The 144,179-nt window shown below is 40.5% G+C and overlaps 6 protein-coding genes across 7 annotated transcripts; 5 read left to right on the top strand and 1 right to left on the bottom strand.

Moving 5' to 3' along the window:
- Nucleotides 1-39,658: 39,658 nt before the first annotated feature.
- On the bottom strand, nucleotides 39,659-53,422 carry URB2 (URB2 ribosome biogenesis homolog). Its single transcript, XM_053459859.1, has 10 exons — nucleotides 53,274-53,422; nucleotides 52,746-52,881; nucleotides 52,143-52,319; nucleotides 47,680-50,974; nucleotides 46,912-47,072; nucleotides 45,415-45,525; nucleotides 44,360-44,602; nucleotides 44,012-44,102; nucleotides 41,703-41,842; nucleotides 39,659-39,918 (listed from the first exon to the last, which is right to left on the bottom strand). Exons 2-10 carry the CDS (start codon nucleotides 52,869-52,871, stop codon nucleotides 39,721-39,723), a joined length of 4,542 nt encoding a protein of 1,513 aa, XP_053315834.1. The 5' UTR covers nucleotides 52,872-52,881; nucleotides 53,274-53,422; the 3' UTR covers nucleotides 39,659-39,720.
- A 138-nt stretch (nucleotides 53,423-53,560) lies between these two features.
- Nucleotides 53,561-59,731, top strand: TAF5L (TATA-box binding protein associated factor 5 like). Its single transcript, XM_053459860.1, has 5 exons — nucleotides 53,561-53,704; nucleotides 54,406-54,550; nucleotides 55,868-55,972; nucleotides 56,331-57,058; nucleotides 58,353-59,731. The coding sequence occupies exons 2-5, from the start codon at nucleotides 54,409-54,411 to the stop codon at nucleotides 59,148-59,150; spliced, it is 1,773 nt and encodes a 590-aa protein (XP_053315835.1). The 5' UTR covers nucleotides 53,561-53,704; nucleotides 54,406-54,408; the 3' UTR covers nucleotides 59,151-59,731.
- A 9,970-nt stretch (nucleotides 59,732-69,701) lies between these two features.
- On the top strand, nucleotides 69,702-82,247 carry ABCB10 (ATP binding cassette subfamily B member 10). Its single transcript, XM_053458490.1, has 13 exons — nucleotides 69,702-70,209; nucleotides 72,548-72,748; nucleotides 74,275-74,477; nucleotides 74,582-74,716; nucleotides 75,696-75,842; nucleotides 76,504-76,639; nucleotides 77,091-77,186; nucleotides 77,688-77,897; nucleotides 78,338-78,417; nucleotides 78,629-78,809; nucleotides 79,849-79,892; nucleotides 80,668-80,702; nucleotides 80,850-82,247. Exons 1-13 carry the CDS (start codon nucleotides 69,729-69,731, stop codon nucleotides 81,109-81,111), a joined length of 2,211 nt encoding a protein of 736 aa, XP_053314465.1. The 5' UTR covers nucleotides 69,702-69,728; the 3' UTR covers nucleotides 81,112-82,247.
- A 3,360-nt stretch (nucleotides 82,248-85,607) lies between these two features.
- On the top strand, nucleotides 85,608-112,572 carry NUP133 (nucleoporin 133). The gene is made up of 26 exons (XM_053458489.1): nucleotides 85,608-85,851; nucleotides 87,203-87,321; nucleotides 87,562-87,665; nucleotides 87,995-88,096; nucleotides 88,530-88,661; nucleotides 89,152-89,322; nucleotides 90,633-90,785; nucleotides 90,871-90,941; nucleotides 91,348-91,495; nucleotides 93,309-93,456; nucleotides 94,009-94,166; nucleotides 94,815-94,906; nucleotides 98,036-98,199; nucleotides 100,874-100,968; nucleotides 101,060-101,284; nucleotides 101,761-101,883; nucleotides 102,054-102,150; nucleotides 102,609-102,860; nucleotides 103,404-103,537; nucleotides 103,839-103,997; nucleotides 106,520-106,655; nucleotides 107,180-107,298; nucleotides 108,576-108,656; nucleotides 110,918-110,982; nucleotides 111,241-111,329; nucleotides 112,365-112,572. The coding sequence occupies exons 1-26, from the start codon at nucleotides 85,688-85,690 to the stop codon at nucleotides 112,499-112,501; spliced, it is 3,438 nt and encodes a 1,145-aa protein (XP_053314464.1). The 5' UTR covers nucleotides 85,608-85,687; the 3' UTR covers nucleotides 112,502-112,572.
- Nucleotides 112,573-122,678: 10,106 nt separating this feature from the next.
- Nucleotides 122,679-127,326, top strand: ACTA1 (actin alpha 1, skeletal muscle). Its single transcript, XM_053458495.1, has 7 exons — nucleotides 122,679-122,837; nucleotides 124,169-124,309; nucleotides 124,782-125,106; nucleotides 125,404-125,565; nucleotides 126,249-126,440; nucleotides 126,532-126,713; nucleotides 126,910-127,326. The coding sequence occupies exons 2-7, from the start codon at nucleotides 124,181-124,183 to the stop codon at nucleotides 127,051-127,053; spliced, it is 1,134 nt and encodes a 377-aa protein (XP_053314470.1). The 5' UTR covers nucleotides 122,679-122,837; nucleotides 124,169-124,180; the 3' UTR covers nucleotides 127,054-127,326.
- Nucleotides 127,327-135,265: 7,939 nt separating this feature from the next.
- CCSAP (centriole, cilia and spindle associated protein) lies at nucleotides 135,266-143,837 on the top strand. Of its 2 annotated transcripts, XM_053458498.1 has the most exons (4): nucleotides 135,266-135,462; nucleotides 140,643-141,095; nucleotides 142,314-142,549; nucleotides 142,987-143,837. In XM_053458498.1, exons 2-4 carry the CDS (start codon nucleotides 140,702-140,704, stop codon nucleotides 143,164-143,166), a joined length of 810 nt encoding a protein of 269 aa, XP_053314473.1. In that variant the 5' UTR covers nucleotides 135,266-135,462; nucleotides 140,643-140,701; the 3' UTR covers nucleotides 143,167-143,837. The 2 variants fall into 2 exon arrangements, with proteins under 2 accessions (XP_053314473.1, XP_053314472.1); XM_053458497.1 differs by lacking the exon at nucleotides 135,266-135,462 and having other exon boundaries at nucleotides 140,476-141,095.
- The last annotated feature ends 342 nt before the right edge of the window (nucleotides 143,838-144,179 follow it).

The following is a 144,179-nucleotide window of genomic DNA, read 5'->3' as shown; positions in this document are numbered from 1 at the left end:
TATATATTATAATATATAATATATATATATAATCTAAAAGTAGTGAAGTCAGCACTCACGGTCTTCAATAAAGCTTCATTGCAAGATGCCAAGATGTTAAATATATATATATATATATATATATATATATATAAACTAATCAGCCATAACATTATGACCACTGACATGTGAAGTGAATAACACTGATAATCTTGTTATCGTGGCACCTGTCAGTGGGTCAGGTATATTAGGCAGCAAGTGAACATTTTGTTCTCAAAGTTGATGTGTTAGAAGCAGGAAAAATGCGCAGTAGCAGAGTGGTCAGGGCCTGATGCAGGATGACCGCACCCTCCAGGGCACTGAGCACCCAGGGTTGTGCAGCCACATACCAGCGGATGTTGTCTAGTACAATAGAAAGTAATAAACTGCAGGCACCCTGGAGCTGGTATGAGACATAACAGAACATAGAAATGGGCAGGATGCTGCAGCCTCAGAGTAGGGAAGCTAAGTAGAGTACAGGAGCAAGGGACAGGGAAGCTGTAGCAAGGACTAGGGACACTGTAGCAAGGACTAGGGACACTGTGGCAAGGACTAGGGACACGTTAGCAAGGACTAGGGACACTGTGGCAAGGACTAGGGACACGTTAGCAAGGACTAAGGAAGCTGGGGCCTGTCAGATATTTTATGCTAGAAAACATGTATTCTATATATTCTGTATTTACATGAGCACAAAATGGAGTCAGAGCCATTTTATTTTATTTAATCATATAACGGTTATTTCTCTTGGTCTTTGTTCCCTCTATAATTGAGAACAAAGAAGTATTCAGTATATATGATCCAATTAATGTTATCTTCCATGAGAAAGTTAAGGAGTAGACACTGCATATCCTTAGGAATGTAAATTGGAATGGGGGATACGTCGTAAGACCACCAAAACCTAATTTACTACCTAGGAGGCAACATCTGGAGATATGGGTGACTACAAAGACCTGATTTACTATCTAGGAGGTAACATCTAAAGATAAGGGTGACCATGAATGAATTCCTAACACATATGTAATGGTCTTAAATTATTTCTTAGACCAGAGCGTCTCTCGCAGGTAAATTAAGAAATTACAAGGATGTAAATATGAGTAGAAGTCCTAATTATAATGGGTAAAACCCACCGTTATGATTGGATAATTCCAATCAAGAGGTGGAGGCTATGATAATAAGCCCTGTCTTTAAAAGCTTGTGTCTTTAATAATTTAAAGGACTGACCCTAAAGAACTGACCTAAAAAGGGCTCACCTGAGAAACGCACCCTGAAACAGACAGACCCTGACGGACTCATTTCATTTAATTTACCCCAAAGAATTGGAATCTCAAGATCCTGACACCATAATCTTACTCTTAGAATTACTTTGAATCCCAACCTATATAACTTTTAGTAAGTTATATTTCTTTCCACTTAATTTCTTGCCACTGAACCTGGATTAACTTCTACAAGGACCAGTTGGACAACAGCAACAAGTAGTGGTAAATATAATTGTTTTATTATTCTAAATAGAGGTGAATTTTGTCTTCTTCGTATAGAATTCCCTGTTTCTGGGAAGTACTATATTGCATTATTGTATATGACGGCTTGTGAGACTGCAGCTTATAACCCGTGATAATAACAATAATGAAAAGGTATTTTTACCTGTAGATGAAGTTTGACATTATTTGCATCTATTAGGAATTTCACTAAATACTCCTAGACATTATTAAATTATTTTAATTTGTCATATTAGTTAAACTAATATAATAGAGTTAGTGATCTTTTATTACCGCCCTGATTATCATTTTTGGTTGCTGAGTGGGATGGAATTAATTGTGTGTGTTAGACTCATAAAGTAGTAATTCATATTGATAACTATCGATAATATACTGTATTTGAATTGATTCATTTTTGACATGTTTTAAGAACTTTGTGTTTTATATTATGCACTGTTTGACTCATATATAGATTTTATAAATTGCCTTCACAATAAATAATATTTTTGATTGATTATCGTTGTGATATATATCTAATTTGAATTATAATTTTCGGCGATCTGAAAGGATTTAGGATCGGAGATAAAATATAGGGTATCTCCTTAAATTAATATTGTGGATGTGGTACTACAATATTTGGTAGCGTCGTTATTTTGCGTGTGTGATAAAATATTGGTTTTGCCTATTTTGTCTCATTAATATCCCTAACAGGCCTGACAATAAGGATCTGAGGTACTTTGACAAGGGCCAAATTGTGATGACTAGATGACTGGGCCAGAGCATCTCCAAAACTGCAGCTCTTGTAGGGTGTTCCCAGTCTGCAGTGGTCAGTACCTGTCAAAAGTGGTTCAAGGAAAGAAGAGCGATGAACCGGTGACAGGGTCTTGGCCGCCAAGGCTCATTGATGCAAGTGGGAGTCGAAGTCTGGCCCATGTGTTCAAAACCAACAGACGAGCTACTGTAGCTCAAATTGCTGAAAAAGGTAATGCTAGCTCTGATAGAAAGGTGTCAGAACACACAGTGCATTGCAGTTTGTTGCGTATGGCAGGCCAGTAAAGGCGCCTATGCTGACTCCTGAAAATCCCAGTAGATCAGCAGTTTCTGAAATTCTCAGACCAGCCCGTCTGGCACCAACAACCATGCCACTTTCAAAGTCACTTAAATCCCTTTTCTTCCTCATTCTGATGCTCGGTTTGAACTTCAGCAGGTTGTCTTGACCACATCTACATGCTTAAATGCATTGAGTAGCTGGAATGTGATTGACTGATTAACTATTTGTGTTAGCAAGCAATTGAACATGTGTACCTAATAAAGTGACTAGTGAGTGTGTATATATATATATATATTTTTTTTTTCCATCTTTGCCAACTTAATCTGAAAATGGGTTTTGTCTTCATAAAGTCTGAACAATTTAACCTAAATTTTGACTTTCATACAGTGAAATTAAGAAAATTAGCCAGCATTCCAGAGATGCAAGGATTTCTGTGCCAATAGTGCAGACTGTGTATTGCAGTCGGCATAATTACTCAATTGATTTCCCAGTACTTGTACAGAAAATATTATTTTTAATAATAATTGATTGAGTGCCTAAAATTTGGCCATCCTCTGTGCAGTTGTGCAATTTGCTTCACTGCCTGTTCTCATAATTCAGGAAAAGCTGCTTAGTTTTGGTCAACAGAGAGCAATATTTTCATGATTTTTGCTAGGGAGGTATGCCAAGGCATTGAAAGCAGAACAATTTCTTCTTTTTTTTCAAAATGAATGTTCACTGCTGGAACCTTTTCACTATTATGTTTTTCTTGCTGAATTGCTCAGTATTAGTAATTGGAGTTAATAATCGGAGCTGATACTTCCCAGCACAGGTGGAGCCTCAGGTCTGAGTGGCCAACTGACTTGATCCAATGATCGAAAATAACTATTATCCTTTTGCTACTCCCCTCGAAAGCAAAGCAGAATATGTTCTCAGAAGCTGCTCAAGGTCAAACACGGGAGAAGGGATTTCATAGGCAAATGAACAGGGCAGCTAACAAGGTCAAAGACAATCCAGGTGATATTTACAGTAACATAGCAACACAACTCATACAATAAAAGAAGAACACAGTAGAAACGGAAAATCATTGTAGGCTTTTTCACTGATACTTGGTGCAATCAGCTATACTTAAGCCAGCAGACCAATACTCTGCATAAGTTTTTTTAGGGAAGTTATTTGACATGGGTACTTAAGAGGGAACATTGGGTTGATAGATATAACAGGAATCAAACAAATGTTTCCTTGTCCATGGCAAACATGTGAATACTATGCTGAGCTACAATTAAGTGTAACCATAACATAGCCTCCGGAAATCAGAGCTAATTACCAACCACTTGGTCAGACTATTTAATCTTCAGGCAGGGTAACACAGTTTAGCGCCAGTTCCTGCCCCTTTAGGGTTTGATCTACTCCTATATGAAGCAGAAAAGGGAGATTTCTGGAAGGCCAGTCCTCTAAGAGTACCTGAAGTACCTTATCACTACCTGGAAACTTATACTAACATACTAACAAAGTGTATAAATTTAGAATTATTTTTTATTCACCTAACTACATTCTCATTTATAATTTATGTCATTGTGTGAATGAGTTATACCTGTTACAACCAGTATTTTTCCAGAAAATAAAAAATAAGGAGGATGTGCACAAGCTAAAATATGATATTTATTACAAAAATAAAGGCGCTACAAAAAAAGCTAAAACCTCATAAATAGAGTCTAATATTGCCATTTCAAAACCATTTTTTACAAATCTGGTCATACTGTCCTATATGGGACATCTTTGAAGCCGGTCAGTTCAAATTAACCCCATCAACCCCATTTTAACTCTTTCCATGCTCTAATTTTAGTACAGTCTGTGGCCATGCACAATTTTGGACATCTTTGAACCAAGCCAATTCAATGTACCCTATCAAATCATACATTTTGAGCATTCAGACAGGCCCCTGCAGGAGATTTCGGTGTTGATGAATGCCTCGACATTGAGGCATTACAGCAACACCATTGTGGAGAAGAAAGGGATTTCAGATTGCTTTCTACAACCGTTTAAACTTAATATGTCCCAAGCACGTCAATTGGCATCATGGGGTTAACTAAAATCTGACAGGTGGTATATGATCAAAAAATGGTTCACGGTCTGGGGATGAAACTGACGGCATTCAAGAGCAAACAATGTAACAGCCCACATACAATGGTCTGGAGACTATAGACTCAATAGTCAAGACACATCTTGCAACAGTCCAAGTTTTCACAGGACAGTACTGATTTCGGGGCACTGTTCACTGTCCGAAGTAACTGGCTCACTGTCCCAGAGAACAGAAATATCAATGGAGGTCTGAATTGTTAAAGGTCCCACATGGTCATCTAAGACCATCTGAAGATGAACTATGCAAGGTGACTCGTCAGTTAAGGTGGAGGAACATTCCCCACCCACTCCTGTCTACAGCACTGCCCTCTCCCTCCTCTAGCCACACACCCTGGCACTAGTCTCAATTTGGGCATATGAAAAGTTGCATTCGTTTTATATATGACTTTCATTCCGATCATCAAAGAAAACCAAGATGAAATAAAAATAATTTGGAACAACCTGAACAGTGGCGTCGGCAGGGGGGGGGGCAGAGGGGGCCATGGCCCCCCCTACAGCATGCTGTGCCCCCCGTGTGCCCCCCCAATTGAAACGCCGTCTTTTTTTTTTTTTTAAGACGCGGAGGCAGTACATTAAACGGCCGCGCAGCCGCCCATTTAATGCCGGCACACCATTGCAGCCGATGTGGCTGCGAGTCTTAAAGCGGCGGTTAGACACGCTGGCCCGCTTTAAAATCATTAAGCGGCCAGCATGCCTGCTCAGTGCCGCCCGGTGTCCTGTTCTGTGTGACTCCGCCCCCTTGAGCGGCACGTCACATCGTCAATGTGATGGGCCGCTCAAGGGGGCGGAGTCACAAGGAACAGTTCCTCGTGACAGGTAGAAGAGCACGTTGGAGGACAGCAGCAAGGATGCGGCAAAAACGTAAGTATTAAAAAAAATTAAAAAGTTGGGGTAGTAGGAGGAAGTGGAGCCATATTCAAAGGGGGGGCTGCATTGGGACAACAATTAAATACAAAATGGGGGTGGCTAGGGGGTACACAACAGGGTGGTTGGGGCACCACATAAATACACAAAGGTGGGGGGTGGGTGGCTGGGTTCAATATACATGGGTCATTAACAATGCAAAGGGGGGCATCAATACACAAGGGAGCGGGGCTGGCTGGGGACATCACATAAATCAATACACAAGGGTGTTGGGGCATAATGTACAAAGGGGGCTGGCTGGGGGCACAAATCCACATGGGGCAATACACAAGGGGCATAATGTACAAACAGTGGCGACTCTAGAAACAATATATAGGGGGGGCACACAAGATACCACAGTCAAACTGGGGGGGCATTAATAATTTCCGCCATTAAATCATACCACTGAAAAAACACACACACACACACACATATATATATATATATATATATATATATATTGCCAAAAGTAATGTGCTATGGAATGATACTTTTGTTATTGGACAATACAATACTTGATCATTCAACATGGGAAGCCTGAAGCCACAATTTAGTAAGACTAATCCTTGAAATCCTTTAAACAACACAATACCTTACCTTTTGCACTAAATGATTTCAGGGCCTAATATTAGATCCTGCTGCTGATATATATATTTTAGCCCCTGCTGCCCATATATATTAATATTAGCCCCAGTTGCCGATATATATATTAATATTAGTCCCTGCTGCCGATATATATATAAATATTAGACCCTGCTGCCGATAGCAGGTATAGATCAACACATTAACACACAAACCCAGCTTTGCATGTATAGATCAATTGAAATTCACTTGTGATCTCAGCACTGAAGGTATATATCAAATAAACAGAATCAGACATACAAATCCTGTATTTGCAGGTATACAATAATAATATATGAAATGTAGCATCGCAGGTATAGATCAAATAAATACATGGAAACAGCATTGCAGGTATTAATCAACTGAATAAGACATACAAACCCTGTATTTGCAGGTATACATAAATAATGTATAGAAACATAGCATAGTAGATATGGATCTACAGAAGAACACACAAACCCAGCTTTGCAGGTATAGATCAATTGGAATTCACATAAAAACACGGCATTAATGGTATATTTAAAACCCCCTAAATTACAGGGATAGATCACAGGTTGCACACCCAGATAACACACATACGATTTGCCATCTTTGTCCCATATACACCCTGCCTGTGCCATCTTGGTCCCCAAGGCTCAAACATCCTGCTAGTGCCATCTTTGCCCTTCCACAATTATACATCTATGATACGCACAATCACATTAACTCATGCTCTCCCTCATTCAGACAATTCATCCACATATTAACTCATGCTTTCCCTCATTCAGACAATTCATCCATTTTAAGAAACTACACCCCTTGGAGCTTCAAATGAGGGGCTACATGTATTTCTAGGACAAAAGTTGAGTGCGCAAATAATGATGGAATATGTCGCTTTGGCTAGAAAATATGTTTTTTTCTATCCATAGCGACATGTTCATTTGTGTCTTGCACACTCCAGGTTTGTACTAGAAACACATGCAGCCCCTCATTTGATGCGCCAAGGGATGTCGTTTTTGCAGATGTGTACTTTTTGTGCCATAATTTAACTTCCTACGTGAGCAGTAATGCCACGTCAAGGCTTCAACCCTAATTACTGACCATTCACACGCCTTTCATATCTCCATTCACTCGCAGAAGCACACACACCATACTTTAAATACATTCACTCACAGAAGCACACACCATTCTTTCCCCTTACAATCCCAAAGAAATGATGGTAAAGGGAGAAAAAAAAATCACTTTTACAGCAAAAATAAGTTTTGCAGTAAAAATGCAAGGCGCTCCAGGGATGATATGGTTACTCACGTACCGCACAGGCTAAATGGCTGATTTTAATAATATTTGCAGTTCGTCAGGATTTCAAAAATTGCCTCCCTCTACCGTTGGCTAAATTTAACCCCATGATCAAAGGGATCAAAGTGTGTGTGTTTGGGTGTCGGTGTGGCAGAGCCTGTACTGGTGTGTGTGTCTGGGTGTCGGTGTGGCAGAGCCTGTCCTGGTGTGTGTGTTTGGGTGTCTGTGTGGCAGAGCCTGTCCTGGTGTGTGTGTTTGGGTGTTGGTGTTGCAGAGCCTGTACTGGTGTCAGGACGGGCTGTTTGGGGACAAAATTGTCTCACTCTCGACTGTAATTTGTTAATGTTATCTTGGTGCTGGTCGGGTTCTATGTGGGCAGTGTGGACACCAGGGCTGGTGAGCTGCATCCTGTGAGCTATGCTGTAATTTAGGGGGTTTTATCTATACTGTTAATGCTTAGTTGTTATGTGATTTCCAGTTGATCTGTACCTGCATAGCTGGGTTTGTGTGTCATTCTGTTGATCTGTATCTGCTATGCTATGCTTCCATACATTATTTATGTATACCTGCAAATACAGGGTTTGTATTTCTTATTCTGTTGTGTTGTTTATTTGATCTATACCTGAACTACAGGGTGTAAGTAAAAGAGCGGAATGGTTTAGTGAATGAGGGGACAAAGGGATGATTACAGGGGAGAGGACCTCTCAATGTCATGGTGCAGTCAGAAGGACTGACTCTCACTGTCTTCCCCTGATCTGCAGTCAGTGAGGCAAATATATTTTTTTGGTGTGGTAGCGGAGGGAGTGATTGCATGCAAGAGCATTGAGCGGGGCCCAAGGAAATGCTTGGGTAGGGTCCAATTTTTTCACTATAAAATATATTGGCAACAGGGTCTAATATTTATATATATATATATATATATATATATATATATATATATATATTGGCAGCAGGGGCAAATATTTATATTTTTATTGGCCGCAGGGGCAAATATGTATATATGTTTTGGCAGCAGGGTTTAATATTTATATATATTGGCAGCAGGGTTTAATATTTATATATATATTGGCAGCAGGGTTTAATATTAATATATATCGGCAGCAGGGTATAATATAAGTATATATCCGCAGCGGGGGCTAATAATAATATATATCCGCAGCAGGGGCTAATATTAATATATATCGGAAGCAGGGTGTAATATTTCTATATATCGGCAGCAGGGTCTAATATTTATATATACCGTATTGGCTCAGATAAAGGCCGCCCCCGTATATAGGCCGCACCCTAAAAGTTTGGTGCTTTTTTAAAGAAAAAGTTTTGTTTTTTTTTGGTAAGTCCGGGGGGGGGCGGTCTGCACGATGCGCTTAGACAACCTCCCGTGCCGCCCCCCCCGTGGGAAGTGCTGGCAGGGGAGGCTGTCTGAGTGTATCGGGGAGTAGGTTGCAGGTCCCCTGCACCGCTGCGGGGGATCTGTATCCTAACCCCGCAGCCTGCCCGGCGCCCGGGACTGCGCTAGACCCCGAATATAGGCCACACCCCCACTTTAAAGACTTAAAGTGGGGGAAAAAAGGGCGGCCTATATTCGAGCCAATACGGTATATATATTGGCAGCAGGGGCTAATATTAAAGAATGAAAAATAACTGCGAGTTCAGCTGTTATTTTAAAATCATATTTCAATCACTTCAAAGAGATAAGTACATATGATGTAGTTAAAAATGCATGTCTAACGCATATAGATATATATATTATATGTCCCGTTTTATAATTGGCCCCCCTACTTTGGTCCCTGGCCCCCCATGTGCCCCCCCCTAAATATGAAAGCTGGAGACCCCACTGAACCTGAAGTGTACCACATTCCTTATTGTAGTTATGGAGTTTATTTTTAACTACGAAATGTAATGATTTACGGTGTTTGTTGGCTGCCAGCCTCCAACATGGTCAAATCATTTGTCTTCTTCTGCTTTACCAAATGTGATTTAGTAAAAATATTACATAATCCTAATTATTTTTACTCTACTTTGTCATCTCTCTTGCAATTGCTGTTTGGCGATCTATGACTTTTTTTATACAAAAGAAAGAAGCAAATAGAACATAGAGGTCACCAAAAATTAAAAAAGGACAAATGCATAGACACAGTAAATGCTCAAGCTATAAATTATTTCTCCTAAACTGCTTCAAATAGCACTTATTAAATAAAGGGGGGGGGCATTAATTGTGAACATAATGTTCCCTGACCTTGTTTTTTTATTTTATTGTAAATTTGGACATTCTTTAAAGGTCACTTGGTTGCTTGAAAATATCTATTGTATTTAAGAACAAATGCATGGTTTATTTACAAAGCAAAATAGCTAAAACTTGTAGCATGATGCCTCTACACAGTACTGGATGGGCCACTACCTACAAATATTAGCAAGCGGTCATTGTCTGTATATAATTGATGCAAGCTACATACTGATTTGATGCTGCAAGTAACAGACTATACTACATAAAATAATGTTTAAAAAGTTAAGAATGGAAAAAAAAATATTTTCAAAAGTATATTTTCTATACAGCGGTGGGATCTAGTGTCCTAGGTAGACTGTGTCTGGTAGCCCTCTTACTGCATGGATGTTTATTTTGTCCTTACCAGCTCAGAATGCCCAACATTCAGCAAGTACAAACTTGCTAAGAAACTTTTCCCTAAAGGATTCTCTGTGCTTTTGTTTAGAAAGAAAATAATTAATATTTTTAATTTAGTATAATTTATTAAAATGATAACATTGGCTGGATTTCTTCTGTGGCATTGGTAATACACTGCAATATGAATATTTTAAATATTGTGTATTTATTGACTATTTTTTGCATGTTTTAAGGCCCCATCATAGTTATATTTTGTTTTTAAACCTCATCTTATTTTAGCTCCATTTAGTCTGTTTAGACCTTTTCCGTCATGCACTACCAAGTAAGCTGTGGTGTGATGGCTGTTCTAGCTAGGCACAGTCCTCCATCATGCACATGGACAGGTTACAAGGGAGATTAGATCTCCCCAACAGGCACCTGGAGTAATGGGGAGCCTGATCGCTTAATAGGGCAATGCGCCACTAGATGTGTGAGAGAAGGTCTCCTGCCCCCTGGAACTGCCCCCTAATCCTAGACAAGAATCCAGCACAGACTATAATGTGCATCTTGATTTAAGATTACAGTTACTGAATGTTTGCTATTGACAAAGTTTAATAGTTAAATTGCAAATATGCAGCACTTCAAAAACAAGGATAGCATCCAATTGAGATTTGTGCCCATTGCCCTAATAAAATGTTATCAGGCACAGGTAATAATACTAGGAATAGTAGAGTTTGACTTTGTCTTTATTTCCATCATTGTATCTAAAAAGGAATGATGAGCTTCGCTTATTTGCTTGAGAGATCACGCTCAGAATTGTGCACGCTGCAGAAATTTTGCAGTTAAATTTGATTTCAAGCATGCAGTGAAGCAAATTAGCATCTGATGCGGCCGAAAGGTAATATCTTTTTATTTTTTCTCTGGCCTTACTGATTTTTGCTACATAAAAAATAATGCATTGTGAATTGTTTATATATTCCTGTTAAATAAATTGTTAGTTACTTAAATACATAATGCATTATACATTTAAATGTTAATGGATGGTGATATTTTAGATCAATATGTAATTTTCACAATGTTTTGTGCCATTGGATCAATGAAAATGTTTTTTCACCTTTATGAAAAAATAATCAGCAACCATTAGGATTTTATTTGATATATATATCATATAGACAATATTAGAAACAAATTATTTAATAAAGAAGACAACACCACACATAAACACAAGTGCTTTTGGTAATCTTCCATTTATCAATTTTGTTCTGTGCTAGTAATTGCATTATTTTTTCTAAGATATTGTAGCAGAATCCTATTGGTAGATTTTCTTTGACCTTTGACCCATACAAACATATGGCCATATTTGGGAATGTCACAGGGCTACCTCATCCCCACTCCGTTGAGTAGAAAGGGGTGGGGATAGCCACAGCAGACAGAAGGAGAGCTGTCAGAACATTGGCAGAAATGTGTGGAACCTAACACCACTCTCCACACCTAAAGGTTAAACACTGAACCGGGGGTCAGATAACGGACAGATATCAGACAGTTTAACTCCTTAAGGGAGGAGAATGGACTAGTACATCAGTTAATGCCATCGGACGTACTGTTATATCCTGGCACTTTAAGCACTGGCAAAGCTAAACCTTGATCTGGTTCTGCTAGCTGAACCCAACCTGTGTGATCAAATGTGATAGCACTCAATTCCATTCAATTCCATTGAAATTAAAAAAAAAAGAATATAAACATAAAAAATTTAAGTTTAAAAATGTATAAAGTAAAAAAATAGTAATCACCCATACCACCTGCACCCTAAAAAAATACTACTGTCACTATAAAAGTTTGAAAAAATGCATTTGTTCCAGCTTTTGCATCATTCCTTCCCTATGCTATGTTATGCTCAAGGAAAAAACTGTTTTTAATGAGACTACTTTAGGGCTATTTTATGGCATTAGGACATCTATTTCTTGGCATTTTAATGGCATGCAATTTTGCAAATAGTCAATTACGCTAAAGTCATTTTTACTTTAAGATAAGCCTATGTCACGCTCAGCATACAGGAGGAGGTGCTGGTGCAAAGTAGGACAGTGTGTCCCCATGAGAGAAAGCCTGTCGCTCTCAGTAAAGTTCTTTGCCCTCCAACCTGCTCCCCCTCGGGTTGAGCCTTTTGGGTGTGATGATCTCCCAATGGACTTCACAATATTCAGGGTCAAGCCGAGGTCAAACACAGAAGTTGAATATGCAATAGAATGCGCTGGGATAGGATACTCTACAACAAGCACAGGTATGACCATCTTAGGACAACATGTGGGTTAATAGTGAGGACTTATTGTCATGACTGCGGATACCGGGCCTGGTAGGAGTCTCTGTGCAGGGACAGGTTCAGGCTTAGAACCCTGCGTGGGACAGGTCAGTATAGAAGTGCCCGATTGCAAAAGGTAGTCTGCAACAGCTTTAGGCTTCTTTCTAGGGGAACAGGGTGGCAGACTGCAGTGGGCCGGGGAACCGGCAGTGGAGTCTCGCAGACGATAGCAGAGGCAGTGTGTGTGTAGGGCCAGGGCATGTGTATATGTGTGTAAAAAAGGAAGTTTATGTGTGCAGTCATGTGTAATGGCAGTGTATGTGTGTGTTTGTGGGCAGATGTTTGTAAAAGGCAGTGTATGTCTTGACCCTTGCACTGCCCATACCCAGGAGGTTCCCCATTTCCCAAACCCGAAATAAAAGACAGACACCAGCAGGATTGGATTTAGAAAAGGCCAAGACATTTATTTAACAAATGTCTCGACATAACTTTATTTAACATCTTATAACTTATTGTAAAACACACTTTAATAATAACTTCTGTATAAATACTATGCAGTCTGCTGAGGGTTCCCAACCTAAACACAGACAATGGCACACTGCCCCTTCCGCCGGATACCACAATCGTCCAAACGACCGTGGGTCGAATAGGGGAGCTCCACCTTAAGTTTTTGCTTAATCCTGTACAGGGAGGGCATTAACTCTAACCTCTAACAATCAACTCGCCACTCCCATTATCCTTCAAACTTCTCCAGGGAACTCCTCCTTCAGCCAAGAACGTATCCTGCAAAAGAAGCAGAGAAAGAGGGAAAGGGAGAAAGAAAACACCAGCCAAAATGGACACACATAGCCAAGGGGAGGGGGCGGGTGGGAAACTGCTCCTGTGGTGTTTAGTAATTGCCCCCTGCACGTGTGCTTTATAGCCCTGTCCCCTTCCCCCTACAGTCACGTTCCTTGTGACTTCCTCCCTCTTTCACTGTGCATTCTGTCTTCGTGCTGACCCTTGCTGGGTTAACCCTTTCCTGCCCTAATACCATGTGCACCGTCCTGTAGTGCTGGCAGGGTCATGTTCCCCTTACGCCTATGACTCCAGGGTTTCTTTATGTGTGTTTATGGGCAGCTGTGTGTAAAGGCATCGTGTAAGGGCAGTGTGTGTGTATATGTGTGTTTATGGGCAGGTGTGTGTAAAGGCAGTGTGTAAGGGCAGCAGGGCCGGCCCAAGACATAATGCCACCTGGGGTGAAGTTTAAAATGCCCCCCCCAATATCCTCTCCCTCCCTATTATCTACCCTTCCTCTCCCTCCCTATTATCTACACTATCCATCCCCCCCCTTTGTACTTACCTTTCAGCAGTCCTGTAGCGAGTCTCCCTGCTCGGTCTCAGTCCCAGCTTGTAATGCTGAGCGCCAGAAATGACGTCATCTTCCGGCGCTCAGCATTACAAGCCGGCACCGAGACCGATCTAGAGGGCTTGCCGAGGAGAGGGGTGCCGAGTGGGTTCTGACAACTTGGTAAGTGAAATCCACTCTGCGCCCTCTCTTTCCTCCACTTAAAAAAAAAAAAAAAAAAAAGGGCTTGGGGCAGCAAAGTTCCGCCTCTTCAAAAGTGCTGCCTGGGGCAGTTGCCCCACTCGGCTCCATGGTAGGGCCGGCCCTGAAGGGCAGTGTCAGTGAAATAACCTCTGTAAAAAAAATTGCTGGGGGGCACAAAATTCCATTCTTGCCTCGGACACAAAAGGAGCTAGTTACAGCTCTGCTCACAACAACCAGGCAATGCGAGAGCCTGACGCTCTGTACTAAACTATCAAGAAAAGCTATCAATGGTTTTCTTTTCTTTCTCAGGTCTGACGCAATAGCTGAGTAAGAGAGAATAACTTTTGAAAGCTTGTCTTTTAAGTATTATGTTAATCCAATAGAAAAGGTATCATTGCATAATGCAATACTCTGGTATTTTGGCATCTCATTTATATATATATTTTTTTTTCCGTGGCATGGTTTAGTGGTGGGAACTTATTAGTGCCCCCCCCCTCCAGTTTGACTGTGTTATTTTATGTGCTCCTATATATATTGTTCCTAGACTCGCCACTGCAGCCCGCTCAATATTTGTCAAGTGACACCCGAGAGCTCTCATTCAGGCTGCCCAGGACATGGGACATGAAGTCGCATTTCAAGACTGTCCTGAGCAATCCGGGACATTTGGTCACCCTACCCCGTGGCGAGACTGATATATAGACTTATATAGAACCAGGAAGGAGGAAAAAAATGACAATTTGAAACTCAACATGGAGTAATGTCCAGGTAGGCGCCAGCATATGAATATCTTCTTTCACATTAATTATATTCTATTTGAAACTCTTAAGACCATTCATGCAGGGATGATTGGAAGCATGTCAAAGATATAAAGAGAAAATGTTTATTTCAAGTGTCTTTTTGAAACATTGTGTGAACATTGATCTGACTAGATTAAGCCTTTTTGTTCACTATAGTTAAACATGTACTGTAATAAAAATCTTCACAGTAAATTGAAATAGATATTATCTTTCTAAATTTAAACTACTTTATTTTATCTGTATCTTAGACTTTGTGTTTCTTTGTGTTATAATTGGGGTAAATCAACATAAATAAAAGATGTAATCCTAAAATCATTTTAACTAGTCATATAATGTAATGTAGTCCTGTAATTATTATGTTGTGTAAGCAGGCATTTGATTACAAAAAAATCACGTAATAGGTTATGGAGACCATAGGATTGACCAGGTATTCAGAGAATTATTTTTTCCACAATCTGGAGTACTTTTTAAATTGCTTCTGCCCTTCTGAATGATTTCTAGTTGCATGTTTATGACTTGGTATATGATGGTTCTGTTGGATAATTCCGACATATTCGGTTCAATTCTTGGAATAATAAAAAAATATGTTTAAGTCGTATCACCTGACTTTACATTATAGCCTCAGGGAAAATTTGGAAATTAAATCATAAAAAAATAAATCAAAATGCACCGGAAAATGAATGAAAGAAGGGAAGTATAAAGTTCAGGTTGGATGATTCTAATCCATGATGAACTAGAGCTGTATAGCCCCTCTGATTATGTTGAAGGCCTTCTTTAAAGCTAGGCTTTCAAGGGCCTAAGAGTTTAACAGGGGTAATAGAAGATTCCCCTTCTGCCTAAATCTCCATTAAGATGAAGAGGGGTTATGTTGAGACAATATGTTTCAGGATATAATAAAACTATAATGTCACTAAAACTTTCATTACTTACTAAAACATGGGGCTAGATAACCACTTCCCCCTTTCTGCCACTAATGCCCCTTGTAGTGAAGCTGTTTTGTATTTTTGGCACCTTTTTACAGTGAAGCACAGCAGAAGTTTAACAGTGATCCTCTTAGCATCCATGTCCAAATGTTTATTTGTTAGTCACAGAATTTAAGCTTTAGAGTGCCAACCAAATACGAGATGCTTAGTAGGCAAAGTGTGCTAAGAAGGCTACCTTTGTATATAAATGGGGAAGGGGTAAATTTTCCAGCATGACTGACAACTAAGGGTACATATATACACATAAAACACAAAAATGTGCAATCATGGAAACTGTTAACTGCCTCTTCCATACATCAATTCCTGCACATAAGCATTGACCGGATCAGAAGGATACTTCTTTCTATCACAGGAGGCTCATGTAACCAAACACTGAGGGATCAAGAGTAAATGATCGATGACTTGTTGGCAGTAGTGCTTGGGTAACATTGTGTAAATGATGTGTATTTGGGTTAAGTACCACTTTGCCAACCATATATCTAGTAGGCACACCATATGCATTTGCCCCTTTCCCTGCACCCCAGCTAGTTGCCATGCAGCAGATGTGTTTGGTTGAACACATCTCCTGACACATGGTTTTATCACCGCTTGTACACTCTAGTGTTGGCTTGGCAAGCTTTCCAACTGGGTCTATTCATCAATTTCAAAGGGAGGGCTTTCTTGACACAGATTGGCTGCTTGAAATAATCAGTGGCACAAAACTTCTGAACCCGGGGGAGGCATTCTGTTTCTGCTCTGGAGCTGCAGCTTACACTAATAATATGGCAGTAGCGTACCTAGCGGGGGGCGGGGGGGGCGGTCCGCACCGGGTGCCGCTCATCAGGGGGGTGCCAACTTGCCGGCACCCCTCCAGAGACGGACAGTAATGTCCGCCGCTGGAGGAGCAGGCTCGCAAGAGAGCGGTATCGGAGGTCTTTAACAGACCTCCGGCTCCCTTGAGTGATTTTAAGCCGGTTCCCTTGAACCGGCTTAAAATCACTCAAGGGAGCCGGAGGTCTGTTAAAGACCTCCGATTCTGCTCCCTTGCGATCCGCGCGGCAACTGCTGCTGTGCAGAGGGCACTGTGGGCGCGGCTTCAGTGCCGCCGGGATCTGACAACAAACCCCGGCGGCACTGAAGCCGCGCCCACAGTGCCCTCTGACCCGGAAGAAGACAGAAGAAGAGGAGCGAAGAGGAAGACTGCTGTAAAAAGAAAAGACTGCTGTAAGAAGAAAAGAAGTAGAAAAGAAGGTAGGAAATCATTCATTAAGACTGAGTGACAGTGAGAGTGGATTGGTATGTGTGGAATCTGTGGATTGGTATATGTGTGGATTGGTTTATGTGTGGATTAGTATGTGTGGAATCTGTGGATTGGTATGTGTGGAATCTGTGGATTGGTATGTGTGGTATGTGTGGAATCTGTGGATTGGTATGTGTGGAATCTGTGGATTGGTATGTGTGGTATGTGTGGAATCTGTGGATTGGTATGTGTGGAATCTGTGGATTGGTAAGTGTTGATTGGTAAATGTGTGAGAGTGATGGGTGTTATGCTGTACCATTTCCAATGTCTTTTTCATTATAATTATGCTCTAAAGTACATCATAACTCCCATCACTCTATACTGTTCCGTACAGTGGCAGAGCTGGGAGACAGGCCTTGCACCCCCACCGCAGGGTGCTGGTCAGGTTCTATGTGGGCAATGTGGACGCTGGCTTTGGGGTGTGCAATCTGTGATCTATGCCTGTAATTTAGGGTGTTTTATCTATAACTTTAATGCTGAGTTTTTATGTGAATTCCAATTGATCAATACCTGAAAAGCTGGGTTTGTGTGTTAATGTGTTGGTCTATATCTGCTATGCTATGTTTCTATACATTATTTATGTTTACCAGCAAATACAGGATTTGTATGTCTTATTCAGTTGATCAATACCTGGGGTGCTGTTTCCATGTGTTGTTTATTTGATCTATACCTTCAGTGCTGAGTGATTTCCAGTTGATCTATACCTGCAATGCTGGGTTTGTGTGTTCTGTTGATTTATACCTGCAATGCTATGTTTCCATACATTATTTATGTATACCTGTAAATACAGGATATTTATGTCTTATTCAGTTGCACGTGCTGTTTCCATGTGTTGTTTATTTGATCTATACCTGAACTACAGGGAGTAATTAAAAGAGAGTTGTGGTTTAGTGACGTAGGGGACAAATGGACTTTGGGGATGATTACGGGGAGAGGACCTCCCAATGTCACGGTGCAGTCAGAAAAAGGGAAGGCTGTACTGACTCTCACAGTCTTCCCCTGATCTGCAGTTGAGGGCAGTACAACATAATCCCTATCACTATACATCGATCTAGACATTTACAATAATGCAGCATAACCCCTACCACTATATACTAAGCCAGACACTGAAGTGGTAGGCCTACACCACATCAATGGCTTTGTATATAGTGATATGGGTTATGCTGCATTATTGTAAATGTCAGGCTCAATGTATAGTGATATGGATTACGCTGCCCCACCGTCAATGTGTGCTCAGTATAAAGTGATAGGTGTTATCCTGTATCACCGGCAATGTGGGCCTCAGTATATATTAACAGTTATGTTGTACCACCGTCAGCTTGTGCCTCAGTATATAATGGAAACAGTTATGTTGTACTACTGTCAGCGCGTGTCTCAGTATATAATGATAGCAGTTGTGCTGCACAACTGTCAATGTCTGCCTCAGTGTATAATGATAATTATGTTGTACTACTATAAGTGTCTAGCTCAGTATATAAAGATAGCGGTTATGCTGTACCACCATCAATATCTGGCTCAGTTATAGTGATAGATGTTATGCTGTTCCACTGTAGTATCTGGCTCAGTGTATAGTGATAGGAGTTATGCTGTTTCACTGTAATGTTTGCCTCAATATATAATGAAATTACTTAAGCTGCACCACCGTCAATGTCTGTCTCAGTATAGAGTGATAGGCATTATGCTGTACCACCGTCACTGCCTGGCTCAGTATATAGTGATAGGTGTCATGCTATACCACAGTCAGTGTCTGGTTCATATGGTATATATAATCATGAGTCGACATGGCAACACCACTATATATGAAAATGCTTAAATAAAAAGAGAACAATGTTATGGTGACTCCTGATTATAATATCAGAATTTTTTTTAGTTTATAGTGTCTTTAGCTGCTTAGCCAGTACTTAATTTGTAATGTTTGTCACTCATTTGTTAGGGCTTCTTAGAAACTTGTTGTGTTTGTTGTTTTTTTGGGGGGGTTATTAAAGAAAGCACTATTATATGTTCAGTAAATGTTATTTAAACATATTTATTTTACTTACAAGTTATTAATTTATTTTTTCAGATTTCTTGTTGTTTACAGTTGACATACAGTTTACAAATTGGTGCAATAAATATTCTTGCCAACATAATTTTGTAGATGTCTTTACATTTGGGGGGGGGTGCCACTTACAGGATCCGCCCCGGGTGCCAAATACTCTAGGTACGCCCCTGTAATATGGTATAAGGTATAACTATTATTTTTGCAGGGTAAAGAATACAAATAAAAGACCAGAAATTGGGATAGAAAAGACCAAAGACAATTTATTGCCCTGCAGACTAGAACCAAACCTAGGTGCATTAACAGGGCAGTGACTACCAAAATTGAACCAATAAATAACATAAATAATTAACATAAAAATAAACATACCCCATTACCTGACCAAGCTTACCAAGTTATCCAGCTACCATACCAACACTGGATGCCCAATACAGATGGCCAATCCAGTCCTGGGTAAGCTGCAGCTCCAGCCCTTTTTTGTGGTCTGATTTTTCATGCAATTGTGGCTGCTTAAAGCAAAACATCAATGGCCGGAGAGTTCTCCTATTGAAATGTATAGGGGTGCTTTGTGTGCATGCCCTTGGGGTGGGGGCTCTTATTAGACCCCAGGGACTCTTGTGTGAGCCAACTGGCTGGCAGTGAGCCAGTTGCCAAACGAGGACAGCCGTAAACAGAGGTGTGTTGAGCAGAATACTAGACCAAAAAAGATCCCTTTTACCGCTAGGCAGATAAGGAATGTAAAATAATACAGCGAATTTCTTGACAAAACAGCAGTCAGCCAGTTAATCTGTGCTTTGTTTTTAGTTAGAAATTAGCTGAATTTAAATATAATTTATAATAGCACAAGGCAATTACTGTATTTGACCCCTCACAAAATGTTCTCCAACTTGTATAATCGTTGTGAGTCAAAACAAGTGTTCCCATGAGGACACAGCCTCACATACACAATAGCTTGTTACATCATTCATTTCATAGAAATACATATAAAGCTATGAAGGACACCCGATAATATCAACAGACTTTTAATTCCAAAATGTATGGGTTGACAAAAAGGGTTCTGATGTACGAATCCCATCTTCAGTGAAATCTTCATTTCACAAGCACTTAATGGGTGGTGGGGAACAGAAAAGGAAAATAAGCATTGTAAGCTTTCAAAGGTATTGTTCAATTTATAATGTTATACTAGACAAAGCAACTATTGCGCTGTTTAGCATGCTAAGCAAATAAACCTTAACAGGCCTGTAATTCTGTTATTTCCACTTAGGATTTAAATAGTTTAAAATCAACCATTTTAGATTTTTTTCCCCCAGTTTCTATGACAACAACCAATCAAAACCTGCTTTTCTGTCACATGAAAATTAAGCATTCCCTGGAAAATTATGAATCAAGAGTGGTAGGAATTAAATTTCTACTATTAGTTAAAAATAACTAATAATAATTTCCTCTATTTGTGTTATTGACTGTTATTGTTTTCTACTTTTTTGTGGAACCAATAAAATAAAATTCTTAACTGAAAAGAAGTTTATGGTGTATGAAGCTTCAAGCTGATCCGGTCACAACAAGTATTGCACATTATTTGTGCACAGCCCTCTTCATCACCCCATCTGTTCAGTTGGATTCAGGTCTGGGCTCTGGCTGAGCCATTCCAAAACGTTAATCTTCTTCTGGTGAAGCCATGCTTTGTGGATTTGGATGTGTGTTTTGGGTCTTTGCCGTGCTGAAAGGTGAACTTCATCTTCAGCTTCCTGACGCCTGAAGGTTTCGTGCCAAAATTGCCTGGTATTTGGAACTGTTCATAATTCCCCCTGACTAAGGCTCCGGTTCCAGCTGAAGAAAAACAGCCCCAAAGCATGATGCTGCCACCACCATGCTTCACTGTGGGTATGGTGTTCTTTGGGTTATGTGCAGTGTTGTTTTTGCAACAAAGATACCTTTTGGAATTATGGCCAAAAAGGTCAACCTTGGTTTCATCAGACCATAACACATTTTGCACATGCTTTTGGGGGACTTGATGTTTGTTTTTGCAAACTTGGATGTTTTTCTTTGTAAGAAAAGGCTTCCGTCTTGCCACCCTACCCCATAGCCCATTCATATGAAGAATACGGGAGATTGTTGTCACCTGTAGCACACAGCCAGTACTTGCCAGAAATTCCTGCAGTTCCTTTAATGTTGCAGTAGTCCTCTTGTAAGCCTCCCTGACCACTTTTCTTCTCGTCTTTTCATCAATTTTGGAGGGACTTCCAGTTCTTGGTAATATCTCTGTTGTGCCATATTATCTCCACTTGATGATGACGGTCTTCGCTGTGTTCCATGGTATATCTAATTTTTTGGAAATTCTTTTGTACCCTTCTCCTGACTGATATCAACAATGAGATCCCTCTGATGCTTTGGAAGCTCTCTGCGGACCATGGCTTTTGCTCTGAGATGCAACGAAGCATATGTCAGGTAAATCCTACTAGAACAGCTGAACTTTATTTGTGATTAATCAGAGTCACTTTAAATGATGGCAGGTGTGTAATGACTTCTATTTAACATGAGTTTGAATGTGATTGGTTAATTCTGAACACAGCCCCAGTTATAAGAGGGTGTGCACACTTATGCAACCAGGTTATTGTGAGGTTTTTTTTATCCCCCTCCTCCAAAGATTTCAGGTTTTTTTGTAATTGAATTGTTCACGTTATAGGTCACATTAAAGGTGGAAAAAGTTCTGACACGATTTATCTTTGTCTCATTCTTTAACATCACAAGAACCTGGCATTTTAACAGGGGTGTGTGGACTTTTTATATCCACTGTATATATATTGCAAGGTGATTGGATTATTTATTTAATATGGGTTGGGATATTTTTAGCATTCTAAAGACCAGAGCCAGCTCTTACGTTGGTCCCAGGCGGTACTTTGACAGAGGCGGCAAATTCCCAAAACCATGTTTTTTTCTGCTAATTTATCTGCATTATTCTGCCCTCCCAGTGCATTTCCACAAAAAGCAGAGCCATAGGGACAGCCTCTCCCCTTTTCCTCCAGTCGGGGGAGAGGGTGTGCCTGTAATCTGTGCACTTTTGGGAGGCCAGGTTCACAGAGAAGCAAAAAAAGAAGACAAGAGGAAAAGCAGATGAAGAAAGAAGACAGAAGAGGAACAAGAGGTAAGAGAAGAAGCAGAGCTGCAGGAAAGGTGACTGGGACATGGAAGCAGTTGGCGGATAAGGTAGGAAGACATTGTGAGTGTGAATGAATAACATCCTAAGGAACATGTCCTAGAATGCATTAATTGACAAATGTCCTGCTGATAATTCCAGGCAATTTATGTGAAGGCAGGATTTTTACAACATCCACAACATGCACTCCATCCTAAAAGATTTACATACAAATACTTTTATTGCAATTGCATATACACTATTTGATGGGGAAGCTGACTGGGACACTTGTTTCCTTTTCAATGCTCTCCTTTTATGGATTTCAGATTTTGTCAAGCTCCATAATGAAGAGGAATGTGAAAGAAAGCCTGATTCTGCAACAAAAGTAGTTCTTTGAGTAAGACTGACAGAGTTTCCTTTTTGGAAGATTTTAGTCTGGATCCTAGTAGATCTCCAAGTGCCCCCCTCCACAGTTGGCAACATGAATAGATTAGATTGTGCTGCACGCCTTTAAGACAAGGCACACCCAGAGATGACATCAGTGGACACAGTGGGGTTCCTGCAACACAAAGTCTGTGAGCAAGGTAAGGCTGTGAGATAAGATGAAGAGTGAGGTGTGATGTAATGCATAAGTGTGTGCGTTGATGTGCGTACTAGTCTGTATGTTAGTGTATGTTAAAGGGGATGGAAGACCTCCAGACCAGAAATTACTAGCCAGCTGATCTCACAATACTTTTTTCTTTTGACATAAGCTACCATGTTATGCTGCTTGTTCCATACACCAACAGCTGCCAAAAGTCAAATATTTCCTCTCTGTCCCCATCAGTGGCGACTCTAGAAACAATATATAGGGGGGGCACACAAGATACCACAGTCAAACTGGGGGGGCATTAATAATTTCCACCATTAAATCATACCACTGAAAAAACACACATATATATATTGCCAAAAGTAATGTGCTATGGAATGATACTTTTGTTATTGGACAATACAATACTTGATCATTCAACATGGGAAGCCTGAAGCCACAATTTAGTACGACTAATCCTTGAAATCCTTTAAACAACACAATATTTTAACTTTTGCACTAAATTATTTCAGGGCCAAATATTAGATCCTGCTGCTGATATATATATATATATTAGCCCCTGCTGCCCATATATATTAATATTAGCCCCAGTTGCCGATATATATTAATATTAGTCCCTGCTGACGATATATAAATATATATAAATATTAGACCCTGCTGCCGATAGCAGGTATAGATCAACACATTAACACACAAACCCAGCTTTGCATGTATAGATCAATTTAAATTCACTTGTGATCTCAGCACTGAAGGTATATATCAAATAAACAGAATCAGACATACAAATCCTGTATTTGCAGGTATACAATAATAATATATGAAACGTAGCATCGCAGGTATAGATCAAATAAATACATGGAAACAGCACTGCAGGTATTAATCAACTGAACAAGACATACAAACCCTGTATTTGCAGGTATACATAAATAATGTATGGAAACATAGCATAGCAGATATGGATCTACAGAATAACACAGAAACCCAGCTTTGCAGGTACAGATCAATTGGAATTCACATAAAAACACAGCATTAAGGGTATATTTAAAACCCCCTAAATTACAGGGATAGATCACAGGTTGCACACCCCAAAGCAAGCCCTGGCGTTCACACTGTCCACATAGAACCTGGCCATCACCCAGATAACACACATACGATTTGCCATCTTTATCCCATATACACCCGGCCTGTGCCATCTCGGTCCCCAAGGCTCAAACATCCTGCTAGTGCCATCTTTGCCCTTCCACAATTATACATCTATGATGCACACAAACACATTAACTCATGCTTTCCCTCATTCAGACAATTCATCCACACATTAACTCATGCTCTCCCTCATTCAGACAATTCATCCATTTTAAGAAACTACGCCCCTTGGAGCTTCAAATGAGGGGCTACATGTATTTCTAGGACAAAAGTTGAGTGCACAAATAATGATGAAATATGTCACTTTGGCTAGAAAATGTTTTTTCTATCCATAGCGACATGTTCATTTGTTTCTAGCGCACTCCAGGTTTGTACTAGAAACACATACAGCCCCTCATTTGATGCGCCAAGGGGTGTAGTTCTTGCAAACTTGTACTTTTTGTGCCATAATTTAACTTCCTACATGAGCAGTAATGCCACGTCAAGGCTAATTACTGATCATTCACACGCCTTTCATATCTCCATTCACTCGCAGAAGCACACGCCATACTTTCCATACTTTCCATACATTCACTCACAGAAGCACACACACCATTATTTCCCCTTACAATCCCAAAGAAATGATGGTAAAGGGAGAAACAAAATCACTTTTACAGCAAAAATAAGTTTTGCAGTAAAAATGCAAGGCCCTCCAGCGATGAGATGGTTACTCACGTACCGCACAGGCTAAATGGCTGATTTTAATAATATTTGCAGTTCATCAGGATTTCAAAAATTGCCTCCCTCTACCGTTGGCTAAATTTAACCCCATGATCAAAGGGATCATGGGATTAAAAATTAGTATCGGCCATTTTTAAAAAGGGAATGTGACTTTTTATAGCTATATGATCGCTGTAGTAACATTGGCTACCACAGTGATCATTTAGCTAGAATACTTAAACTTTTTTATTTTTTTTAAAGTTTAACTACTTTATGTTTAAATCATTTTGTTTTACATTTTTTTTTAACGTAATTTTTTTAAATTCTTTTACAAGCTATATTTCCAACGGTATATGTTGGAGGTCTGTAGCTGCTTAGATGCCTGAGATACAGGCATCTAAGCAGCATGCCCCCATACCGCTTTAACTGACAATTGTCAGTTATTAATAAAGTTGCGCGGTGACGTCATCGCGTCATTGCGCGTGCCGTCACCGGCCGGATCGGGTGGCCCCGGTGATGCCCTTCAGTGTGAGGGGCAGATCGCCGGGGTAGATGGTGATGGGGGTCCACAGACCTCCATCAAGGTAAGATAGTGCTAGTGACGGCATGGTGCCCCTCATTTGATGCGCCAAGGGGTGTAGTTCTTGCAAACGTGTACTTTTTGTGCCATAATTTAACTTCCTACATGAGCAGTAATGCCACGTCAAGGCTAATTACTGATCATTCACACGCCTTTCATATCTCCATTCACTCGCAGAAGCACACGCCATACTTTCCATACTTTCCATACATTCACTCACAGAAGCACACACACCATTATTTCCCCTTACAATCCCAAAGAAATTATGGTAAAGGGAGAAACAAAATCACTTTTACAGCAAAAATAAGTTTTGCAGTAAAAATGCAAGGCGCTCCAGCGATGAGATGGTTACTCACGTACCGCACAGGCTAAATGGCTGATTTTAATAATATTTGCAGTTCATCAGGATTTCAAAAATTGCCTCCCTCTACCGTTGGCTAAATTTAACCCCATGATCAAAGGGATCATGGGATTAAAAATTAGTATCGGCCATTTTTGAAAAGGGAATGTGACTTTCTATAGCTATATGATCGCTGTAGTAACATTGGCTACCACAGTGATCATTTAGCTAGAATACTTAAACTTTTTTATTTTTTTTAAAGTTTAACTACTTTATGTTTAAATCATTTTGTTTTACATTTTTTTTTAACGTCATTTTTTAAAATTCTTTTACAAGCTATATTTCCAACGGTATATGTTGGAGGTCTGTAGCTGCTTAGATGCCTGAGATACAGGCATCTAAGCAGCATGCCCCCATACCGCTTTAACTGACAATTGTCGGTTATTAATAAAGTTGCGCGGTGACGTCATCGCGTCATTGCGCGTGCCGTCACCGGCCGGATCGGGTGGCCCCGGTGATGCCCTTCAGTGTGAGGGGCAGATCGCCGGGGTAGGTGGTGATGGGGGTCCACAGACCTCCATCAAGGTAAGATAGTGCTAGTGACGGCATGGTGCCGTCGTTAGCACCCGACTGGGACTGCTAGCGACGGCACCATGCTGTTGTTAGCAGTCAAGGGGACTGTCCTGGGTGGCTCCAAATTCGGCGGGGGGGCAACAGGGGGGGCAAGGAATATCCTAGGGGGGGCAATTGCCCCCCCTTGCCCCCCTGTAGCGACGCCACTGGTCCCCATTAACTAATGAATAATAAAAAAACACAACCCAACATAAACTACTACCAAGAACCCTTGGAAATATTGGGGTCAATGTATCAAGCAAATAAAATTATTTTCCTCATTATATAAAGCGTGATTGATGTGCACAGCCACAATGGAACCTAAAACATATTTGCATAACAGGAACTGTAATTGCTTTATTAAAAAAATAAAATAGCTAGGAAATCTATTTTGCACCATTGGATACAGGCGGCCCCACCATCTCTGTCCCTAGACTTGTTTTCCTTTTTGTTTTTCTTTTTATGTTATTGTGTCACTTGTCTCCCTTATCTGGGATTGTGTACTGTTCCTTAACGTCTCTAAGACAGTAGCTGTGATGTTCTGTTACGATGTTTTGTTTTGTTCAAAAATTAATAAAAAGAGTTTACAAAAAAATAAAATACTTTGAGTCACATCTGTGAATTTATGATGTTGTGTGAGGTAACAAAAATATTTAAAGTAAAAAATAACAAATACAAAGCCTGTTGCTTCCCAAGGACTTTAGAAATGGTACCCTTTCTTTTAATACACAGTCAATAATGCTTTGTGAAAAACATGTCTATGCTCCTTTCATGGTACATGCCTTTTATGTTAAAACCTTAGTAAGTCACTCTCTATGGGAAAAAACCCATGGTCTTTCAGAGAAACAGTCAATAGACATTAATGGCAAACATACTGGTTTGAGTCCATCTACTTTTCAGATAAAAGGTGGAACAAAAATACATCTTCAATGTAAGCAATATACACATCCTAAAAGATGATATAATCAATCATCTAAGTTACAATGATGAACAAACACAGTCTATTTTAACTAACACCTATTGTATTGCCCTTGTCTATATTGAATACATCATTCAAACATTCACAATGTAGGATGAAAAAAGTCTGTGAAGCCCTAGGCTCATCACTTCAACAAAAGCTAATTGGAGTCAGAAGTTAGCAAACCTGTAGTCCACTCTTTGAAGTGGGGTTGGTGGTGTGTTTTATGAGCTACTTTGACATAAAAAAACACTGAAGCATTTTGACTTTACTATTCTCAAACCACAAAAAAGGAAATGTCAGAAGACCTACAATGAAGAATTGTTGCTTTGCATAAAGCCAGAAATGGTTACAAAGTAATCTTCATCAGCAGCTACCGGAAGCGCTTGTTAGAAGTTATTGCTGCCAAAAGACATTCAACCGTTTTTTAAATCCAAAGTTCTCTTACTATTTCCACCAGCAATGTAAATGTTTAATGGGTGTGTTCAATAAAGAGATGAAAGATTATTATTGCGTGTGTGTACTCAGTAGAATTAGTATTCATGTTCGTCTTTGTGGGGGAAAAAATCTTTAACTCCTGACGGGGAACTTGGCCTGTGTCCTCGCTCCAAGAGTTAAAGGTCTTTAACTCCTAAAATCCGTAGGTTCGCTGTCAGGAGTTAAAGGGCCATAAGAACGACTTTATTGGTTGTTTTCCTGTTCGCTAGAATACGAATGTCTAGTTATTATCTAAAGCACATTGTGTGTGTCTATACATGTGACATAGATGTAAATCAGATCATGTTATGAACAATGCAAGAAAACCATGCAATTCCAAAGTGTTCATTTGCTTTTTATTGCCAATGTATAACAGTTTATTTTAGGAAGGATACACAGATCTGGTATAACACTTACTTCTATTATATGCATATGTATTGTGTGACGGGAACGACCTGTAGCCTTTCTGGGTACACCCGGACACACACGTCCACCACAAGGTGAACCAAACAGAACACGCAGTAGAAAGAAACAAAATTATTCTATGAAAAAAAGTGATGCCCTCAAAAAGTGTAATTACTGAAATGAATTGTAGTCTTACCAAATATACTCAAATAGCACATTAGCACATTGGTGTATCATATGAGTTTTGGGAGGAAATTCACAGTTTAAGAGTGATGACAAAGAAATGTCAACCCTCATTAGTATTGCACTCATGTAGCCAGGCGCATTAGGAGGATGAAAATGAAGACACTAGAGGTTGACATCTAGCGCTTTATGTACATACCCAGCAAATACACAGACAGTACCTGCTGTGGGTTTCATAATATGTTGATTTGTGGTGATGGATGAACATCCTGCTGCAGCAATCACTTAACGTGGCAGAATCTAAATGTACACATGACCGCAGTCTATTTAGCAATAAATACACGTCAGACACTATTAATATTACTGTTGATCTTAATATAACTGCAGTTTATTTTTGTGAAAGAGAAAATGAAGAGCTTTTTTAATGGTATATATTGATCATTATCTTGATGACATCTTTACAAGCTTTTTCATTTTAAAAAAAAAGTAGAAAAGTTATATACTATGTAAGATTACATTATCAATGAAAATGCATCTTTAAAAAAGTAGCATTAAAAGGACATAAAATGTTTTCACTGTTCAAAAACCATCTTAGGAAAGCATATCAAGCATTGCAACAAAGGGATTAAAATATAGATATTTTTTTGGGGGGCGTGACCAGCTGCCGGAGAAGATGGCTGCTTGAATCCTCTGCTCCGCCGCTGCTCGCCCTTTTTATTAGCCATCATACGCTTCCCCGACGATGGGCCGCACAAAAAAGCCCAGCTCGGACCCCTCCACCCCGGGGACCCGGTCTCAACCGGCTTCGGCTTCCCTGAGGGAATATTTTCGAACACCGGCCGACCTTACCTCACAGGCCCCAGATGACCACGAGGCCGGCTCCTCCACTGGCTCGCCATCCCACGACGAGGATCGGCATGTTCCGCCTCTCCCTCCGCAGTCTTCTGTACCAGAGGTGCTTCAGCTCTTCTCATCGGCACCATGGAAATCGGACTTTTCCACCCTGATCTTGGAGTTGAAGCAGGTGGTCAGGGACGAGGTGGCCACGTTGCGTGCCGATTTCTCGGCCCTGGAGCGCAGGGTGCTCTCTTTGGAGGACTCCTCCGCGGCTCATCACCACACTCTGCAGCTCACCCAGCGCACATCTGACCAGCACCTCCTCTACATCGGTGCCCTTCGCCGCCGCCTCGAGGACGTGGAGAATAGGGGCCGCAGACAGAACGTCCGGATCAGGGGGGTGCCCGAGACCGAGGCCCCCGAAGACCTGCCCGCTCTCCTGACTCGCCTGCTCTCTGACCTTATGGGCCGTCAGATTGAGGCCTCCGGGGTGATCGACAGGATGCACCGGGCCCTCCGGCCCCGAGGTACCCTGACTGGCCCGCCCCGGGACATAATTTGCCACTTCACCGACTTCCCGCTGAAGGAGGCCGTTATGGCGCGAGCGCGGGAGGTTGGCACGTGGTCCCTGCGTGACCACCCGATCTCCTTCTACAATGACTTGTCGGACCTCACCCTGCAGACCCGCAAGGCACTTCGGCCCTTGACGTCCGAGCTCCAGCGGCTGCGTATCCCGTACCGCTGGGGCTATCCATTCGCCTTGCTGATTCGCCGGGGCGCCGCTACCATCACCCTCCGCCACTACCACGAGCTCCCTGACGTCCTGACGGCCCTCGGTCTCTCTGAGCTGCGTGTCCCCGATTGGACTCTAGCGGGCCTGGACCCGACTGCTGAGCCCGCGCGGCCTCCGCTCTTACGCGGTTCTCGCCGCGCTTCGCGCTCCCGCCGCCCCTCGGACCGTCCGGGCGGAGATCGTGGACCGGAACCCCCGCTCCGTGTCCGTCTGAGAGACGCCGAGGAATGACAGCTACGCCCCGGACTGCGCCGTTCCCCGTGGGATGCCTCCCCCCGCTTGCTGCATGGGCCTGGAGGTATCTCTGTCTCCTCATGGACATAATGTTTTTGCTGGATCCGGGTTCACTGTTATCTGTGTTTTTTTTGGTTTTTTCTTTTTTTTTTTTTTTTTTTGCCTCTACCTGGGGGTCACCCTCCATTCTTTTGCACGCACACCTACATGTTTGTAGCTGCACAACACTCCACCCTTTTATTTTATTTTTTTTTTATTTTTTTTTTTTTTTCTATTCTACACATGCCTCCACAAATGTATGGGCCACGCCTGGCTGTCTCTGCCTTTTGCGCCCTACTGGTTGCAGCGTACGGCTTGTCCTTGCGACGTCCAGGGCGGTCCCTGGCTTTGCCACATTTGGCTTTCTTACACCACACCACACCTATCTTCTTCACCTTCTCCTTTCTGCATGGGGGGGTGTTTGGCTGCCCATGACTCCTGCTGCCTTGTGGAAGTGCTACAATTTTTTTTTTTTTTTTTTTCCCCTTTTTCTCTCTTTTTCTTCCTTCGTACTGATGGAGTCATTCCATCTGCGCCTCCATTCGTCTCACCGCACCTCCGCACTTGACCATACACGCACGCACACACACACGCACACTGCCCGTCCGCGCACAGTTCGCGGCCGTGCTCGCACGCATACACCGTGGTGCTGGCCACTTCGCCGCCCTGTCGCCGCGACTCCTACTCCACATACGCACGGCCTCTATTTGCGTTTTTTTTTTTTTTTTTTTATCTGTCTCACCACACCTGCACAATTGACCATCGCACTCCTTGCTCTGTTACCCTGTTGTCGGCTGTAGGAGTTACTGTGTACATGTTATACGGCGATGCGCCATGCTCGCCGGCGTTTCCCTCTGAGACGTAGCCTTCTACTCAATGTTTGTATAAGGTACAGCTCTTATGCCATGTTATATGCTCTGCTGTGTCCTCTTTCGCAAAGTTATATGCTCTGTTGTATGCGGAGCCCTGTTCTCCACCCCAAGCTCGTTCTCTGCGCAAACGCGGTTATGTCGGTTGCTGTTTATGTGTTATACTGTGTTCTATTAAATGTGGTGCACGACCACGTGCCCCCCCCCAATGCTCTACTTGGTATTGGTCCCTCCCGGGATATGGCCTTATCGTCATTGTTTCTCTGTGCTGCACTGTCATATGCTAGGTCCTGCACTGGTGGCAGACACTACCGCGCACGCACGCGCTCTGCACCTCGACGCTCCCGCTCTTTTGCGCACCCCTACCGGGGTCCTCATGGCCTACGCTTCCCTCTTGCCGCGTCTTCGTCTACCATTGCGTTGCGCGCACACTGTGCTCACCGCACCTACACAATTGCACGTCGCACTCCTTGCTCTGCTACCCTGTTGTCGGCTGTAGGGGTTACTGTGTACGTGTTATACGGCAATGCGCCATGCTCGCTGACGTTTCCCTGTGGGACGTCGCCTTCTACTCAATGCTTGTATATGCTGCAGCTCTTATGCCATGTTATATGCTCCACTTTCTTCTCCACACCCCATGGCTCCTACTCCCGAATCGACTACTTCTTTCTCCCTTACCAGCACTCCGCTCTACTGCGCCGCGCCAGCATTGGCCTGACAACGTGGTCCGACCACGCCCCTGTTATCATGACCTTGGACTCTCCCCTTCTCCGCCCCTCGGAGAGGACGTGGCGCCTGAATGACTCCCTCCTCTCTGACGCTGCGATATGTGATGAACTAACATCGGCCATTTCCCTTTATTTCGCCGAAAACCTGGTTGCGGATACACCCCACCTCACGGTCTGGGAAGCGCACAAAAGCGTGCTCCGGGGACTGTTAATTCGCCTCTGTTCCCAGCGAAAAAAGGCTGAGGGCAGGGAGCTTGCCTCACTCTGTGAGCAGATCGCAGTAGCGGAACGGGCCCACAAATCCACCGCCTCTGGAGAGCTTCTACAGCGCCTTACGCTGCTTCGGGGCCAGTTGGCTGTCCTTTTAAACCGCAAACACCATAGGGCATACCAACGTTTTAGGGCCCTCTTCCATGAACATGGCGACAAACCCGGCAAATATCTGGCCAGGGCCCTTCGCCGCGCGCGCCCGCTCACTTATATCCCTAAGGTTCGGTCCGCGGATGGCCGTCTGCAATCTCTTCACTCCAACATCACTCGTTGCTTTCTTGATTATTTCACTGGCCTTTATAATCTCCCTTCTCGCGGTCGTGCGTCTCCCTCCGGGGGTACACGTCTTCGAGACTACCTCGCCCGCACAGTTCACACCAAATTGACTCCGGACGTGGCGGCCACGTTGGAAGCCCCCATCTCTCTCCCGGAATTCACTTTTGCTATCAAGTCCTCCCAATCCGGGAAGTGCCCGGGGCCGGACGGTTTCCCTCTGAGATATTACTCGCGCTTTCGTGACCTGTTGGGCCCTCGGTTCGTGGAAGCTTTTAATTCCATCTTGGGAGGGGGGCAGGTGCACCCCCATACGCTGGTGGCGACCATCTCCCTTATCCCTAAGGAAGGCAAGGATCCCGCCTGCTGCGGTAGTTACCGCCCTATTTCCCTCCTCAATGTGGACCTTAAGCTCTTTGCAAAAATTTTAGCGAACCGGCTGAAGCCCCTCCTGCCTTCCCTTGTCCACCCCGACCAGTCTGGCTTTATCCCAGGTCGCGAGGCTAGAGATGGGACCATCCGTGCTCTTAATCTGCTTCATTATGCGCGGTCCTCTGTCGCCCCGTCCATCTTCCTTTCCACCGACGCCGAGAAGGCTTTCGACAGGGTGGATTGGTCGTACATGCTGGCCACCCTCCGTCACATGGGCTTTGGGGCGGGCTTCCTGACCTGGATACAATCTCTCTACTCTGCCCCCTCTGCGCGGCTTCGCATCAACGGCATCCTTTCCGATCCCTTCCCTATCCGCAACGGGACCCGACAGGGTTGCCCCCTCTCACCGATGCTGTTTGTTTTATCATTGGAACCCCTCTTGCAGGCGATACGCCAGAACCCGGACATCTCGGGACTCCAGGTGGGGCGGTCCCACCATAAGGTCTTGGGGTATGCCGATGACCTCCTCTTCACGTTGGCCCAGCCCCGCGTCTCCCTACCCTCTGTCCTGCAAGAGCTCGCGACATACAGTGACCTTTCCAACTTCAAAGTTAACATGTCTAAATCTGAGCTCCTGGGTGTTAATGTGCCTGATGCTGTCAGTACCTCCTTGCGCGCGGCTTTCCCCTTCTCATGGTGTGATGCTAAATTGAAATACCTAGGAGTGTGGATATCCCCCGATCACTCCCGGCTGTACGCCTACAACTTCCTGCCGCTCCTTTCCGCTATACAGTCCGACTTCCGCAGATGGTCCCGGCTCACCGTCACCTGGCTGGGTAGGGTCAACACTATTAAAATGAATGTGATGCCCAGACTCCTTTACTTGTTCCAGACTGTACCCATACGCGTTCCCCCCTCCTTCTTCGCTTCTGTCCGCTCTGCCTTTCTCCGTTTTATATGGGGCCCCCGCTCCCCTCGCATTCGATAAAACGTCCTGATCCTGCCCAAATCGAGAGGTGGCCTGGCTTTGCCGTGTCCGCGTACATACTACCGGGCATGCCATCTCTTGCGGATAGTGGAGTGGGCCTGTGGTTCTGGTGGGAAGCGGTGGCTGGAGGTGGAGAGCGGCATGCTGGGCTCGTCGATTAGTTCTTTACCCTGGCTGGCGGCACAGTGCGCCCGCCAGCGGGCGGCACCTCACCCCTTCATACGGGCGACGCTCAGTGTCTGGCATTCGGTGCTGCGGGGCACCTCAGTCTCTTCTCTCCCGTCTCCTCTTACTCCGATACGCGACAATCCCGATTTTCCTCCAGGTATGGGAGGAGATGTCTTCCCTGAGGTGGCCGCCGGGGGGACGCTGGGCATCCGTGCATACCTCTCCCCGTCGGGTTTACAGCCCTTGGAGGCTCTGGTGGGCACGGCCCCTCCCACGGCCCTCGCGCGCTTCCGCTATGCCCAGCTGGGCAATTTCTTTCGTTCCCTGGGCCGTAGACACCAGGTCCTTAGGGACCTAACCCGGTTTGAAGCGCTGTGCACCCAGTCCTCGCCCCCACCCCATGGCATATCGCTCCTCTATGGCCTCCTCCTCTCGGCTGCTTTTCCCTCCCCCCCACCTCATGAGGGCAAGTGGGAGGCTTCACTGCAGCTCACTCTCACCGAGCAGCAGTGGGAAAAGATTTGCGTGCTCACTCACCGTTGCTCCCTTAATAACAGGGACCAGGAGATGTCCTACAAGCTGATGGCCCTGTGGTATAGGCCCCCGTCGACCACAGCCCGGTTCTGTCCCGATAGGAGGGATGAGTGTTGGCGGTGTGGTGCGTCTCCCTGCTCTTTGCTTCATCTGTGGTGGTCCTGTCCCAACATAGCTCCCTATTGGTCGGCCATTCACTCTCATGTTCGATCCCTCACTGACAGGGACATTCCCTTTTCGCCGGAATTCCTTCTCCTTCTCCACATGCCCTACCCGATTTCGTGGTACAAGAATTCAGTGGTCCGCTACCTTCTGACAGCTGCGAAAGCCCTTATCCCCTTGCATTGGGGTGATTCTTCCCCCCCCTTCTATTCGGGAGTGGATCCAACGGGTGGAGCGGACTCGAGTCCTTGAGGAACTGATTTACTCTGCCACGGACCGGTCTGAAAAACATCACCGCATCTGGTTTCACTGGTTGCAGCTGCTCGCTAGCCCCCAACTTCGGCCGTTGCTTGACGGCGTGCCCTCCTGAGCTGCGGCCTCCGAGTTGCCTTTCCTCCCTCCGGGTAGTGGAAACGTGGTCGTTTTCCCCCCTCCCGACCCCCCCCCCTCTCTTTTTTTTTTTTTTTTTTTTTTTTTTCTTCCTTTCTGTTTTCGCCTTCCCTTCTTCCCTTCCCTCTCGTGTCCTTGCCCTGCCCTCCTTCCCTGCAGGTCCAGGGCTATGCCACCAAAGCCGGGTGCTGGGGGTGTTCGTGCGGGTTATCTCGCTGAGCTCCCTCGGAGTTGCACAGGGAGTGTCGGCGTTTTTCCCGCTTCGCCCCCCCCGTCATCCAACCCTAGCGCGTCCCCGCGCCGAGCATACATGGCATGCAGTCTCCGCGTCGGTTGTACCCGCCTGCCTGGTTTCGACGTCTGCCTCGGCACACATGGTTGCCCCCTGCTCCCCGGCGCCAGCGCCCCTGCTCCTCCTGGCACATAAGTACAACGCCTCGGCACCCCCCCCCTTGTGGGTAACGAATGCCGGAGTGCCTGCGCACTCCCTTTTTCACGTGCTCTGTCTTTGCGGAAAAGGTGTAATTGTAACCTTGTGTCCTATTGCTCTGGAGCGGTCTGTTCCTGCCGTGCCGTTTGATCCACTTTATTTCTATGTTGTGACCATTTTCCTTTGTACTCATATTCTGTCGACGTGCTCTCTGTACATTGCTCAATGTCAATTGTACCTGCTCCCACCCCCCCCCCCTTTGATTCTTTTGATTTTCTGTATCCTTCCCCCTTCCTTCTCCCATAAAACTGAAAACCTTAATAAACATTGATTTACCCTAAAATATAGATATTTGAGCAAGCTCCTGTCATCAGCACATTGCCCTAATGTTTTAATTAAATATAATATCTACTGGAGCACATAATGATGTTTATAATACTAATCGTCAAGGGATTTTATGACTAAAAATGTTACCCATGTAGAATTTGAAGTTTTATTTTGATCAAGGGTATGCCATAAGATGCATCTCATATCATTCCTGTAAATATATACATTTCCTAGAAGATTCATAAATAAGATTTAGGCAATGGGTTACGGTTTCGATTTGTACACATTTGCCACTGTAGGTTAATCGTAACTGTAGTCATTCAGATATGAAATGTGAATAGAGTGGAGGTTATGTATAAAGCGTTTCCACAAAATAGGGAAAATATTGAGAGTAAACAGCATAATGTGCACTATTTTTTCCTCTCTTTGCTCTATCTCTTCTCTTGCTCTCTCATCGTCATCATCTCTTAATTTTGTTTCTCCTCCACACTCTCTCCTTCTTTTCTCCCTCTTCTCTCCCAATCTCCTGTTTCTCCTTTTTTCTTGTTTTTCCTTTTTCTCCCGCTCTCTTCACTCCTCACAGTTTGCTCCTGCCTTTTCATCTCTCTTTCTTCACTTTTTCTTTCAACCTTTCTTCTTTCTCCTCACTCTTTCTACAGTCTCTTTCAGTCTCTACAGAGCTCCACACTGCCTCTGGAAACATCAGCACAAGCACTGTGCAACGGAGCCTCATAAAATGGGTTTCCACGGCCAAGCAGCTGCACACATGCCACAACTCACTATGCACAAGTGGTGTTAAGTGGAGCAGTAAAAATGCGTTCTCTGGAGTGATGAGTCGCGCTTCACCATATAGAAGTCTGATGGATGATTGCAGGTTTGGCGGATGCCACTAGAACACTACCTAACCAAATGCATAGTTGGTGGAGGAGAGATAAGCGTCTGGGGCTCTTCTTTGTGGGTTTGGCCAGTTTTTGGGTCCTTTTGTTCTAGCATACAGCATGCAAAAACATTTTAGACAATGTTACAACTTTGTGACACCAGTTATGGGAAGGCCCTTTCCTGTTCCAGCATGGCTGTACCCTTGTGCACAAAGCAAGGTCCATAAAGACATGGTTTCTCAAGTTTTGCGTGGAGGAACTGGTGGGACAGGGACAGGGACAGGACAGAGCCCTATCCCTAACCTGAACACATTTGGGATGAATTGGAACGCTGATTGCAAGCCAAGCCTTCTCATCCAATATCAGTTCCAGAACGCACCAAATTTTTAGAAGTTTATCATCTTCTAGATTGTAAACTCGTTTGAGAATAGCCTGTCTTACTTTTTGTTTCTGTAAGTCCAATTTGTTATGTTACGCGCTACTTGAATATGAATCAATAAATTATAATGATATCTTTAAACAAACGTCACTTGATTTTGACAGTGAAGCTGTGCATTTTTTTACTAGTTGACAGAAGAATAGTCACATTGGCAGTAAAATGTATTTGGCTTAACAAAGAATTAAAATAGAGGAATGACTCAGCACACAGCATTATCTAAGGATGACTAAATTCTCACAATCCCCTGTGTCGCTATGTTGAATAGAGTGACATATGACAGAAAGGAAGCCATTCTCTGCCTCTGGGATGATATAAACTATAACAATGAATCGAAAATTGGGAGAAAAAAAAAACTTTTTTCAAAAGTTGTTTTTCATATAAAAATAGGAACATTTTAGAGGCTTTGCAATGGAGATCCTAAAGTGAGAAATGTTACATTTAATGTTATATCACCGAACCGAAGCAAATGGCTTGCTATTTGTTTACATGTTCTTATATAGATTATATCCATTAGGAATGTCCAATGAGTCAAACTGTAAAAGTAGGAATGGCTGCCCCTAGGCATTGACCTGGTTTACACTCATAAAGGAATAAATCTGCCAAAAAGAACATTTGTATCTAACTTTTGTGATAGGATCGATGCACACTGGACAGTCTAACATGGAACATGCAAACATAAAGGGACACTGTCACGGAGGCGGATAGTCCGACCGACTACCTCCGCTGACTTGTGCTCCCTTAGCCTGGGACAATACATTCTTTCCCTGGTTTCTGCTACTAATGCCTCTCCATGTGCAACCCAGCATACTGCTTGCTTTTGAGATGATTCATTGCATTGTCTGCTCACCTTTAAGCCTTCAGAAATAATACTGCCTGTAGGGGCCTCCTCTAGCATCAACCAATGAAGGGCAGTCTTATTTCTGAAGGCTTAAATAGAGTTTCTCATACTGACCTGTAACTCCTGACGCCAAAACTTCCAGGGGAGGGAACAGGAGTTAAAGGTCCATAAGAACCTCACCTACCATTGACTTTGACAGTACCAACATGGACTATGAGGGCTAGATCACCAGCCTCTCCCAACAATCTGTCCACTCGGTCCACAACATGCCAAACCCAAGCAACTGGGAGACCGCATACTGTTCGGCGTTCTGGGTCTTGGCGGTGGATTACTTCCCTAGCATTTTCTTTCCCATCTGCACTAGAGGTCATTCACCTGGCTGCTTGGTGAATCTGCCTGCTCCAGTAGTGCCAGATCTAAACTGATCTCCCCGACATCCACACATAAACAGGCAAACATATTGGGTTGAGCAAGTCCAGAACTAGTCTCCCTTATTTCCCCTACTCCACCTATTGCAACTGACCAAGCTCTGTGCTCTATTAAATTATATTTACTTACTTGATGAAATCTTTTGCAGATGTCAGATGTTGGGATGTTTACTGTGTGTTAATAAGGAGCAGCCTTAATCGTTAGGAGCAGTGGCGTTACCAGGAAATTATGATCTCTACCACACAGTGGGCTGCGATCTACACAAATCGACACGGTCCTTTGAGAAAGGCCCATCTACCACTGGATGTTGATAGACTGATACTAGCCTACACAAGACCATTATCTAAAAATAAGGATCTATTTCCCAACCACTTAACATGAAGTTTTAAAAATAAAAAGGAAAAAAAGACCAAAACAAGGCTAAATGCTTATTTATTGTTTTAAATAAGCAAATGAGAAGAGATCGAATTGTGCCGATTGTTACACAGAGATAGCTCCTGAACATCATTTGTTGTTTTTGATTTAAAAAAACAAAAACACTTACAGAGGGTCCTTGGGGACATATACACACGTACATTTGTATTACTCTATGCCATTAAGTGAGCACATTTTCGGCAACAAGAAAATGCATTAGCACCTTACAAATAATGGCTGTTCTTCATGTGATCACGTTTTTGTAAAGGTACACATAAAATATGTGCATTTTAATGGTTAGTAACTTCAGTCATGGAACATCAGCATAAAAAGGGTCAGTTGTAAAATTGTGTTTTCACATACAGATATACTTAGAAATAATAATTATTATTATTATTATTAACGCTGAACACGCGGCGGCCTTAGATCTCTCTCTGTTATCGTCTTGTAATAACAAGGAGAAACTTATGAACCCAAGTAGATCAGTCATTGTCTTTCAGAGCCATGCCATTATTATGTCGGCTGTGCTTGCATGAGAGTATCCTAAAATTATACACTGTTGCTGGTGTTTGATGGTAGACATAGACACACTTTGGCATAAAGGCCAAGGTTCATGTCCTACTTGTATCAAGGCATAAATATTACAGGCCTCCCCAAAATCCTTATATAAAATTTAACAACCTGCAGTAGCGGTAAAAAAAATAAACTTTACATTGTAAATCGGCAGAATCCCAGGTCTCAAGGAGAGAGAGTGCCTTAAGCGTTTATCTTGTCAATATGGAATCTGCATGAGAGTTCCAGGATCAACTCGTTATTTTCCATTACCTAGGGCCAACCCTCTACCACACATTTGGGGTATATAAAGGGGGAAAAAAATTAATAAAGTCAAATCAAATGATTTTCAATAAACAATACTACTCACAAACAGTAAATGGCACATTTACTTTGCAGAACAATGCTCATTGTTCACCTCTCCCTCCATATTCAGAAAGCACAAGCGGGAAAATGTATACCTATATATACACACACACCGGTATATATTGTCTGGTATTATAAAAAAAATTAAACTGTGCAATTGCTAGTGTTCCATTAAGGTAATGACCATGGTTGTACCCTGGAAAAATATTTTAAACAATGCAATTCATGCTTAAAATATGTTTTTACCATTTAATATACATAAATATTTTAACATAAAATGCAAATCAAGCGGTGTATTTTTCTTCTCCTTGGTTCTTGGTTTTGTGGTAATGGATGTACTCATTGTACAGCTCTTTGAATACTTCTCTCACCCCCATTTGTAAGGATGCATTTAAGAACTTGATATCACGGTCAATACACAGGTCCAAAATGTGGAAGATTCCTTCAGTTAAATGCTTCTTCACAGCAGGCTGCAGAGTCACCTAAATTAGAAAAATATAGCCAACATTTAGCGATAATACCAAATAGGAGAGGAAAAAAAAGGGTTTTTGTCTATGAGGCCATGGCAGGTCCTGCATGGCTTTATGAGAAGCAGCAGGTCCTGTTGGGGCTTCTACAGCTGACCACTCTCACAAAAAAAGGTAGGCAAGTTTAAAGGGGTTTTAAAGGTCCTGGTAGGGACAATACAGAGATTAGTGCAAGGTGATCTGGGGGAAAAGAGATAATATGGAGTAATATGGATAATATGGTGTTGGTTATATAGTAGAAAGGGACATGATATGAAAGCTAGATCATGTGACTTGGTGAAAGGAAAGAGGATATGGAGGTTGATGTAGATCCAGTCCTTGGGGGCAAACAGGGCACAATTCAATCTTAGCTTAAAAGTACAGACATCTCAACAAAAATGTACTAAACTAGATATATCTTGTATTCGTGAAAGAATTCAAATGATTCCTGGCCTGTCTCTTGCATATCTTAAAGTATTGACTTTTTTTTATTATTATTATTATTCATTTTTGGTCATGTATTCATTTACCGCCAAGCCTTGGTGGTTGATCGTACTCTGTGGGTCATATGTATTGTATATATAACTATTATTTTGTTGCCGAGGATAGCTGTGTTAGTTCAGTACCATTGTCACGTTAGTACAGAAACTAGATTAGACAAAGATTTAGGATTTCCGGCTACAGTTTTACTGTGGGTTTACCACATTTATTCACAGCTCACTGTCATAAGGCACTTTTGTGTCTTGATGTCTAGTGTTCTAGTGTTTCCTTTTTGAACTTTGAACGCTTGTGTGGGATTCTGATTATCTTCCTTGATTAAGACATTGATTCCGCAACACATTCTTCTCATATGGACCTAATGAGTTATTGCACCCCCCTTAGGTTACATTACCTTATCAGTCTGTTTTTTTTCTACCCAGACAGTGACTCTTACAATGCTACTAAAGTGTGAATTGTCCTGTTTTGGGCCTATAAAACCCAGGCACCCCTATGCTAGAGGACCTTAGCTGGGTCACCTAGCACTACGCTAAGTGACTCTGTAATTAGTAGAGAGTATAGAATGTGGTGAGTTAGCATATATTATTTGAACGAGTGTGTGTTAGCATATGGTGTAAGGTGATGTTAGATTATGCAAGCTTGTGTGTTCATGTATGAGTGTGTTAAAACAAGTTTGCATGGTTAAGGGCACAGAAATCCTGCACCCAGGTGCCAGTAACCACAGGCTCACCCCTGTACTTGAGTACGCTTTTATTTTTAAAATCACAGTAATCGCAGCAAGTTATTTTGCTGGCAGCAACCCTTAAAGATGTATTCACTAACTTGGTTATTAAACCTTTCATGGAACTGCTCTGGAGCTGGAAAGGGTTAACACACAATTCAGCTTCTTTGAAAAATCTTTGAATAAGGCTGCTTGTTTCTCACGGGTGGGGAGAGGTAGAAAAGTCATTTGGTCTATTTTTCCTGATATAGACTCAGACCCTAATCAGTCTTATCTCATCTTTAAATTTATACCTATCCCATGTACGTTTAAATTGCCTTACTGTGTTAACCTCTACCAATTCTGCTGGTAGACTGTAACATATCTCTAAGCAAAGTAAACACTTGCAGCAAAGTAAAGCTTTCTTACATTACAACTAAGCCTCTGGCCTTTTAGATTATGACCTCTTGATCTAACATTTCTCTTCATCTGAAATAAATTCTCATGTCATTTGTTAGAATATTTAGGGATATAAAGTAATCTATTTTCCATTTCTGCTTACCTTCTGGAGTTCATTTACATACTGCGAGACTATAAAAGCAGAGAACACAGTGAATTCCTCGGTCTTTGCTGCTATGTGGGTATACATGCGCTCCACCAGCCGTGCACACTGCAGTATAACTTCACATTCAGGAGCGGTACCTGCAAAGCCATCAAGCAAAACAGTAAGACCACAAGTATGTTGTGTTTAAATTGCCATCATATAAAAAAAATCACTTTCTAATGCCTAGCGCCAATCGTTGGTTTATTAAGAAAACTTGTGAGTGTCAAATGCTCGCTAGTAATCGCTGTTACCTCCCGGTATCCTTCCGATTATCACTGGTTATGCCTAACAGTATCAGCCTCTTAACCCCTTAACGACAATCCCCGTACATGTACGGGGTTGCCGTGCAACGGGTTAACGACAATGCCCGTACATGTACGGGCTGCCGTTAAATAGCTGCATTGCCGCGATCGCGGCGTTTTCGCCGCGATCGGCGGCTTTGCAGCATCCACGGAAGCCTCACAAGTGAGGCTGACCGTGGATCCGGGGAGGGCAGCCCTTGGCAGCCCTCCCCGGAAGAAAAATGGCCGCCGCCGCACCGATCATCCAAGATCGCGGCGGCGCCCGGCTAAAACTGCTTAGGAAGCGATCGGAATCGCTTCCTAAGCATAAACTGTGTTGCTGACATGCCTCAGTATCGAGGCATGTCAGCAACACAACCCCCTGACCCCCGATCGCCTTGTGATTGCTCCGAGGAGCAACCACAAGTGCCATCCTGTGAATGACGTTGCCGTCATTCACAGGATGGCATTAACGATAGATCTTAGTTCACAGAGGGTCTATCCAGACCCTCTTGAGAACTCTCGAGCTCCTCCTGCAGGTTGAATGCAGGTACTGCATCCAACCATGCAAGGTCAATGGAGCCCAGCTCACTATTGAGAGTGATTAGTAATAAAAAAAAAAAATAAAAAAAATTGGTCAAAAATGTTTAAAAAAAATTAAAAAAAATATGGTAACATGTAAAAATCCCCACTGTCACCAAAAAAAAAAAAAAAAAAAAAAGTTTTTAATAAGCAAGTCCTAAAATTCTTTATCTTTACAAAAATTCCAGCATGGAAAGAGTTAAAATATTGGCATTACAAATGCCCATAGGGTGTCTAGTATTAAAAAATATATGATTTGATGGGGTAAATTGAATTGGCCGGGTTCAAAGATGTCCCAAATATGGGACATGGGGCAGATGTCTAAATGGCAAAAAATACACACCTCACAAAGGCGGCATTTTACTTCCCAAATAACCCTACAAACCCATGCATGTGGGGTATCACTGCGCTCAGGAGATGTTACTGAACACATATTGGGGTGTTGTTTGACACGGACATACACCAGGAGCGATAGATTTATACCTGAAGTCCAACACGTGTGAAAAAAATACAAAAAAAAATTACTACCATAAAGTTTCACTAAAATTAGTGCATGCAAAGGGTTAAAATACCAGCATTTCAGATGCCTTGGGGTGTCTAGTTTTTAAAAATATATGACTTGATGGGGTAAATTGCATTATCCGGCTTCAAAGATACCCGAAATGGCACATGGGGGGAAGAATTACCAGATTTGGAAAAAATGGTTTTGAAATGGCAAAACGCTACCTGTACTTATTGCCCCATAACGTGCAGAAAAAAGCAAAAAAACATAAAAACATTGGGTATTTCTAAACTCAGGACAAATGGTAGAATCTATTTAGCAGGTTTTTTCATTCGTTTTTGCAGATAAGTAAAAGTTTTCTGTTTAAAAAGTGAGAAAAAGTAATTTTTTAGCAAAAAATCCCCATATTTTATCATTTTTTTTATACTAAATTAGATGATATGATAAAATGAATGGTATCTAAAGAAAGCCCTGTTTGTCCTGGAAAAAACAATATATAATATGTGTGGGAGCATGAAATGAGAGAGAAGAAAATCACAGCTAAACAGTAACACTGAAAAACGTTAAAAGAGCCATTGTCCCACAATATACTACGAGTAAAAACCCCTATTGTCCTTAAGGGGTTAAACTAGATTAACAGACTTGTGGCAAAAATACTAAACTTAGACCAATCATTATTTTTCCTTGAGAAAGCACCCAAAAAAATCAAACCACCATTTTTCTTTGCTGCCTAAAATATTTAGCCTTCCATGGTTTCTCTTGTAGCACTTTATGCTAGCCGACAGTGTCATCTTCACATACATTTCCAATACTTCTAGTAGAAAAAAATATGGCTGCTCTCGGACATAATATTCTTCTAAATAGAGTGTACAGCTGACAATGAATCACAATGATATTATTACCTTTATCTCCTCTCTGCCTTCCCTCGTGCATCACAGATAATACTAGTCTATGAAAACTACTCAGAAATGATGGAACTGCTTTCAGCATAGCCTAGAGGAGGAGAAAAAAAACACATTAAAAGAATAAAGAACACAAAATTATTGAACTAGTTATAGAGTGAGAAAAAACAGCTTCTTGCTGGTTTGGCCCAGGAAAAATACTTGATATATGAATATATAAGTAAAGACGAAAAGAACCCGTCTGTTCAGTATCTATTTTTTAGGATCTATGAATTTTGACTTTTCCAAACAGGGTCATAATATGATATTTAAATGTTTAGTTTTTTTACATAGAACATACATAGCTACCTTTGAATGACACTGCAGTATGGAAAAAAGTACTTCATGTACTCCCAGGAACATGCTGTAGTAATCGTCTGCCTTCAGGTGATCCAGCGGCACTGTTAAAAGTACGCTGAATGATAGGGTAATGTGGTGCGGGTTTGTCAGGAAAGATTCACCCCGTCTTAACAACAAGGCTAACGACTCCAACACGGGTACTACTATAGTGGGAAGCAGCGAGCGGTCTTTACATGCTTCTTTGCACAGAGTCTGCAAAAAGTGAAAAACAAAAGCAAGGTTAGAAAGATACTATTGTTAAGAAATCTTCAAAGCATTTTTTTCAAGGGGGGGGAATCAGACCACTCTTTGGGACCCCAAATCCTTCTGTCCCTCTTTCACGACCCTAAAGTCATTGTTTAATAAAACCGTATCATGTTTGCTGGGTATGATTGAACCACAGTGTTCTACAGCCCTAAATGCCACAGTAAGGAAATATGTATAGCTAAAGCAAAAAATATTTATGCATTAAATTGTGGAAATAAAATGCACTAATCCTCTTCTACGCAATCTACCACATCACTACTAATAGATTGCAGAATCTCACGAAAGTTCATCCCATTAGTGACAAGCAAAAAGATTCCTCTCTGTGTTTAGTAGGTGGCAAAATACTCAATTATATATAAAAAAAAAGTTGCAAAAAGTCAAATCTGAAGTCAACTTTGAAGGCTGCCTGGCTATACTGGATCTAGATCGCAGCCAGTTACTAGTCAGAAAATGTAATCTACAAACCAGAATGCCACCTACTAAGCACCGAGCCCAAAGCAGTTTGAAACAGAGCAAAATGGGTAGATCCACTAAAGCTTTTAAGTCATCAGATCTGGATTTTCATGAACTGTTAACATGGACGGTGGTTTAGCTACTATTGTTAAATAGCCTCAGATGAATATAAACATTACTGGTTAGTGGTAACAAAACAGTTCACATTCACCCCTCATATGTAGACAAAGTTAGTAGGCTGGGTTCCCTCGTCAGATACTCACTCCATACTTTCCACAACAATCCCAGCTGATTTTAGGACTTACCACTAGAGCTGTAATGATCTGGGGAGCAGTAAACCAGAATAATTTCCCACAGTCTCCATGTAACGGGCAACTGAGCAGCAGCTTAATCAGAGTGATGCTAGCAAACGGCTCCTGCAAGGCAGACACATACAACAATCACATTGATGAAGGGAAGTGACGAATAAGAAGGGAGTGTTCTAGAAGTAGACTGAGAAAAAGACCCAGGATTAGAGGACATCTTAATTCTTTACGGATCGGGTCTTGCAATTGGTAGAGGAGCCAACATGGAAGGAGGCTGTACAAGATTTAGTATTTACACATGGAGACTTGATTGGGTGATTGGGCTCCAGTCATCATCAGTGTGGATAACACTAAGGACTGAGATTGTGATGCAACACACTAAAACTGATTTTACAAAAATGAAAAGATTTTATGGCGAGTCTATGATGGTCTTTAGATGGAGTCCAGGAGAGATGCAACTATTTAAGAGATATTCTGTTTAAGACAAAACTTTGCATTAAACTTGATAGTTAGACTAAGGAAGCAACTGTGGCAAACATATTGGAGAAGAAGGTAGCTTTTTAGGAACTATAAAGACTCAAAATGAGGAAGATGGGAGCAACTATAAAGCTAAGCTTAGGGAGGCAAAACGCATTATTAGGAAACACTGAGGATAAATTTGCCGGATTAGCAAAAAGGATGATAAATCCTTTAGATCTATAAACAAGAAAACACACAAGGAATACAGTGGGATGTGGAGGTTTGGATCCCTAGCTAGCACAGAGAAATAGGGAACATGTAAACCAGGTGTGTTCACAGAGGATAAAGACCCGACTGCATACACCCAAAGTTATGGAAAGAGCTCTGGAACATCCTGGCAAAACCATTAGCAGGCGTATTTAACTAGTCACTATAGTTCCAAAAGACCAAAGTTTGCAACTGTAGTACCCCCTTACAAAATGTAGCAGGGAAGAGGATTACAGAAGCAATAAGTCTTAAGTGAGTAGTTGGAAAGTTAATGGAAATCATGCTAAACTGCAAGTAACTGGTTTGCATGATCAAAAACAGCATTGCTTTACTACAGGGAGACCTCTTAAAATTAACAATTTATTTTTATGACTGTTAACTAAGATAACAGACCAAGGAGGAGCTGTTGATATCGCCTAGATTTCAGTAAGCCATTCAACATTGTCCCCATATAGTCTCTGGATTAAAATGTCAAAAGAGTTGAGTGACAGACGGTAGGATTTCCAGGTGAAACAAATGAATGGCAAGCGATTTAGGTAAATTGGAGGGATGGTTGAGAGTGTGGTAGCAGTTTAACGTTAATAAATGTAAAACGACACACTTTGGACATTTCCACTTAGGGGTATACTCACTTTTGTTGGCAAGGTTTAGACAATGGCTGTGTGTTGAGTTATTTTGAGGGGACAGCTAATTTACAGTTATACAGGCTGTACACTCACTACTTTACATTGTAGCAGAGTGTCATGAACACAGAATAGAAAGTTCACCTACCTTATAATCTTGTTTCCACAAGTTAGTGACTTCAAGCCATTGGAGAACAAGCTTCATCATTACGTAGAATTCTTCATCGCTGCAGCTCTGTACCATGCGTGAAAATAACTCCGTTAACTCGCTCTCTACGCTTTGAATGATATGGATGCTTACCCAAGGGCCTAAAAACACAAAACGTACATTTAACAAGACTGTAACGTATTCCTAAACCTTCTAAAGCATGCCAATCTACGTACATACTTTTCCCTATAACATATTTGAGAAAATGACTCTTTTCCTTCAGTGTAGATTTAGAATTAACGTTTCTATGAAAATAGGGTCTTGGCAACCGTATAGTGAGTGGGAGTTATTTCAAACAGAGATAACAGCATCTATTGTCATTAACTAAATGTTTACTGAGAAACTAGAGAGAACTTAAATTTAAGAGTAAGATATTTTGAGATTTAAACATAATAAGAGTCGCTATGGATTGCATCAACATTAAAGGATAAGTGTAGTGTGAAAAAGTCTCTTTACATTACTCAAAACACTAATAAGACAGGGACGTGCCTTTTTGGTCATATCTGAACAATATTTTATGCAATATGGATGCTATACTACAGTTGTCCTTTAATGCAAAAAAAAAACTATTTGTGATTCATGCACACAAAGATTGAATCTTTACGATAACGTTTTACAGTTAAATTCTTTTCGAATAGTTTGGTTTCAAAAGAGAATGAGAGTTTTAACAGCAGTATCATTAATCACTGTAGACCTGAAACCGCTTACCTTTCAAAAGTTTTTTCAGTGCACTGAATATTGAGATGATTAGGCTTTCTTGGGAATCGTGAATTTCTTTCACACCTATACAGATTGTCAAGTAATGCAAAGCAGCTCTCACAAATGTAATCTGGTCCTCCGCGCAGCAAAGCTCTCTCAAAATCTGCGAGCAAAAACTTTTGTACAATTCAACGTTCTGAAGTTCCATTTTGTCACTAACATCTGTGTGTGTCGTGTCCATCAGTGACAAGCGGCTTAGCTCAGCTTCGAGTAGGGTTGTAACACAGGACACCAGGAAGGATGGCAACATCTGAGTAGGCTCACTGACCTTCAGGCATTGATGGAGAACCATGCCCATTTTCACCACAGCCTCTTGTAGCAGAGATGACAGACTTTGAGTCCTGTGTTTATTTAAATGCTGTTCCTGTAGGCAAGGTTTTATGAGCTTACATAAGGTGTTGAGTGCTATTAGAAGCAAGTGGCCTATGCGGATGTTCCACTTTGGGTCTTCTGAACCTGGTATAGAATGTACCACAAAGTCTAAAAATTTCTCCAGGTTCAGGAGGACACTTTGTTTCCTTTCTACAACCATGCCAAGGAAGCTCTCCAGAAAAGACTGCACAGTCTGGATGAAATCGGGCCACTGCGGATTTATTTCCGCGCCGTTGGCAAATTCCCAGCTAGCCTTCAAAAGCGAACCAACGGCAATTTCTAGAATGTCACTGGCATACAGCAGTTTGAACACTCCATTAGAATACTTTCCACTAATGAGGCATGTCAGGAGCTTACAACAAGTGGACGTTAGACAAAGATTCCCAAGCGCACAGCCTGCTCGAGTTAAAGAAAGTAGTAAGAGAAAACAGCGACTTTGATCGGAGGGGGACAGACTATCAGGTTTCAATGCAACAATAAATTTAATAACCCTAACAAGGTGAGCGATCTCTGATTCAGACAAACTTGGAGAGGTGCCTGACCGGCTCATTGACAACACATTCTGCGCTGCAGTTTCCATGTTATCCCAACACTGGGAAGAGTTATCGCTTTTCCCTCCTTTTCGGTTAGAAGAAAAGAAATCCTCATGCCACAGAAGGCTTTTCACAGAAAGAAGATCAAATGTCTGTCTGAGATCTTTTCGCGTGCTTATGGTACACTTTTTTATTATGGCTGTTACAAAAGCACATTGCAAGATACGCATTTCCGGAAAAAAATCACTACTCAGAAGGCTATCAGATACGGTTTTGAGTGTAATCATTGTATCGTGGTCTTCCTGGTCTTCTTTATCAGATAAAAGTAATGAATCCAACAACATTGCTGCAACCTGATGAGTGTCCTCTGGAGAGATATATGGATGGATGATTAAGAGGTTTGATATTACGAGATACCAGTGAGCAACAGGAAAACAGTTGGCATCGACAGCACTTGCACTACCACACCAAGGTTCACACTCTTTGGATAAAAAGTCATTTTCAACATGAAGTATGAAAGAAGAAGTGGAACGAAGAGCTAAGAAGTCCGTTTCAGTCATGGATCTGTTTTGCATTAATATGTATTTAATTTTCTGAATACACAAGAGTCCTAAACAGTACTTGCTCACAGGACCTTTGGCGAGTGTCACCATTGTCTCCCAACACTCTTTGTCTTCAAGGAGTAATGACAAGTCCCAGCCTTCACCAGGATACTCAACAGCAGTGCTTAATTTATCTAGCTGTGACGTGTATTTGGTACAATTCAACTTGGTCATAGTATCCACTTCTAGCCAAGTGTAAATAAGCAAAAGAGTGACATCACAGAGTTTCTGGAGCCAAACGGAGGATACTGCATCTACTGAATGATTTTTAATGAGATTAAGCGAGGGCTTTATAAATTCATCCATCATTTTCTTCATAAGATTTTGGAAGCGTGCAATAACAGGTACTGGAGTGTTGTTATCCATGCTCTTCATATTAAATATCAAACAGTGCAATATAGAACCGAGTGAAAATAGTTTCAGCGCCATGTCTGCATCATCTTTAATACCTGGTAGGATAACAGTAGAGCATTTTTCCAATACCATGGACCAGATGTCCAAAAGTTGGTTTGGGGGCAGCTCAAGAAGGAGCTCTGAAAGTTTTTTAGATAGTCCTGGAGAGAAAACAGGCTGTCGTAATTCATCAGCTGCTGGACGATATATAACTATCAAAACTTCTTCAAACAGTTTGGGAAACTGGCGAAGCTTAGCATATGTTTGCAGAAGGCTTACTATTAGGGTTTCTTGCGCTTTCCTTACTCGCGAATCTAATATGTCAGCATCAATCCACGCACACGACACAAGGTCATCAAGATCTGGTTCAACAATCAAGTGATTTAACAAGATTAATGTTTTCAGACAGCGGAACCAGGCAGACACAGAGGTGCAAGGGTTGCACACAAGCATCTCCGACAACTTTCTGAAGAAATTGTACTGAATTTCTCTGTGCCTAATGCGATCCACTGCAACGTTGTATATGTCATGACTCAGTACAAGATTCAGGATCTGTTCTAAGGCAAAAAGACCCATGCTCCAACTTGGTTGCTCTGATGAACTCTCTGCTTGCTTCAAAACTGATGACTGGAGACATTCAAAAAGCCTGGCCAGCATATGGAAACAGACCAGCTGGTTTCCATCTTTGCAGTAGGAGTCTAGAAAAAGCTTGTATAAGAGAGGAACAGAATTAGCTAAAACTGAAAAATAGATTTCTTTATCACAAAAACTAGAATCTTCCAGCTTTGACATCATGGAACCAACAGGTTTTAAGAGTGTTTTCACGGATCCTTTTTTCTTTTCCACTTGGTCCACTTCCGAAAGCAGCTCTTCCTTGTATGAAGACAAGAGTTCTGATTGGAAGAGTCCCATCTGAAGAACTGTCTCCAATTTACTTCGAATATCCTTGCTCAACTGATGGCGTACGCGGCTATCATCTTCTTTGCCCCAAGAACGAGTGTTGAGGGAATGTCTTAGTAATAAGCAGGGCTGAAATAACTGCGACAGCACATGGGTAAACACCCTGTTTGGGTTACTCTGCTGCCTTTGTATTTGCAGGTACTGCGTAAAAGACATCTGAAGGACATCAAATAACGGAGCTGTGATCGATTCTGCTGAAGCCAAATAATGGCAAGCCAACATAGACACGTTTCTGAGCAGCTCTACCATAAGCTCACATTTAGCTGTATAGACAAAGGAGAGAGCCGGAGTGGAAAGAATGCCTTGACAGCAACTAAGCACTGTGGAAAGGCCTGCACGGGATCCTTCTGTAGCACAGGATGAAGCAATACATTCATTTATGACCTAAAATACAGAAATAAAGCACACATTAAAAAGGTTATCCTCCATAAAAACAACATATACCCTCAAATAAATGAAAACATCTATGGACTATGGGGAAATCATTTTTGTTTTCCATATTTAACATTAAGTGCCACGGAAGCCATGCAGCTTCAATGTAATATTTGTTGGGCACGCTGACTAGAAATATATAGCAAGATAGGCACGTCATCCTGTATAAGTGAAGACCAAAAGTGGAAAAAAGGGTCTGAGTTTTTACTGCAGAATAAAAAAAGGACTAGATGGGCCGAATGGTTCTTATCTGCCGTTATGTTAATTTTGGTCAACGTGACAAATGCAAAAGTGAATAGGCTGCTACATGTATGGTTCCTTATATTTTCATTGCTTTGTTCTGCGTTAAACTAAGGTTAGAAAAGTTCCTGTTTTAGGAACATAGAAATTAAGAAAGGTACTTTAGACTCTGCTCTTGACTGCCATGATTAATATTCATCTACATCAATGAGCTAATAATGTCTACTTATGTCTACTACATTTGGCAAATCTTTTATGAACAAGTATCTTTTCAGCCTATTGTTTCATTGGAAAGAAAAAAACACTGTGTAGTATTGCATGGAAGAATTATTTTTCTATGAATACCCATGTGACTACGAGATGCTGGATCCTATTCATAAACCATGTCGGCTTTGTGTCAGAGCTTACAAGTTCTTGAAAAGGATTTTATAAAAACACTTAACACTTTATTAAAATAAATCCTTAATGTGTTTGTCTAGTACGTTGTTGTGAGTCTCCGCATGAAGTATATACGCAGGTGTCAAAAACATTGATTATATCAGTTCTGATGTAATACATCAATGAGATGCAAAAAGAGAGTGGAGTTATTTCACTAAAGGAGTGAAACTTCCAGAATATACTATGTATTATAAAGAGCCATGCCTCGCTAATTCATCCATATGAACGAGCTGTGCATTTACAAAAGGACAGCTAAACCAATCTGGGAGATCTCACATATTTAACTATCTTTTATAGCAGCCATCCAAGCTTTTTCTGGAGCAGAAGTTTCCTGGAGTTGACCATTCATAGTGTAGTAAAGTGAAGTCAGGGAGATAAAACTTACTTTTTACATTTTAGTGAAACCCATCTAACTCTTTGGTATAAGTTAACATTGAATCACCTGTGCAATAGTGAATCCAAGTTTTACAGACTTCCCCTCCTTCACTAGGCTCTGCAGCTTCTTGCTATGCAAAATGTTGTCTAAGAAGCTCCAAAGCTTTTGCTCAAGATCCTCCTCCAGAGCGATTTTCTTCGTGTGACATCCAACCAAAGCATGACTCACCCAGTCAAGTAAAACCTGCGCAAAAAAACAACCAAGAAAACAGATAAATTTGATTAAAAGAAGATGACTTTTCCAACAGAACGATCATAATCACTATACAGGTACAAATAATTCTGGTTCAAATAATATATGCAAATCCTTACCCAAGTCTACTTCCAACATCTCTATGTAATCCAACACATCTCTATAAATCTATAGAAAATATAAAATGCTGCTTGCATAATATGTAATCAGCCACAAATGCACATGGAGATCTTTAGTTTTGATCAACTATCTGCCTTAAACATAAAAACTTATTGAATGGAGAGGGTAGTAGCAGATTGTCCTTCACCAATGCAAACTTTTAATAAATGCGTTCCAATGGGCGCTGCTGTCGTCTCTCTCCAGTTTTACGCTGGTTATAAAAGATGAGATGTTAAACAGGACAATATTCGTGATTACCTGTTCTTTGTTAGGAAGGATGCACTGGTTAGAGATCCATGCAAAGTGGGCCAACTTTATTTTGTCTTCCCACGGTGTCTTGGAATTCTTTAGCTTCAAGTGGATCCCAGAGTAAACTGCAGCCATTATCAGTTTTCTGTAATGAACACGTAATAAAGAAAAAAAAACGGTAACAAGTCTTGATACTCGGACTCAAACTAAATTAAATGTACAACAAATAATACTTAATTGGAATAAATATCATAAATCCCAAAAAGTAAACAAACATAGCTTTATAAGTAAGTAAGTAAGTAAGCCTGAAACAAATGACACCGGTAAAGAACAGTGTCATTTGTGGTTTACGGTTGTTTGTTGTTTTTTTTTTAATGAAGCCTTTTATTATTTGTAATATTGCAAGCAGGATACATTTAATGCCCAGCAATAACGTGGTAACTTTAAAACTTGCGACTCGTTACTAGATGCGAATATATAAGGACTGAACCAGCGAAACACCCCTGAGTTGTTCATAGATCTGCCATCTAAACTAACCTTGTTTTCACAGTAAATCCATACAACGATGATCACGGTGACAGCACGTGTAACGTGTAGCTGTCTCCACGGACGGCGAAACACAGCCCTCTCTGATTGAAGCGCACACCTATGACGACATCGAAGACCAAGGTGGTGATTGGTCGGAGCGTGCAGGAAGGTGGTGCGTCACCTGCGCGCTCGGTCGCTATGCGCCAGTGTCGTCCTGTTCTGAAGCTCGGCTTTTTTTTTTTTATCTTCCTTCGTTCGTTTGCTGTGAGTCATGAAACCGCAATGGAGTCTACTTGGGGTCGGTTTGTATTACTACGCAAAGAGTAGGATCGAGAGCCGCTAGGTAAACGATTCAAGAAAACCTGATCGGCGCCAAGGCACCGACTGGTCACACCCCAAAGCACCCTGTACTTGCGGGTGGGAAAACCTTGCGATGTGCGGTGAGTCCGTGACCAGTGGATGTAATGTATGGACTGGGGGGGCCACGGTGTCTAGAGCGCCGGGCTCCTTCCTCTGTGTTCCTGTCTGCTGGGGGGAGGGGGGTAATAATGCGAAGACTCCTATGTGCTGCTGCCCGCCCTGTCACATAATGGGGGTCTTGTGAAAAGGAGCTTGGCTTTAGACCTGTCATGTGTAAATATCAGCCTATTTCCTGCACTTCATTATAATTATTATTGGCGCCCAAGCCCTATAGCCTCTTGCCTGTGGTAACACTGGGTCCATATCTATTGTAAAGAAAAATCCTACAATAATAATTGGCGCTAACGAAAATCTAAAATACAGGATTTCTGTTTACATATTACTAATCAAAAATACAGAAAAAAGTGTATTTTAATGCCCCGTTCTTGCTTATTACCCTTCTTATGTCTTGTCTGAAGTAATTTGGGCGGGTAAAAGGCACTTCTATGAATTAGTACTTTGTTAAGGCAAATGTAAGGCAAAACTGGGTAACGGGTTACTTTACAGAAAAGTAATGTTTTTTTTCTTCTGCAAACTGCGCCGTCCGCAGGTGGTATTCTAGCATGTGAAAAATCTAAGGTATATGTGTGTGTGTGTGTATATATATATATATATATATATATATATATATATATATATATATATTTTATGTGTCTAACAATTCACACTGTTCTCGTTAAAGACAATGAAGCGTGTACGCACAGAGCAGATTCAGTTGGCTGTAACTTGCTACCTCAGACGTCGCCACTACATCGATCTAGAAGGGTCCCTGAAGCAAGGACTGCGACTAAGCCAGACTGCAGAGGAAATGGCGGCTAATCTGACGGGTAAGATACTTTATATTTCCATTGGACAGGAAGATTCACGCTTATTTGTTTCTAACTCTACTTACGGTGGAAATAAAGTTTATTATAGGGTAATGCAGGGAAAAAAACGATTGAGTTAAAGTTTCACGGCGATTTAATGTCATGAGAGAATATCTCTTTCTCATCGCCTTGCAAAGGCGGTCAGAACTAATCAACTGCTGCCAAAACAGACAATAGGTTTTCGGGCTGTCTTACTTTACCGAGCTAGTGGCAGGTAAGTTGGAAAGCCTCCCAGCAGAAGTGGTAGAGTTTAATACAACAAGGGAATTTAAACTTGTATGGGGTAGACACAAAACTCTACTGAATCTAAGACCAAGGACCAAGGCCCCACTAAAGAAGAATACCAGTACTTCAGTATGCGTTCTTCTAAAATAATATAATCAGGTCTTATCTGAGGTAGAAGCTCCACACCTCTGGGATTTGACGATTCTTGCCACTTGATAGGCTGCCTGAAGTAGCCACTCGGTGGCAGAAAAGCGCCCCCATTGATGGAAGTGGCCATGAGGGTATGAATCCCACCCAAGCATTTCCAGAAGGGACTCAATGGAAAGGGCCCTCTCAACTGTTTTATATGCGCTAAAGTGCATATGATGGCTGGAGTGTCCCTTGACGTCTATAAACATTTAAGAATAAATTGTAGAGTTCCCACCAATATTTACATTGGTACCTATATTTTTACGACAGTATTATACAGGAAAGCCAGTTGTAACTTAAATACTTTTTTATCATTTAGTATGTATTCAGCAAAATAGATTATCGATGAACACACTTACACATTGACGTAAGTGATGTTATGACGTAACTAGTTAATTATGTTGACTTTCTTGGGGTTTCTTCAGTGGATGCAAATGAATGAAAGCACTTAAGCTTTCTTGGAAGGAAAAGCTACTTCCCTTTTTACCAATCTTATTACTGAGTGCATATGGAAACAGTTGGAAACTCTTTTTTGCATAATCCCCTAGAATGCCTTAATTTTTAAACATTGATCCACAGTGACTCTGTTTCCAGCCACTTGCTGCACACTTTATGCTACTACATAAGTACATGCGTACTTTATGCTAACACATACTACGTCAGTGTGCATGCATTCATTGCCTTCCGTATAATTGATTGATCAGAATCTGAATGGAAATCCAGTTGATTTATGTCAATTGACTTTTAATTCCCTGTGTGGGGATATTGCAGCTGGATGCAGGCACTGATAAATTAGGAACCTTGTCTTTGAGATAATGGAAACTCATTAAAGACAATCATTTTTGTTGTGTTTACTTCCACTAGTGCAAACAGAATCCAGCTGTGCCAATGCAGTATCTTCAGCCCCCTGCCAGGTTGAACCTCAGCAATATGAAGTGCAATTTGCCCGGCTACGGAATTTCCTTTTAGGTGAGACCTTTTACATATATCGTGTTACAGATGGTTAATGCAATATAGTTTTGGATGTCAAAGCTCTGATACACATGGGCGTCCGTGGCTTTAATCTTCAAAACATATTTACAGCATGAAGGCTACAGCTACAAGAAATCTCCAACTCATACATATTGTCTCCAGAGTAGCCTTATGTGCTTTGTCTTACTAGCTATTTCAGGTTACTGTCCGTCTCCATAAATAATTCCTAAATTACATTCACTTCTTTTACTACCTCACTGTTTTAAAGGCTATGATATTATCTGTGGCAATAATAAAATAAAAGCAGAGTAGGTAATTTCTAATAAGCATTTATTTTCCCTTCAAAATCCTGCAGAGGTAGACACAAGTGAGAGCCGTGAAGTAACAAACCTCCTCTACCCTCTGTTCGTCTACCTCCACTTGGACATGGTGCAGAACTGCCTGAAAAGTGCAGTGGACAGCTTCTACAGCCGCTTCCATGGTATGTTCTTGCAGCAGCCAGCCCAGAAGGACATCATCGAGCAGCTTCAGACCACCATGACCATGCAGGACATCCACTCCAACTTCAAATTGAGAGCTTTTCTTGATAATAAGTATGTGGTCCGCCTCCAAGAGGACAGCTACAACTACCTTCTGCGCTACCTCCAAAGCGAAAACAACACTGCCCTGTGCAAAGCCATCACACAACACATCCAACTGGATGTGCAGCCGGCCAAAAGGACTGATTACCAACTGTATTCTAGCGGTGGGTCATCGGCACGTGGAGAGAGCAACAGTCTTGATCCACCAGATGTCCCAGCTCCCATTCTGCAAAACGAGGTGGCGCTTGAACAGTTACAGGACTGTATAAAGCGTGTGAAAGATGGCCCACCCTCACTCACCACTATTTGCTTCTATGCCTTCTACAACACTGAGCAGCTGCTAAACACAGCGGAGATCTCTCCAGACAGCAAACTGTTGGCTGGTGGCTTTGACAACTCCTGTGTGAAGCTGTGGAGCCTGCAGTCCAAGAAACTAAAAGCTGAGCCACATAGCGTTGATGTGTCGCGTATCCGGCTGGCCTGTGATATGTTAGAGGAAGAGGTATGATGATATACGGCCTAGAAGTTCAATGTTTACATTGCATTAGAAGGATAACCCAAAAATGACTCGCACCTTAATCAGTCCTTGCTTTAGATTCATGACAGTATGTTTAAATTCCCTCACTGTATTAGCCTCTACCAATTCTGCTGGGGAACTGTTCCACTTATCTTCCAACCTCTCATTAAAGTAAAACTTCCTGCCATTCCTTCCCAAACCTTTGACCCTATTTAGGGTTTTAGATTATGGTTATGACTTCTTGTATTAACATTTCTCCTCATTAGAAATAAACATTCCTCCTGTACTTCATGTTTCTATCATATCTCCTCTTTTCTTTCCTCCAAGCTATATTGGTTGATCTCCTTTAGTATTTCCTGGTCATTTTAATCCTGCAAACCATTCACCATTTTTACAGCCCTACTAAACGTTATCTAAAATGTTGATTTTCTTATACAATATACCGTAACCTCGATTATAAGACGAGTTTTTTTCAGAGCAAATGCTCTGAAAAATACCCCTCGTCTTATAATCGGGGTCACCTTATAATCAGACCTCAAATAGGTCTGACTATGAGACGACTAAGATCATATCATATCATATCCAACGCAGACAACCCCCCTTAATGCCACTCTGCCTCCAGAAATGGCTTTTTAACCCTCTATATGCCACTCTGCCTCCTGAAATGCCTTAAACCTCCCTATATGCCACTCTTCCCCATAATATGCCTTTTAACCCCCTTAATGCCAGAGTGACATATAGGGGTATAAGGCATTTCTGGAGGCAGAGTGGCACATAGGGGGTCAAAATGTATATCATGGGGCACAGTAGCATATAGGGTTAAAAGGCATATCATGGGGCACAGTGGCGTTTCTGGGGCAGATGTACATAAATGGGGGGCAGGTTGGAAAATAGAAGGAAATAAAACCAAAATATTTTTCTCAATCATAGCTTTTATTAAAAAAAAATAGTTTAGATGAATTAACATTTACTGGTAAAACTTTTTTCCTATAGGGTTGTCTTATTTTAAGGCTTTATCTTTTTTTCCTAAATTAATATTCAGATTTGGGGGTCGTCTTATAATCGAGCAAATACGGTGTATGTATATATATATATATATATATATATATATATATATATATATATATATATATATATATATATATATATATAATATACACATACTGTTACTCCTTGGATGTGTCAAATATTGTTGCACAAGCACTTGGCCTTTTGAGCATTTTAACTTATGTTAAAGAGTTCCAGGTATGTTACTTTGTTGTGTCTTCTGTTCTTACAGGTTGAGGATGATGACCAGGCAGGAACAGAAATGAAGATACTTAGGGGACACTGTGGGCCGGTGTATAGCACACGCTTTCTCTCGGACAGCTCTGGACTTCTGTCTTGCTCTGAGGATACATCCATTCGCTACTGGGATCTCAGAACCTTCACCAATACTGTACTGTACCAGGGTCATGCATACCCAGTCTGGGACCTGGATGTTAGCCCCTGTAGCCTGTTTTTCGCCAGCGGGTCTCATGATCGAACAGCAAGGCTTTGGTCATTTGACCGGACGTTCCCCCTGAGAATATACGCTGGGCACCTAGCAGATGTAGACTGCATAAAGTTCCATCCTAATTCCAACTACCTTGCCACTGGGTCCGCTGACAAAACTGTGAGGTTGTGGAGCTCTCAGCAGGGGAATTCTGTAAGGCTGTTCACTGGGCATCGTGGGTCAGTAATGGCGCTTGCTTTTTCCCCCAATGGTAAGTACTTGGCCTCAGCTGGTGAAGATCAGCGCTTAAAATTATGGGACTTGGCTTCAGGGACACTTTATAAGGAACTAAGAGGACATACGGACAACATTAACAGCCTCACGTTTAGTCCAGACAGCAGCCTGATTGCTTCTGCGTCCATGGATAACTCTGTTCGCGTGTGGGATATCCGAAATACCTATTGCAATGCCCCTTCAGATGGCTCATCCAGCGAGCTAGTTGGTGTGTACACGGGGCAAACAAGCAATGTTCTGAGTGTTCAGTTTATGGCCTGTAATCTGCTCATGGTGACTGGTATTGCTCAGGAGAATCAGGAACATTAGCACTGACACATAGGAAGCTTAGTGTATTAAGGATTAGTTCAGAAGGGAAATGTAAGGACTGCGGATAAGATTTGCGTGAATTTCCTGTGCAAGAATCTTCTTTTTTTTCTATTTTATTTCCCTTGGCCATTTCAATGATGCACTGAATGCTAAGTGTTTTTCTTTCCATTAGATATTATAATATGTGTCTGCATGCAAGCTTGTTTTTTTTTTGTTTCATTCAGCATAAGCGTGAAGACAACCTTTTCTATGTGGTCAAAGTTTATAATTTAAGGAGGCAACAAATAGTTCATCCTTATATTCTTTCTAGCTTTGACTTTGTGAAGATGTTTATACCTCCTTTATTTTGTTTGTTGGTACTTTATTCCTACAAGACTCTACAAGATGAACTTTAAAAATAACTAGATAAGAGCTCAATAAGAGCACATGTACATGATGAATCAAAGTGAGTGAGACAATGCCCATTTATCCTCAAAAGTTGGCCAGCGTTTTTTCTATAGTCCTTTTTCTGAATATTTAAAATCTGTAAGCTGCTGTAAGTTTGGCATCTCAGAACAGAATAAAAATGGTCAAAATATGAACACTTGTCTTTACAATGATATGCCAGTAACATACAATTGCCTCGTGAAATAACTCCAGCTGCAGTTACCAAGTCATTTGTCACGACAGACTCGTTTTGTTCTACAGACAATTGATCGTCATCCTAAACCTAGTTCCAGAGTGTTCACCTTATAGCGATGTTCAGAACAATCCAATCTAGAATACGGTGTCGGCAGCTGGTCACATTATATTGCAGCTAGAACCGTGGAGTTTATGTGTAGGAAACTATTCTGTTGCAAAGTGGCCTTATTACCATAGCCAAAGAAAATATTAGTTTGACTGCTGGACATATTCCATTGTTTGTTGCAATTAAAAAGTGGTAAGAAAACCTTTTAATCACTGAATCACTATTGACACATAACTGCCTTTGAGCCTAAACATTGGAAAGGGTCTATAAAGCCGTCTTTAATGGTATCTTGTTTAAGTAATGTGACTAGCATTATAAGATCTGTGCAGAAAGTCCAATTATAGAGCTAGAAGCAATTTATTACTCTGTTTTACATATTGGAGGAGATACATAGTTAAACAGACATTCCTTTTTATTATTCTCCTCCAGAATGTACTCCAGATCTGATATGCCTCCCAGTGTCAAAGGCACTATTTTATTAGGCTTCTATATACTTATGACATAGTCCGAAAATAAGAGGGAGAACTTTTTCTCTCTGTTATAGGTCAGGTGCTCCTTGGTCCTAAAAGTTTTATTTTGTACAGGGAAAAATATTTATCCTGTATTTTGTTTGTTTTAAATATGGTTTTCTATGTAATTATTTTCTTCTCGTGTATAAGGAAGGACTTGAGCCTCCAAAGTCCAATATAATTTAATGCAAAAAGCTATAAAGAATTAATATAAGCGTTTATAAGAGGGTAAAAGAAAATACGGTTCTATAGACTGAAAGCTTTGTGTTTTATATGTGTGATATACTTCATACTTTATTTAGGTAGAGAATACTGCTCAGGTAATGAGTAAGCCTACCGTTGTATTTGGTTTTTAGGATGGATAGGAGATTAATTTTGCATTTAGAATTAAGAAAAACAGCATTGTCAAGAACTAACAATGGAGGAAAACATTCTGTTATACTTACAGCGACTGAAAATGAGACTTTTGGAATAAACATGCCTATTATCAGCTGCCACATAGTGAGCAACAGTTACTTGTTAACAGTATGTGTCCTTTATATGTATACAGCAGCTAGAATATACCACTAAAGCTGAGAACATGTTCAAGAACATGCCTAAAGTTTTGCATATAAATTTTGATATCGCTTTTTTGCCACATCCATGCAGTTTTATAGATCTTTACAAGTGCAATAAAAAAAAGAAAAGAGAATCATACATAAATCTTTAAATGTGTTGCGATGGAATGCTTTCACTAAATTACGTAAATGTATATTTTTCTTCTTTGTGTTCCATCAGTGGTCACTAGTTGGTTGTGGAAATATGGAAAACATTAAAGGAATGTTGTCATTTTAGTCTAGTTGTGGGGGGGGTTAATACATGAATATGTCTGTTTTGCATAAACTCCAATGCATTTCACAGATGCGTGTTGTTTTTTTCAATTAGAACAAAATAGGATTTATGCGCTTTTTTTTTTTTCCTCTTCCATTGTTGCTCCTATGTAACCAAGAAGCGTGGGCATGTACACTTCTGCCTGCACGTGCTCACTACTGCTTTGATGGGAGCTGGAGTGAGCATGCGCAAGAAGCAAATTGCCATCTGCTTCCTTCCTTCAGCGGAGGCAGCTGGGGAGCTGTTCAGTTTAATAACTGAAGAATAACTGCAGAGATTTGCATTCAGTAAAATGCACTGAAGTCCCAAATATAGATGGACAGCTATCTACTTTAACGTGAAAATAGGGCTGGAGCGCTCATTTTTAAAGCTGAAACAAACGTCATGCGTACGTCCCTATAAATTTAATAATATAGGAGTCGGGCACTTCAGTAAACTATATATTTTTCATTGTTTTAGTATATAGTAAAGACTTGGGTCCATAGTTTTTTTTGTTTTTTGGGGGGGGGTGTGTTTTTTTCCATATATAAATTTGGTGCCAAGTGTAAAATCCATGCATTACCTGCGCAAGGTCTGACGGATGCAGGAGAGCGTCAGAAAACAAAGGGCCACTACTGATAGCAATGGTGATTTTTTTTTTATTGTACTATGTATAGCATTTGACGCACTACTGTCTGTACCATAACTCCCGTGAGCTCACGTATGAACAACATAAACCTACGGCCCATCCTGTGTCAAATTGGGGTTAAGTTTCCCATTCAAAACGTGCTTGATTGGTATGCACTCCGCAACCAATTTTATTTTACAACTTGCACAGAGTCCCTGGAATAATGTTTGGATGCAGCATTGCCTATATGTGTGTGTATATATGTATAATATATATGTATAATGTGTGTGTGTGTGTGTGTGTATATATATATATATATATATATATATATATATATATATTACACTAAACAAATGCCTACATTAGCAGTGACCATTAACATTTCTCTGCAATATAACTTTATCGATGCTTATATTTTGATCTATTACAGTAATGACTAATTGCTGTCACTAAAAGGATAATCGTATGTTTTGTATAAATATTAAAGGGCTACAGTCTGACTTTTGAAAACCCTGGAGGCTCGATCGCTACCGTTTTACTGTGAGTTTGTTTTTTGGCACTAATCAGATTCCGGAACAAATGCCAACATTGTTAGAGCGTGATACAAAATTGTAAGCATTTCTTCAACAGCAAGTAAGAAAATGTCATTAAATGCAGTGCTTTTTTTTCCCCTTAAACGTTTGAAAATCAAGTTATTTCCAATGCGCTTGTTAAAAACGATGTTTTCTCACTTTTTTCTTGTATTTGTGGTTTCTAACAAAACATTAAGTTTCAAAATAAAACATTGAAATTAAGATGAATTGTATTTTTATTCCTTAAATTGAGTGTTTTTAAAGAGAAACCATATCAGCCGTAACTGTACAAAGTGCACAATAGTATCTATATATTGAGCATGCCACTTTGCTAGCAAATGTATAGGTGAAGAGGAAGCTAGTTGGTGGATTTAAACAATGGCGTTTGGCTGTTTAACATGTTTTGTCATATTCACATTGATTACAAAATTATATTTATCATACTATGATGCACATTTGTGTAAATATATATATATATATATATATATAAAATTTACTCTTTCATTTCCCTCTCTGTTGAGCAGGTTAAGCAGAAATATGGGATGCCGTCTACCATACAGGATTGTCTACGGCAATGTAGTCATTAAAATGCTAGCAGAACCCAAAGACAAATATAAACTTATTCTAAATTATGTTTTGAGTTTCACAATTAGTTATTAATATTATATTTTTTTAATGTTACGGTTTTGCACCTCCGATTAAATCGAACCAGCAAGTGCTTGATGATTATGGATGCTGTTCTCGTATTTGGTAGTTTGGCTCCTCGGCCACGCCAGTGATACTTTGCTCTACTTAATCTATATATTAAACTAAGGAATACGATCTTTATGTCTATACAGTTTTTGTACCATAATAGCTGACCAAATTAACCGGCTGCTTCAGGTCCTCACTGATCTAGGTGACACCCAAAAAAGATGGGGTACATCTGTGTGATATACTCATGACTGTAAATATATATATATATAATTACATTACTATAAACTACTTTATACAACTAAAAGCACATATTAAATACAATCCTTCATTTATGTATACATTTAAATATTACAACGTACGCAATTTACGGGACTTTAGCTCGCCAACATGCACAGAAAAATCACGTAAAAATATGTGTGCAACTATTTATTTTTCCCGCAACAAACATGGCAACTAAAGAATGGTTCCGCTCCTGACAACGCGATAAAATCCGCGCTCACTACTACCTCGAGAGTTCTAAACGCATGATCAGCACACAACCCACGCCAAAATCACCTGCTTCGGTCAAACCGCGGACAACAAACATCACAAAATATTGTTCTCTTGGAGTGTGATAAATGTCTTTTTTTATAATCACGAACGCTCTTATTTTTATTTCATTATTTTTTTGTGTCCGACATGGTCTTCTCTAGTTTGTAGAACGCAGAAGTTTATAGGCGCAAAGCACGCTGGGTGGTTGTAACGTCAACACTTCAGTCAATGAAAATAACTTTATTTAAACCTGCCGCGTTTAAACTGCTTACAAAAACACGCTTTGCACTTTTATGTAATGAATTGCAGTTTATGAGTTTACTTATATTTGTATGTTATAAAAAATAAAATGTTTCTATAATGATTTTCAAATCTAGTGGCTCATTGTTGTAATGTTTAACACATTTAATACAGCAGCTAATTTGAAAACACAATTGTTATTGATAATATTTATAGTCTTTCATGCCATCCCAGCTTATCTAAAATGTGCCAAATTCTGAGCTGCCTTGGTAGCAAACACCTACATCGCTTTCAGCTCTGCCCAGTCAGTATGTGCGGGAGCCATGACGCAACCTGAAATTCAGACAAGATAGCCAAATAACAGGAGAATGTCTTGGCTATCTTGAGTCTAAGACGAGACCATGAACTGATTAAGGTTTATGTCTCTTCCGCAGTCGAATCGGGCAGGCTAATGGTTCTTATCTGCCATCAAATTCTGTGTTACCAAGACTACTGGCAATGAGCTCCTGTGTAAGCAACAAAAAGCTATTGTCACTTATAACTTCCAACCGTTGCACACATGCAAATATATATTTTGCATTTTTATGTTCTGTAGGGACCAATGATGCACGGTAGTGTTCTCATGGACGCACTTTGTCTACCAGTGGTACAAAGCAGGGACACAAAAGTATGACACTTGTTATGATTACAAAATTACAGCACATACGCTCCTTTTTCTGGGATTTTCTCCTTGCCCCATTATAAATCAAACTAATGGATATTTAAAAATACTAATATAGTGATTCTGAACACAGAACGGTGCAGATCATTGGAAAAATATGTCCATGGACTTACATAAATCCTGATGTATACTGTAAGCTTGTTAAACTGTATACTTAACTATTCTCACATGGTTTATCTATATTCTATTTATTGTATCTAGTATTTTAGGAAGTGATAGCAGTTGGTTTGGTTTCATCCTGTTGAGCTATATTCTTGCCTGAGAACTGTTGAAGATGAGAGCCCGAGTCTCTGGGTTTTTGCCCCAATCTCAGGGTAAACGTGCAGATCCTCAGGTCTTGAGCTGACTCCTTCCTACTCTACACTGCTATGATCGCCAATACCATTATGTTATGGTTGATATCCCTCTTTGAATGCATGTGGCTCAATTAGGTTTATTTTTAACAAGTCAGGGTTTCCGTGAGGACCGTTGTTAGAGCCGTTTGGATATCACATTTGCCAACTTCCTACATAGAATGACACAATGGGCTGTTAAAGAGTTAATATTTAAAGAGTGTCAGCTCGTTTGAAAAGGTCCCATGTATGGCTATATGTTGTGCAAGTTAGAGCAATGCTAACCTGTTCAGATCTACGAAAAACAATTCTAACTTTGTTGGATCTGAACAAAACAAACCTACTACACATCTGTCAATTTCAGTCCCTGTAGGACATATCGGTGCATCCTTTAAACCCACGGCAAGAAGCCCATTAGGACGTACTGGTACACCCTGACTTTGTAGCAGCGGCAGGGAGATGTCCACAGGAGATCAGAATGTCTATTGTCAGCCTGGACTCTCCTCTCTCGGCAGAAGCCAGCATCACCCACAGGAGTACATTTAAAAAAAAAATCACTACCCAAAACATCTAATGCCAATAGTATTAAAATATGTAATATAAGGTTAAATATAAAGCACTGATACATATATGTACATAAAAAATATGTATGCGAGGTATGGCTGTAAGATGTTGCTGAGAATAAATTGGGTCATTGCTCAGCTGTGGCACTTACAGCATAGAAGAAACTTTAAGCAAGATTGCAAAAAAATTAGATTTTCTTGGTTCTATTGTTATTTTATTGTATTTGTATGATTTTAAAAGAAGGCTCTACTTCAAACAACAAAAACACAATGATATCAAGGTTTAACAAACATTTGGTAAAAATGATAAAAAAAAAAAGTTTGCTCCTTAGCTTATAAGGGGTTGGAAGCGAAAACGTTTTGCATATGACAGGGAGTTTTCCACACCCGGGTATCTAAGTGGCACATAGTAAGATTGCCTCTTGACATTTAGTCAGCTATGCTGTTTTTATTATCTAGTGCAGCTGTTTAAAACAGATTAACACAAGGCATTTATACCATTATTTAGAGATGCGTTATTCCAACACTACTGAACGTTTATGGTCATATTTGTAGCATGTGTTTTTACAATTGTTGGACAGGCTATGTCAATATCATGTTATATTAATTCCAAGACGCACAGACAGCTACTTATACTTTTCATAATTTAATTTGCCATACTTCTATAGGTGTGAGTGGTGAGTACTTCCAATGCATTAATTCTGTATAATGATGACCTCTGACGTATATATACATATATATAAAAAAACACACACATATACATCAGAGGTTACATCAGAGGTCATCATTATACAGTATTAATAAAATGTATTCATACCTATAGAACTAGTACGTTTGTCCAAGAATACCAGTCAAAAACATTAATGTGTGCAACTAGACAGCTATAGGTGACACCACACACACACACATACCTCCCAACTTCTACCCGAATTAAGATGCTGGGGGTTGGCGCTTGGGAGGTAAAATGTCACTCAAACTGGCAGCACTACTGTGCATGCGCACAATTCTGTGCATTCACTGACACCCCCACTCCTGCCAACCTATAGCTCTGTCCTGAAAAGTGGGACAGAGGGAGAGCTCTGCAAGACAGTGCTATAGGATGACAAAATCAGGACTGTCCCGTGCAAGGAATCCGCAGATCTCTAGTTCCAGAATTGGGACCACTGTACGAAAACAGGGCAGACAAAAATATTATGGATTATTAAAAGAAAAAAGGGATAGCAGTGTAAAGTTAGAAAAGTAGATAAACGGAATGATCTGTCAGCAGAAATGTTGCCATGGTGGTAAAACCTCTTTTCAAACTGTGCACTAGAATTTATTTTTTATAATTTTCTCCCATTTCGTGCAACCTGACACCTGCATACAAAATATAATGTTATGTAAAGCTGTATATTGCTTTCTTAGAACTTTTTTGTACTGTATTTTATATGAAAGGGCATTATCAGCATTTCCATTGATGATAAATTCACTGATAAAGATCATACTGGATCTTTTAAGGAGTCTTTTAAGTGGCTGAGAAAAAAAAAACCATGTACTTTATCACCTTCCTCCAAAAGCAAAGTCAGCTTTTTGGAAGACAGTTAATTGAACTATATGTTATCTATAGTGTATAGTTGTTTCAAGGAGGAGAGGCCTGTCTTATCTGGCCATTCAAGAAGGCCTGTTTGCTTTGTATATACACATGGAGCCTAAACTAGGCAGAGTTACATGTCACTGCGTGACCCTGCATCATTAAGCTAGAGGCTACCCGGTATAGATATCGGGTGTCTGGAGCTTTCCCAGGAAAAGGACCCAACAACTGTCCTGACAACTTTGTGACTATTGGCAACTAGGTACACTATAACTATATAATACATGACCAAAAGTATGTGGACACCTAGCCATCACACCTGTATGAGCTTGTTGGACATCCTATTCCAAAATTTTGTGGAAGCTTTTCAATAGATGTTAAGGGGATTTTAGCCTATTTAGTCAGAAGAGCATTTGTGAGGTTGACATTGATGTTGAACTGTTGAACAAGAAGGCCAGTTCACAATCAGCGTTCCAATTCACCACAAAGGTCTTCAGTGGGGTTAATGTCAGGGCTCTGTGCAGACCACTCAGTTTCCTCCACAACAAACTTGTCAAACCATGTCTTTATGGACCATGCTTTGTGCACAGGGACACATTCGTGGTGGAACAGGAAAGGGCCTTCTCTAAACTGGTGTCACAAAGTTGGAAGCATACAATAGTCTAAAATGTCTATTAACATTGCTCTACAGTGGAATTAAGGGGCCCAGCCCATACCCTGAAAACAGCCCCCGACCATTATCCACCAAACTTTTTCAGTAGGCATAATTCATTCTGGTAGGTAGTGTTCTCCTGGCATCTGCCAAACCCAAATTCGTCCATCAGACTTCCAGATAGTAAAACGTGATTCATCGCTCTAGAGAACACATTTCCACTACTCTAGAGTTCAGTGGCAGTCTGCTTTACACCACTCCAGCCAACGCTTGGCATTGCGAATTGTGATCTTTGGCTTCTGTTTTGGAGTATGTCAAGGGAATTTGTGCCTATTCATCCAGTGGAGGATTTGTGAGGTCAGGCACTGATGTTCCAGTTCACCCCAAAGGTGTTCAATAGGGTTGAGGTAAAGGCCAGTCAAGTTCTTCCACACCAAACTCATCCAACCATGTGTTTATGGACCCTGCTTTGTACACTGGGGCACAGTACATCCTGGAATAGAAAATGGCCTTTCACCAACTGTTCCCACAAATTTGGAATCAGCATTATCCAAAATGTCTTGGTATGTCCCCTTCAGCATACCAAGACATTTTGGATAATGCTATGATTCCAACTGTCTGGAGAAGTGTAGTAAGAAGCGGTCTTCATGGAAGACTTGCGGCCAAAAAGCCGTACCTACAAAGTGGAAACAAGGGCAAGTGACTAAACCATTCATGAAAACACAAGAACGGGGGTGCAGAAAACGGCAGCAGGTGCTCTGGACTATTTTTCTGTAGCAGAATGCAATTTGTTCACTGAAGGATTTACAGGCAACAGTGAAGCATGGGGATGGGGATCAGAATGAATGGTCTCTTCAATGCTGAGAAGTACAGGCAAATACTTATCCACCATGTAATAACATCAGGGAGACATCTGATTTGCCCCAAATGTATTCTGCAGCATGATGGCCACCCCAAACATACAGCCAAAGCCATTAACTATCTTCAGCTTAAAAAAAAGAGAACAAGGAGTCCTGGAAGGGATGGTACGGCCCCCTGAGAAGAACCCTGAGCTCAACCTCATCAAGTCTTTCTTGGATTACATGAGGAGGGATAAGTAAATGAGGCTGCCTAAATCCGCAGCATAAATAGTTGTAGCAATATAGTTAATGTACTAGAAAATAGTCTGGTGGTTGTACATATCTTTTTTCCTGCACATACTCTTTAATACACCTGAGAGCTGTTTTGTATAAATCATAATTGTAATAATAATAATAATAACATAAATTATACTTTCAATGCAAATACATATATTAAATAATATAACATGTTATTATGACACGGATCCTCCATGCCTTTCAACCTGCGTTTGAATCTTTTGGGAGAGAAGGTTGACTCCTCCCACATCATAAAGGGAAATGGGCGTGTTGGGTGATGTGTGTATGCAGGAGGAGGGGTAGGAAAGGGAAGTAGTGGCAGAATGAAAGAGTGCTGGTACGGGAGAACCTGATCGACCTGTAACCAGACAGGAAAAAAAAGTGCATGCGGCCACCTCTCGTGTCTTTTATGATAGGCATCATGACATTGCAAAACATTGCAGCGCACATCCAGCGAAGAGGGGAGGAGTACATGCTTATCAGAGGTCTTCAGCAGCACACAGAAGAGGGCAACTAGGCGGTATCAGTGGGCTATCGGGGGAGAGAGGTGTATAGCCAGTGTTAATCGGTACTAAGCCGGCACAGTCATCATTACTACGATCACTGTCAAGAAGTGACGACCACGAGGTGACCCTAATATCCCTGACCTTCAGATGTGTGAGGGCTTCCCTGGGAGCACTATTCCTGGCTTCTATATCGTGTTACATTTTGTCCATATGGCGGCTCTTGTTGCTGTGAACGCTAAATGAACCTTTGGCTAGTTGTGTGCTTGGCATCGGGTAGTATTTACACTAAAACCAGCACTTTCTCATTGACGGTGACATGCTGAGCACCACTCTGTGGCTCACTCACATGCTAGGTGCCTCAGGGGGCAAACCGCTGCTCATGCATAGACTGACTGTGCACACTGCATGCTGCTCATACAGGACTATCCAAGGCTTCAGAACTCAGCAAAAGATCCCTTTCCCAGCATGGAGAACAGGGGTCTCATGTTTCATTTCTCAGAGGACACAGTCCTCAAAATACCATTCAGTGCCCTCCAAGCCCACCGCACCTGGATCTCTTCTGCTTGGGAGGACTTCATCAGGTGCCCCTTGGGAATTGTCTGCAAGTGCCATTCTTCACCAGGATGCTGGTGCCATTCTGCGGAACAGGAACCTCAGGTGTTACAGCACTTCATCCACGTCTAAGACCGGGACCCCAGGAGAAAATAAACTCACAGAGAAGAACCTTGAAGAATCCAGTGTACCCAGTTCAAACAAGCAAAACCTGGCCTCCCAGGATATGAAAAGACTGCTTGCGCTAGCTCATTCAGAACGATGGAGACTGTCAGGTATATATTTTTGGAATGAAATCCGAAACTTGTAATTAACAGGTGGAGTTCAGTTCATCTATAGTATTCTACAGAACTGAAATCAATGCCAAATACCGGTGAGATGTGTTAATTAAGGACACAATAAAGGGACGCATATGTAATTATGATGGGGCAGATCAATGAGTTTGAGGTGTACAGATCCAATTACTCCTACGGTTGTGTGGTCGGTAACATGGGTTTTAATTTATGTTTCTACAACTTTTGTCATTGAAGAGACCCCCAGATCAGCCAATATAGCAATGTAACCCAGGGACTTTGTCTATAGGAAAGAAAAAAAAAACAGATTACCCAATTTTAAACCGTTTAAATTGTGCACTCGTTAATCCCAAACTGGGATGTAGGGTTAAACAGCAATGTCATTCAACTTCACTCTCTAACAGACGTTCAACCCTGCATGATCAGGCTGAAAGTCAACAATGTTGTAGTCTAGCCAGCTGGTAAGGACACAGTGGTTTAGAACTGTTGCATTAGTGCTGTGAGAATTCTTGGCGCTTGTCATTATGCGGTGTATTGCAAAACTATAATATATGAACAGTGAAAAAAGATCCTTAGGTTCAATTGAAATATTATCCTAATTAATGATATAGCCGCTAATATTACAAGGTGATTGTGAACAGACCCACAAATAGAAAACATTTGGAAAAACATACCATGTTATGAATTTTTGCTTCCGAAAATCATTGAGGTTGGTTTTGAAAACTGTGTCCTGAGGTTCTTCTAATACCTCTAAATAAGCCGTATTCAGGGTATTAAGGTGGTGAGAAATGCGAGATGAGAAACCCATCTTCGTGTCCCTGTGGACACACCATGCCACCCGTACAGGTATCTCTTCTACATTCAGGTGACCACGTTGGCCAAATATTTTCCCCAGCACATATCATTTTCACATGCTGCTGAATAGTACTTAAATCATACCTTGCAGTAGGTGAGATGTATGTTTATAAAATAAAATTAATTTTAGGTACATATTTAACAAATGTGAAGAAGCTTTATCATTGAAAGCATTTAAATGTTAATGCTCGCAAAATGTTTTATTTTTTGTCCCTAGAAGATGTAATGGAAAACGATTAACAGAAAATACATTTTTGAGTACTTGTGATGCGTACAGTAATGGAGGAAACAACATTGCTGTCAGATGGAGCACATATGATTATTTCTGGGAATGGTTATCCCAGGCTAGCTGATTTATGTGCCACCAGAGTATGTACTTGCATGTGGAAGAGCAGTACACTATTGTCTGGATACATTTTTTTTGTTCTTGTAAATCATACCATTTGTAAAACATGACAAGTGAGGCGCATTACATCTTTCTATTGCTTTGATTCCAAATAATTGCGTTTTACGTCTGTAGTGTCCTAGTAAAGGTCTGCCTGATGTCGTGGTGCCCCTAGACTTGGATTTAAAAATCATGTGGAAAAGTGGTGGATTAGTGGAATAAGATTTTTTTATATTGGTCAGTAGGGAGGTTTATCTTGAAATGGCTGCTGTTTCACAAACAATGAAGGAAAAATAATATGCAAGGACACCAAATAGGTAAGCCTGATTTTCAGAGGGGCCATGCTAAATTGGTAGATAATTAATGTTTATGGATATGTATAATGGCTTTGAAAAGGGAAAAAAAGCAGCCATAAAACTTATTTTCGGCTAAACATGGGTGCACTACATGTGTGTGTATATAGTGACAAAATAATTCAGTCCTCTGTAGCAGCGCTGGTCTCCAAGCACTCTGTAGTCTGGATACCTTGGAGCTTTTGGACAAAGGCACAGCTTAATAAAGTTGAGGGTAATTGTTTCTGTTAATTTCCTGCTTGTATCCTTGGCAACATACAGGTAATATCAGCCCATTAATACACAGTCATCTTACCTTATCAGTAAACAAGGCAGACACAAAGCATATCCTAGGAAGTCCACCACAAAACATGGTGGCTTGAGGAAACAATCGACAGAAACGTTTTCAACGGCCACCTTGGATATGCGTGAACCTGAGCTCAGGTGGACTCAAAACAATCTTTCCTGTCAAGTTCAGGGCAGAGTCCTTTTGTAAGCTTCTGGGTTCAGCCAGCAATTGCCTTAACTTTACTAGGACTGCTGCACAGTCCACGTAAATGAGGACTTGTCAGGCCTTTAGGCAATATTACATCAAGAGCACACACAATTTATTATTTTGTATTTTCTCCAAAACTCGGTAACCAATATACCATCCTCCCGTTATATAAGCAATGTATTTGGATACGGCATCATTTATTCTTTGGATGATTTGTTCTACCATACTTAAGAGTGTCTATTTTGTTTCCAGCTGCCATAGGGTTTCTCACGGTGTCCAGTGTTATCACTATGTCTGCACCATTCTTTTTGGGTAAAGTTATTGATGTCATATACTCAAACCCAACCGAAGATATTACATCCAGCCTCACATCTATCTGTGCCTTGTTGAGTGGTGTCTTCTTGTGTGGAGCTGCTGCCAATGCTACTCGTGTATACCTCATGCAGATCTCAGGTATGAAGTAAAGGTCTAATATATTTTTTCTTTTGAAAGTGTTACTTGTAGTGGGGGCAAAAAACCAAGGTCTCACTTAAGTCCTTTCAAGACAATTTTGCAACTAAGTACATTTACTTGGTACTTTAATATGACTTTTTTTACTCTGAAAAACGAAAAAATATATAAGCAAATGTAAAAATATGTGTTCCACGATTCCTCCGAATTGAATAGAGCCCCATATATCTGGCAACCTACCCCTCAGTTATGTACATCTGCCCCCAGGCTTGCCACTCTGCCCCCAGATATGCCTTGTAACCCCTATACACCACTTTGCCACCTACAAATGCCTAATACCCCCTTATATGCCACTCTGTCCACAGAAATGCCTTATATGCCAATCTGCCTGCTAATTTGCCTTATTACCTCCTATATGCCACTCTGCCTCCCTGATATACCACTCTGCCCCAAGATATGCCTTATAAACCCTATATGCCACTCTGCCCCTCAGACTTACCAGTGCATCCCAAGACTTGTCCCCTGTGCTTCAGACTCCCTGGTGTCTAGTACGCTAACCAGTGGACGTCTGCGCGATGCACGTAGACAACCTCCGCACGTAGACAACCCCCCCGGATGGTCATGTGCTCCATCATAGAAGTGCCGGGCGGAAGTGGAAATTGTCTGTGCGCATAGTGCAGTCATTCACCGGCTGCCGGAGAGGAGGATCCAGGTACCCTGCAGTGCTGCGGGGGATCGACCTCGAATATAAGACGAGGGGTACTTTTCAGAGTATTTGTTCTGAAAAACATTCTTATATTCGAGGAAATACGGTAGATAGAGGTGGGTAAAGGGGCAAAAGCATATGGTGTATTCAGCAGAATCCCACTATGTATTTGCAACAGGGTCGTTGCAGTTATTTAAAGGGACCTCTCAGCTATCAAATGCCTCAATGTGTATGATGACTGGAGTGTGCCTTTAAGACAGAACGTTCTGTTGGAAAGGGAACTAGCGTAACGGGTGTAATTCATGCAATTTGCAAGAAAACAGACAGCACTGCAAAACCACTTCCATTTTTGCGCAAACTTGTATCTTCTTCCTTTTTTCCCCCCTTTCTTTTTCATTGTTCGTATACTGTTTGGTAACGATATCAAATTTTTATGTTCAGCACAGTACCCGTGATTTAGAACTTTTAGACTTTTTTCCACTGTGAGATTTGTATTTATGTCAAGGCATTTTGTGAATCATTTTTTTAGATTTTGAATTGAAATAGTCTTAACAATCCTGATAACATTGTGATTTTGTATTACATGCCAGAATACATAGCTACTAACCAAGACATGAAAAGTCACAGGTCTACCTCTGCATACAGAACAGCAGATTTGTGTGTGGATTAGTTCAAAAACAAAACTTGCTGTTGACTTTTTATTCATTTGGCTATGCTATGCCTAAACCAAAAACAATACGCTTAAAAGTCCAGAACTCATGCCATTTGCCAATACACTGGTGTCATTTTCCAACTAAAGATTAATCGCGTTTGTCTTTCTCAGGACAGCGTATTGTACGGAAGCTTCGGTCATCCCTGTTTGCCTCGGTCCTGAAACAGGAGGTCGGATTCTTTGATAAGACACGGACGGGAGAGCTCATCAACCGTTTGTCTTCAGACAGTGCTCTTCTTGGCCGATCTGTCACAGAGAACCTATCTGATGGTCTTCGAGCTGTGGCTCAGGCCTCTGTTGGAGTGGGGATGATGGTAACTTCATGTTGAGATATAACCTGTAGCATATCACAAAGAACGCTGTTTTTTTTCTAAATTGTGTTAAAATCTGTTTTTGTTTTTGTGTTCTTTTCCCATAGTTTTTTGTCTCGCCTCAACTCGCAGCGTTCGTTTTGAGCATTGTGCCTCCACTTGCCATTGTAGCTGTAATGTATGGAAGGTACCTTCGAAAACTTTCTAGACAGACTCAGGATTCACTTGCAGAAACAACTCAGGTGTGTGTTTTATTTGCATTGATTCTATAATTATTTTTTTAAATCTATACAACTAATAAGAAATCTAGAAGTGGATGAGAAAACCATTTTTCATACAAATAAATGTAGTTGGTACATCATTACTCATGTTAAGGATTTTTAAAGAATATTTTTAAGATTTGTTCTTAGTAGGGTCTATCTGTAGACTGTTTCACTGACGTACAGTGGGGAAATGTGTGGAGACACAGTTGAGTGATAGATGTATCATGAAATAAGTTACAATTTAGAGTGCTATGAAATGGAACATTACCTGAAATAATAATGTGTCACTCAAATTAAATTCTTAACAAAATATAGTGTTTGATTTTTTTTTTTTCCATGAACAGTAAAATATTACAATCATCATTTATGGCAGTAATTGTCTATCGTGTGCTAGAGGACTGCAAACAATCTCTGCAGTTAAACAAATCTTGACTAATGCTTAATGAGCTGCAAGCCATCATCGTTTAGCAACCCTGCTGGTATTTAGACAGTTTACGCTTATATAATTTTAATGTTTTTCGAAATACAAAGTCCACTGCCTTTTAGCGGTAGTTACTTAGATGGAACACGGGCAACCACCATGTTATAACCGTTTTAGTAATGATCGAGAACAGATGGTCAATGCTAAAAGGCTAGTGATGAATACACTTTTTTACTACTAAATAACTGCAGATGTTAAGTTAGTGAATATTGTACAGAGAAATGGACGGTGATCTGGACGGTGAAGGCTGGGAGAATGCAACATTACATGAAAGGATGCTTTAAAGAAATGATATTAATAAATGTAACGTGCTGGTGATAAAAATAGGCCATAGGTCAATATTGTTATATGTTGGGTTGGGCTCTGCAATTCTATTGTAGCGTTGGTTTTGAAGGCCAGTTGTAATGATTCGCTGTTTCGAATACAACAGAAAAAGCTAATTAACTAAATGATTACTTCCTTGTCTTTCTCCCTTAGTTAGCTGAAGAGCGCATCGGTAACGTTAGAACGGTCCGAGCCTTTGGGAAGGAGATGCTTGAAATGACAAAATACAACAGTAAAGTGGACTACGTGCTCAGTTTGGCAAACAAAGAAGCTCTTGCTCGTGCTGGGTTCTTTGGAATTGTGAGTAGCGATTGTTAAGCACTCATTTAACACACTTGCCATCTGGTTTCTGCTAATAGAAACATAACAAATGCAAGAATGAATTAAGAAAAACATTGCAGTGAATTGGGGATGTCTCAAATGGATTCCATTCATGAGAACTTGGCCCCATGTCAACAATACTAATTTACCTAGAACATCCAAGAATTGCAAATCCCTTTTGCTCTTTTACATAAAAACCCCATTTTCTTTTCAACTCTTACCTACAAGCTCGTTGTGCAAGAGGGCATTCCCAATTTCTTAGACAATTAGCTGTAATTTGGCCTGAGTTTCTCAGTGCTGTCCCTCACTTAGGGCCATTAGCACAGGTCTGATTCTCATGGATCCACCTGGCTGATTTGGATGATATTCAGCGTATACAGCGTATGTTATGTTGCTGTGCTTTTACTACATCTAGCACTTATGCCATGCCAAGAAAGCCATGGTCTGGTTCTAAATGTATCTGTAGAAATGCATTGTAACCCCCCCCCAAAGCTACACTATAAGTTCACGCTTAACCTGTTTAAAATGGGAGCATCATAGAGACAAATAGATTTTAAAGTGATGATGGTTTATGATGGTTTATTTAATTTGAACATAAAAGCATCACTTTAGGAACTCTGATGTTTGTTTTGTCTTACAGAGTGGCTTATCTGGGAACTTGATTGTACTGGCCGTTCTTTATAAAGGTGGGATCTTGGCAGGAGCTGCACACATGACCGTCGGGGAGCTCTCATCCTTTCTGATGTATGCCTTTTGGGTTGGCATAAGCATTGGAGGTAACTGTTGCTTTCTTGTGGTTGGTGCCACCAGTTACATTGGTGACTTTGATGCATGCCTCAAACACATGTAGCAGGGCGCACCGGCCTATCTGTTTAAGTTTTTTTGTTCATTTTATTCAGATTTAATTTACAAAAAGAAAAACAAAGATTAAGATAAGTATTTTAAGATAAAATATGTATAAGAGGGCTGCAAACAATCTCAGTGATAAGGTGGATATTTCCTGATGCTTAATGATCTGCAGATGGATTATGGTCAGCTGCTGATATTTACACAGTTTATTGCAGATTCATAGTTATGCTTCTATAATTCAAACCTGCCACTTAACCCTTTGAATCTGTTAGCAATACAAAAAGAACATAAGGTCATCAATGATCCAGGTAGTGTGATGCATATACAGGCCATGCTGTTTTGACTGGTTACACAAAAATAACTGTCGTGTATTTTAAGGTCTCAGCTCATTCTACTCGGAATTAATGAAGGGCTTTGGTGCTGGTGGACGCCTTTGGGAACTTCTTGATAGGAAACCCTGTATGCCTTTCAACGGTAAGCATTGCAGATCTCATTGTTTAGTTTATTTTCATTTTTTTTTCACCATGATTTCTAATTTTAATAAAGAGACAATGTTACATGATCTAGCAACTGATAACTACAATCATATCTGCTTGGGCCATCTACATCGTATTTAATCTTTTTATGCCCTTTTCTCTCGCAAGGCCATACATCTGCATCGTATGAAAACATGGAAGTATGTGGCCACGTGGTTATTGTTAGAATAATTTCCACCAATCCATGTTTATATAACTAGTAACACAAACATGTTTGTTTCATAAGTCAATCAATCTGTCTCCCAATGTAAAGATATGACCCATGGTCTTTAGCTTTTATTTTCTGCAGTAACAGCAATACTTTACCCTTTTTATTAACTAGTTTAGTATTTTGAAATGAATAATTTAATAAAAAGTTCTTTTATGTATACTCCATTTTTTTATTCTCCTTTTAAGAAAGTTTGGCATTAATCATTTGTTAATTGTTTTTCTATTTAAGAGGGTTTGGTATTGAATCCGGACGTGTTCAAGGGCTCTCTGCAGTTTCGAGATGTGAGCTTCATGTATCCAAGCCGTCCTGATGTTTCCATTTTCTCTGGCCTCAATCTGTCCATCCCGTCGGGGTCAGTGATGGCAGTAGTTGGCCCAAGTGGATCTGGGAAATCAACTCTTGTGTCGCTGCTACTAAGGCTGTATGATCCTGACTCTGGTACATGTTTTGTTTTTGTCCTCACTCCCATAATTAACCATGAGCATTATTTTCATGTTTTCTATGTAGTCTTTTGTATGTGCACACCATAGTTTTATACAGAGATGGGGATATATAACAGACTTTCCACATATAAACTACTGCTGATAAAGTTAGATATCTAGGATCCAAAAGTGAGTCTACAGTTATTTATCCTGTAATGTAAATGCCTGAGTATTTCTCACTGGTCTTGATAAGAAGCATACTAAGTGCTCCACTTAATTTGATGTTTTTATTTTAACATTTAGATGGTTACTTTAGTCCATGAAAGTCCTAATCTAGTCTAAACATATTTTAAATGTTGGCCAAAGTAATGAAGTAATAAATTATCAGTAAGAGATATATAAGGTATATTCTTAACCAAATTTACATTTGTCATTTCTATTTGTTTTTTTTTGAAGGATCCATTTATATTGATGGCCATGATGTACGGGAGTTAAATCCCTTGTGGCTCAGATCTAAGATTGGAACCGTAAGCCAGGTAGAGTAATATTTTTTTTGTTGATGTACGTCACATGAAGGGAAATCAATTGAGCTAATTCAAACTAAATTTAGAAAAGCATAATAATAGGAGTCTTGAGAAACTTTACATTCGCTGAAAATTATGATAAAAGCATTGACATTTTTTAATACATGCATGTTTTTTATATCAGTTTTTCCAAATACAAGCAATGTTGTTTTGTTCTTGCCAGGAACCTGTGCTATTCTCTTGTTCTATCTTTGAAAACATTGCTTACGGAGCAGACGATCCCTTAGCAGTCACAGAAGACGAAGTACGCAAGGTTGCTGATATTGCCAATGCCCTGGGTTTCATTGAAGGCTTTCCCAAAGGATTCAACACTATTGTGGGTGAAAAAGGAGTACTTCTTTCTGGTAAGATTACTATTTTTATAATGCATAAACCATGATAATCTTTCATGTCTTTATTGAATGCACCCATTAAACATTCACAATGCTGGTGGAAAAAGTAAGTGGACGCTAGGATTTAATAACTGGTCCAACCCTCATTTGACAGCAATATCCTAACACAAGCTCTTCCAGATGTGCATTACTCCTTAAAGAACTGCTTAAGCACAGCCATATTCTTAAGATTTCTGGTGTGAACTGTCATTGCACAGCATTTCTAACGAGTTTAGGTCTGGGCTCTGACTGGGCCACTCCAAAAGGCTTTTTTAAGCCATTCTGTAGTAGATTTACTTTGATGTTTAGGTCATTGTCATGCTGCATCGCCCAGCTGATGGACCGCCACCCTTACGTTATACTGTATGATACCTTGATAAACTTAGAAATTCATTCTCCCTTCGATGATGGCAAGCTATCCAGCAAAGCAGCCCCAAATAATGATGCTCCCTCCGCCATACTTCACCGTTTGGATGATGTTTTTGTTAGCATGAGGTGCCATTTTTAGAACATATGTAGTGTTACAAGTTTTTCCTGAACAATTCAACCTTAGTTTCATCAGTCCACAAAACTTTTTCCGAGTAGCATTGTGGACTGTCAAGATGCTCTTTGACAAACTTCAGGCACATAGCAATGTTTTTTGGAGAGCAGTGGCTTTCTCTGGTGCCCTGGCATGGACTCTGTGTCTGCTCAATGTTTTGCGTATGGTAGATTCATGGTAGTTATTAGTGAAACAAATTGTGCTTGTTCATTATTGTAACTCAGATGAAGAGGAGATCACATTTTGAGTAATTTCAAAAGGTTCACTTTTTTAAAACAATTAAGGAAAACATTTATCATAATTCTATAAATTGTGAGGGTTTTTTTTTTTTTATCTGCGTTTGCTTCTCTGACATTGTCAAGATAAATTTTTTATTAACCAGAAAATGTTATATTGTTTTACTACTTTTATTTGGCGCACATCTTAAGTTTTTTTTACTTTGTGTATTTTTTTTCCTTGTAACAATTGTAGGTGGCCAGAAACAAAGAATTGCTATTGCACGGGCATTGCTTAAGGTAAGATAGTTTCAGACGCTTGTAATTTTTTGCTTACTGGCCATGTTTGGAAATGCCAAAGGCCATGTCAAGAAGGATGTTGGCTCTGTTTGCTGCACAAGTTCAATTGCCAACAACACTTTAATCAAGCTTCTGTTTGATAATAGCTATAAACCATATGTACTGTCCAGCAGGTTTTTGTTCTATTATATGACCATAAGAGTCGCCGCCAAAGTGAATGCCTGCTAAATGATAGGTTAGACACATGTCTGGGCCCTTACAGATGTTGGGGTCGAGATGGCCTATATTCACTGACTGGGGCAGTAGGAGGAGCATGTGGAAGGAAGATAGGAGGGGTATGGAATGAGGCGGGGGGGGGTCACTATCTTTAGGCTTGTATTGGGCCCCAAGATTTCTAATGGCGGCCTTGTAATACCTAGTAACATCAAAGAACTAAGGTGTTCAAATCTCTCCTGGGTCGTTCATTTCAAATGTATGTCATTGAGCCACAGGCTATAGAGCAAAATAAGTAAAATGAAGAGCACGACTGCGAGCTGTTGTCTATAGCACTACATTAATCTGTGATCTTTCCCATGTCTTCCCTTGCGGCTTGAGCACAAATAATATAAATAAAGCATAAATACTTATATGCATCACAAAAATCAATGCTGATATGTAAATGTCTCTCATCACATATCTCTCATTAAGAGGCCAATAGGTGTGTTAAATGTTTCAATGAGAAGTGCTTCTTCTGTTTCATAGAATAATTCTGTAATCCTGCACTTCTTTTCTTTAGAACCCCAAAATTCTACTTCTGGATGAGGCAACAAGGTAACATTTAAAATATTACTTTATAAGCTTAAAATATGATTTTGCCATTACGTTACAATTCTTTTTTTCTTTTGTGTTGTAATTGAGTGGTGTGTTTGTTTTGAAAACCTTGGTACATCTTTATTTTTTTATTTTTTTTACCCATAGTGCGCTGGATGCTGAAAACGAATACCTAGTCCAGCAAGCATTAGATCGACTAATGGAAGGGCGGACGGTCCTCATCATTGCACATAGATTATCTACCATCCAAAATGCCGATTCTGTTGCCGTCCTTGACCAGGGTCAGATTGTCGAGAATGGAAAACACGAAGAACTGCTAAAAAATAGAGATGGTGTTTTTAGCAAACTTATGGAGAAACAAGCATTTAGCATGCGAAGCAGGCATCCTATTCACAGTGCCCAGTCATGATAACTTTTATAAAGGAGCCAAAACATGTTGTGGCAAAAAAATAATAAAAGCATAGTATTTTCTACCATTTTTTTTATTAATCAGAATTTTTAAGTATTAATAATATACATTGTTATAGCAATACCTACATTTATTTATGTTCCCCAAGCACAAAATAGGATACTTTTCTGTATGTTGGATATACACGCATTACTGTATTTAATATTGCCTGATTTATGGACTACCATTAAAATCAATGCTAATCAGTACAATAGGTAGTATTATGTACTGTGGAACCTCTGTAATTTCCATATTTTACACCAATTATGTGTATGTATTATAAATTATATACAAAATTATAATGTTCTTGGTTGTTTTGGAGGAGATCAACCAAATATGGTCAATTGGCAACTTACGTTGCAAGGTTCTCCCAAAACATTATTTGATGTTCTACTATGGTTCTGCTAGTTTCTAGTGATCAGACACAAAGATGTTAATAACAGATTGCAGTACACTTAAATTATTTGTTCTGTAGCTCACGTTTTATAAGAAGCCTGTGACTAGGATTCTTTTTTTTGTTATATTTAGTGTTTTCCCAAACACTTGGTATGTGTGGTGCCACTATTTTTCCCTTGCCCTTAAGTGCCAATAACTAGAAGTTCAGATCAGAGATCTGTTTGTTAAAGACGCCACACAGATATAAGGTGAAAGTGTTGTTTTATCAACAGACATATGCTTTTGTTTCAACTTCAGTTTAAAGACTTTCTGAACGGGAGACTAAACTAAGTTGTAGAGTATTTTCTTATTAGTTAAATTTGTACTTTGGAGGTAGTTTGCCTTTTTTGTTTTCTAAAAATCAAATTAATATTCACTATAGTGTGGCGCTGCAATGAAATTGTGTTCCATTGGGTAGATAAAATAATCAAATCAATGTCACAAGCTTCAGAATTTTGCTGGTATAGAGATGAAAACCATCAGATATTTTCCTCACTGCTTATTTGATATGTTTTATACATTCCCCTGATAATCCAGGACAGTATCCCCGTTTGTCATGTCATTTATATAGATCCAAATTTTTATTTTTAGATTTTTGGTATTTAATAAAATTGGCCATTTACAGTTACAAGCTGTTTTATTAAATGCCAGAAAGAACATCCAATTACGTCTATTTATGTATTTTCTTTGTGTGCAATTTTACATTGGTATTTGTGTTTGCTGCTGGGAATCTCTTACTGCCAGTACAAAATTGTGTTTACATACGTGTTAAACAACGTGTATAGATTGTGAACTATGTAATGTGCCAATTGGAGCTTGAATCATTCTTTACTGCAAGAGTTTGGTAAAACATAAAGGAAAGTATGTGGAAAGTATGTATTTCACTATGTTATATATGCTTTGTAATAAATATTTCTATAACGTACATCTATTCTATTGAAATACCAAAATAACTAGCGATACGTAAGTTGGAAAAATTTTACAAATCACTAATGCAAATTAACAGAAATTTGATATTTATGGAATAGTAGTAATAATTTAAATTGTATAAAAAAAAAAAAAAAAAATACGGTGCTAAATTTTTACTATTCACTCAAATGTGTGTAAAAAAAATACTTAACAAAACTTGCGGATGCGATGCCGGCTTCTGCTGCCAGGGGGGAGTCCAGGCTGTCAAACGACAGCCTGGTCTCCCATCCAGCGGCAGGGATGTGTCCCTGACGCTGCACAAAGGGCTGGACGTACCGGGACATCCATAGGGGTTTCTTTGTGGGCGTTTTTTGGACGTCCCAGTACGTCTATAGGGGAATGAAGGGGTTAAACAAGCTTGTGCTTTAATGTGTTTTGTCCACAAAATAGACACAGTCACACAGGATGTTTTGTTAAGGACAAGCCACCTGGTGGCGTGGCATAGGCTGAGCCAGACCATCAATTCTGCCCTTTGAGCTGTGTAGAAGTGGACCAGACTTGTCTGTGTCCATTTAAATGTTTGTATGTACTTAAGTAGCTAAATTGCACTCATCATTAATATACAGTGTTTTTTTAATACCCAAATTGTAATTAAAACGGAAAATAATTAGAAGATTGTTTGAGTGTAACAGCTGCAGTTTAATGTTGATAAATGTAAAATAATGCACTTGGGATGTAAAAACCCCAAGGCATAATATAACATTGGTGGCACTGTACCGTCAGTAACTGCGGAAGAGAGGGACTTGGTTGTAATTATTTTTGAGGACAATAAAAGTGTCTGGAAAAGCAAGCAGGATGCTGGGTTGCATAGGGAAAGGCATTAGTAGCAGGGAGAGGGAGGCGATTATGCCACTTTACAGATCTCTGGGCAGGCCTCACATCAAAGAATATTGACACATTGGAAAAAGTTCAGAGGAGAGCTACAAAAATGTTAGGTGTTTGCAAGACAGAAATTATCAGGAAAGATTAAAACATCTTAATATGTATGGCTTGGAGGAAAGAAGAGAGAGAGGGATGCCATAGAAACATTTAAATAAAGCGATTTAGAAAGTACAAGGAGCAATGTTAGAACAAGAGGTCATAGTGTAAAACAAGGGGGTCAGAGGCTTAGATGTAATGTAATGAAGCTCTAATTTACTGAGAGGGTAGTAGATAAATGGAACAGTCTCCCACCAGAAGTGGTAGAGGCTAATACAGTAAGGGAATTTAAACAAGCATAGGGTAGACATAAATCTATCCTCCATATAGGACCTGACCAAGGACTGATAGGGGCAGACTAGACGGCCAAATGGTTTTTATCTGCCATAAAATTCTATATTTCTATGTAAAATAATGCCATTAGACATAAAAATCTAAATATAGTACAAGGGGTACCGTGCTGTCAGAAACAACAGAAGAGGGATTTGGGACTAAGGCAGGAAATCACATGGAAAGCGCAAGCAACTGTGCTGTTTAGCTAGACCACCCAGAATTATCAGAAGCACTAACGTTGTGCAATTACGGTAATAACGAAAATGAGATACCACAATACCAGAGTAAGCATTTCCACGTGTAATAGTCTGTCTCTGAGAGTCAGGTTGTGTAAGTGCGAGTGTGTGTGAAAGTCAGGTTGTGTTAATGTGAGAGTCAGGTTTAGTGCGAGTGTCAGGTTGTGTGTTAGTTCAAGTGTGAGTTAGTGCAAGGTTGTTTAGTGTGTGTTAGTGCGAGTATCAGGTTGTTTAGTTTGTGTGTTAGTGCGAGTGTCTCTCAGGTTGTTTAGTGTGTGTGTTAGTGCAAGTGTCAGGTTGTTTAGTGTGTGTGTTAGTGCGAGTGTCAGGTTGTTTAGTGTGTGTTAGTGCGAGTGTCAGGTTGTTTAGTGTGTGTTAGTGCAAGTGTCAGGTTGCTTAGTGTGTGTGTTAGTGCAAGTATCAGGTTGTTTAGTTTGTGTGTTAGTGCGAGTATCAGGTTGTTTAGTTTGTGTGTTAGTGCGAGTGTCAGGTTGCTTAGTGTGTGTGTTAGTGCGAGCGTCAGGTTGTTTAGTGTGTGTGTTAGTGAGAGTGTCAGGTTGTTTAGTGTGTGTGTTAGTGCGAGCGTCAGGTTGTTTAGTGTGTGTTAGTGCGAGTGTCAGGTTGTTTAGTGTGTGTTAGTGCAAGTGTCAGGTTGCTTAGTGTGTGTGTTAGTGCAAGTATCAGGTTGTTTAGTTTGTGTGTTAGTGCGAGTATCAGGTTGTTTAGTTTGTGTGTTAGTGCGAGTGTCAGGTTGCTTAGTGTGTGTGTTAGTGCGAGCGTCAGGTTGTTTAGTGTGTGTGTTAGTGAGAGTGTCAGGTTGTTTAGTGTGTGTTAGTGCGAGTATCAGGTTGTTTTGTGTGTGTTAGTGCGAGTATCAGGTTGTTTAGTGTGTGTTAGTGCGAGTGGCAGGTTGTTTAGTGTGTGTGTTAGTGTGAGTGTCTGTCAGGTTGTTTAGTGTGTGTGTGTTAGTGCGAGTGTCAGGTTGTTTAGTGTGTGTTAGTGCGAGTGTCAGGTTGTTTAGTGTGTGTTAGTGCGAGTGTCAGGTTGTTTAGTGTGTGTTAGTGCGAGTGTCAGGTTGCTTAGTGTGTGTGTGTTAGTGTTGTTTAGTGCGAGTGTCAGGTTGCTTAGTGTGAGTGTTAGTGCGAGTGTCAGGTTGTTTACTGTGTGTGTGTTAGTGCGAGTGTCAGGTTGTTTAGTGTGTGTTAGTGCGAGTGTCAGGTTGTTTAGTGTGTGTTAGTGCGAGTGTCAGGTTGTTTAGTGTGTGTTAGTGCGAGTGTCAGGTTGCTTAGTGTGTGTTAGTGTGTGTGTGTGTTAGTGCGAGTGTCAGGTTGTTTAGTTAGAATTAGTTGCTGTTTATGCGAGTCACTACCAGAAAATTGTTAATAGCAGCAGAGACGATTCGAACGGCCCCAGTGTTCCTCTCTGTAGCATTCATAACATGCGGCTAACTGTTCTGTATCCTCCCCCCCATCCATCCCACACTGTCCGCGGGAAACGCCAAAGCAGCTGCTGTCCAATGACTCGCTTGTACAGGACGCCTTCTCACTGATGTCATTACCAGCGCGACACGGGGGCGCGTCTACATTCCACATTTCCTAAAGCGGGAGCGACGTTTGAAACAACATCGCTGGGCTGACAGAATCGTGATGTTTCCGTCGCCCCGTACCCCGGCCGTGGTTACGGCGCGTCGCCCTCTCAACCCCCGTGCACCCAGCGTTAGGAAGAGCCTGGGACCCGGTGCAGTCGCCACTCCGTCGCCCTCGGGGCTCTTCAGTCCCGCGAGTCGCCGAGTCTCGTGCAGCGGCCCCCGGTGAGTGATTGTACTGGGAACCCTGCACGACTTTTGACTTCCTGATCGCACGGAGGAAACTTCTGTTAGTTATGGATGGTAACTCACATGATGCTCAGCCATTGAAAGGCTGTGAGAGCTCGGGCATTAGCGTGCCTTGCCTGCCCTTGATGTTATTGTGCATTCGACTGCAGAAGGGGTTAATTAACGAATGAGCATGGAGCAGGAAGACGTTGGCTGTATAATGCATAGTTAAATAAGCCCTGTAACTTTCCTCACCCCTTAAATTATGCATAGTCAGCTCAGCCCTTTCTCATCGGAAACATTCCAGTGTCGGCCCTTCATGATGCATAATATAGTGAGGGAGTTGAAACCACAATGTTGCTAAAATATAAGCTGCGCACTAAATGTATAGTAATGGATCTAAATGCCAAGCCCGTATCACAGTACATAGAGGCACTGTAACCATCCCTCCTGGAGGTTGGTGTAGTCCCCCTTCTGTTCTGTTCTGTACATTTAAAGGGACACTTGCCATCATTTTAAAACATATGATAGTTGAGATGATAATCCCCCCATATGCATTTGCCCACATCCACATTTCTTGCAGGAGTTATCACTTCCCATCTTTTTGCTAAGATCAAGTGACTACCTGTGAGAGAGGGAAATCTTGGTCTTCTTGGCTTAAAGCTGGGGCTCTTGAAGCCCAGAGGTCCCTATGTGTCCCCAGACCAAGGTCCGCGTCTGAGCGCAAAGCACTGCAAGAGTTACGCACATCACTTCAGCTTTTGCACTTGCACCTCGGATCCATACAAGCAATTATTTTTATGTGCCTATAGTACAGAGCACTTTTGTATATAGTTTTTGACACCACTGTGCTTTATTTGGGGGGGGGGCAGTGCATGTGTTTGAGTTTTGGATTTGCATTGAAGATTTTTTTGATTGAGCGTTTTAGTAATACAAAAAATGCAGTGAATTGAACACCGAAAATTTCCATTGTGCAGCCGGGTCCCCTAAAAAGTTCCTGATTTTCTGGTGAAGATTTTGGGTTGGAGAGGGACAGGATTGCATATCTCTTTGTGGAGTGTGGTCCCGAGGGGGAAAAAAAGGACACCTGGTGTCCACCATGGGTTCATCGTGGCTATTCATGGCAGTAGGTGCCACTGACCTCGGGGCTTCAAGTAGATAAATGCATTTAAAATAAGCGTTATGTATGGCTGAACACATCTCCCTACATATGAAATACTGACTGCATCTGTGAAAAGCTGTAGCATGTAGAAGTATTTACAAAGTAAGAGTGTCCCTTTTAAAGTAACTTTATTAAACCTTAAGCATTGCATGTTTATTACAATGTACTCCTCTTTGTTTCTATTAGAGCGACTCCTTCAAGAGTTCTCCTTCATTCAGCTGCAAGTGACACCGTGAACTACAATGTTCAACTCTTTGGGTCCTCCCTCCCTGTAAAAGTTATGGAGCCCTTGACAAGTGCTGATCGTAAGTTTTTCTTAAGTTATTTCTTGTTGTTCTATAGATTTGAGGTCTGTATCCCTAGAATTTCTTCATTGACTGTATTTCACGACTGTCTACAACTCCTGATTAACTTAAGCTGCATGGGAACTTTATTTTGGTTGTGCTTTTTACCATTGTTTCTTAAGTAGTTTTAAAAAGAGCAAAGTAGGGTATTTCTGGAAACTTCTGCTAATTTTGTACTTATTCCCCTTCTCTCTTCTGCAGCTGACAAACCTCTGTCTGCAAAGATCCATGAGGGCGGATGGGCATGGCTTGTCTGCAGAGATCGCCTTATAATCTGGAAGATTAGTCAGACTTCATCAACCAAGGTCCATTGCAAAATCCTGTCAAATATTTGTGTTTTTCATTTTGTGAAAAAAATACTTTTGCATTACAGAGGATAGTTTATTTCTCTGGGGGGAAACACAAAAAACACCCTATATCCTTAACTGTAAATACACGTGCCTTCTATGGCAGATGGTGAATAGTAGCATTGTTATGGAGGTCTTTTATATGGTCATTCTAACAAATAAGCCATTTGTAAATGATTCTTCTATTACTAAAGACACGTCGCATATTCTGTTATTTTTTTTCCATTTGAAATGTTGTATTGAGTTAATTGTCATGCTGTTTTTTTTCTTTTAATTTTTTTATACAGCTGATGGTGTGTAAAGAGCTGCAGCTCCCACCTAGTGCCTTCCCATACTCTGCTGATTTGGTAGACATCTCTATCTACCCAGTGGATGGTGCACCTTCACATGTAAGTCACTTTGTCCTTCAAACATAATTACTGGCCTAGGACAGAAGAGTTCTCGTTCTGTAAAAGTGATAGGAGATGCTAGTCTAACAACCATTGCTTTCCAACAATTGGTTATCTAAATGGGGAAAGAAGGGGAAAAAATAGCCTCCTTAATGTATCACAACCCGCAAAGCTTTATTCTACAGTGGCATGGTTGCTTGAGTTCACTTTTACACTTCTAAACTGAAGTGATTTCTTAATACTTCTTATGACAGGCTTCCTTTTTGTTTTCTTGTATGGATAGCCACAAGTGTTAATACAATAAAAAGGTATTGCTACATACTATGATATATATTCACATATGTTTATAATTTACATGCAGCCATGCATAGTTTGATGTACCTAGAGCTTATATTTACATTCATTTAATCAATTTCCCATTCTCTGTCTTTAGTGCGTGGCAGTAATGGCCGCTACCAGCGAAGGCTCCATCCGCTACTGGCCGAATCTTATGCATGAAGCTTCTTACGTGGAAACACACACAGACTTCGGAGGTGCTCTTTGTGCATTTTTTACAGCTGTTAAGGTAGGTCTGCCAGAGGTTCAAAACACTGTTTATAGTTTTGGAATGCCACATTTCTTTCACAATGTAAATAAGTTCCACATTTGTACTACATGATGTTAAAAATTGCCATTTCATTGCAATGGCAATTTGTATATTCCTGGAGTTCTAATTGCCTATGGAAACGCTTATATTGTAAAAACAAAACAAAAAAAACCCCGATAATATTAGTAATAATTTTTCTGAAAAAGTAGCACATTTTAGGCAGCATACATGTTTAACAGATCAGACAACCTTATTAAGACAGGAGTGATCTGTAAAATAATGTATTGTAGGTCCGTTCATAGCAATCTTTAAATCCCTTTAAAGGCATGCCTAGGTAGTCTTGCAATCTATTGCAATTCGAGTAGCCGATTAAGGTATCGTATTTGCCAGATTTGCTCCTCGTTAGGGTTTTATCAGACTTCTGATGTCATGGTTTGTTTTAATACAAGTTCTTCTTTTTTCTTTTTAGGCTGGCAGTTTTATCCTGTCCTCCTCAAAGAATCAGCTGGTACGGCTCATTCCAGAAACATCTGGAAAGATCCATCAGCGGGTCCTGCAGCAGGGTCAAGGAATGTTGTCTGGCATTGGTCGCAGAGTTTCCTCTCTCTTTGGTATATTGTCCCCCACTGTGGAGTCTACTGTAAGTTTTTTGAAACATTCTACAATCAAGATTGGGAAGGGCATAAACGGTTTATATGGTTGAATACTTTCCATTAAGTAAATATCTAATTCTATCAGACAATTTACATATAGATTTTATGTGTGAGACTTGTGCATTTGGATTTGTACAAATTGCAAATTTAACCGTTCCGCAATTCATAAAAATTCCCGATAAATAGGAGGGACCACCAACGTAACAAACAAAAACTAAGCAGAAAGCTCTGCGTTTTTTATATGAATTTTGTTGTTTTTTTTCCACTCTCACACACTTACCTACACTCTCATTTACTGTCTCATGTTTTCTTGGAATGTCTCCCTACCTTCTCCACCAACCTTTTCCATGTCCCTGTATCTGTGCCTCGCAACGCTGCTTCTTATCCTTAATCTTCTTGTTCTTCTGCCTTCTTTATTCATCCGCTTCTCCATGGACAATGAGACATGACCTCTTGGTGAACTTTCCCAAAATGGGGCGCTTCCAGGCGCCCTTTCCCGACTGGATGAAGCATCAGGAAGTTCCCCAGGAGGCTTCTTTCGGCAGAGCCTCCAGGCACATGCTCTCCCCAATTCCTCCAATTGCAAGGAGAGTGTGTGCCTGAAAGCTATTTTGCGAACGTACACAGAAGGTCATGTCCACAGAGAAGCTGACGAAGAAAGAAGTTAGAAGCACTAGAAGATGAGGTGTAATAGAAGAAGCGGCATGCAGAAACGGTCGGAGGAGAAAGTAGGGAGACATCTGAGATGGCGTGAGAGAGTGAATGTAAAAATCCCCCTGATTGTCGTCCAAAACGAAAGGACACGAAACTGAATTCGGTGTCAGAAAACGATTAGACAAAAATTTGTCCTAATCGTTCTTGGTCCATTTGCACAAGTCTTTTATGAATACATACATAAAACTAAACAGTGAGTCCGGCAGACACTTAAGATGCTAATTGTGTGTTTGCTTGTGAATGCAATGAACAGTTTCTCAGTAGCCATAATTGAACCTACTTATATGCAATGTATGCGGGTTCTGTGTACTTCTTTATCCACATTATTTTTATACGGTACTTTACAAGCAATGCCAGTATTTTTTCATCTTAAGTTCTCAAGAGCAAAAAAATAAAGAAATGAAAAAAAAAATAAAAAAAATGCTTTACCCTATCTGCTAAACTGTTTATCTAGAATGCACTAACACGCTCACTAGTGTAGTTTAGCTGTCTATTAATGTTTATTATGGTCTGCCACTTTACAGAATATTTTATACAGTTTAATGTCAGATTGTTACTTACATGAACATGTTATCTTTTGCAGCTATGTAGTGTCTTCTGGGACAAAGGCGATTGCTTCTACACCCTCACTGATTCCAACATTAACAAATGGGAGATGGATGATGCCTCAGAGTATCATGTTCTAAGCTGGGACATGAGTAGAATACTCAGAGAACATATAACTGATGCTATTTGGGTGAGCTTACATTTTTAAACTTGTTAGGTTTTATTTTTTTGTCCACCATATTAAATAAACAAAAAAAAAATCCTGTTGTTTGCAGGGCTCAGAAAGCAACTATGAAGCTATTCGAGGTGGAGTCAATATTGAATATTTGGATCTTAATCAAAATTGGTGAGATATAATTTGTATTTTAATAGTTTTGATTAGTGTGTTCAGTTGGATTGCCATGCTTTTAGACTCAAGACATGAGTCATGAGACTCATGACATGAGTCATGAGATAATACATGATTGAAAAATACTTTCCTTGAAATGTTCACTTTCAAAGCTCTGGCTAGGGTATTTCCACCAAGAACAATTATACTCTAGTCTCAGGCACTGCCCTTCAAAAGGGAAAAAACAAAACAAAACCAGAACTTTGAACGTTGCCATATTAAAAGTACATATGTCTATGTAAAAGAACTCTATCAACTAATTTGTTGCATGGTAATTACTGGTTCTGTGATACAAATGTATGAATTGGTGAGTTTGTAAGAATGTGATGAATATTTCCGATCTCTGGTTTCTTTTATCTTTTAGTGATGGTTTAGTCATCTTGGCTGTTGCCTGGCACCATGGAGACAGTCCCTGTCTGGGTTATTACACTCTCATAACAGTGAATGATGAGGGTTACAACATATCTGATGAGGTCATTGTAGAAGTAACTCAGTTTAACCCTCTGTTTCAGGTGAGGTCACTTTTTTCCTTTTAAATATCTAGTTTGTAAGGTAGTGTTTTAATTTCCATCCAGATGGAGGCGCAGACAGACAGCATAAACGTGTACCTCTAGATGATCCATGAGCAGATGGTACGAAATCTTTTCCCAGCAATTCTGAACTAGGAAGGACTTTTCAGTCTTCTCCGGAATACTGTGATAATTTGTATTTAATTATGTTGTGAGCTAAAACATTGTTACTGTATTGCTTCTCTTGAAGCAGGACAGATGGTAACAGAAGATGTAGAAAAATAATTTTTCAATTACTTTTAAGGGAGTACTTTAGTAATGGCTCTTTTACTCTAATCTGTTGCTAATCACTTAGGCAGTTATTGCTTCAGATGCAAGAAGAGCTGTTTGGAATTACTAGCATTTATGTATAAACTTTGTAACAATAATGGACAAATACAATGTTTTAACTAGTAACACAAACTAGTAACACGTTATTGTATTTTTGTCCATATTGAATACACAATTCAAGCATTCAAAGTGTGGGTTGGAAAAAGTTAATGTAGACCTAGACCAATAACTTCAATAAAACCTAATTGGAGTCAGGAGTTGGCAAACCTGGAGTCCAATCAATGAAACGAGAAAGGAGGTGTGTTTTAGAGCTACTTTGCTATTCTCAAGAAGCATCTGCTGATGTGAACCATGCCTCCCAAAAAAAAAAAAAAGGAATCTCAGACAACCTACAATCAAGAATGGTTGATTTGCTTAAAGCTGGATTACAAAGTAATATCAAAGAGTTTACATATTCAACAGTCATGGAGTCAACAGAGACAATTTAGTACTGTGGCTACACTACCTATAAGTGGACACCCAGCCAAGATGACTCCAAGGGCATAACACAGAATGCTCAACGAGGTAAAAAAGAACACTAGTGTAACAGCTAAAGGAAATCATTAGATCTGGTTTATATCTCTGTTCATGAGGCTACCGTATGCAGAACATTGAACAGTCATGGAGTCCATGGCAGGACCCCACGGAGGTAGTGGTTTGACACTCTGCAGGACTACTGGGAAAATGCTTTGTGGACTGCAGAAACTAAGGTTGAATTCTTCAGGAAGAACACTCAGCATAAAAGGGCACCAAAATACCAACATGAAAACCATCATCCACAACGGTGGAGTGAGCATCGTGATTTGGGGCTGCTTCATTGCCTCTTGGCCTGGAAAATGTGCTTTTATCGACTTTCTGAAGGTATCATACATTAAAGACCAGTTATAAATCCCAAGGGTTCTCTTACTTTTTCCACCAGCACTGTGAATGTTTAGGGGTTTGTTCAGTAAAGATTATCTTACACACATTGTGTTTGTCTATACCCTTGACTTAGATGTAGATCAGATCACATTTTATGAACACTTAATGCAGAAAAACGGGTAATTCCGAAGGGTTCATTTCCTTTTTGTCTTGTATGTCATGTATATGTCAGCCCATATAGAGGAAATGCTTAAAGGTTAATGAGTAGGGTTAACTAGTGTTATGTTTTAAAAACATTTTAGTCAATGGAGCATTACTTTGATTGATGAAATAAGATTCTGTATGCCAATTCATCCTCTGAGCTGTTTTTTCATTCTGCACATTCTGGTGGTCATTTGTACTTTAATGTATGGTGCCTCCTTTCAAATGCATAGGAATTCTGCAGAACCCCCTCTATGCATGTGCCCAGCCCCCAGCATCTTATCTATAACATCCAAAAAAATTACAGCTGTTTTGTACCTCAAGAAAAAAAGGATCCTTTTTTTTTTTTTTTTTTTCTTTAACATTTAATTTTGGTCTCTTGCAGTCTGAAAACACACTCCTCTGCCAACTTGTCATTCCGAATGTCAACAGCCAAGCCACTTGCCTTTACACAAAGGACGCTATCTTTGCCTGCTCAACAGGGACTGGAAGAGGCTCTTTGCCCCAGGAAAAAATTCCATTTGAAACGCAAGGTAGCTGTACAGTGTTAATTTTTTTTTTTTGCTGAGCTTATATTCACTTTGGGAATAAATTTAACAGTAAATCCATTGAAATGTACTCTTTAGCTGCTTGAATATTAGTTTAGCTTATGAAGTTCAGATTTAGCTACAAATTCTAATGGCACCTCTTCTAGGTCAAACTTAGCGGGTACTGACAACTTGATAAGCGAAAACCACCCGGTGCCTTCTTTCCTCCGCTTCAAAAAGAAAAAAAGGTGCTTGGGGCAGCAAAGTGCCGCCTATTCAAAAGTGCCGCCTGGGGCAATTGCCCCACCCTGCTCCATGGCAGGGCCGGCCCTGATTACAGAAGCATGTACGGATACTTTTAAAAAAAAAATATATATAAGAAAGCAAATGTTATTTTAACGGGTGTTACCATGGCAGATACGGAACATGGAAACGGGCTGCGTTTTTTAAAACTATTTTTAAAAGGTTCACGGGACTCAAACACATCTATTGCAAATTAAAAGAACGAGAATATATCTGTAGCTCTTTATGGTACACTAAGATACAGTTTCTTTGCAGGAGATTACATTTTAGGAGCAGGGTCGTGTTCAGGCTTGCCAGTATTTTTTGCTAAAAAGAGTGGTTTGCTAGCTGTTTCTCCCCGCGAGTGTGTGTCCGTGCTGCCGGAAGACCTGGAAGAATCAATTTCATCATCTTTAGTTAAACCCAACAATCAGGTAAGCCACCATACATTACAGAAGCAATGCTTATGAGGGAACTTTAGCAAAGATAGTAGTGTTGGTGTGTGAAATTATTACGGTGCCAGCACATAATGTTTAATGCCAGAGAAAATTATTGTCATTTAAGCAATATAATACAAAAATATTTTAAATTACATTCTGCACTGACCTCAAAAGACTGGTCCATGAGGGCAGCATCAGATGTCCTAGGATTATACTCTTTATTGACAGATTATGCTCCCTTTGTCAGCAGTTGTACTCATTTGTTCAAATTTATTTTTTGCCTTAATCAGGTCACAGTGCAAGCAAACTTAGGAAATAAAGCAGATGTTATTTTTACCAAATTTGATTCTATGCACTAGATCAAGTTATGCAGCTATGATTCCAGATTAGTATAAAATGTTTATTGCCACCTACTTTCTTTCTTATCAGGCTCTGTGATGATTTATCTGTGTTAGGTTATTTTACACTGCTGTGGTTGATTTGTCCAAGCAGTGTTTACAAGGGTCTGGTGAAGGGATGGTTTAAATAAATAATTTAGATAGGACATTGATTAAATATGTTAGTGTTGCTGCATATAGTGGCTAAACGTAGAATTCACATAGTGATGGTAATATTGTTTTCCTATATTTCTTCTCATCATAGGCCTCTTTCATGGACACTTCATTGAGAACAGAGACCATTGCACATGATGATAAAACTAAATTGCTAAAAGCAGCCTTCTTGCAGTATTGCAGGTATGTATAATGTGGGTTTCTGATTGTGCGGGGTTTATCTGAAGAACAGGTTTACCATGCTGAAGGTAGCCACCTCCTAAGCACAAAGTGTTGCTGAAATACCTCAATATCGATGCATTCAGCAACACCGAAAACCCATCTCAGGATGCACTGTGACCACTTTGGAGAGTGACCACAAGCGCAATAGCAATAGTTGCCTCTCTCAAGATGGCAGAGCCCACTAAAAAATAAACGAGTTCCCAAAAGGGTCCGTCCAGGGTCTGCAGGTTGAATACAGCTAATGCATTCCACCATGCATGTCCATGGAGCTTGGCTTACTATTCACAACGTGATTAATAAAATAATAAAATAAGAATGTGGTGACATGTAAAAATTATTCTCCAGCGATATTGCCATCAGGGACACCATCCATGTAAAAAAAAAAACAAAACAAAAAGTCCAAAAATGTAAAAAGGTTTACTGTATTTTTCAGTGTATAACACGCACTTATTTCCCGAAAAGTCGGGGCTGCAATCATAACTGCATGTTATACGCCGGTATGCGCAGTCCGGCACTCAGTGTATCAGAGCAAAGCACTGGCGCTTTGCTCTGACTCATTACCACACACCAGACTGCACGGGTGATGCCAACTGAAGTACCGCGAGCGTTCCAGCATGTAGTAATGAGTCAGAGCAAAGCGCCGGCACTTTTCCCTGACACACTGAGTGCCGGACCACAGAGGAGGCAAGATGGAGGTGCGTGTTATACGCCGATGAGTGTAATATGCTGATAAATACAGTATTTAAAAGGTGTATATATAACTAGTGCTGTAGCTTCACAAAAATCCTGACATTTGAAAATGCCTAAATTAAAAAAAAATGTACGGTTTGGTGGGGTAAATTGAATAGGACACGGACCCAGACTGACCAGATGTCAAAATAAAAAAAAAAGTGCCTTTTAGCCTCCAAACAACCAGATAAACCTATGTATGGGTGGTATCACTGTACTTAGATGTTGCTCTCTAACCTTTCTCTTTAGCTCTCCCCTTACGCTGTCTGTTTCTCTCCTCCTCCTTCTTTTTCTATTGGGTGAGGGAACGACACGTAATCACCCACCACAGATTTACTTACTTTGGCATCTTTATTTTTGAGTTCTTTACTGGAGGCATCAACAGAAGCCTTTAAACTGGGGGCCAGTTGGGAAGGTCAGGTTTGGAATCGTGCAGGAAAGAGTATTGCCCATAGGTACAACGCCTTTTTAATAAAACTTGGTTCTAGTTTTAAGCCTAGCAGGTACTATGTATCCACAAGCATCTAACTTGTAATACAGTTGGATGCCTGGGTTTGGAAAAGGGTTAGAGTGAGTGTCAGAATTTAATGCTACTTTAGTATGTTTCATTTATTTTAATTACTGTATGAAGCAATTTGGGGTTTGTTGCTTCACACTGAATTACAAAAATTGTTGTGGTTTTGTGAGTATGAACAAGAGCTTGTCCTCTACACCCTCTACACCATCATGCCTTGTGGTAACAAATGGTGTTGGTTAAGAAAATAAGTGTATGGGCATCTGTCTCTACTGCTGGAGCCATCAATACTGAGTCTTTTGGATTATATTCTGGTATATTTTCTGACTCATCGCAGGCAGGTATAATATAAAGGTTCACAGCTTTGTTAATTGACTTTTATTATGGAGGTTGATCATAAATTGAAATTGAAAACTGTGTAATAGTAAATAAGCCAGCGTAATGATGTTTTGCTTAATGGAATTTGCAGTTCGCAATATTAATAGTTTTAATGCACACACAAATGCTCTTAATACTAGTCTCAGCAGTGACAGTAGTGGCATTAGCACTTATAATGCCAAGTGAATTTTAGGAACGCAGACTCTCCCACCTGGCCGTGGTTTTCCTTGCTGTCATTCATTCCGGAGCACTAGCCCCCTCCCGTCTAATGATATTAATACTCCATGTACTATGTCCCTGTAGGGCTTCCGCTCTAGGCACTGGCCCACACTGGAAAAGAGCAGACCCGCATTCTCCGAGCGGTTTCTGCAACCAGATCTTGTTGGACTGTCTGCAGCGTACAGTGTGTCGGTTGCTCTATGCTTTATATCAAGGGGAAGTGAAGACTATATCTGGGTTTTTATAGTACGTGTCTTAAAAGATCAACCAGCATGTGTTGTGATGCCAAACACTAAAAAGAAAAAGCAAAGCACTAAATATCTTCAGTGTTTTGTATTACTTAATACAGATGGTTGAAAGCTGGATGTAATGGTTGGTAATTAGGTGGGATGAAGGAGAGGGTTGAATCAAAAATTACTTGGAAAATTATTGTGAAACTTTATACAAAGATGAAATAACCCTTCTATGTCCATATAGAACACAAATGAGACCCGAACACTGTGGTTTTAAAGATGCGTGCTTTGACCAGTCTTAAAGATCAACAGAGATTTATTAGAATAAGTCGGCGTCGTAGCTCCCCCCCCCCTCCGAATTCACTATGCGCTGTAAAGGGTATTCCATGACAAATGTATCTGCAAGAAAACTGAGCTAGCATTAATGCATCAAGTGACTTTCAAGAAATGTAATTATGCTGTTTTTGATATTACTACTACTAAATTAAGGCGTAAAAGCAAAATAAATATTTAGTAAGGGTCTTTGCAGTATTTTCACTGTCTGGGATATGTTATAGGCACTGTAGCGAATAGACACAACATTTTTTTGCAGTCAGGAAATTTGCCTTAACATTGCTCAGTGTCTGTAGAAGGGTATCTGCTATTTGTTCCTGTCCCCTGTCAAAGCCTCATTCCCTCCACTAGTGTGGTGGTGTTTTTCTCTCTTGTCAATACAAAAATATTAGTTACTAGTATATAAATTTCAGTGTTTTAAAAATAAGGATTAAGTTGATTCAGCAAAGGAGTTAAAATCTGCATAGAATAAGCATGTGGCTATTCTGAATCTCAGATCAGACCAAGGACTGATTTAGGGTTGAGTCTTTACAGCAGGAAGAACGGGCAGATGAATGGGCTCAATCATTCTTCGCTGCTATCCTATGTTTCATTGATTTTTAAGCTACTTTCTATGGAAATAAAGCTGTATGATTTGTAAATGGTTAGCACTACATGTTTATGTTCCTATCTTTCTATATGTAGGAAGGACCTACTGGGTGCTCAGAGTATGGTTGACAGCCTCTTTCCATCAGATGATGAACTGGAACCTGATAATGAATTGGATGAGGCAGTTGCTCAGATTAGTGTGGACTTGATAGATGATTATCCTGCATCTGACCCTCGGTGGGCTGAGTCAGTACCAGAAGGTAAAGTCACCAAGAAGACTTATGCTTACCAAGAGATCTTTACATCTTAGTCTGTTAAATCTAGTTTTCTCACATCCCTTTGAATGTATGTATTGAAAAAGTAAGAAGTGCCGATAATTAAAAAGTCAATTTCCGTATATGTTTTAAATTATACTTCATTTCTAATTTGGCAAGTGTAAGGCTAGAATATTTAAAGCAGTAATTTTAAACAGTAGATGTTTGCTTAGCTGAGCCTATTTACAAATTAAGGGAACCATGTAAACAGAGCCGGCCTTAGGTGTTCTGGCGCCCTGTGCGGACTACTCCTCTGGCGCCCCCCCCATCCCAAAAAAAGAAAGGAATAAAAACTTGTAACAAAACCCCAATCACTATATACTACGCCAAACATTGATGTGGTGTAGGCCTACCACTTCATTGTCTGGCTTAGTAATAGGGACGCACCGAAACGAATTCTGCAGCATTTACCTGGCCAAAACCGAATATGACCCCCCCACCATAAAGAAATCTAACACTTTTATTTAAAGTAAGTAACACACCAAAATAGGACAAAACAATTAAATAACAATATTATATATATATATATATATATATATATATATATATATATATGATTAACAGCAATCACATTCCTATCATGCCCAGGCATTCCCAGATGTACTCGCAGACTTGGCATGATAGGAGTATGATTGCCCTATCTACCCCTTCTCACTCCCTTCTCCCTATCTACCCCCTCCTAACTATCTACCCTTTCTCTCTTTGAAGTTCACTTACCTTTCAGGAGTCCTGCTGTGGGGGTGCAAGGCCTCTGTCTCCCAGCTCTGCCACTGTACGGAACAGTATAGAGTGATGGGAGTTATGATGTACTTTAAGAGCATAATTAGATCATGAAAAAGACATTGGAAATGGTACAGCATAACACCCATCACTCTCACACCCTTACCAATCCACACATATACTATACAATCCACATGTATACCAATCCACACGTATACCAATCCACACGTATACCAATCCACACGTATACCAACCCACACGTATACCAACCCACACGTATACCAACCCACACGTATACCAATCCACACGTATACCAATCCACACGTATACCAATCCACACACACACCAATCCACACACACACCAATCCACACATATACCAATCCACACATATACCAATCCACACATATACACTAATCCACACATATATACCAATCCCCACACATACTAATCCACACGTATACCAATCCACACGTATACCAATCCACACGTATACCAATCCACACGTATACCAATCCACACGTATACCAATCCACACGTATACCAATCCACACGTATACCAATCCACACATATATACCAATCCACACGTATACCAATCCACACATATATACCAATCCACACATATATACCAATACACACACATATATACCAATCCACACACATATATACCAATCCACACACATATATACCAATCCACACACATATATACCAATCCACACACATATATACCAATCCACACATATATACCAATCCACACACATATATACCAATCCACACATATATACCAATCCACACACATATATACCAATCCACACACACATATACCAATCCACACACATATATACCAATCCACACACATATATACCAATCCACACACATATATACCAATCCACACATATACTCATGCACACGTATACCAATCCACACATACTAATCCACACATATACCAATCCACTCTCACTCTCACTGAATGCTTTCCTACCTTTCCTCTTTTCTCCTTACAGCTTCTTTTCCTCCTCTTCGCTCCTCTTCTTCAGTTCTTCTGTCCTCTCTGTCTTCTTCCGGGTCAGAGGGCACGGACAGCGGTGGGCGCGGCTTCAGTGCTGTGCGCCGGGATCTGACAACAAACCCTGGCGCACAGCAGCTGTTGCCGCGCGGATCACAAGGGAGCGATATCGGAGGTCTTTAACAGACCTCCGGCTCCCTTGAGCGATTTTAAGCCAGGTTCAAGGGAGATCCTTGAACCGGCTTAAAATCACTCAAGGGAGCCGGAGGTCTGTTAAAGACCTCCGATACCGCTCCCTTGCGAGCCTGCTCCTCCAGCGGCGGACATTACTGTCCGTCTCTGGAGGGGTGCCGGGTGCCCCCCTGATGAGCGGCACCCGGTGCGGACAGCCCCCCCCCCCCGCTAGGTACGCTACTGGCGGCAGCGGACCCCGCGGCGGCGCCCCCTGGAGTGTGGCGCCCTGTGCGGTCGCACAGGTCGCACACCCCAAAGGCCGGCCCTGCATGTAAATATATTCCATTTATTTCCTCTGATGCTCAGGTCAGACATGTACTGATCGTGTTATTTTGGCATATTTTTTTTTTTAAATGGTCTCTTTTGCACTTGGCAAAACCAATTGTTATGCCACTTATACCTCTTACCTATTCAGAAAATGTGAAGATGATAAAAATATTGCTTGTAAACCAAGAAAAATTAGGTGGCTATGGTAAAGATAGTTGTACCCAATGGAGCAGACCAGGAACTGCCTTAACCCTGTATGACCACGGAAGGTGCAAAGAAGGTCCATCACAGCTGCAGTCTAATCTAAATATGACTATTTTTCGTACAAGTTACCAATGTGGCATACTCATTTTTCTTCCAATAACCTTACTTTCTTCCCCCCACACACACACAGAGGCAGGTGGCTTCAGTAATACTTCCCTCATCCTTTTGCATCAGCTAGAAGACAAGATGAAGGCACACTCATTCTTTCTGGATTTTCTTCACGAGGTCAGGGATTTGCAATCAACACTACTGCAACTAATACCTTTTTAGGTTTTGCTTTTTGTATGTTTAAAGTATGCTCCTGCTTCTCATCTAGGTTGGGCTGTTCAGTCGTTTAAGCGTCTCTCAAGTGAGAGGAATTCCTATGGCAACAAGGTTGCTTCTGTGTGAACATGCCGAGAAACTGTCGGCTGCCATTGTTCTGAAGAACCACCATACCAAAGTCCCTGCGCTGGTCAACTCCACCATACAGCTGGCATTGAACAAAAGGATGTGCTCCATTCCTCCAAACCTCACTGCTGCAGATGTATACTTTAGAGAGGTACTCAAATTTTCAAGTTTCTTATTTACCGTGGATGTATGGATACTGGCAAATACGAAGCTCTGGTTTTGTGTAGCTTTTCCACTCTTTATCTTAAAAAAACACGAAATGCAGTGCTGCTTTTCATTTTCTGGTCAGGACAGGGTCATTGTATTAGAGGATTATAGTTCAAACCTTGAAGAGTATTTTTATATATTCATATTATTATGAAATGGCTCTCCTAATTGTCTTCCAACTTTGCACACATAACATCTCGGGGACTATTGAAATCAACCACAGGATATTTACATGACCATTTAAAAACAACACCATGGCATCCCTCTAGATGCTTGCTTGCTTGTTTACTTACTTACTTACTAATTGAGTAAACAGATCAACCATAACCTATAACATAACAAAAGCTTTTCTATATCTACATACTTCTAATCCATATGCAGGCTAAACATGTGGTTAAATGTGTATTTTCTCCAATGCAGGTGTCACAGATGGATATAATCTTTGAATGCTTCATAGACAAAGAAGAAGCAGACTTGGAAAACACATCTATCGACTCTGTTGAATGGGCACATATTGTTGTCAATATAAATGCAATAATGAAGGTATTTTTTCTCCCGTTTTCTTTCTCACAGTCCTTTCCCACAGGTAGAACAGACTAAGGATTTTTTCCTCTCTATTGATGATAATATAGCTTTGTTCATCATATTTACATTGCTGCTTTTCTGTGTTTTTTAGCTATTTATGTATACTGATAAATCATTTCTGCTCCTAGGATATGCTGCATGCCGCTTGTCAGTATAGACAAAGTAAAAGTTCCCTCTATAAGAGTGAAGGGCAAGAAAAAGAACCTGAGCAAATTCCGTGGACTGGTTAGTATTGGACCTCGCTGGAACGGTACTGAAGCATGGTTCTGTAGAATCAGTTTAAGGTCCTTTTCATGTATGTCAGAGGGCTGCATTCGCTGATATGCAAGTACATCATAAGGTGATATCTGGGCAGAAACTTGCTCCAGGAGGAGAGCGCTCCGGTGATTCTTTCTGCTGTGTGTTAATAGCATGTAGCGTTACAAACATCATTCCTCTTACTGTTGAATGCCAAAACCTTCACTAGAAATAATTATTTTTGTAAATGTATGGATTTTTGTAGTTACCAGAAAGACTTTGTCCGGTAAAATGGTCAATGTTAGGAGCCAGGATTAACATTATTTAGGAGATAAGTCTCCATGGCTCATGGAATTCTCAAGCCTTCCACTTGAATTGCCTGAATTGTACTTTGGGTGGACACGGTTTTAATAACAGGATGTTATATGCTTTTCTCCAATCAACAGCTTCTAGTGGGCCTGCTGGTATCCGCACTGTGATTGCTCGTCAACACGCGATAATCCTGAAGAAAGTCTATCCGCAGGCAGACAACAATCTTCGCAATACCCTCATTGAGCAGCTGGTCGGTCTGCTGAATTATTATCTCGATGACTATGTCATACAGCTGAAATCTGTGGATAGACCAACAGACCAAGAGCGATACAGCCTTCTGGAAATGGAATATACGCAAAAGAGATCAGAACTTCTGTCTCCTTTGTGTAAGTGTCTATTCTGTTGTGTCTGAATGGAGTTTTTGAAGTAGCACGTTATACATTGCTTTTTTGTTTCCTATCTAGCGTTGTCTTTAGACCATATTACACAATGTTCCTGTGATAAGGCTAATGGAATTGGGGAAATACCGTAAATCTCAGTTAGTACCTTGCTTGCCTAATGTTTAGGATGGCCTGAAGCTTATTCCATGCTTGTTTAAGTTCCACCATATCAGCTGAGAGGTGATTCCATAAATCTTCCTCCTTCTTGGTTGAGGAATACTTGCTAACATTACATCTAGGATTGTGACTGTAAGCTTATGACCACTTCTCCTTTGACCTCTTTTGGGATCTTCTCTGTACTTGGTTTAACACCATAATATGATATAAGGTGATATCATGTTTTAGGATGCTGTACACGATTTATTTGGGGTGGAATGCTGTAAGTCGATTTCACTATTTCTCAGGTGGTTTAGTTGGTTCTTAATAGCAAGCATGGCATCATAGAGCTAATTCTGGTGAACTTGATGTAACATGCTGCTTTATTTGCAGTAACTCTGGGACAATATGCATGGGCTTCTAGCCTTGCTGAGAAGTTCTGCGACTTTGATATCCTGGTGCAAATATGTGAACTGACTGATAACCAGACCAGATTACAGCGATACATGACTCAGTTCTCAGATCAGGTGATTATGAGCCTTGGACCTACGACTCGTGCGTAGGGGTTAGATTTAAAAAATGTGAAATGTTCATGAAAAATGTCAAAATGAATAGCATCGCTGTGGGGCAGATCGCCAATGCAGCCATTGTGCAGTTTAATGGAAACCATCAAGAAATATACTGGTAAAACACCATTTGAACCATCAAACTTTTTGAAGTGTAATTGCGCAATGATAAATTTCATGGGTTGCTGCTTATACAAAAAGTGTTGCACAGATTACTGCCCCTAGGCTCATTTTTTTTTCTTTCTCCAATCCAAAAAAAAAGAACTTTTCAGATTTCCTGTTTCGGTGGTATTTGGAAAAAGGAAAACGTGGAAAGCTTCTGTCTCAGCCGGTTTCCCAGCACGGACAGTTGGCTGCGTTCCTGCAAGCTCACGATCATCTTAGCTGGCTGCATGAGATCAATAGCCAAGATTTTGGAAAGGTAAACCCATATTCCTGTTTTCAGTTTCTCCATTGTACAGTAAGTGTTTGCTCCTCTTTTAAAATAGATCTCACGTTTTCCCCAAATCTACGTTTTGTTGTTTAGAACACAACATTTCATGGCATAAACCAATTTAAAACAAACAATATATGTGTTATAACTTCTTCTGTATGACTAGTCTTACCTCTGACCCTCTTCTTTATTTATTTATTTATTTGTACTGGTAATTCTCAGTCTCTACTATTGTAACATAAAAATATTGTGCTTTTTGAACCATTTTACACCATTGCTTTCCTTATTATAATAGGAACATCCAGTCCATACAGTAACCGTTGCAATAGTAGTCCTTATAGGAAACAACTAATTTTAAAATATCAGTGGCAGTGGAGCCCCTTGGAAAGTAGGTTCCAAATTAGTGCTCACAGAAACTTAAATATAGGTAAATTCATGTATAAGTGAGAAGGTGCTAAATAATAATTAAAAATAAATTTATGTGAATAGGTTAAATGCTGCTCACTTAGATACAAAGTTCAAAAGACTCGTACTTAAAAATTCATGTCTTGCCTGTTGATTTTGCTTGAAGATCATGTAGATGTATACCCAAAAAATAACAGCAGTGTTCTCTGTTGAAGTGAAATGTAACACACAGCGATTATCTCGCGTACACTTCGTAAGAGCAAAGCACTGTTCTAGTGTTGGTACGGTTTAGTATATACGGATCTTGTGATGGCAATTTGTGACTTTTGCAGGGTGGCTCAAATGGCAAGCAATGTGTCCAAAAGCAGATCATCGTGTGTAAAGTTAAGACTGCTCTAGTTTATGAAATATTTTTTGTGCTGATATTCATGCCGGTGGAAATGTGGAACTTTTTATCTATGGAGTCAGTGACCCCGCTCTGTGACTACTGGAACTTCCATTTTGTGGCTGAGTTTCTGCTGTTCCTAAACGCTTCCACTTTCCAATAATACCCCTTGCAGTTGATGGTGGAATATCTAGCAGGGATGGAATTTCACAAACTGACTCATTGAAAAGGTGGCATCCTATCACAGTACCACTCTTTAATTGGACGTCCCCTCCAATCTCCTGCGAACATCCGCTGTGTTCTTCACATAAATTGGATGTTAATGTTAATCAACATTATGGCTTACTTTGTAAGTAAGACCACCAATCCCCAATACTACTGGGTCTCCAGGTGGATGTAACATACTTCTATGGAGCTTTGGCAAAATGCAAAAAGCAGGGACAACTGGGTTGTGCTCATTCTATTCCTTCACATTTATTGAACCATTCCTCTAGGCTTCACTCGGTATCTGGATTTTTATTTAGTACTTCAGGACTCATCTCTTACCCTTAGTAATTCAAAATGATGATAAGCCAAGAGTACCACGTTGTCACCCTTGTCAGACTGTTTTGAAGAAGACTCCGGACATCTGTTGTAGCTCCTTGAGCACCCTTCGATGTTCTATTGACAAATTTAATTTTATCTTTGACAAACTGTCCGAGATGTCCTCAACCAGGCTAACAACTGTAGTAATGTTTTATTTCCTCCTGGTAAGTTGCACTACCCTCACCTTAGGGGCATAAGTGGAAACCACAGGGCCCTGGTGTGAGACTTTCCCTGGGGTCCCCAAACCTCACCAAGCAACATATTCTAATGTTTGCCCCAAACAGCTTATGAGTGCCTTTCCCCCAAATCAGCTTCTCAGTGCCATCCAAACCCCCTAACTGCCTTTTTGTACCATCTTTGCTCCCAGGTCTGCACCGTCATTGCCCTCAAACAGTTTATCTGTGCCATCATTGCCCCAAACAACTTGTCTGTGCCTTATTAGCCCCTTGCCCCCTCCCTTCCAACATACACTCTAGCACACGTATATAAACATATACACAAATTACACGTTTACTCATACTCATACCAATACACACACTATCTCACCCCACTTATACATGCATTCTCACACACAAACACCTACACGTCTATGCTCTCACACAAAATTACACATCCAAGCACTCTCTCTCTCTCACACACACACACACACACACACACACACTTACACATCCATGCTCACACACAATTGCACCGCTCCTGCAGCTTTCTGTCCTGCTGCTCGCACACAGTGTATATTTGTATTTATTAATGCTCTAACCATTGTCTTTGTGGTGATTCTCTTAAATAATTTATTTTCGTTAGTGGTGATTCTTTGGTAATTTTTTTTGTATTATTATTATTGATATTAGAATAAACTTCAAAACATATAATTGAAGGGCTATCGTGCATTGGCGTGTTTTCTGCTAATTAAGCAGCGTTTCTATCGGACATTCACACCATATGCACGCCAAAGCATGGAGAACACACGTTCAGATTTTTTTCAAGCCCTTTACTAATAAAAGTTGGTAAGTGGTAAAAAAAAAAAAAATTGTTTAGACAATTGTTTGTTTTTTTTTCTTTGAAGACTTTTTTTTTTATTGATTACTGTTTATTTTAAGCGTGCTCCTGGTTTTTAAACTTATTTCCATTGTTTCAGGCTCACAGGACACTGCAGACTCTGGCCAATATGGAAACACGATATTTCTGTAAGAAAAAAACCCTGCTGGGACTGAGCAAATTGGCTGCTTTAGCTGCTGATTTCCGGGAAGACGTTTTAAATGAAAAGATAGAAGGTATGATGTTGTTCCACACCAAACCTATCCAACTATGTGTTTATGGACCTTGCTTTGTGCACTGGGGTATAGTCATGCAGGAATAGAAAAGGGCCTTCCATAAACTGTTCCCACAAAGTTGGAAGCATAGCATTGTCCAAAATGTCTTGGCATGTCTCCTTCAGCATATCAAGACATCTTGAACAATGGTATGCTTCCAACCCCATCGAACACCTTTTGGGATGAACTGGGTCGACTTCAAAGATATCCAAAATAGGACATGGGGGCAGTATGAGCCCATTTGAAAGAAATGGTTTTAAAACGGGTACAAAAGAATAGAAAAAACAGCTCTGTCCCTAAGGGATTAATAACTGGTCAATAATGGAAGATAATTAATACATTTGCGCTGCTTAGCTGCTATAATACTCATCAAACATTCATATTTATATGACACAGAACACGTTATCCTCTCAGGTTATCTTTGTTGAAACAATAACTAGATAAAAAATGGCGTGCTCAGTTTTTGGTTGTTTTTTTTTTTTCAGAAATATCGCAGGAGGAACATTTTCTGCTCCATCAAGATACACTGCCCAAGCAGCTTTTGGAGGAAAAGCAGTTGGATTTAAATATGATGCCAGTGCTGTCTCCTGTGGAGCTCATAAAAGTACGTGCTCGACACTGAATGATGCAGACTTTTCTGTTTTTTTTTTTTTTGACGCTACATCTCGTACAGTAGGACAATGCAACACCCATTTGAATGCCCTAGCGCCTTACGGCACATGGCATATTATATATCGCCTTCATTTAGGTTATAATATATTGTTTGATGTAAGGATACACCCTGAGCTGTTTTACAAATGTAAATGCCAACAATGTATCTATCGCAACCATGTGTCTCAAATTGATTGGTATGGTCTATAATAGCCACCAAGGTTATTAACCACAATGATCCAGGAATAAAAATACACAAATGTATTAGGCATTTTGTAGTGAATGCTATTGGTACTGACCTTGGGAATAATGTAAATACTTGATTAACCCATTCTTCCCAGCCCTTTACTGTGATTTTCCTGTTTGAGCATCCTACTTTTTAAAATATGATCACATGGGTAGTGAAGATTCCCAGTCAAAGAAATAGATACACACCGTAAAGCTAGCCACTGCTGGCCGTTCAAACAAACGTATGTTTTGCTGACTTATTGTTGGCCAAAATAACCTTGGTTGCTACAGAAATACAGCTCATAATACCCATATCTGTAAATTTGAGAGATACAGTTGATCTGGATGCATCAATAACATTTACATTTGGCAAACCGCCCAGGATAGTTCTCTTGTTTCCCTCCAGTCATTTATTTGAGCCTAAAGTAAATGATAAAGGTTAAAGGGACAGTATAATGCCCCAAATGAAGAATTACATATTAACCCCTTAAGCACCAGATATTTTTAGGATACAGGAACAAAGCAATGTTTGTATTTTTGCTATGTCTTTAATTCCTTTTTTTCTTGAAACACAAACGTGGGACCTCTTTACCGATGACATACCTGCTAGGGACATCTTTTCATGATCTGACTCGGCATATAATGGCTGGAGGGTCCCTTTTTAAGTTTGAACTTTATCCGATCCTCTATATACCCACGTATTCTTAATTTTTTATTATCCATAGAGAAAAGGGCATGTAGTTTTGTTTTGTGAGAGTAGCTTACTATTCGTTGGATTATGCGACACTACTCTGTCAAAGTACCAGCATAAAGGAGGAAAGCTAGTATACGCAGAACGTTATCTATAGATACCATGTCAAACTATGAAACGTGGCACGTATAGCCACGTTAGTGAAATGTAACTTACCTGGTTGAAGGAAAACAAAAGTCATGATTATATCAATTACAAGCTTTGGGCATTAAAAATAACAGTATTTTTTGTTTTTTCTTTTTATGTAACAGCTATACATAAGTGAAGAAAACCGAAGGGCAAATGAATATGACTTCAAGAAAGCTCTTGACCTTCTAGACTATATTAATGAGGTATGAACATGTGACTAAAACCAAGTCTTGTGGTTCTTGACCATTCTTAACTATACTGACTTTGTTATTGTTATTATTAATGTGTGCAGCGCTTCTTACAGTGCCTATATTCAAGGGGAATGACGAGACTAGAATATTTATTCAGCCTCCATTGAGGCAAACGCATGTTGACTAATCTTCCCCACACTGGCCATGTTGATGTACACTCCATTACACATGCCACACTTATCCAAACTAAGGCCCACTGTAGAATCAACGAGATTACACTCACATCTCTTTGAGATAAATTCAAGTACATGACACCAATCATGCCTTGATTCTGTCCCTCGTTAATTATATTGGCTTATTTTATCCAATAATTACTTTGATACAATAGTAATTGCACAGTGCGTTGTTTTTGTCCGCTCTTTAATTTGTTTGGCGCTCCTGCAGATGCACCCATGTTTCAATGTATAGAAAAGAAGACCTTGAACCCCTGACAGTCAAGTGTACTTGGCAAAATGTGTGTCAGAGCTTTTTCTCCTTTTTTCATTCATTCATTTATTTATTTATTACTACCCGGTCTTTTGGTATTTATTTAATACTTGGCTGATGGGGTGAATTCCTCTGGAATTTTTTAATTTTGTTTAGGAATTTGCCGTTAGATTGAGGCTATATGGCGTTAGGTATTTTAGTTCTAATGTTATATTCAGTCCTGGATAGATCTTTGTGTATATAGGCTTATACATTAGAAAATAAAATATATGTAGGCATGTGTGTTATACGCTATGTACAAAAGTATTGGGACACCTGACCATTATATTAACAGGAACTTTTATGACATTGTATTCTAAATACATAGACATTAATATGTAGTTTGACCCCCCCCCCCCGTAGCTATAACAGCTTCCACTCTTCTGGGAAGACTTTCCAAAAGATTTGGAGTGTTTCTGTGTGGATTTTTGTCAATTCATCCAGTAGAGCATTTGTGAGGTCAGACACTGATGTTGGATGAGAAAGCCTGGCTCACGTTCTCCGTTCCAGTTCATCCCAAGAGTGTTTGTTTGAAGGGATTGAGGCCAGTCCAGTTATTCCATATCGGACTCATCCAACCATTTCTTTATGGACCTTGCTTTGTGCACTTCCCAATAATCAAAGCATTGCCTTGGGAATGCCACAGTGGAACCCAGATAGTAGAGCCATGTTAACGTACTTCCAGGGCATTCATTGCAGTGATTGGCTTCCTCGTTGAACTCCATGGAATCATGATAACAAACTTGGACTCCAATTCTAGTATCCTCTGGGACACAACATGTAGTTACATGACATTCATAGGCATGTTTTCTCATTGTCTTACAGCGTTTACTGCTTTAAATCTTCATAGTGAGTTATGAATACCTAAGAACTACAACCTGCAACCCTTCTGTGCCTCCAAGTGTAGTAAGCTAAGAATATTAACAGCAGTAAATTCTAAATATAAACTGATCTATTACATGGGCCACTTTATATTTAGGAAAGCTAGGTCTGTGGGTTTTTTTTTTTTCAGTAACATCGTTGAAGTCTCCCCCCAGTATTATTACACGGTTACAATGTGGACATGTGGCATTTCCCTGGTGAACCTACGAGGCAGAATAAATGCATGTTTAACATAAGTGAACACTATTGTGCTTATCCTGTTACATTTAGGTCTAATGTTTTCAGTACCATTTCTTAGAACTTTTTTTTTCCACGAGTCTGCTATATGTAGCTTTCCCTTCCCATTGACATAAAATTGTCTACATGGGAGAAATTCACTAAATGTGGCTTGAATGGGGATCCTATGGTAGTTTAGGCAAGCAAACAAAAGTTCTTCTTTAATGGATGTGTCCTTATACTTCCTGGTACAGTCTTTAGGAATTGTGTAGAAAGGACAGGATTAGGAACAGTGGATGAACTGCAGTGACTGGCACTGAATCTTCCAAGAGGGGGAACTGGATGATATATTTCTCAACTATTGTTCCATTCTTCTAAAACTAACAGTAATGTCAAGTAAATGGTTAACCTAAATCTTTCATTTGCGCTGGGCACTGTAAACCGCATAGCAGATTGCTCTTTTGTTCTACTTTTTAGTTTGTACTGGTAATGCTCTAATTTGGTAAGTTTAGCATGCTGAACAGAAGTTAGAAGAGTGTGGTCACACTGCATTCATATTCTAAGTCAATATTCGGCATATGTTGTTCACTACCGCACCTACCACTTTGCTTTTTTACCTGTTGGCGTTTTTATTTATATTTGTATGAAAGGACGAGGATGTTGACAAGGAAGATCTGAAGCTGGAAATATTGTGCAAAGCAATAAAGAGAGACGTGTAAGTAATTCAATTTGTAGTACAAATGTTTGTGGGCATGTGTGATCCCTTTGCATTATTCTCGTTTTGCACATGCAAATTATAATTAAATGCCTTTTTAAACAAAAAAATCACTAGAGATGTAAATCCATTATAAAGCTTTTATATGCCTTATGTTGCAAGCGATTATCCCGTCATAGAAAGCTGATTATGCAACATTTTGCTTTTTAAAAATTACATTATACCAACTTCATTATGATATATACCTTTTTTGTACAGATGGTCGGCTTCTGATGGGAGGGATGACCCAATAGAAGGAACCAAAGAAACCATATTTGTGAAAGTGCTTCAGAAGATGCTTAATGAAGGTACTCCTCAAATCCTTGTGTTTTATATAAAACATATTACATACTTTTTGATATTTTGTAATTGTGTGTATGTATAGACACTTTATTTCCTATTTTTTTCCTATATATAGGTGATTAACCAATGCGAAACAATATTGGTTTAGTCCGCCTGCGTATATCACATTTGAGATGTATAGTTTGTATGTGTGACGTTTTAGTCCCAAAGCTAGATTTGAAGCCCTGATGTACCTGGTAGGCTGAAAGTGTTTATGGTCCTGAATACAATTTGATGGATTTATTTTAATTAATTAATTACTAAATAAATTAACCCGTTGTACAGCGCTACAGAATGTGATGGCGCTATATAAAACAATACATAATAATAATTAACAAAATGCATGCCTCATGTTTGTTGCAATGTTGTTCTCAAAACCAGTAATGAAGGAGCCGTGGACCTTGTAGGGTGCAAACTAACAGCCCCGGCTCCTTATATAGTGTTGCCGCTTGTGTGCAACGAGCCCCCGAGACTGTTGGTCACCATTCCTGAATGTTACACTGAACACACATGTGGAGCATTTTACATGTGCGTAAAATATACCATTTAAAGGTGCTCTTCTATCTGCATTTCTCATGTGCCTCAAAAGCTGAAGAGACTTTAAATTTGTTCTGAAACAAACGGATGGTTTATTTGCTTAAGAAAAATTAACATAACCGCTACATAATTGCCCCTGTAATTGTGCTGCTATTTTTTTAGACATCCTTTCAATTTTCTGGTTGCCATTTAGAAGTAACAATAAATTGGTAAATCTTGAATCCATTAAAACATTACATTTTATAATTCAAATTTAAAAGGGCATTTCTAGAATATTGCAATATACATTGTGGTAAAATTGACACATGATCATTTTATTTAACCCTTTTATTAGTGGAATCTAATTGATGTACACGTATGATGTATGCGTGTAGTTTAGGTGCCTCTATGTGGGTACTCCATGTGGGTGGTCTGGTTATCTGCATGTTCATAGTGTATGTGTTAACGCCTTTTCTGTGTTATAGGCACTGAACTTGCAAGCTACTTACCAGATGTGGAGACCCTGCTTCAGTCAGATGAGCTTAGCAGCTTGAGGTCCAATTCATACTTTCAATTTGTTCTGAAAGCAAACTATGAGTACTACATGAAAGAACACCCTTGACCCCTTAACATGTTAACAACATACATTCTCTTTTTCATTGCTGTTTAATAATAAAAAAGTATTTAAATGTTGATATGTGCTTCTTTACATACATACATTCATGCATGCATACATAACACACGTACATACACACACATACACACTTTAACATATTTAATGCAAAGTGCTAAACAGAAAGCCCCTTTAACAGTATTTGCTTGTCTCCCTCTTTAAAGGAAAGCAATACAAGCATAACCTTACCAGAGATGCAAACTGTTTTAAACTCTTAGGAGGCGACAGTATCTCCGACCGATGTCCCGTCGGATAGATGAATGCTCCGTTGCACAGCCTTTTGCTTTTGTCTTGGCCATTTGCCTGACAAAACAACTTGATCCAACAGCTGAGAAGGTCAGAAGTTAAATAAGTTGACATGAATCCAGTTTCTAGTTTAAAAAGTCCATATATTCCTAGGATGCCCTCCACCCCTTTCCCTTCTCTTGTACAACTCACCATGCTGAACATGTTTGGAAGAATAGATGTATCAAACTTATTAAGGGAAGATAATTCTGCAACCTTGGAAAAAGGCAGCCGAGCCTCCATGCTGCAGCTGTCGTTACAGGCAATCGTTCCGTTATTACCGCTAGAGATTTTCTAGCTAATTTCAAATTCTGCCATATGGTTTGATTGGATATGAGACATTTTCAGCTGTCATACCTCAATTTGTTGCAGAATGTGTTCACAATATAACATTAACCATTTAAATACAGGAGTTGCTGTGGGATGTGAATTTTAGTACCCAAAATGCAATTCATGTTTGGTCTACAATCGGGTTTCTTGATTTCACAGATTGGCCCCACGTCTAAACCTTAGAAACGCGCCTCTCTAGTGCTTACCCGGTAAGCTGTGAATACCAGTTTCCAATCTGGAGCGACCAGCAAGTTTTACATTATTTAAGATTTGTACATTTCCTAATTTGATAACCAAGATTTAATAATTTCATAAACTAAGCTAATCATATGAACAGGCGGATTTGGACAGATACCATTAACAGTCCTAAGATCATGCTAAGCTGACACTATGCAGGAGGAATAGATTTCAGGCTGGCATTATATGAAATATTAGATTTCCATTTACATTCTTAAGCGTTTGCACACTTCATCTTGAAGTCTTCTGTGAGCTTCTCATGCTGTTTAATGAAAATGTATGATAACCATTTTAATGCGCAACAAATAGTGCCCATCTGCTGTGAAATCTGGAAAACACTCGTGAAATGTAACTGTTAGATTTTCCAACTTAATGGGATGGAGGATTTATAACCAGGACAAACTCTTAAAGAGGAAGAAATAAAAACGCCATACGGTATCTGTTAAAAGAAGCATATCCTCTAAGAAAAGCTCTCTTCTACCTAATACATCTGTATGTGTGTGTATATATATATATATATATATATATATATATAATTAGTGTTAGCATTTTAATATACTGGCCAAGGATTGGGGGGTGGTATATATAACATGAAGAGCCGTGATACAATATATATATTTTAGGGATTAGATTCTCCTACTGCAAAATTACACTCAATAGTTGTTTAATTCAGCCTTCAGTCCTGACCAGTTTAACAGTCCGTGTTGGTAAAAAGCACGCAACATTATTCTTTATCGTCTGCATGGTGTTCTCAGGTTGGTGGGTAACATTGGTTCTCTCATACATGTTTGTTGTGCTCCTGGTGTGCCTTGGCCAAATTAGAAAATAAGTTTTATTTTTTAAGTAATCCACTCCTGATTTTCCTTATTTTGGTTAATAATTGTTTTGATATTTTTTCTCTCTCTCCTTGGTGAAGTCTACTCAATACAACACGAGTTTGCAGTAGTTAATGCATTGTGATATCATGGAGTTTATCAAGGGAGATATGAAATGGGCAACTCTTCTACAAACTCACTCTCTAGTAAATTGACCCCAAAGTAATGCTGTTTGCTTATGCTTTCTAACAAACTCTGAGACCTGCCAGTAAACGATGAATTCATGTGACACTTTTACTGCACACACGTGGACTCCGTTCAACTAATTATGTGACTTCTGAATGCAATCGGTGACACCAGAGTTTATTTAGAGTTTATTAAATACATATGCAATCAAAGCTTTTTTTTGTCTTCTTTGCACTTATCTAGATAACATATAGATTCTTTACCAAATAAAGAATATAACAAAATAAAAAATGTAATACTATTTCAAAACGAGGCAGCTCCAGAGTTTTAACGTACTGCCAATGCTGATTTTTGTGTAAAGCAGCCAATTGCTGGTAGACGCTCAACAGGAGCACTTGCTGGGTGTATGCGTGATGGGATCTCATCAGATGCATTGAGCTGGGAGTGAGTATATCTCATAAACACATCTCCTGCAGGCCAACAGTGCAAACGTGTCGAGGGATTCTATTGAAATCCCTGTATTTGCAGTGGAAAAGAGACTGTTCATTTAAAAGGGGCACAGCTTTTAAATGTGTTAAAGTGCCTATGATAGCTGCAGTGTCCCTTTTAAACCATGTATATTCAATACATTATAGTTTTAGGCATTCATGATGTTACATTGCAACACAATGTATGAAGCAAACTTTGGTTGTTATGGGATTTGAGTGTGCAAACTGTGTTGTGAAAGATGTCCTCAAACACCACTCTGAGTTGATTCTTTATGGCAATGCTATTAGTCAGTGTGTGGCTGGATCTGTGAAACTGAGCCATTCGGCTGTTAACCTAAGGCAGTATGACAAGGAGTCAGCCTCCTCTAGTAGGTTCGGTTCATTTGTATTAAGGGGGGGGCACATGGGGGGACAGGGACCAAAGTAAATATGCTACAGATATATATATATATATATATATATATATATATATATATATATGCATTAGACATGGATTTTTAACTAAATAATATGTACTTATCTCTTTGAAGTAAAGACCGTGATTAAAATATGATTTAAAAATAGCTGAACTGGCAGTTTTCATTCTTTAACATTAGACCCTGCTGCCGATATTTATTAATATTAGCCCCTGCTCTCAATATATATTAATATTAGACCCTGCTGCCAATGTATTTTACAGTATCTCACAAAAGTGTGTACACCCCTCACATTTTTGTAAATATTTTATTATATTATCTTTTCATGTGACAACACTGAAGAAATGACACTCTGCTACAATGTAAAGTAGTGAGTGCCAATATTTTGTGTGGCCACCATTGGCCACTCCTCCATGACGACACCACAGAGCTCCCCCACCTTCGTTTGAGGATGCCATTAGATGCCCCTTCAACCTCTGCAGCAATGCTGGCAGCACACATACGTCTATTTCCCAAAGACAACCTCTGGATATGATGCTGAGCACGTGCACTCGACTTCTTTGGTCCACCAGGGCGAGGCCTGTTCTGAGTGAAACCTGTCCTGTGAAACCGCTGTATGGTCTTGCCCACCGTGCTGCAACTCAGTTTCAGGATCTTGGCAATCTTCTTATAGCCTAAGCCATCTTTATGTAGAGCAACAATTCTTTTTTTCAGATCCTCAGTGAGTTCTTTGCCATGAGGTGCCACGTTGAACTTCCAGTGACCAGTATGAGAGAGAGTGAAAGCGATAACACCAATTTTAACACACCTGCTCCCCATTCACACCTAAGACCTTGTAACACTAACGAGTCACATGACACCGAGGAGAGGAAATGGCTAATTGGGCCCAATTTGGACATTTCCACTTATGGGTGTACTCACTTTTGTTGCCAAGGTTTAGACATTAATGACTGTGTGTTGAGTTATTTTGAGGGGACAGCAAATGTACACTGTTATACAGGCTGTAGACTCACTACTTTACATTGTAGCAGAGTGTCATTTCTATATAATGAAATATTTACAAAAATGTGAGGGGTGTACTCACTTTTGTGAGATACTGTATATTGAAAAAATTGGATCTGCTGCGGTGCGTGCTTCTTCACTGCTGAGTGCGGGTATATGATGTCGTATTCCGGCGCTCAGCATGAAATGCCGAGGCCTCACAGAGGACAGTGAGGGGCGCCGTGCGGTTGCTGAAAAGATATTCAAGGGAGACCGCTTGGCGCCCCTCTCCTCCATGAGAATCGGTGCTTACTCGCGGCTGCAAAAAAAAAAAAAAAGTATGGCGTTTCAATGGGGGGGCACAGCATGATGTAGGGGGGCCATGGCCCCCTCTGGCCTCCCCTGCCGATGCCACTTAGCTAGAACACAAACTCATTCCTTAAATAAACCTTTCTAAAACGTATTATGCTAAAACTGTTTTTTTCTTAAAAAAAGAAATAAGCTCAATTCGTTTTTTTTATTTTAATTATTATTATTGTTTTAGATATATCAGATTCCGGAGAGCTGTACAAAGGGTAGACGCGACAGAACGATTAGGAGATAACATAATAAGATGGTATACAGAAACAACAGGTGAGGAGGGCCCTGCCTAAACAACTTACAATATATTTGATGGGAGTTCCCTTTAAATCGCATCCTGAAATAGTTCAAATGTACTAATTTTGGATTGAGCCAGATGACTTTATAAAGACTTTACTAATTGCATTTGTTGGTATGTATTTTATAACTGGGCTTGCCAGAGAGTGGCATTTGCCGTTCAGTTTGTTCAGAGGCCACTAGTAGTTTTCATCTCCGAAGCACATTGGAGCAGCTGCCGCACTGCATCTTCAGTAGAATTTGGCACTGTGCCAACTGTACTTCCACCCACTTCCATCCCGACCATCCCAAAAACCAATAAAGTTCTACCTCACCATAAGTAGTGTCAAGCCATTTTAGAAATGCGAGAGAAAAAAAAACCTTTCTTGGTATATCTATGTATAAATAGATTAAACCCTGGCCAGCTCATGGGTCCAGTCCAATTTGACCTGGCAGCAGGCCTCACTTTGCAAATTTATCATACTCTATATTTAACACTGTTTTTGCATAGCAAGTTTGTGTTATAAAAGTGACATGTTCTGCTTCTGTTACACAAATCCTTTTTTTTCTTCCAAAAAAACATACATACTCTGATTTTTTTTTTTCAAGTGAGTGGTTTTATTTCAGAGTAAAACACCTGTATTAAGCTTACTTTGTATCACTTAAGCTGTATAGACTATTTGGCAGAAACTATTCATTGCTAAGATCAACAGGCCTCCAGCATTCAAAATATTTAGGTATTAGTGCAATTTGGGCATTAATAACTGAAGCAGGATTGGATTCTCAAAAATGGACAATAGGCGGGTATCAATATTTTAGAGGCCTAGTTGGAGGCTTGAGCTCACATTTACTAGACATCACTATACATGGCTGCAGAAGGATTCCAGCTTCCGGAATAATTTGATAGTTCGATTAAATAAAATAGTATCTATTTAGTAATTTTTTACCTATCTTAGTGTTGAGGGTGTTGCATTGTGGGGGTCTCCCCCCAAAAAATGCTAAGCTCAGTAGGTGTTGTTCTCATATCTTGTGCAAAAAATCTATAGTGATGTTGCCAAGTAGACCAGTGTATTCGGATTCGTACAAACTTTCTTTTTAACCAAATTTGCCATTGTTGTGTGTTTATACAAATCTCCGATAACGGAGGGTCCTGAAGAACAAACAACAAATGGCAAAATCTCTGAAATTCTGTTAGGATTTGTTCATTCGTTTTGCCTTGTTTTGGCGCTCTTTCGTGGGGTAAAGCGAGAGGTAGACTGTGTCATATCAATGACTGATAGGTAGAAGTAGCCAAAAGGTGGTGGTCTCATTGATGGTTATGGCTGTGATTGATGGGTCCAAAACCTGCTGAGTTTTTTTCCTTACTTTTTCTTTTTTAACTCTGACCAATCAGCATTTACGAGGGAATGAGACAAGCATTTGATATATGTGTGCTAATACTATTTTAACTTGTCAGTAGCAGCCACAGACTGATGGGAGTTGGAGTGTGAAACAGTCAGTAACAGAGTTGAGGCTGAGAATGAGGCTCATCTGCCATACAAAAGTGTCAATATTTAGTGCACACAGTGTGTTTCAGTTATTGAAATATTGTGCCTGAATTGCATTTAAGATGCACATGTACACTACAGAGCAAAACTTATTGATGGACAACACAAACTATTAAATCAGAAAATGTTGGTGGTAAATAAGGCGGGGCGGTGGACTTTTTCCCCAATTTTACAGGTGACTACAGTCAATTTAGAAATGTCTGCAAGACAGAATGATTCCAGATTTTGTGGGTTGGGCAGGCCCTGTATGAAAAAGTCAGATTTCCCCTGGTATACAGGTCACAAAGTATTAAATATTTCCTTTGTTAATTCACACACACATGAATATGTGTCCATTAGCACAACCTCTCACGCATACATACAGATTTTTACCATATCCCCATACCTCTGAACTTCTCAGGGCAGGCGACTTGGAACCAATTGAAGGGGTGATGGGGGGGAGACGGATATGTTTAAAAGGGCAGGCAACACCAAACAGCATTTTCCCATATTGATGACCACTGAGTCTACTGCATGTGTGCTGAGAGAAAGGCCTGTTTAGTATATCTCTCTGAGCAACAGGATTCTGGAGCAAACCCTTGCAACATATGTTCAGGACAATCGCACGCAAGCCTGCTAAACAAAATGCAAATGTAAAGGGCAAAACATAAAGAGGCTGCAGCACTAATGTAATTAAATAATAGTATCAGTTAAAAGGAAAATCATAAATTATTTTGCATTAAATGAGCAGTCATGGTAAATATATGACTTGAGTGTTCTTGTAAACTTCTGGTGAGCCTGATGTGTAGAGTTTTAATCTGTGTTCTACAACTAATTTGCTCCATCATTGCAATAGCACAACCTGTGTAAAGGCAATTAAGTGTACCGAAACTGGCATTCGGCACCATCCCCTTTTAACATAACATCTAGTCACTCGTGCTTACTGCACAGTCTGCTCTAAATAACTGTAATGTATGTATTTTCTTCTGGATATTTATTTTAAAGTGGATATTAACCAGTGCTTCAAATTAAGCTATATAATAATAATAATAATAATAATAGTACTTTAATTTATTAATCAAATGTGCTGTAATAACAACATGCTCAGTCATGCTGTCCTGAATTTCATATTATATGTAGTGGAAAAAACATGAGGTGTACCAACCCTTGTTTTGAGAGCCAAGCAACTGATCTTTTATGGAATTTTATAATGTATTTATTATCTTGAATGTTATTTTGCGCTTCTGTTTTGACTTTTATTACAAGTTGAAGTGGTAATCAGCATACCTGGGAACTCCTTGGTTTCCCGGAGACCCCCCGTGTAAGATGAAGGTAGGAGGCCCCGCCAATGTCTGTGGGCAGTCCCACTCTGTTAGTGGATGTTGCTGCGGTGTTGCAGGATACACCCCATTTTTGGGGTGTGAGCAGGGAGTGTGGTGTGCCACAACGCCGATCCAGCGACTAGGTACTCATACAAACCCATACATGTACATACACACCCTCTCTCTGAACCATGCATATATGAAACTCCAAGTCAAATATTTAAAAGCAATCCAGGCCTTCCCTGTTTCACACTATGAAAGCTATGTGAAATATATCTCACGATCAGCACAGTTTGAGGGATGCCAATGGATTTATGTCATTTTCCAACCTTACAATATAACTACAGTGCTAGGAAAAAGTATTTGCCACCTTCCCAATGTCTTCCATATTTGCTTATTTGTCACATTGAAATGTTTCAGGTCATTTTGGTTGTTTCATATCCTCTTGGAAGGATTTCGGTATTCCAGCCACTCCTGGGAAGGTTCAACACTGTTACAAGATTTCTCCATTTGTAGATAATAGCTCTCTCTGTGGTTCACTGGAATACCAGAGCCTTAAAAATGGCTGTGATTACTTTGTTTCTCATCTGTTCTTGAATTTCTTTTTAGATCACAGCATGATGTGCTGCTTGTATGAGACCTTTTAGCCTACTTCACTTTGCAATACGAGTTCTATTTAATTCATGTTTAGATTCAACATGGCTGAGTGTGTCTAGTGATAATCGGTTGATTTAGTAACTAAGGAACCGCACGGGGAAAGAGTTGATTTTAGCCAATTACTTGCAAGGTGGCTTTAGCCAAGTCTCTTCAACAACTCTGTGGATGTGATTGGCTATCCAAGTTGTCCCAGATATAGGGTTGCAATGACAATTCTGTTGTGGTTTTTTTTATGTAACGTGTATAGTGTTTTTTATGTAAATTTATCAAGATAGGAGCGTGATATTATCTCCGGTTCTTCCTGCTCTTTCGTCTGACTGGGTCCTAGCTGTGATTTCCTGGAACTGTTTGGCGGCTGGGCCCCACAGGGATACCCACTGATCTTTAAGTACCGTCGCTACAGCTGCCTGTTACCCAATCCGAGCGCCCTTTTGGGGTTATATAATCTTTCCAAAGCATACTGTACCTTATCCACCACTTCATATTAACCTTAGACAGGACAAGTTCCTAACAAAGTTTACAAAGTGGTAATACACCTATATACATTGCCTACGCCAGAATACATGACTAATATAATGTAAAAAAACTGTGATTGTGTCATTGTATACAATGGTTGTAGAAATGACGCAATTCATGTGCTATAACAGCTTGGAAGAACCCAGCATATCTGACTTTATTGGCATGCCAGACCAAACTGCTCAACTTCTTCTAACTAGTATTATATATATTATTTATTATATATATTAACCCTTCAATTGTAAACTTAATTTACGGGTTTATGAACTAAATTTGTAATGGATCCACTAATTGGGCACACACATTTATTTTGCCAATTACTGTTTTCTCTATATATATGTGTTGATGTAGTTTAAGGTGCCTTTGGTGCAACAATGGAGCCGTTCACTACCCGCTGCCTTAATACTGAGGCTCTAGATGACTAAAATGGATGTGAGAGAAATGGCAGATACCGAAGTCTAGTACAGTGCTAATAAAAATGTAAAATGACTATGACTAGAAGCAGGACGAGATATTACCAGGAAGGGAACTCCTCTGGAGTTTTACCAGCCACAGCTATTTTTAGATAAATTACATTCTAATGATGTTCTGTGGTTGACATTAAGTCTTGAATCATTCAATGTTTCAAAGCAAATTTCACAATCACTAGATGTTCACAAGCTTTACATTTCCTTGTAAGTAAAAATGAGATCTGAAATAGAAATTAAAGCCCAAAGTTATATACTTATAGAAATTAAAGCCCAAAGTTATATACTTACAGAAATTAAAGCTCAAATGGTATATTTTACTACTTTCATGAAACCACAAATTAACTAATAAAAGCCACATTTTTGGAATCACTCAAGCTTTTGTTGGTCTCCTGGATTGGCTTTCCCTAAATGATGTATTCCATTAATCAGGCATAGGCAAAGTGTCCATACAAGGACATCAGTGTCCATGGCAAGGGATGTGAAGGTCCATAGAACATCATCCAATTGTCCACCGCAGACCCCAGTAAATGTCCACCATGAGCTGCCATTAACACTTGTGGATTTGTGAACTAACAATAACAATTGCTTCTTTTAATTGTTTTCATTTTTTATGTACTGAGAGCTTGGTCTCATAATAGGGATATTTTATTAATGTATTTGTTGTGGTAGTCATGTACATGCGATGTGATCTCCTGGTCTCCTTGCATAACATGGTATCATCTAGCCACCATGGATGGATCCAGAAGAATTATGCCATGTACATGGGGTTAATGTCCCTTGATCCCACGCTGAGTCCCTAATGATTCAACATATAGTGTATATTAAATTTATAATAGTAGAGGATAATCTGGCACTGTCTCCATCTGCTCTCACAACGATGCTTACTGATAATCATAGAGACCATAGGGTTTAATAACAGGACAATGAAACATATAGCCACTTGCTATAGTGATTGTAACAGTGTTACTCGTGGACTGGCACCGAGTCAGCAGGCGGCACCGGCAGCCAGTTGTTCCCCCTAAATCTTCCTCCCAGATCCCCTCGTGTGTGGCGGGATTATCGGGACACGCTAAACATGCCTCGTTCCCGCCCCTTTCCCTGCTCTCTCCCCTCCGTGGGGCTGGCGGGAGGGACGGCCGGCCGCTGCACGGATCCCAAGTCACTCCTTTTACGGTTCCGGCCTCTTTTTACCTGGTGCCCGGCCAGACTGGCCATTTATGGGCACTCCGCGGCCAGTCAGAGAGCCCTAGGGGGGCAAGGTCAGTGCCCAAGGGCCTAATATGGCGAGAGAAGGGGAGAGATCAGCCGGTGGACGTCAGGGGGCACAATTATATATAAATACCCCCTGGACAGGGCTACATCCTGAGCGAGCTGGTGAGCTAGCAACCCCTGCACTGCCTGAGACAGACCGGAGCCCAAGGTAAGAGCTGCACTGGGGCCATAGTGGGACAGCTACTAGGGAGGAATCAATGGAAGAGACTTTTTAATACAACCGAAGAGAAGATTTTATTACATTTATTCATTTATTAAAAGTAATCATAAAGGGGAATTCATTCAAACCCAGAGCACCTTAGGCAGCGTTCCCAGTGTCTAACTAACATTAAGACGATTTAATATTATTATTATTATTTTAATTTTGTATTAATATTATTTTTATTATTATTATTTTGTATTATTATCTGTATTATTATTATTATTATTTTTATTTTGTATTATTATTTTTATTATTATATTATTATTTTTTATTATTATCTGTATTATTATTATTATTATTATTTGTACTTAATATAAGAAGCAAACAATACAAAACATATTCAGAATAAACATGTACAATACGCACCAGAAATAGGACATTAGTAATACATATTTGATTAAAGAAGAGAAGGTTGAAGATTAGAACTCATAGTAGTTTCTGCTTTAAAAGTTTTATTTTTTTTTTTATACCCCATAAAATAGCTTTTTTTTCTGGGTAAATGCAAAGCTTGTATAATATAGTTATTTTTTTTGTCTGCCTGAATAATTAATGTAGAGAAATAAAATCAATTGTATTTAATAGAAGTGACACCAGCACAGTAATATCTACTGTAGTGGGAGGGTGAGAGTGGCTTTTGGAACATGTGGGTGGACAGGAACATACATTATTAGCAGTAGAGACAGGGAGGTATTAGGGGAAACTTTTTATAAACAATACTATATAAAAAGGGTAGTGGGTGCATGGAATTACCTTCCAGCTGAGAGTGCAGCTAAAGACATGCAGGATAACTGTTAGACTAGATGCATGATTGATTTATAGGTGGCAAAATAAAGGCTGAAATAATATAAAATGGATTATATTCATTAAAAAGATCTAAATGTGGAGCTCTCACTAGAAAACATTAGAATGGCACCGGTGATTTCTCAGCACCCAGATTGCGCTTTAGTAATATCTTTTAATATGTAAATATATATATATATATATATATATATATCTAATATGTAAATATTAGATTTCTGAGATATTTGCTGTGGATTAATGTCCTCATTGTCGAGGTGCAGAGCTTCCCAAACCCCATAGTCTCTTACTGAAGCAGCCCACAAGTGGAATACATGGTATTTAATATAATTTAATATATTTATAACCATAATGCAGCTTTACCAGCTGAACGGCCACAGCCGGTACACTTCAGCTACTTGACAAGTATGTTTTAATTTTAGAATGTAATACATATGTTAAAATGTTTTCCTTCTGTCAATTTGTTTGTTAACGTTTAGAAAGCTACCATCATGTGTGACGATGAAGAGACTACCGCACTTGTGTGCGACAACGGCTCCGGGCTTGTGAAAGCTGGATTTGCTGGGGATGATGCCCCAAGAGCAGTGTTTCCATCCATTGTTGGGCGTCCCCGCCACCAGGTGTGCAAGAAAACAAATTACAAAACATAAATACACATATTATATATTAATAATGTTAATAAGATATTCATTTATTAATAGTTCATGTTTTTAACCGCATGAGAAATAGAATATACACGACAAGCCTTTCTGTAACTTTGTGTACATCACAAACTATGAAAGGCTTAATATTTCACCATACAGAACATTTTTCTAGTTATATACAGGATGTAATCATTCTTTCTGCCATTGCAGTGGGTTAGTAATATTTGCTCATAAATTATTAATCTCAGAAAGCAGGTCATTTTTATGGCACTGCATCAAAATACTACATTTAAGTGTAGCCCAGCATAAGCATAAGAATCAACGAGTCTCTGATTAACTTGCGACTCAGTTGTTCCTAGATATTAATATTATTTGATTTTGACTTAAGCATTCAAGATTCTGTATGAGTAAAGGCATTGCTACAGTTATCATTTTTTTTATACTTTAGGGTGTCATGGTTGGTATGGGTCAAAAAGATTCCTACGTAGGTGATGAAGCCCAGAGCAAGAGAGGTATCCTTACTCTGAAGTACCCAATTGAACATGGTATTATCACCAACTGGGATGATATGGAGAAGATCTGGCATCACACCTTCTACAATGAGTTGCGTGTAGCCCCAGAGGAGCACCCCACCCTGCTTACTGAGGCCCCACTGAACCCCAAAGCCAATCGTGAAAAGATGACCCAAATCATGTTTGAGACCTTCAACGTCCCAGCTATGTATGTGGCGATCCAGGCAGTGCTCTCTCTGTACGCCTCTGGTCGTACCACTGGTGAGTGATATATTAATATGTTTGTATATTTTAAACTGAGAAGTATGAAATCAACAAACTAGAATAGTTACAATGTTTAACCTAACACATAGACATCTATATCAAGCAATCAATCCAGTACTTTAGCTATATTAACAAGCAATTAATTCAGTAGCCTACATGGCACAAACTTCTAGACTCATTTAACTGTACAATGGAATAGTGATTTCAAAACCTTCATGTTCACACTTTAGGAAGGTATGATTTAATTTAAGGATAGTATGTTCCATATATTTCATAATATATTCTCTTCCTCAGGTATTGTTCTGGACTCTGGTGATGGTGTAACACACAATGTACCAATCTATGAAGGTTATGCCTTGCCCCATGCCATCATGCGTCTTGACTTGGCCGGTCGTGACCTGACTGACTACCTGATGAAGATCCTGACAGAGCGTGGCTACTCTTTTGTCACTACAGGTGAGCTGGTGCTTGTACACTAATATGATCACAATGCAGTCTACTACAAAGCTATTTTATCCAGTTTCTTACCATTTAATGTAAGGTACCTTTTCAAATTCAGTTACTTTCTCCCATCCATTGCTTTCTTATTGCAGTCTCTAACATAGAAGTGTTAAATACCATAGTTTATGGTTTATCAGATGTTATCTACTTTAATGGCCTAAGTGGTCCAATGAAATCAGCATAACCTTTCAGCTAATTTTCCCCAAATCACAGCATTTACTCCGAGGTACAGAACCCAATTGGCCCACTTACAGAACTATGTGTTATTTGTTGTCATGGCTGGCAAAACACCCGCTGTACTATTTTAGCATTATCATTCTGGCATGTCTTGTAACGTGTTCTCTTACAAGAGAAGATATCACACTCAAACTGCCTTCAGGTCGAGCATAGTGTCTGGAGATATTATGCAGTTCACCATATAATTAGGCCAGCGTATTAATAGGGTAATCGTTCTGGAAATGCCTTTAGCGCAGTTTTGACATTAAACAGACTATCCCCAAATGACCGCCAGTGTACTTAGCAAGTTTATAGTAATTCATTTTTTTCCTACCAGTTTCATTCTTATTGTGTATTGTGTGGCGCTGTGAATATAAACATATGCACATGTATCATTAAAAAAAAAATTCTGCTCCTTACAGCTGAACGTGAAATTGTCCGTGACATCAAGGAAAAGTTGTGCTATGTAGCTCTGGACTTTGAGAATGAAATGGCCACTGCTGCTTCTTCCTCCTCCCTGGAAAAGAGCTATGAGTTGCCTGATGGACAGGTTATCACCATTGGCAATGAACGTTTCCGTTGCCCAGAGACTCTCTTCCAACCATCTTTCATTGGTAAATGATTTGTGTCTAAAAGTAATACTCTCTCGTAGGGCTTTGCACGCTTGTCTGGCCACACTAACACTATATCTTGTGACTATACCAGGTATGGAGTCTGCTGGTATTCATGAGACAACCTACAACAGTATCATGAAGTGCGATATTGACATCAGAAAGGACCTGTATGCCAACAATGTCATGTCTGGCGGTACCACCATGTACCCAGGTATTGCTGACCGTATGCAGAAGGAAATCACTGCTCTGGCTCCCAGCACAATGAAAATCAAGGTATGTTAGCAACTTTATTTTTTAGGCTTTAAATAAATGCAATACATTATAATGACTGGGATTAAAACATAGTTTGGAGGGGTATTGAAGGTTTATGGCTAATATAGCAATACAGATTACAGTTATTGATAATAATATTCTAATAATATGCTATTGATGTTGATATTTATATATTTTTTTCTCTGTATTCTTCCAGATCATTGCTCCACCTGAGCGTAAGTACTCTGTCTGGATCGGTGGTTCCATCTTGGCCTCCCTCTCCACCTTCCAGCAGATGTGGATCACAAAACAGGAATACGATGAAGCTGGTCCATCTATTGTCCACCGCAAATGCTTCTAAATATGTTCACTTGATCCCTACACTAGCAACCACTCTCAGGTTGATGATGGTCTTTGCCATGGGTGGATCAGAATGTCCCAACACCCATGTAACACCACACATAACAATGTTTGTTATTGTAGCCTCATAAAGAATGTGACTCAGAGATTATATAAAATGTACATAAAGTGTAATTTATTGTAACATGTTTTCTAAGTTCTAAAGCACTGACTGAACAGAAGCAACATGGAAATTTCAAGAAACAATAAATGAGTCATTTCATGCCCCTCTTAATGTTGTCTGTTTTTATTCATTTAGCCTCGGCTTGTCAGTTTAATTTTCCTTACAGTAACTTATTCTTAAATACATTATTAGGGTTTTCATGGGTTTTCTTACACATCACAGTGCTTTCATTGATATGTAACACCCAAACAGGGTATGTTTTTAACTGGTTAAAGCACATTTTACAATCAGGGTTTACCACAACAACCAAATGCCGATCACCATATAATAATTTTAAGCAGATATTATGAATTATTGTCAGTGAACACACTAATCAGGCATCAACATGGATCTGCTTTCAATCTCATAATTGCAGTTTACGCAGAAATTTGGGGTAAGGTATTTATAGCCCCATGATATGGGTGGATCATTCTGGATTATTCTTGGAAATCTGAACTTCATTCTTGAATATCAGTACCCACCAGATGACACATAATGTAAAGTAGGGAAGACTAGTGACCTTAAGCGAGTCTTAAAATACTGCATGAGATAAAATCACAATATATTTAAGTGTTCTCATTTACAGTTAAAAAGAAACAAACACATCAAACTCCATCTCTTTTAAACAACAGCCACACAGGTTAATATATGTGGTAACTTTGTGATCTTTCCATAAAAGAAAATAAGTTTTTTAGCAATTTCCCAACACTGTTTATTTCTGTATCTTAAGTAGGGATTTTTAAAGTCCGGCTTCAAATATTATACATACTTACTAATTACGTCTAGAATTCTGCTAAGACCTAGGGTTTCACAACCCAATGGCTTCTTACACGCTCTCACTGGTTCACTGGTGTAATGTGATATCAGTTCCCTATCTCTCAGTGTCTCCTTCTTTGGTATAAGATGTCTGCAATGATTACATATAGGGACAAACATTTCTTTCTACCTGCACTGTCACTCCTTCTTTAATATTATCTTTGCCCTAGAGAATCTACATATGTGCTTTATGACATAATCTACGCTAATTAAATACACTATCCATTCACCATGTAAAAATAAAGCTTACATTGCACCCTGTAATATGTGCTACCATAATAAGCATTGCATCTTGACGGCTTCTTGTTGCAATCTAGGAGGTAAGCTGCAAGTATATGCCCTTTGGCTATTAATAAGCATGCTATTACTGTCATTTATGGCAGAATGGTTCTTAGATATCTAAAACGCACAGCAAACCATTTCAATTTCAAACACTAAAGATATTGGAGCATGGGTTGTCAAACAGCATGTAAAATGACTAATCCTTACTTATTTTCACATATATATATAAAATATACATTACATTTATTTATAAAGCGCCAGCAGATTCTGTAGCCCTGTTACAATCAGTGGAATAATTTAAAATCACAATAACAAACGGGTACAAATAAAGTATCATTAAAAGGAAGCTACAATGTATATATTTGTAAGCAACATTGTATATAATCATACACTTAAAAACTGAATATCAGTGAATCATAAAATGTATATGTATTGTGTATCGGGAATGGTTCAACAGATATATATATACCGGTATATATAGTATATACATATGGCGATGCAAAGAAATTTCATGTTTATTTCTATGTGATATGAAAATGGCATTCTGTAAATAAAATGTTCATAAGAGTATGCACCTTATATCTTGGTTCCAATACACATTTTTGCCTTATTTAGAACTACATTTTCAGAAAAAACTTTACAGAGAGGTCATGTTATTTTGTATATGAGGAAAAAAGTATGATACATGAGATTTTACTGTAGTTTTATCAATCATCATATGTCTTGAATAAAAGGTTGATTTGAGTTCAGAGGCTGTCCGGCTGCTAAATGCTGAACACGGTGCTAATCTGAAACAATTAAATGAAATTGGAATTTATTAGCGCCTTCTGGAAAAGAACTCTGCAACTGAAATTAAAGGATCATTCAAATATGAAGCTATAATATGCAAGTGCAATGTTCTTAATATTTTAACAAATTAGTTACATTAAAACCTAATTACTTAAAATATATTTGCTGGAACAGGGAACATGTTATGCAAATTGGCGTCCACATTCTTTAGGTAATGGAACGTGCAACATCAGATACCCGACCCTGTGTGGTGGCTAACATGAGCCGCACTAAAGACAGGGCTCCACACAAGGGAAGAAGGAGGAGAATGAAAGTGAAGGAGAGCTGTGTAAGCAGCATGCTTGATAGGAGAGGGAGATTGGAACAGAGGGAGGGAGAGTAAGAGAGTGTATGTGTTTTAATGTGTGGTATTGGAGAGTTTGTAGATGCATGTGCAAGTGTATAGTTTTAGAATGAGTGTGTGTGTTTTGGCATATGGCACTGGGGAGGCCGCATGTGTATGTACAGTATCTCACAAAAGTGAGTACACCCCTCACATTTTTGTAAATATTATTTTCATGTGACAACACTGAAGAAATGACACTCTGCTATAACGTAAAGTAGTGAGTTTACAGCCTTTATAACAGTGTAAATCTGCTGTTCCCTTAAAAATAACTCAACACACAGCCATTAATGTCTAAACCTTGGCAACCAAAGTGAGTACACCCCTAAGTGGAAATGTCTACATTGGGCCCAATTAGCCATTTCCTCTCCCCAGTGTCATGTGACTCGTTAGTGTTACAAGGTCTCAGGTGTGAATGGGGAGCAGGTGTGTTAAATTTGGTGTTATCGCTCTCACACTCTCTCATACTGGTCGATGGAAGTTCAACGTGGCACCTCATGGCAAAGAACTCTCTGAGGATCTGAAAAAGAATTGTTGCTCTACATAAAGATGGCCTAGGCAATAAGAAGATTGCCAAGACCCTGAAACTGAGCTGCAGCACGGTGGTCAAGACCATACAGCGGTTTCACAGGACAGGTTCCACTCAGAACACGCCTCACCATGGTCGACCAAAGAAGTTGAGTGCACGTGCTCAGCATCATATCCAGGTGTTGTCTTCGGGAAATAGACGTATGAGTGCTGCCAGCATTGCTGCAGTGGTTGAAGGGGTGGGGGGGTCAGCCTATCAGTGCTCGGACTATACGCCGCACACTGCATCAAATTGGTCTGCATGGCTGTCGTCCCAGAAGGAAGCCTCTTCTAAAGATAATGCACAAGAAAGAACGCAAACAGTTTGCTAAAGACAAGCAGACTAAGGTCATGGATTGCTGAAACCATGTCCTGTGGTCGGATGAGACCAAGATAAACTTATTTAGTTCAGATGGTGTCAAGCGTGTGTGGCGGCAACCAAGTGAAGAGTACAAGGACAAGTGTGTCTTGACTACAGTCAAGCATGGTGGTGGGAGTGTCATGGTCTGGGCCTCCATGAGTGTTGCCCGCACTGGGTAGCTACACTTCATTGAGGGAACCATGAATGCCAACATGTACTGTGACATACTGAAGGAGAGCATGATCCCCTCCCTTTGGACACTGGGCCGCAGGGCAGTATTCCAACATGATAACGACCCCAAACACTGTCTTGCTAAAGAAGCTGAGGGTAAAGGTGATGGACTGGCCAATCATGTCTCCAGACCTAAACCCTATTGAGCATCAGTGGGGCATCCTCAAACAGAAGGTGGGGGTGCGCAAGGTCTCTAACATCCACCAGCTCCGTGATGTCATCATTGAGGAGTGGACGAGGACTCCAGTGGCAACCTGTGAAGCTCTGGTAAACTCCATGCCCAAGAAGGTTAAGGCAGTGCTGATGGTCACACAAAATATTGACACTTTGGGCCCAATTTGGACATTTCCACTTAGGGGTGTACTCACTTTTGTTGCCAAGGTTTAGACCTGTGTGTTGAGTTATTTTAAGGGAACAGCAAATTTCCACTGTTATACAGGCTGCACACTCGCTACTTTACATTGTAGCAGAGTGTCATTTCTTCAGTGTTGTCACATGAAAATATATAATAAAATATTTACAAAAATGTGAGGGGTGTACTTACTTTTGTGAGATACTGTGTTAGTGCATGGTGGTAGTATTTATGTGAGCATATGGTGTTTAGATTGCGTGCGTGTATTTGGGTCACTATATAGATATCCTGTTGCAGTCTATAGCGCTAACTACACAATATACAAACAGAGAGTCCGAAAAATGTATGAAAGTAAGGATGGAAAGCAACTTTTACAAATAGGACTGAGTCTAGCTGAGATTGGTGAGAAGAGTCAATTTCCCTTGATCACAGACTAGCAAACAAATGTACATCTGCCATAAAAGTTACATTACTCCAGTCTAAGCAGTATCTCAGTGCATTTCTAATTCATAAATAACCATAAATACATGCAGGGGGCAATCCTAATTAATATATATATTAATATATGTCTAATTCTTTTCCACACTCCTTAAGATCCCTCTTTATAATCAGATTAGTTTAATTTGTTTTTTCTTTATGTTACGTGAACATTATTTTCTTCTTTTGTAAGCATTATTTCTGGCTAGCAGCCAGGGAAAGGTTATATTTCTTCTCCACTCCATTTGTGCAGCTGCTCCACTGTAAATACTTCATCCTACCCTAACATATCAGATGGAACATAATCTGTGTTTGTGATATACAAGTAGCCTGAATGTATAATATAAATGTAAAACATGTGACCGGGACTGTTCATACACAAGTCTCTTGCTAGGATACACAGAAAAGGTCCTACAACTGCAAACCCATTCAAGGTTCTCCCAAAAGGGACCAGGTTTGCTACTTACAGTACTTGTATTTAGAAATACTGAATTAGGTTGTTAGCAAGAACCTATTGTCCAATGCAGTGAACACCAAGATTTGCCTAGGGGCCAACCTGATCAAATGATATGATTGACATCTTTATTTCTCATATATTTCTTGAAACTGTTTCTTTCTGGATCATTATTTTTGTGTAGTCGTGATACATACTGGAGATCTACAGCAGTTAAGAGCACTTAATGCTTGCCTTTAGGGGAAGCACTGTCACCCCCATATTCTGGACTTTACTTTTGTCTGTATAAATCAGCCAATCATTTACAGGAAAGAGCTCTCACTGAAATCAATGGTGTTGCAGCCTGTGCATGCAGAGGGTCTCATTAGCTTTCTGCTTAGTGCTAACCAGTGTTGAAGAATAAATAATGACTGGGAAAAGGGTGCAACCACCACAACGCATTGCCAGGATGAAGAAGGATTCGATGCATACACATGTGTGAGTGACGTGGGTGATGTGAGCACTGTGCCTGTCATAAGTCATTTGTAAGGTAAACAAACACCACTTTGTTCCTGATACAAAAATCAATACAATACAAAAATCATGCCCAGTATTAATTTGTTTTCACATTTTTGAGCATTTCTCCACCAAGATTTATCCTGTTTCATTGAAAACATGTAACTGGTGGTGGTGTGTGTGTGTGTGTGTGTGTGGGGGGGGGGGTTGGCTGTGGTATAAAAGGTTGTGGTAGGCTAGGTTGGCCAGGGCTGGCACAAGACATGGCGCTGCCTTGGTCCAAGGATGAAGTGACCCCCCCACACACACACACAAAACCACATCTATTATGTTATCATGATAAATTCACTCTCTCGCTCTCTAACTCACACTCTCTCTTACAGGGCCACCATTTAGGGGGTACGACGATTACAGTTATAAGGAGCCAGGCTGTCCTAATGAGGCCTGCCTAGGTAGACAAAAATGTCTACACTGGACCACTAAATAGAAGGGGCTGGAGGAGGTCTCAGCAAATCAGGAGAAACTTCATGAACCTCCTGATTGGAGAAGAGTTCAGAAGCCTCTCCTGATTGGCTTCCACACAAGGCTTAGTGTAAGCTGCACTAGGTAAGAAACCCACTGTGTGCGTGCGTAATGTCTGGTTATGGAGGGGGTTTAATTGAAACTGCTTATGTCTGGCAATGAAGGTGGTTAATTGAAACTGCTAATGTCTGCTAATGGAGGGGGTTAATTGTCTGAGATTGCTCTTGTCTGGTAATGGAAGGTGTTAATTGTCTAACACTGATCATATCTGGTAATGAAGGGGGTTAATTGTCTGAGACTGCTTATGTCTGGTAATGGAGGGGTTTGTTGTCTGAGACTGCTCATGTCTGGTGATGGAGGGGTTTATTGTCTGAGACTGTTCATGTCTGGTGATGGAGGGGTTTATTGTCTGAGACTGCTCATGTCTGGTGATGGAGGGGTTTATTGTCTGAGACTGTTCATGTCTGGTAATGGAGGGGTTCATTGTCTGAGACTGCTCATGTCTGATAATGGAGGGGGTTAATTGACTGACTCCTGATGGCGGCCCTGCACTCTCACACGCTCATTCATGCTCTCAATGTCTTCCTGCCTTCTATGCTGACTGCTTCTGTGTCCCTGTCTCACACAACCGTTAGCTGCCTCTGTCAAAGTGCCACCTGGATACCATGGACCCTGGTAAGGGCCGGCTCTTAGGTTAGTAGTGCCGGAGGTGAGGTTATCTAACATTAGTGGGTTTGTGGCTGTAGTTTTTGGAGGGGATTAGGGTATATATTAAGAAATGTATAAGTGAAAAGTTAACCTCAACAAAGTGCAGGTTTTATTCTGCCACTTTTAATTCATCCACATAGGATAATCACACACCCAGTCAGTCCCTTAAAACATGCTTCCAGCAGTGTTCGTGCTACAGTTTACACACACTCTCGGAACTAGATAATGCACCAAAAAACAAGTAGGAAACCCTTCAAAACCTCTGTGATGGTGTAGGCAATTTGGATACCACGGCTTGCATGTGACACCTAGTGGTCATCATGCACAATGCAGATTTATGTTGGTAACTAACTATTACTTCACGTGGAAAACAATGGAAATAATGAACATTTCCTTAAATTTGTTGAAATGTAGCATGAGAAAAAATGTTGTAAAGTCAGTTAAAATTCTTAATATTAAAAGCACATTTTCTACACTTGATCTTAACACCTTCCCACCACCCTCACCAAAAAGCCAGATCTTTGGGGGTCTAGCCCCACTGGACTTTTCAGCGCACCAAAATATGGATGAATCCCTGTATATACCAAAGCAAATTAATGATACCTCGGCCCGACTGCCAGTGACATAGTGTGCAGTTGGGCATATCCAGCCGCTGGTGGCACGCTGCAACACCCGGTCTACTGCTGGAGCCCCAGATTGGCATTCGCACACAATTAAAATTGATGCAATTAAAACCCCTAGGGCCATGAGTTTTATAGCTTATTCTAGTTCAGCCTTGAACCAAATATGTTCTTGACTTCCCTTGGTCACATAAAGAATCCTACAGCGACCCAAAAAAAATCTTTTAATGTAGTACATACATAAATACTAAATGCATACCACACTCTCACTTCAGTATACACCATCCATCACTATTTAACTCTTTCACTTGCAGTGCCGTAAACCAATTCCTTGGGCCGAGAAATTGTGTTTCTCTGCCATCCAAGTTGTGTTTCACTAGCAAGCGGCGCAGCGTACTTCACCCCGTGGCTGCCTCCCGATGCCCTGCAGCCTGGCCTGCTAATGAACCAAAGGTGCCCGATTTCTGCCAACGCTTCAGACGGCAGAGAGGCTGGGGCTTCATTTTTGTTGCTATATATATATAATTATACACCAGATACACACCACCTGTCTCTCCTTAAACATGTTTTTGCTTAGGACCTGTCTATACAGAATCTGCTGACAATATACTTAATACAGTAAGAGAATTTAAACATGCATGGGGGAAACTATCACAATCTTGACTGGATAACGTCTGAGTCTTCTTATCAGCCGTTAAATTCTGTTATATAAATAAGACATATACATGCATGACATATGTATATGCGTTTTGTGTGTATGTGAATAATATATATATATATATTCATTGTAATATTTAGCCAAATATTTATATTGTCCAGGTGAATAAGAACCTACAGAATTCTCCCGCTCAGGCAGGAAGAGGAGGAGTGGGGGTGGCGCTCTTGGGGGGATTTATATTCATGTTTTTTTCTCAGCCATCCTCCTGCTGCATGTACTTTATGTTTATTAAATAGCGCGACGGGTGACGCACAGAGTAAACACTACAGCTCTCCGCCCGGAGGACATGTTGTCTGTAGAGCGAGTGCTGGAAGGAGGATTACATGCGTGCACATGTATGTAGACTCTCGTGACCGTTCGTTTTGCAGAAAGAACATCCCGGGATCGCGCAGGAAACGACTGGCTGCCGCAGGAATAAACGTCCTCGCAAGCAGGTATTTGTGACAGGAGCTTGTGCTTCCCCCGTAGTGTGGCTACCGTGGGTGATGAGCGCCGTTCTCGTGTGGTTGTGCTTTGAGCCCAGAGCCTGTCATACAGGTGGCGACGCTGACCAATTCGGTGTGAAAATCAAACTGGTCCATGGCTGGCATTGAGCTTCATGCGGTAGAGGACACTCAACTAGTAAAGATATGTGGGAATGGCTCCTGAAATAGGTTTCTGGAGGGTGAGAACACTTGTTCTTTCCCATCCACCAATGCCTGCCATCTGATTGCATATTTCTACTCACAGAAATGTTTACATATTATATGGAACATGAAATCTTCCAATATACCTTTGGAATAATAAAAAGCGGTGAGCGTTAAGCACGAGGAATGCTTGCTTGGCGTTTTACGTGTGGCAGATTGTAATGGTGATTTTTGTTTATGTGTGACAGATGGTAATGGTGATTTTTGTTTATGTGTGACAGATGGTAATGGTGATTTTTGTTTATGTGTGACAGATGGTAATGGTGATTTTTTGGTAATCTGTGGGTAGCAGTACTAGAGCATCCGCTGATCCTCCCACATTCTATTAAGCAGCAGGGAGATCAGTACACGGCAGTCTGGATGTTCTGTTAAATGCAAAAAATATCTAGAAATCTAGAAATCTAGAAATCATTTTCTGTATGCGGATGTAACGGATCGATCTGATTACTGTTGGATAAATACGCAGGAAGTAGGACTGGTGCAACACTGGGATCAGGAATTATCTCAGGAGATTGAGAATTGGTTTATTTTGTTATTATCCTTTAAAATCTAATTTCAAATTCATTATATTAATATAGTTAATATTTTCAGTACCGTTATGCACAATGTCCGTGCGACATCTTATCTTATCTTATCATTGATGGCTTTGTTAACCTTAACTTTTTGCCTCACAGGAAACGCATCCTAATGGCTAATTTGAGAGTTACAGGGGGTTTAACAAGACCCCTGTGCTTGTCCAAAAAGCGCCTTCCAGCTAATTACTGCTTCAAACAGCCAAAGTTGGGGCAAAACATGGATGGCGGAGTCTGCAGTATCCTGTGTTTGTTTTTTTTCTAGATAAAACAATGATTATGAAAGTACCTACAAAGTACGTTAATATGAATCCATCATTGCTGTGGTACTAAACTGTATCCAGCAGTATTTCAATGTTAAACCAGTTTTAGACACATGAGCCTTACTGCTAGGGGCATGCTGGTTGGTCCAGAGTAGAGGACTGCATTGGGATTGCGGCTGCGGTATTTTGTGTGTTGTGAACGGGAGCGGGAGGTCCCACAATATACTTGCGGGTCCTGGTAATCCCGCACACTCCCGCAAGGCTACCGCATTAATTTCAGAGGCGGTTGGTCCTAGCCTCACTTTTATATTCAGCCTTGTTTTCATAGAGAGAGAGGAAGCGGGAGTGAGTTAGTTATGCATGCTGAGCTAAGGACAGGTTCATTTTAGACACCCAACCTGTTTTGGAGCAGGCCCATTTCAGGCAGATTGTTGTAAATCCTAATTATGGTATGTGTAAATAAATGTATTGGAATGGAAGCTGGCGGGATTGGACTCGCATCTTGCAGGATTGGACTCGCATCTTGCAGGAGCGGGCGGTATTGGACTTGCATGTTGCGGGAGCGGACTTGCATGTTGCGGGAGCGGGCGGGATCGGACTCGCATGTTGCGGGAGCTGGCGGGATTGGACTCGCGTGTTGCGGGAGCGGTGGGACTCGCATGTTGAGGGAGCGGACTCGAATGGTGGGGGAGCGAGCGGAATGGGACTCGCATGGTGGGGGAGCGAGCGGAATGGGACTCACATGGTGGGGGAAAGGGCGGAATGGGACTTGCATGGTGGGGGGAGCGGGCGGAATCAGACTCGCTTGTTGGGGGAGTGGGCGGAATCGGACTCGCATGTTGGGGGAGCTGGCGGGATTGGGCTCACAAATTGGGGGAGCGGTCGGGATTGGGCACACATGTTGGGGGAGCCGGATTATAATTGTATGTAGACACAGGCTAGCGTAACCCAGTCTAGTTATAAACTGCTTTCTGACAGATGCATAATAGTCATGTGTACATGTTCTAGCTCTGCTAGTCTAGTCTGTTGGACAAACATTATGACTTCTTTTGGGAAACAAAAGAATGGCTCTGTCTTAATCACCCACTTACACTGTAACTAATGAGTGGAGGGCTTCATTGGATGATCAGGGGTTTCACTGACTGAAAGCGAAGGTGATATAAAGACCACAAAATCCCACTAAAAAATATAGGCCAATAGCCATACCCGAGTCACCATGGAGAAACTCCGGGGGTTTTCTGGACATGGAACCACTCATTGATACCAGGCTTTTTTTAGGGGAGGGGTAGAGGCTTTGCATGCAAATTCTTTAAACAATTTCCTACTTGATTTTGGTGGAAGCACTTTCCTTCACGCAGCCAGTCAGTGGAAAGACATGGCACCGCAGAAGAGGAACGCAGCTGCAGCAAGAGGGGTACAACTTCTTGGTCAGGTGTTTGATTTTTTTTGTTTTGAAGGATGCATATTAAAATACTCAAAAAGAAAAATTGGTCGAGTCTCCAGGGTGAACAAAAGTGAAAATTTACCAGCTTTTGAAGGGTTAATTATGGGTTTTAGGGGGCAGCAAAGCATGGGTCAGGGTTGGGCCAATGTGTAGCCAGAAATAGGTAGGCAGAAAGACGTATTCTGGAATAGAAATCTGGAAAAATGGTACAGCATAATTCCCACCACTATACACTGAGCCAGACATTGACTGCTGCCCCTGAAGCAGCCTGCGTGTGCCCCTACTGCCCCTGAAGCAGCCTGCGTGTGCCCCTACTGCCCCTGAAGCAGCCTGCGTGTGCCAACTCTGCCCCTGAAACAGCCTACCTGGGCCAACTCTTCCCCTGAAACAGCCTGTCTGTGCCAACTCTGCATGCAAATCAGCCTGCCTGTGCCATCTCTGCCACTCCCCTAATCAGCCTACCTGTGCCCCCCTAATCAGCCTACCTGTGCCCCCCTAATCAGCCTGCCTGTGCCACCTCTGCCCTTAAACACTAACTTACTCACTACTAACTTACTGACTTAATTAATTCAATCACCCACTAACATTCATTCACCCACTCATCAATTCACTCTCCTGCACCCCATTACCTCTCTTGAAGATTCCACTGGTCCGGGGGCCAGCCAAGCACCATTGGGCGGCCATGCAGATGTCTAGGAGGCCCGAAGGCTGCCTAACGCAGGTGCCACAGTAGTAAGCTGCTGGCGTGCATTAGGTAGCCGTCAGGCCCCTGATGAATGTCACCCGGGGCGTAATGCCCCGCCTCAACCCCCTTTAGGTGCACTACTGCACGGGAGACACGCTTTAGTGGATTGGGAATTGGGATATGCCGCAAAGCCGCTCCCGCGGAGTGGAGTTTCTCCCACGGTGATAGAGAGAGATGGCGCTTCACCTGGAGTTCCCAGGTATGGGCCAAGAGTGGCAGGCAATGGGCTGGTTAAAAGGGAGATCGCTGATCACAATGATCAGTCCAGTGGCGGAACTACCGGGGTCGCAGGGGTCGCGACTGTGACCGGGCCCTGGAGTTCTGCCAGTCAGGGGGGTCCAAGGGGTGCCGAGCGGTTGCTGAAAACGACCGCTCGGCAACTCTTGGGCCCCCCTGACTGACAGAAATCCAGGATGCCGCCGCCTGCCTCAGCGCTGCCCAGGGTGCAGTGTTGGGAGCGTGAGGCGTTTGTCTCGGGTGCCGGCACTTCACGCTGACCCGAGACAAACTCCTCACGCTCCCAACACAGGAGTTGACGGTAAGTGACCTACAAAGTAGGGAGGGAGTGGGTAGATCGTGAGAAGGGGGGGGTAGGGAGGAAGAGGGTAGATCGTGAGAAGGGGGGGTAGGGAGGAAGAGGGTAGATCGTGAGAAGGGGGGGTAGGGAGGAAAGGGGTAGATCGTGAGAAGGGGGGGTAGGGAGGAAAGGGGTAGATCGTGAGAAGGGGGGGTAGGGAGGGAGAGGGTAGATCGTGAGAAGGGGGGTAGGGAGGGAGAGGGTAGATCGTGAGAAGGGGGGTAGGGAGGGAGAGGGTAGATCGTGAGAAGGGGGGGTAGGGAGGGAGAGGGTAGATCGTGAGAAGGGGGGAGGGAGGGAGAGGGTAGATCGTGAGAAGGGGGGTAGAGAGGGAGAGGGTAGATCGTGAGAAGGGGGGGTAGGGAGGGTTTCTAGTTACACCCCTGGATCAGTCCATTAACACTATAAAGGACTGTGCAGATTTGGCATAGTCCTCCATTCCTTCCTCCTGCACTTCCTTTAAAAGTGAGGCACCGAGATATGACATCATACCGCCAGTAAGCACATCATCGCTGCCCTCAGTTAAGTCTAGGACAGCATTGCAGGCAAAGAAATCGCTGGGGGGTAAGGTGGTTTACGACACCCAGCATTTTCAAGTACTATTTCTTCTATTTCTTGCTGTTTATGTTGTTTTTGCTTACCCTGCCATGATCCTCATGATGTGTACTGCTTTCTATTGTGCATACAGTATTTGTAAGATTAAACGTTTGTATTCTGGAAATGGCTGCACACTGTCTTATAGTGCCTTATTTCCATTTGTAAATATAAAAATCGTATGCAAATGAATGGTGCATTTAAAAAATGATTTATTGAGCTATATAGCGCCAACATATTCCGTGGCGCCGCACTATTGAGTCGCACATAATTTTAAGACTGTAGAAATATCCTTCCTTTAACTAATGCAATGTTTTCAATAGACATTAAAACTTCATCATATTAGCCTTGTCTATACGTGTAGTCAGTAACGTTTTTATAATCTAATTCCGTTGCATTCGATATCTAGTACCTACCCGACAATTCGATAACCATTGCCTGAGAACTCGACGTCTGTCATTGGTGAGGAATCAGCGCGTCACATGCAAGCTCGTTTTAAGTTCTCTGATTGGCCACCGATCTGTTTAGGTTTAAATATCCAGGCAGGAGGCGGGGCTCTGTTGGTGGGCGGTGCTGATTGCTGGGGCGATTTCGGATTGGCCTGAATATTATTTACCTGGGTTTTATGCTTATGATTGCGCTTACCTGCCAAGAACGGTGAAGCCACGCTGTGTGTTGCTTTGCCAACGGCGTCCAACAAGAGTAAAGAAGCTTGGTGTGTTCTATTTTTCAGAGTTGTGTATTGGAAGAGCCTACTTCCGCTAGTGATCGGATAAATCTGTACCGAGGACAATGCACTGCAAGAAACTTAGGAGCGAATATATGAAGCGATTCAAAGACCCCCAGTGGGATGCCTGCTGCAAGTGCTATGAAGACATGCTGAAGTACAGGGTGACCCGGAGGCTGCTGGAACATGCACACAACCCCTGGCTTTGGGAAGGCTGGGATGAGGCTTCAGACTCCAGCAGCGGCCAATCAACCCCACCGAAGCCCTCAGATCCAGCGCCTGCTCCCCATAAGCATCCCCAGTCTGCGCCCCACAAACCCTTAGACCCCAGCACTGCTCCCAGTAAGCTGCAAGAAACAGAGGGGGGTGCCCTGGGGCAGCCTGAAGTGAATAACCGACCAAGACAGACAGAGGGACAGAACAGTACAAACAGCAACCAAAAACACATTCAGGGAGGAGGTATATTCTTGTTTTATGTTTTTTTTCCCCCATACATTAAAGGGGAAATCCCGTATTCACATTTGACAGTATATTGGACATGTGACATCAGCACTATGTTATAATGGTTTAGCATTTATTGCATATGTACTAATGTGTCCAGCTAGATTCTGAGGGTACAGATGTGGACAATAAAGGTTTGCCCTCAGTTTCCAGTTTACTTTAAATAACCTAATTATACCTCCCATGTGCCCCCTGCAGGAGTCACAGTCCATTTTTTAGCCCCCGAATACCTGTCTTTTTTTTATTTTTACCCTGATGTCCATCAGAACATTTTGTGGGTATAAGTGTATAACAATGTTCTAAATTTACAATAATTAATGTTGGGAAGGATGGGGCACTCTTCTAAATTAGGACTGCGCTCCAGCCGCTCAGCTACATGCCTGCTGTTCTCTCGTAGAAGGGCAGCTGGTGCCAAGTACAGCACACTATGGAGGCTGTGTAACTGGACCAGTGAATCAACAGGGAGCCAGATCATCCAACATAGGGTGAGCTGAGCTGCCCCCAGTTTTGTGGCAGAAGGGCAGCCTAATCTCTTGCACCAAAAGCTGGTCTGCCTGGGCTAGAATACGTTGCAGAGTAAAACTATAAACGGCCATCATTGGTCACAATGCTACCTAAAAATCTTGATGAACCCCTGCTTATCAAAACATTTGATAATATGTTGGCCCATTGCTTGGGATTGGGTTTTCAGACATAGAGGGGCTCCCAAAAGATTTGTTGTTTGTTGTAGCCATTTGGGAGACAATGTGATGACCCCATATACCTTTGGCCAGCTGTTGCTCCTCTTATTTCTGCTTTGGGCAGGCAAGAGTGCTGTATGCATTTCTCCCTGCAAATACGTCACATGGATTAAACATGTTTCAAATGCTGGTATTTAAAAGGATGAAGGTATATGTTTCAACTGGCCAGTGTGAGGGTTAGATGTTGACCCATGAGAAGTGTCCCCTAACGAGATTAGGACAGGATTACCTTGGACTCCAACATTGCCACTGTGGCCAATGAGCCAACAGTTTCCTCTCTCGCTGATTTTAGGCAAAAATATCCAGGTTTACTATTCAAATGGTGTCTGTGTGTGGTTCCCACATTCACCTTGCTTATGGATTAAAATGGGCTTGGCTATTAGATTTATTGCCAAATGGGCTAGCGCTCTCACGAACATGCCTTGTATTGTTACAGAAGGTGAAACTGTGACTGAAGAAAAGCCTATCGAGAAAGAAAAATCTTCCAGACAGCAGCACAACCAGAGTGCTTCATCTAGATGGGATGGACAGAAATCAAACAGAAGTCCACAAAGAAAAGAAGTGACCAAAGAAAACAGGCATCCGTTTGCTCTATATGCATGCGGCGAGAAGAAAAAGGATACTGGGAGCCAGAAAACCCATAATGTGTTTGCACCCACACAGGAAAATGAGGTTTGTAGTAGAATCTACATTTTTATTTATATAGTGTCAATAGTTGTACAATAGGAGACATTACTATTCATATTTGGCTGCCCAGCTCACTGCAATACTGCATTGCTAGGGGGGATTTTGTTAAGGCTTTCTCTATCAATATAGCCTATTGATACGACCCCGCTACTGAAGCAAGCAGGCCAATGCTTGTCATCCAGAGAAAGCAGCTCGCAACAACAAAAACAGTGCATTGGGAAAAGATGGCTTATTCATAAGAAACAAATTAATTTAAAGCTTTGGCGCTTTATTACCAGATATATATATATATATATATATATATATATATAATATATATATATATATATATATAATATATATTACATACACACGTTTTTTTTTTAAATGTTGCACAGACCTTGGTTCTACTGCTAAAACAACAGTTCTTTTTCTTCTTCAAGATTCATGAATCTGCTTTGCGAGCCAGGAACAGGCGGCAAAAAGAAAGAAGGAAGCAAATTCTCCAGAAACAGAGAGCGCGTTCTGCTGATGCAGAAACACTTTTAAGAAGAAGAAATTCCCCTGTAGATAATCCTTGGATGACAGAATACATGAGATGCTTCTCGGCAAGAGGCCGTTGATATTGGAGGCTTGTGCAACCCTTCGAAAGTAATGGCTCCGGGTTTCACAAATGCTCTGGTCTGGATAGAATTGGTATTGCTTATATTGCTGTTTGAACTGTGACTGGTAATAGACGTGATTTAAGAGTTTGCGTGTGTTTGATACATTTATTTATATTTCACATACCAATATTTATAAATTATTGTATTTTTTGTATGAAGAATGCATATTGATGATCATGGTTTGTATTTTTGGGGGGAAATACGGGGTTGCATTGGGCAAATAACTGCTGATAACTTTTTTAAATGTTTAACATACATTTATGGAACCATTTTTTATAACTCCACTAAGCATGTCCTCTCCTAAGGAAGCCGCATTTTTATCATAGAGACCGAAAGATGGGCACTAATAGTAAGTTATTTTAATGGAGACGTAAACTAATGAACATACTTTTGTATAACGATGCTTCTAATGTTCTGGGTTTGTAATCTTAACAATGAACTCTCCAGGGTGGGCTCTTAATCCATAGTAAGGTAAACTGGTTTATTGCATCGATTCTTACCTACAACTGGGGGAAGGGTAAAAAAAAAATGTACTGACAGCTGATGTATCGGGACAAAGCATGGCAACTCTTGCAGTTGCAATTCAATGTGCCAGTTTTACATTAATTTATATAAAGGTTTTATGAACAGTATGGTCATTTTATTTCATGTAAATGGTCTTGGCAGTATTGTAGATACACTAATTATGTCCACAAGCAATGCAACTTTGCTCCCTAAATCTTATATGATCGTATTCAATTGAAACGAAAAGTCAAAATGGTGCCAGTTTTGTAGGTGTTATACGTTAACATAGTCAAGGTCAATGTGTTTATTTTTATATATATTTATATATAAATTTGTATTATTATTCCCTTGAGTAGATAAAGAATCCAGAAGTCGGACATTTTCTTTTTAACCTTACATTTATTGTAAATCATCCCTTGTGGAATTGTTGTAATAAGAGTGGTATTTGTATATTGTAGAAAAAGGTT

This window comes from Spea bombifrons, chromosome 3 (genome assembly GCF_027358695.1).
Source record: "Spea bombifrons isolate aSpeBom1 chromosome 3, aSpeBom1.2.pri, whole genome shotgun sequence".
Taxonomy (NCBI): domain Eukaryota; kingdom Metazoa; phylum Chordata; class Amphibia; order Anura; family Pelobatidae; genus Spea; species Spea bombifrons.
Note: the sequence above shows the minus strand (reverse complement) of the source record. Positions and strands in the feature narration are given on the sequence as shown.

What these genes read in the sequence shown, in the direction of transcription:
- CCSAP (XM_053458498.1), top strand. Translation starts at nt 140,702, where the DNA reads ATGCACTGCAAGAAACTTAGGAGCGAATATATGAAGCGATTCAAAGAC. An exon ending in AAAACACATTCAGGGAGGAG is followed by an intron (nt 141,096 to 142,313) that starts GTATATTCTTGT and finishes GTATTGTTACAG; the next exon opens with AAGGTGAAACTGTGACTGAA. An exon ending in CACCCACACAGGAAAATGAG is followed by an intron (nt 142,550 to 142,986) that starts GTTTGTAGTAGA and finishes TTCTTCTTCAAG; the next exon opens with ATTCATGAATCTGCTTTGCG.
- URB2 (XM_053459859.1), bottom strand. Translation starts at nt 52,871, where the DNA reads ATGGCTGCAGTTTACTCTGGGATCCACTTGAAGCTAAAGAATTCCAAG. An exon ending in TACTGCAGTGTCATTCAAAG is followed by an intron (nt 44,103 to 44,359) that starts GTAGCTATGTAT and finishes CTCCTCCTCTAG; the next exon opens with GCTATGCTGAAAGCAGTTCC. An exon ending in AAGGCAGAGAGGAGATAAAG is followed by an intron (nt 41,843 to 44,011) that starts GTAATAATATCA and finishes ATGGCTTTGCAG; the next exon opens with GTACCGCTCCTGAATGTGAA.
- TAF5L (XM_053459860.1), top strand. Translation starts at nt 54,409, where the DNA reads ATGAAGCGTGTACGCACAGAGCAGATTCAGTTGGCTGTAACTTGCTAC. An exon ending in AATGGCGGCTAATCTGACGG is followed by an intron (nt 54,551 to 55,867) that starts GTAAGATACTTT and finishes TACTTCCACTAG; the next exon opens with TGCAAACAGAATCCAGCTGT. An exon ending in GCTACGGAATTTCCTTTTAG is followed by an intron (nt 55,973 to 56,330) that starts GTGAGACCTTTT and finishes AAAATCCTGCAG; the next exon opens with AGGTAGACACAAGTGAGAGC.
- ABCB10 (XM_053458490.1), top strand. Translation starts at nt 69,729, where the DNA reads ATGCTAGGTGCCTCAGGGGGCAAACCGCTGCTCATGCATAGACTGACT. An exon ending in CTGTTGGAGTGGGGATGATG is followed by an intron (nt 74,478 to 74,581) that starts GTAACTTCATGT and finishes CTTTTCCCATAG; the next exon opens with TTTTTTGTCTCGCCTCAACT. An exon ending in AGATTGGAACCGTAAGCCAG is followed by an intron (nt 78,418 to 78,628) that starts GTAGAGTAATAT and finishes TGTTCTTGCCAG; the next exon opens with GAACCTGTGCTATTCTCTTG.
- NUP133 (XM_053458489.1), top strand. Translation starts at nt 85,688, where the DNA reads ATGTTTCCGTCGCCCCGTACCCCGGCCGTGGTTACGGCGCGTCGCCCT. An exon ending in ATATAAATGCAATAATGAAG is followed by an intron (nt 101,884 to 102,053) that starts GTATTTTTTCTC and finishes TTCTGCTCCTAG; the next exon opens with GATATGCTGCATGCCGCTTG. An exon ending in ATAGCCAAGATTTTGGAAAG is followed by an intron (nt 103,998 to 106,519) that starts GTAAACCCATAT and finishes CCATTGTTTCAG; the next exon opens with GCTCACAGGACACTGCAGAC.
- ACTA1 (XM_053458495.1), top strand. Translation starts at nt 124,181, where the DNA reads ATGTGTGACGATGAAGAGACTACCGCACTTGTGTGCGACAACGGCTCC. An exon ending in CTACTCTTTTGTCACTACAG is followed by an intron (nt 125,566 to 126,248) that starts GTGAGCTGGTGC and finishes TGCTCCTTACAG; the next exon opens with CTGAACGTGAAATTGTCCGT. An exon ending in CCAGCACAATGAAAATCAAG is followed by an intron (nt 126,714 to 126,909) that starts GTATGTTAGCAA and finishes GTATTCTTCCAG; the next exon opens with ATCATTGCTCCACCTGAGCG.